Source organism: Cupressus sempervirens, chromosome 4, assembly GCF_028749045.1.
Source record: "Cupressus sempervirens isolate cs-2001-9-10 chromosome 4, ASM2874904v1, whole genome shotgun sequence".
Lineage (NCBI taxonomy): Eukaryota > Viridiplantae > Streptophyta > Pinopsida > Cupressales > Cupressaceae > Cupressus > Cupressus sempervirens.
The window spans coordinates 553,353,487-553,497,665 of record NC_143121.1 but is presented as its reverse complement, the minus strand read 5'-3'; the positions used below and the strand labels follow the sequence as shown (position 1 = coordinate 553,497,665).

The 144,179-nt window shown below is 35.1% G+C and overlaps 1 pseudogene; it reads right to left on the bottom strand.

The window, feature by feature from the left end:
• Positions 1–26,256: 26,256 nt before the first annotated feature.
• LOC149562381 (putative serine/threonine-protein kinase At1g54610 pseudogene) lies at positions 26,257–139,694 on the bottom strand (annotated as a pseudogene).
• Between the last annotated feature and the right edge of the window lie 4,485 nt (positions 139,695–144,179).

Below are 144,179 nucleotides of genomic sequence, written 5' to 3'. Positions count from 1 at the left end.
GTGAAACCTATGACCCCCTTTGACCCATTAAATGACGACATATGTCCCTAGGGGTACTAGGACCCTTAGGGGCATATTAGAATGGTTAATATAGGTCAAAGGGGGTCACAGGCTGACCTATGACCCCTTTTGAACCATTAAATGACGACATATGTCCCTAGGGGTCCTAGGAACCCTAGGGACATATTAGAATCGTTGATATTGGTCAAAGAGGATCATAGGGTGACCTATGACCCCCTTTGACCAATAAAATGATGACATATATCCCTAAGGGTCCTAGGACCCCTAAGGACATATTAAAATTGTTCATATGGGTCAAAGGGGGTCATAGGTAACCTATGACCCCATTTGACCCATTAAATGATGACATATGTCCGTAGGGGTCCTAAGACCCCTAGGGACATATTAGAATTATTTATATAGGTCAAAGGGGGGCATAGGGTGACCTATGAACCCCTTTGATCCATTAAATGATGACATATGTCCCTAGGGGTCCTAGGACCTCTAGGAAAATATTAAAATGATTAATATGGGTCAAAGGGCATCATAGGGTTACCTATGACCTCCTTCGACCCATTAAATGACAACATATGCCCCTAAGGTTCCTAGGACCCCTAGGAACATATTAGAATGGTTAACATGCGTCAAAGGGGGTCATAGGGTAACCTATGACCCCTTTTGACCCATTAAATGGCGACATATGTCCCTAGGGGTCCTAGGGGTCCTAGAACAACTAGTGACATATTGGAATCGTTCATATGGGTCAAAGGGGATCATAGGGTGACCTATGAGCCCCTTTGACCCATTAAATGATGACATACGTGCCTAGGGGTCCTAGGACCTGTAAGGACATATTAGAATGGTTAGTATGAGTCAAAGGGGGTCATAGGTCACACAACCCATTAAATGATGAGATATGTCTCTAGGGGTCCTACGACCCTTAGAGACATATTAGAATGGTATATATGGGTCAAAGCAGGTCATAGGGTGACCTATGACCCCCTTTGACCCATTAAATGATGACATATGTCCCTAAGGGTCCTAGGACCCCTAGGGACATATTAGAATGGTTAATATGTGTGAAAGGGGGGTCATAGGTTGATCTATGAACCCCCATGACCTATTAAATGACGAGATATGTCCCTCAGAGTCTAAGGACCCCTAGGGACATATTAGAACGGTCAATATGGGTCAAAAGGGGTCATAGGTTGACCTATGACCCCCTTTGACCCATTAAATGATGACATATGTCCCTAGGAGTCTTAGGACCCCTAAGGACATATTATAATGGTTAATATGTGTGAAAGGGCCCATGACCCATTAAATGACGACACCTATCCCTAGGGGTCCTAAAACCCCTAGGGACACATTAGAATGGTTAATATGGGTCAAAGAGGGTCATAGGGTGACCTATGACCGCCTTTGACCTATTAAATAATGACATATGTCCCTAGGGGTCCTAGGACACTTAGGGACATATTAGAATGGTTAATATGGGTCAAAGGCGGTCATAGGCTGACCTATGACCCCCTTTGATCCATTAAATGATGGCTTATGTCCCTAAGGGTCTTAGGGACATATTAGAATGGTTAATATGGGTCAAAGGGTATCATAGGGTGACCTATGACCCCCTTCAACCCATTAAATGACGACATATGACCCTAGGGGTCCTAAGACCCCTATGGACATATTAGAATGGTTAATATGGGTCAAAGGCGGTCATAGGGTAACCTATGACCCTCTTTGACCTATTAAATGACGACATATGTCTCTAAGAGTCTTAGGACCTCTAAGGACATATTATAATGGTTAATATGTGTGAACGAGGGTCATAGGGTGACCTATGACCCCCCACGACCCATTAAATGATGACATCTATCCCTAGGGGTCCTAGGACCCCTCGAGACATATTAGAATGGTTAATATGGGTCAAAGGGGGTCATAGGTCACCCTATGACCCCCTTTGACCTATTAAATAATGACATATGTCCCTAGGGGTCCTAGGATCCCTAGGGACATAATAAAATGGTTAATATGGGTCAAAGGGGGTCATAGGCTGACCTATGACCCCGTTCGACCCATTAAATGACGACATATGTCCCTAAGGGTCCTAGGGACATATTAGAATAGTTAATATGAGTCAAAGGGTGTCATAGGGTGACCTATGACCCCCTTCAACCCATTAAATGACGACATATGTCCCTAGGGGTCCTAGGACCCCTAGGGACATATTAGAATGGTTAATATGGGTGAAAGGAGGTCATAGGTTGACCTATGACCCCCTTTGACCTATTAAATGAAGACATATGTCCCTCGGAGTCCTAGGACCCCTACGGACATATTAGAATGGTTAATATAGGTCAAAGTCTTGACCCATTAAACAACAACATATGTCCCTAGGGGTCCTAGGAGCTCTAAGGAGATATTAGAATCATTCATATTGGTCAAAGGGCGTCATAGGGTGACTTATGAGCCCCTTTAACCCATTCAATAACGACATATGTCCCTAAGGGTTCTAGGACCCCTAAGGACATATTAGAATCTTTCATATGGGTCAACCTATGACCTCTTTTGACCCATTAAATGATGACAGATGTCTCTAGGGATCCAAAGAACCCTAGGGACATATTAGAATTGTTCATATAGGTCAAAGGGGGTCATAGGGTGACCTATGAACTCATTTTACCCATTAAATGATGACATTGGTCCCTAGGGGTCCTAGGACCCCTAGGGACATATTAGAATGGTTAATATGGGTCAAAGGGTGTCATAGGGTGAACTATGACCCCCTTCGACCCATTAAATGACAACATATGTCCATAGGGTTCCTAGGACCCCTACGGACATATTAGAATGGTTAATATGGTTCAAAGGGGGTCATAGGGAAACATATGACCCCCTTCGACCCATTAAATGACAACATATGTCCCTAGGGGTCCTAGGACTCCTAGCGACATATTAGAATGGTTAATATGGGTCAAAGGGGGTCATATGTTAACCTATGACCCCCTTCGACTCATTAAATGATGACATATGTCCCTAGGGGTCCTGGGACCCTAGGGACATATTAGAATCGTTCATATAAGTCAAAGAGGGTCATAGGGTGACCTATGACCCCATTTGACCCATGAAAAGAAGACATATGTCCCTAGGGGTCCTAGGACCCCTAGGGACATATTGGAATGGTTAATATGGGTCAAAGGGGGTCATAGGGTGACCTATGACCCCCTTTGACCCATTGAATGACAACATATGTCCCTAGTTATCCTAGTACCCCTAGGGACATATTAGAATGGTTAATATGGGTCAAAGGGGGTCATAGGGTGACGTATGACCCCCTTCGACCCATTAAATCACGAGATATGTCCCTAGGGGTCCTAAGATCCCTAGGGACATATTAAAATGGTTAATATGGGTCAAAGGGGGTCATAGGCTGACCTATGACCCCCTTCGACCCATTAAATGATGACATATGTCCCTAAGGGTCCTAGGGACATACTAGAATGGTTAATATGAGTCAAAGGGTGTCATAGGGTGACCTGTGACCCCCTTCAACCCATTAAATGATGGCATATGTCCCTAGGGGTCCTAAGACCCCTAGGGACATATTAGAATGGTTAATATGGGTGAAAGGGGGTCATAAGTTGACCTATGACCCCCTTTGACCAATTAAATGAAGACATATGTCCCTAGGGGTCCTAGGACCCCTACAGACATATTATAATGGTTAATATAGGTCAAAGTCTTGATCCATTAAACGACAACATATGTCCCTAGGGGTCCTAGGAGCCCTAAGGACATATTAGAATCATTCATATTGGTCAAAAGGCGTCATAGGGTGACCTATGAGCCCCTTTGACCCATTCAATAACGACATATGTCCCTAAGGGTCTTAGGACCCCTAAGGACATATTAGAATCTTTCATATGGGTCAACCTATGACCCCCTTTGACCCATTAAATGATGACAGATGTCCCTAGGGATCCAAAGAACCCTAAGGACATATTAGAATTGTTCATATAGGTCAAAGGGGGTCATAGGGTGACCTATGAACCCATTTTACCCATTGAATGATGACATTGGTCCCTAGGGGTCCTATGACCCCTAGGGACATATTAGAATGGTTAATATGGGTCAAAGGGTGGCATAGGGTGAACTATGACCCCTTTCGACCCATTAAATGACAACATATGTCCATAGGGTTCCTAGGACCCCTAGGGACATATTAGAATGGTTAATATGGGTTAAAGGGGGTCATAAGGCAACATATGACCCCTTTCGACCCATTAAATGACAACATATGTCCCTAGGGGTCCTAGGACCCCTAGCAACATATTAGAATGGTTAATATGGGTCAAAGGGGGTCATATGTTAACCTATGACCCCCTTCGACCCATTAAATGATGGCATATGTCCTTAGGGGTCTTAGGACCCTAGGGACATATTAGAATCATTCATATAAGTCAAAGGGGGTCATAGGGTGACCTATGACCCCATTTGACCCATGAAAAGAAGACATATGTCCCTAGGGGTCCTAAGACATATTGGAATAGTTAATATGTGTCAAAGGGGGTCATAGGGTGACCTATGACCCTCTTTGACACATTGAATGACAACATATGTTCCTAGTTGTCCTAGTACCCCTAGGGACATATTAGAATGGTTAATATGGGTCAAAGGGGGTCATAGGGTAACCTATGACTCCCTTTGACCCATTAAACGACGACATATGTGTCTAGGTGTCCTAGGACCCCTAGGGACATATTAGAATTGTTCATATGGGTCAACCTTATGAAATGACGACATATGTCCCTAGGGGTCCTAGGACCCCTAAGGACTTATTAGAATGGTTAATATGTGTAAAAGGGGGTCATAGGTCAACCTATGACCCCCTTTGACCCATTAAATGATGACATATGTTCCTAGGGTCATAGGACCCCTAGGGACATATTAGAATGATTAATATGTTTTAAAGGGGGTCATAGGTTGACCTATGACCCCCCACGATCCATTAAATGACGATATATGTCCCTAGGAATCATAGGACCCCTAGGGACATATTAGAATGGTTAATATGGGTCAAAGGGGGTCATAAGGTGACCTATGACTCCCTTTGATCCATTAAATGACGACATATGTCCCTAGGGGTCCTAGGACCCCTAGGGACATATTAGAATGGTTAATATGGGTGAAAGGGGGTCATAGGGTGACCTATGATCCCCTTTGACCCATTAAAAGACGACATATGTCCCTAGGGGTCCTAGGACCCCTAGGGACATATTAGAATGGTTAATATGGGTCAAATGGTGTCATAGGGTGACCTATGACCCCCTTCGACCCATTAAATGATGACATATGTCCCTAGGGGTCTTAGGACCCCTAGGGACGTATTAGAATGGTTAATAATGGACCCATTAAATGATGACATATGTCCTTAAGGGTCCTAGGACCCCTAGGGACATATTAGAATCGTTCATATGGGTCAAAGGCCATGAAATGACGACATATGTTCCTAGGGACATATTAGAATGGTTAATATGTGTGAAAAGGGGTCATAGGTTGACCTATGACCCCCTTGGACGCATTAAATGATGACATATGTCTCTATGGGTCCCAAGACACCTAGGAACATATTAGAATAGTTAATATATGTGAAAGGGGGTCATAGGTTGACCTATGACCCCCCACGACCCATTAAATGATGAGATATGTCCCTAGGGGTCATAGGACCCCTAGGGACATATTAGAATCGTTCATATGGGTCAAAGGGGGTCATAGGTTGACCTATGACCCCCTTTTACCTATTAAATGACGACATCTAGGGAGATATTATAATGGTTAATATGTGTGAAAGGGGGTCATAGGTTGACCTATGACCCCCCACAACCCATTAAATGACGAGATATGTCCATAGGGGTCTTAGGACCCTTAGGGACATATTAAAATCGTTCATATGGGTCAAAAAGGGTAATAGGGTGACCTATGACCCCCTTTGACCCATTAAATGACGACCTTAGGGGTCCTAGGACCCCTAAGGACCTATTATAATGGGTAATATGTGTGAAAGGGGGTCATAGGTTGACCTATGAACCCCCCACATCCCATTAAATGACAAGATATGTCATTCATATGGGTGACCTATGACCCTCTTTGACCCATTAAATGATGACATATGTCCCTAGGGGTCCTAGTACCCCTAAGGAGATATTATAATGGTTAATATGGGTCAAAGGGGGTCATAGGTTGACCTATGACCCCCTTTGACCCATTAAATGATGATATATGTCCCTAGGGGTCCTAGGACCCCTAAGGAGATATTAGAATCGTTAATATGTGTGAAAGGGGGTCATAGGTTGACCTATGACTCCCCATGACCCATTAAATGACAAGATATGTCCCTAAGGGTCCTAGGACCCCTAGGGACATATTAGAATCGTTCATATGAATCAAACGGGGTAATAGGGTGACCTATGATCCCCTTTGACCTATGAAATGATGACATATGTCCGTAGGTGTTCTAGGACCCCTAGGGACATATTAGAATTGTTAATATGGGTCAAAAGGGGTCATAGGGTGACCTATGACCCCCTCTGACCCATGAAATGATGACATATGTCCTTAGGGGTCCTAGGACCCCTAAGGACATATTAGAATGGTTAATATGGGTCAAAGGGTCTCATTGGGTGACCTTTGACCTTTTTCGACCCATTAAATGACGAGATATGTCCTTAGGGACATATTAGAATGGTTAATATGGATTAAAGGGGGTCATAGGTTGACCTATGACCCCCTTTGACCCATTAAATGATGACATATTTATATACTATTAATATTATTGTAGGATAATAATATTAATAATATAAATAAACACTAAATATTAATAGTATTATATCTATAGTAATAATAATAATACTATTAAAGCTATAATAATAATATATATATTAATACTATTATGGCATAGTATTAATATATATATTAATACTATTGTAGCATAATAATAATAATAATATAAATAAACACTAAAAAATAAGAATACTATTATTTGTATAATAATAATATTGATACTATATATTAATCCTAATAAACCAAAGTCGATTTCCCTCCAATAATTATTCTAATATTAACACTATTATAGCAAAGGTTGTTTTCCCTCCAAATGTCATTGGAGAAAATCAGATATCCAATTTCTTGTGGCAACAGTTTCCAACATATCCCTGGCCTTGCAGACCCGACAACATCACTTTTTCAGTTTTTTTTCACGGGTTTTGCAAAAAAGTGCATTTTGGGGCCCAACCAATCGATTTTTTTTTGAAAAGATAAACTTAGGTGTTCGAATTTTTCATCTCAATGGGTAGCAGCAGTCGTCAAAAGGATAAACGCAAAAGGAAGATATCCAATGAAGACATTGTGGCATATAGGGAAAGAGACAAAATGGAACACCGAAGAAAAAGACAAGGTATGCTAAATATCAATCAAGTTGATGATGAATTAGTCGAAGGTGAAATCATAGAGTCAGATAATGAATATGTATAGTTGGGGAATGAAAATGTACCTATTGAAAATAATAATTCCGAAATTGAAAATTTAGAGAATGAAATTTTTGAAGATGAAATGCTACCAAGTCATAATCCAAATTGCATAATTGACCATGTCGAATATGACAATGCATAGGTACCTAATGCACAAGAATGTTACATATCTCCTAATTATAATTGACATGAAGGTTCTAAAACACCAAAATGGATAATTGAAATTGATAAAATGATTATTACTAGTTTGGAAGGGAAAAAATCAGATAGAACCATTTGGTTATGGGCTTCAAGACTACATCAGATATTTTTCAGTAACAAGATAGTGGTAGAGGAATGTCAGCTTTTCATGCACTTATTAAAGATGCAAAAGATGAGACCTATGCTTTCCAAATTGAAGATTCATGTCAATAAAAATTTGGAAAGAAATGCCATTATTGTGAAGAATCGTTTCAATGCTCTCAATAGCATTGAAAAAAATAACAGGAAGAAGGATAACTGATTTGCTCAAAGGGTTATTACAACCTTTTTGGTAAGTCATCATTTGAGAAAGGGTAGATATATGAGACAAACTTGTATTGATTTGAATCTAAATGATACTACTTTGAGAAGAGCACTTAGTCAACTAGAGAAAATTGATGATCCTCTTCAAAATGAAACATGGGCATTTGGTGGGAGACTTCCACATTTTGATAAGAAGCTATCTGATGATGTGAAGGAAGAAATTACACAATTTTTCCACTCTAACTCACGAGTATCACCAATGCTAAAGACGTGTTAAAGTTGAGAATTTGCATCAGAGACCGCACACCACATCCTACACACTGTTTGGAGGTAAGTCAAATTATGTTGTTCAAACAATTTAGAGAGAGTCATCCAAGTCCTCATATATCACAAAGGGCTTTTTAATCTTTGAAGACATTTTATTATGTGCCACTCAAAATTTGAAATACATGTTGTTGCAAATATCATGTTGAGTTTTCTATGCACTATGAACTATTACGCTCCATCCATTCTACTTTGCATAGTAAATAAATGTTGGAGGATTGTGGTGCTAGTGAGCTTCCAAAATCATCAAGAGACTTGCTAGATCAACTTTTATGTCATAGAGTTGATGGTTGTTTCTTTTATAGAAATGCTTGCTTAAATGAGAAGTGTTCAGAATGTGGTGGCTTATCCAAGTTTGACACATGTTTTCATGAGGGGTGCGAACAAGATCTTGGAAAGACAATAGTGAAAAAAAAGGTATATGAAACGGTGAAATACACATTGAAGAGTGGAGGTGAGAGCTCTAGATGTGAATTGGTTGGAAAAGATATCAATGTGGCTAGTTTTATTTCAGATTTCAAGGAAAATATTTTTTACAAGTATGCAAGATATAGTCATAGGTCTCAGTGGTTGGATGAATAATTTAGAATGTGCAAGAAGACTTTTCCCATTGACACTATTATATCAGTTGTTGATTTTGCTGAGAACTACACATTGCAACTTCAAAATGAGACACAATCTCTGTATTACAACTCTATTCAGATTGCTATTTTTGTTCACATAACATATAGACATGCCCCTGATAGTGCGGAAGATAATTGAAAGATTATTAGAGAGTATCATTTTTATATGAGTGATGATAGATCTCACTCTCACAAGTTTGTGCAACATTATTTCAAGAATTATTTTTATTTCTTACATGAGCATGCAATTTCTATGGATAGACATATCATTTGGTCAGATAACTGTATAGGTCAATTCGAGAATGCTCGCATGTTTTATCGGTTGTGTAGGATGCATGTAGAGAGAGGGGTGCTTCATATTTGGAGTTTTTTTGAGTCCAGCCATGGAAAAGGGGAACATGATGGAGCGGGGGCATGTGTGAAGAGAGCTCTAGTCAAGGAGCAACTGAAGATTTCAGCAGCAGAGCTTCTTGATGCTCGTAGCATTGTTGATTGGTGTAGTTTAGCATTATCATAGGGGGGGACTCTTGATTCAGTGGTACACAGGTTCTTTTGGTTGGTTGAGGAAGGGTCCATAGTTGATAGATTATATTGTGCTACAGTGAGAGACTCATCAAAAATGCATTCATTTCGGAGCTCTGATTCTAGTACATGGACCATTTGGACACGACAACTAGCTTGCTTTTGTCCTAGTTGTTTTCAGTGTGATTGGGATCACTGTGAGACAAGTGAGTGGGTGGACACATGGGCTCCACATTATCTTACTCCATTGTCTATCATATCCTCTATCAGAAATGATGACATGGAAAGTTCACTTGAGTATAACCATCTATCAGATCTACTTCAGCCAGGACATGTCTTTGCATTGGTTGCACCACAAGGGGATGATGAGAAATCTGATTACTGGTTAGCACGTTGTGTAAGAGGTAAACAAAAACTTGGACAACCAATCATAGATGATGACGGATTCACATATCCTACTGGTTCAGTGGTTGTCGCTGGAACATGGCTGCTCACATACATGCTTAGAAGGAATGAAATTCCTACATTCGAAGACTATTAGAAGCACAAAATAATTCTCATATATTTGCATCTTATTATAGCAACAAATGTAAAGTTGTTGAAGCATCAAGGAAGACCAAAAGTAAAATAACTTTTTACTATTGCTAATGTTGATCATGAAGCCCTATTGGAGACCCTAAAATAGAGATAGGACCCTATTAGAACACTCGACTAGGTATATTTACTTCTTATGTTATTTTCTTCATAATGATTCAATGAACTGATGGTTATCTTGTTTAATACAATAAGTTACTAATTTTTTTATGATATTGGAATGTAGGCACATCATGAAGAGTTGGGGGGGGGGGGGGGGTTGGTATTGGGGAGAATTCTTAAGATTTATGATGTATTATGATGTAAAATGTGAACTTTTTTTGTATATGGTTTTTGTAATAATGAAAAAGACAGGTTAAATTAGTTGCACATTCTAATTTGTATTTTGGTAGGTTCTTTGTAAGGAATTATAAGAGGAAGATATTGAACACGTTCTTGCAAATCATATTTGCATGTGATACAAGGCTATAAGGACAATTTTAAGAGCATTTATAACTATATGAAAGATAATTGTTTGTGGATATCTTATTACAAATTTGGTTTTTTCCTTATTTGACATAAAACTGACATTATGACTATTAAAACTATTTTTTATCAAACTAATCAAATAAGAAAAATCTAGAAAGTATGGATGAACAATTAGAATACTTGATTTCTTCCATTTTGCAACCAATCATGGCATTTGAAAGCATAAAGAGTCATAATATTGTATAATGTTTTGAAAGACTTTCATATTGAAAAATTGTAAAGGACCATGATATTTGAACTTTAGTAATGTCTAGGTTTGCATAGGGTAAGTGAGTCATTACATAGGTCCGAATAAGGTCTCATAATAATCTCAAGTCATTTCATAAGTTGAAACATTCAATAAGTCACTTAAAATTTAGCTTATTGCTTTAGAAAATTCAAATCTTGAATGAACGACTACATGAGCATTTTGGAAGGAAACTCTATAGTTTAAATTTTATGAAATACAGGGAACACTAGTGCAAAGCACCTAATCATTTTTCTTTTCTTGATGTAATAAGGTCTAGGGATAGATCTAATGATCTCCCTGTGACCATCCACATTTGTAATGGACCCAAGACCCCATGGTGCAACTATAAGCCTTGGCCATCAATTGGTCCAATAAAGTGATTTTTTGGTAAATTCCACATTTTTTAGGTAAGTCTAGATGTTTAGAACATTATTAGGGTTCCAAGGAGTTTGTAGAGTCTATTTGAAATCAAATTTGCAATAAAACTTGTCTTAGCGCAAAAATTGCAAAAAGTTGCTTAGCAACTTTTGCAATTTTCTTGACAACTTTTCAAAATCTAACTCCTAATGGATAGAACTGTTTGAATCATTAGTGCCATTAGCTCCAAGTGGGTAGGTGAACCCTAGTGACACCCTTGTTCCAACCACGGAGACCATCTATCATCTGTGGCCACCCTGTACCGAGGAGTCTCCAAGGTGCTCTAAGTGCATTTTGAGGTCAATCTTTCGAGGGTCATAACTCAAATCTCGTAAGGGCTATTGATGAACTATCAAATGCTATAGGATAGTGATACTGAGGCCTAAAATAACCTATCTCATTTTTGAGAGATCACATTCTGTTTGGATTCGGCACAATGATCTTGCTCAATGCCACAACTCGCAGTCTGCCTCAGTTCATAGGTGCACCATAGCATAACTTTGAAACCGCTGATCATGGCATCGAATCGTTAGCGCCATTAGCTCCGAATGGGCGGGTAAACCCTAGTCACACTCTTGTTCTGGCCACAAAGACCATCCATCATTTGTGGCCACCCCGTACCGAGGAGTCTCCAAGGTGCTCTAAGTGCAATTTGAGGTTGATCTTTTGAGGGTCATAAATCGATGCTCGTGAGGGCTATCGATGAACTATCAAATGCTACAGGATGGTGATACTGAGGCCTAAAATAACCTATCTCATTTTTGAGAGTTCACATTCCATTTGAATTTGTCATAGCGATCTCACTCGATGCCAAAACTCGTAGTGTGCCTCAGTTCATAGGTGCACTATAGCATAACTTTGAAACTGCTGATCTTGGCATGGAATTGTTAGTGCCATTAGCTTCAGATGAGCAGGTGAACCCTAGTCACACCCTTGTTCCAACCATGGAGACCATCCATCATTTGCGGCCACCCTGTACCGAGGAGTCTCCAAGGTGCTTTAAGTGCATTTTGAGGTTGATCTTTCGAGGGTCATAACTTAGACCTCATGAGGGCTATCGATGAACTATCAAATGCTACAGGATGGTGATGCTGAGACCTAAAATAATCTATCTCATTTTTGAGAGATCACATTCCATTTGGATTCGGCACAGTGATCTTGCTCGATGCCAAAACTCGCAGTGTGCCTCAGTTCATAGGTGCACCACAGTGTAACTTTGAAATTGCTGATATTGGCATCGAATTGTCAGTGCCATTAGCTCCGGGTGGGCGGGTGATTCTTATTGACACCCTTGTTCTGGCCATGGAGACCATCCATTGTCCGTGGCCACTCCATACTAAGGAGTCTCCAAGGTGCTCTAAGTGCATTTTGAGGTTGATATTTTGAGGGTCATAACTCAGAGCTCGTGAGGGCTATCAATGAATCGTTAGAGGAGACAAGTTTGTAAGAAGTAGTGGCTTAGTGTTTTTGCTAAAATAAGTTAGTAGGAAGGCTTTATTAGAGGGTCTTGGCCAAACTAGTGGGGTGTCTACCCACTCTCTAATTTTAGAGACAGTTAGGTTTTGGAGGGAGATTAGGGGAGCTCTACTACAACTATCCTTACCCTAGCTTGGACCAAGGTTAGTATCTGAAACTTGTTTATTTTCCATTTCTTTCTTTCAACATGGTTAAGCAAATATGCAAGTGTGGAGTTTATCAATGGAGTATGCATTACATTGCATTGTGGAGTAGTATTCATGTGAGTGCTTGAATGGTGTTCATTCCATGTAGATTAGTGTGACACCATTGTGCATCTTGTTGTATTATGTGGAGTATTGTGAGTATGAGGTCTGGATTTCCTATACTTCCTTGTTGTATTATGGGTTTTGATATTGTGTTGTGAAAATGTGATGTGCTCTTGAAAATTTCTTGTTTTATTTCTACTTGGTTTTTTTTTCTTGTTTTGTGCTTGAGTATTGTTATGGGCATGGGATTTACACTCACCCTTGTGGGAAGGGAAGAGAAGTCCAAGGTGAAGGGCTTAAGTTGGGTTCAACAAATGTATTGAGAACCTTGGAGTATGGGCTGCATTGTATGTTATAACCATTCATATATTGCTGGGGGTGATAAGGAAAGTATGGTGTAGAAAGGAAGTTTGAGGAGTTACAGCTGATGGTAGTGGGTTTGGAGGAGGAAATGTGGAGGCCCCGAGAGGGCATGAAAATTATTTATTACAGATATGGTTTGGTATGGCAAGTCTCCACTTTAGAACACACCTTCACCCTATGTTTATGGTTCCATCTGTGAAGCCATTGTGAAATAGCCTTGGGGGGGAATTGTTCAAGTTTGAAATGTAATGTTCATGCATTGAAAGATTGTATGTGTATCCCAGTTTGAGCCTTGTTCCCTAGTGCGGGGGTGGTCTCTTTGAGGCCTATGGTTGGGTGGAAAGCACCCATGGTCCTTGTTATTTTGTTGTGTTGCATATGCAGATTTGTGTCCAAGGGAGCAATGGAAATGGCTTGCAATGATCATCTTGTAGATTGATGTTGGATGAGAAAAATTGACATTGTGCCCTCATTTGTGAAGGAGGATTCACCAGCTTGTTCATGTTCTCAATGATAATGTTGGACAATGTTCATGCTACTCATTGTCCATATCTTTCAATGTTCATGTTCCTTATGATTTTGAAAAATCCCTTATGTTGCCCCATTGTGATGGAAGGAGATTGTATCATTATTACCTAATGTACGTGTAGAGGAAATAGTTGATAAGGTTGTATATGCATTTTTCATTTGGAGTTTATATTGTTATGAAAGCATTGGTATGAGTCACATATTTACTTTGACATCATTGTTATCATTTGAAAATGTGAAAGAAAGTTTTCTCCTTGTGGTATTGTAAATGACTAGTTGATAATAACAATCCATAGATGTTATGTGATACCATTGATTGTATAAATTTAAAACTTAGTAGATTGCTTACAATCTTGTTGTGCACTCAATAATTTGGAAGGAAAATTTTATGTTCATATCAAATGCATGGATAACATTGATTTTAATTACCAAGCTTAATGCAATTCTAAGCAAGGAAATCATCAAATTAATTTCATGATATAACAAAATGAAGTTTTTTGTAAGAGAAGACATAATAAAATCTATGAGATACATTGCTGTAGGCATGCATTTTCCTCTCTGGAAAATGTATGGTAAAGGCAAATAAATCCCTTCCTTAATACAGAGCAATAAAATATTAAAGAATATTCCTAGATTCTAGACTGCTATCCAATAAAAATAAAAATAATAATAGCATATAGAGACTAATGCCTAGACTAATATATTTTCTAAGTGACAGAATAGTACACATTACAATCTTGTGACCTCTAAGTCACATCCAACACTCAAATAATAAATTAGTAATTAAACAAATAAAGGCATATTAGTGTGCATGTTAGAGAATATGAAAAATTTAAATATTTAACTCAAAAATAAAATAAAAGCCAAGATTGATCTTGACCACCCTTCTAGAGTAGCCCCCAACATTTCCTAAGCCATCATAATGCAAAAAGTTTTCTCCACTCCCCAAGGCGTATTGTTAAATCTAACATTCATTTTGACATGTCATGTCAAAACTTTTATCCTTGAGCTTGCCTCCTTGAAAAGGGGTTTCATCCCCATTAATATACTTGGGTGCATAGGAGAAAGGGTTTATGTCACATCCTTTTATTATGCACTATTCATCCCCTCCTTGCAACAGTGGTCACATGTTCCCAAGCATAGGTAGTCAACTTGAAATTTCTTGCAGCAGTGGTCATGTGTTCCCAAGCATAGGTAGTTGACTTGAAATTAAGGGGGAGTGGGATAGCAATCCCAAGGGATTTGTACTTAGGAGAATGTCAAGTTGACAGTTAATATGACTTGTTCACATTAGGATTGCTGATTGGAGGGATGGGAAAAAGATGTCTTAAGGCTTGGATTAGTCAAAATTTTGCACATGACCCATGTGGGACCTTGTGGGGACCACGTGTAGGAAGAAATGTGGCCTTGGTAAGAGGTAGGGAATGATGAGGATTTAAGATAGAACCTCAAAATCTCAGGCTTGCTTTGGTAACTAATGGTGTCAATCCATATGAAGAGATGAGATCTGTTTACTCGTCTGGCCTATTTTTGTTATCAACAATAACATTCCTCCATGGATGTTAATAAAGAGGGAGCACATTATGTTAGCACTAATTATTCTAGGTATTTAATTATTTAATTATTTAATTATTACCTAAGTGTAATTATAAGTCTTAGAGTGAAATGACCACAATAATTATCTGATGTTGTTCATTTAACTAGGCATGTACCAAGTGAAAGATATGAATGTATATATTGTGCCTCATATCAATGAATTGTTGGTGTTATGGAATGGTCTCACTATGTATGATATATCTAGACCAATTGAACAAAAATAATTTCAATTCCATTTAATTCTTGTGTGGACAATTCATGATGCCCTAGGGTCGACACATTTCTGTGATATGTTATGATGAAATCTAGTTGTACGCAATAATACTAATTCAAAAAATGAGCATATTTAATCCAACTGTATCATTATCTTGTAGGTCTTCAAGAAAAGAAAAAAATTTCATGTCCAATGTGTGGTCCAAAGATGAAATCTCATCATCCCAAAAGTCTAAGAAAGCAGGTGTTTGATGAGAATAGACACTTTCTCCACACAAAACATAATTACCAAAGTGTCAAAAAACATCTTTTTAATGGGAAAAAAGAGACTACATCAAAGCCATGCAGAATGACACATCAACTAAAGCAGTTGGAATATAATAGAATTCAAGGTCAACAAGGCATCAATAATGAACACCTTCCAAAGGGACTAAGATGTTATCCCAAAGAATTTAGTAGGCTTCCCTACTACAAGTAGCTACAAATTGTGCATTTGTTTGTGAAAAGAGGGGTAAAAATTTATTAAGACAGAGAGGAATACAACAAGGAGAGCTCAACAAGGAGCTCAATCCTGAGCAACAAGATCATCAAATTCTTGCACCATCTCAAAGAACAGTTGCCTCCTATCCCTAATATTCCAACCTGGATCATGACTAGAAGCCCATTTGGCTAAACAATCAGCAGTTCTGTTCCATTCACGAGGAATATATGTGAACCTAATGAACTGAAAAGAGGTAGAGAAGAGAATAATCTGCTTAACAATAGTGGCCAGCTGCCAACTAACATCCTCAAGCTCTTGCGAAGAAAGCATGTTCACCACCACCTGGGAATTAGACTCATAGATAATCTTATTCCATCCCCGCAAACAACACTGTTCCACAACATATAAAATAGCCTGAGCTTCCATGAGATTTTTAGTATAATCACCCTTATGAACTGAGAAGAAAAATTTAACATCCCCAGAACTAGAATGAGCCACTCCTCCAATACCAGCAGGGCCAGGATTCCCATGAGAAGAACCATCAGTGTTAATTTTCAGAACTCCACAGGGAGGAGGAGTCCAGTGCCCATCTCGGTTAACCTGACCCTTCCTCTGATGGTGAAGCTGCCTGGACATAGAAGGAAACCTATGAGCTGCAGCCCCATCCTGAAGATGAAAATTGAGGCGATTATAGATAGCAAGATCAACCGGATCCATACCCCCGTCAAGCTCACACTTCACAAGAATAGTTTCCTGAAGAGAATGTGATATTTTCCACCAAAGATGCAAAACACCAAGCCAAACATCTTAGAATATGCGACGATTCCTCTCCAACCAAATATGCAAAAGCATGAAAGATGGGCCAGCAATCCAAGCAGCATGGAGAGAAGAAGACTTGGAGGGAGCACTACCCAAGCGGGCCCAGAACTCAGGCAAAGAGGAAGCATGCCAACAAGAGCAACCCCAAGCACTCCACCAAAGGTGCCATATCTGAATAGAATAGGAGCAATTGAAGAATAGATGGGAGACAGACTCCTCTCCATGACCACACAAAACACAATAAGAGGGGCCCTGAAATCCACATTTACAAAGATTATCCCAGGTAAGACAACGGTTGTGAGCCACCAGCCATATGAAAAAATTGCACTTGGACCAAGAAATTTTATTCCAAACTTGCTTCCACCAAGGGACCTCAGCATCCCCAAATAATTGTCTAGTTATCTCCTGATACCGAACAGAGACATGATATTTACCAGACAAGGTACCGCCCCAAGCCAAAACATCTGGACCAAGCAAAGAAGAACACTCTCTAGAGGCCATAATTTGAGAAAGCTCCTAACGATCCATGTTTGTACCACCAGGAGGCCAATCAGAAGAATGCTTCCATTTGTAACCAACAACAGGTCCCAATTGATAAGGAGTCTTGTAGTGAGCCACTTTATCCCATCCAGCGGCAAGAAAAGAGTCACAAAGAGGCTGAAGATGAGGGTATATGGATAAAATGGAAGGAAATCCATCCCAAGCATCAGACCAAAACAAAGCCTGAGAACCTCCTTTACATATCCAGAACAGACCCCTCTTCACCAACATCGCACCTGTCTTCAAAGTATGCCAAACTATTGAGCCACAACCTTCAAGAGGAAGTGTAGAAATAGAGCAAGGATCAACACCATGAAAATATTTATGAGTGATAATACGAGCCCAAAGTTGATGTTGTCCAGAGCACCATCGCCAATAAAGTTTACCAGCCAAAGCTTGACTACTCAAGAGAGCAGATCGAAGACCAAGACCACCCTCCTTTTTAGGCCTACAAACAGTTGCCGAATTAACCAAGCTCCATTTAGTACTACACAAATTACCAATCCAAAGGAATTGTCGAGAAAGAGAATCAAACTCTTTGAGAAAGTAAATAGGTGTAGCCTGAACCATGCTTCTATAAGTAGGAAGAGCTTGGATAACAGCTTGAAGAAGAGTAACCCGAGCAACAATAGAAAGCCATCTATGAGTCCAATGATTTACCTTATCCTGAAGCTTGGTAATCAAATTTTTCCAAAAGAGATGTGGCTGCCTGGAAACAACAATAGGAATGCCAAGATAAGTCAAAGGAAGTGACCCAATCTGAAATCGTAAGATACCAATAATCCTGTGCTGGATAGAATTAGGAGTGTTAAAAAATTAAATGGAAGATTTGTGCTCATTAACTTTTTGGCCTGAATCTGCCAAATAAACATCCAAACCATGTCAAAAGGCTTCAGCTTCCTTGATCCTAGCAAGACCGGCAAGAGCAGAATCATCAACAAATTGAAGATGGGAAAGAGAAGGTAAGCCATTACCCCACTGCCAACCTTGAATAGAATTCTGGGACACCTAATGCTTAATGAATCTGCCCAAGCCTTCAGCCATGATGATGAATAGATATGGGGAGAGAGGGTCACCCTGGTGGAGGCCTTTAGAAGCACCAAATAGTTGAGAAGGTTGACTGTTAATAAGAACAGAAAAAGAGGCAGAAGTAACACAACTCATAGTCCAACTCACCCAGTCAGAGCTAAATCCAAAAGAAAGAAGAATACTCCTTAGGAAGCTCCATTTAACTCTATCGTAGGCCTTAGCCATATCCAGCTTAACAAACATGGCTCTCTCCCTTGAAGTAGCCATAGAGTGAATAGCCTCAGTAGCAATAACCACCCCATCCAAAATTTGTCTGCCAGCAACAAAACCACCTTGTTCTTCTGAGATAATAATGGGAAGCCACCTTTTCATTCTCTCAGCAATCAACTTAGTAATAAATTTGTAAACCACATTACATAAGGCAATTGGTCTAAAAAACTCCAATTGATTAGCACCCTCTCTCTTAGGAATAAGAGTCAAGAATGTAGAGTTCAAAGCTCAAAGCATCTGCTTGCTAGCATAGGATTCCTTAACCACCTCCAACAAATCATGATTAATGATGTCCCAAAATTCTTGAAAGAATTCAACTAGAAAGCCATCAGGACCAGGAGCCTTCCCCTTAGGCATGCCAAAGATCACCTCCTCCAGCTCTTCCAAAGAGATTGGATGCATGAGATAATCATTCATTTCTTGAGTGATAAGGGAAGGAATACAGGACAAAATAATATTTTCTTCATTATCAGTAGGAGGAGAGTCCTCAGAGAAGAGGGTAGAGAAGTACCAAATAGCCTCCTGGAACAAAGCTGGCAAGGAATTTAGTTGGGTACCTTGAGAATTAAACAAAGAAGAGATAGTGTTCTGATTCTGGCGAGATTGCACTATTTTATGGAAAAAAGGCAGTGTTTCGATCACCTTCATGGAGCCAATCAACTCTAGCCTTTTGCTTCCAAAAAATTTCCTCTCGAAGTTCCCATTCTTCTAGAGCTCTAGAAGCAAGGGATTTAGCCTTGCCAAGATCCTCTAAGAAACCTTGATCTCTAATCTCCCTTGTGATGACATCAAGATCTTCTTGAGGAAGCCTCTTCATATAGTGAAGGTTCCTAAAGCATTGCCTATTCCATATCCTGAGCTGCCTTCTAACATATTGAAGCCTTTTAGAAAATGAGAACATTGCAGTACCATATGCAGGAGCACCATCTTTCCACCAACAGAAAACAAAATCACGAAGAGAGGAGTCATGAAGCCACATCAACTGGAACTTAAAAGAAGGATGCTTCAGAACACAAGCCCCTATAGCAGAAAATTTGATTGGCCAATGATCTGAACCCCTCCAATCAAGGAATTCTGAAGAGATAGAAAGGGTGCCACTAACCCAAAAGCAAGAAACAAGAAATCTATCCAAACGTTCTGAGATAGTAGCAATAGCAGTCCTGCGGTTATTCCAAGGATAGAGACCATTAGAAGGCTTAACATTAGAGAGATACAAAAGAGATATGTGTTGCCGAAGAAGAGCAGAAGAAGGCCCCAATCTAGCTAAACCACCATGCTTCTCCTCCAGACTTAAAAATAAATTGAAGTCCCCTGCTAACACGCAAGGATGATAAGGATGAAAATTTCTAACATATTGAATATGTTCCCAAAGTTCCTCCTTTCTGCAAGATCAACAGGTGCATACACATTAGTAACCATGATTATCTCTCTTGAGTCTAGAGTAGAAGCTACCATAGAGAGAGCTGAGCGAGAAGACATCCAGCCAAGGGGAGAAATTTTTTGAGGATCCCAAAACATAGCTAAACCACTAGCACTGCCTGTTGCCCCAACACACTAGCATTGGCCACGAGACCAAATACTAGAGGCATGTTGGACCATAGACTCCACAAAGAGCTTAGTCTCTTGGATACAAAAAACATCAGGACTATGATCAACCACCAAGTTATGAATAGCCTTTTGTCTAGGGATGCTATTCAACCCCCTTACATTCCATGAGAGAATAATCATCATTGGGTAGAACTGGGAAAATGAGAATCCAAAGGTTTCACTGAACCGGACTCAATCAATATATCTCCTGTGAGTTTAATCTTCTCTTGGTCTGTTTTGGGCCCACTTCTTAGAGGGGGAGTAAAAGAAACCTGCTTAAAGGATCGAGGCATCAACCCCAAGGGGAGAGGAGATCCCTTGCCCTTACCTGATGGTAGCACATCCTTAACCAAGTTAGCCAAAAAAACATCATTATCCTCCAACACTGCAGGAGTCACCAGAGCCTCTGTCATAGGAGCTACAGGGACCTCACAGTTCTGATATACTACAACTTGGGATGTCCCACAACCATCATTAGGAACAAATCTCTCATCTGGGCAAACTAGATCAGAAGAGATAGGAGGAGGAATACCCTCCTCTAGAACCATACTATCCAGCACCTCAAAGCGGTTAAAACTTGAATCGGATAATCTTTCTTTCAAAGGCCTCTTTTGACCACATCCCTTAGCTCGAGGGCGAACAGGGGTAAATCCATCCTTATCCTGCATTTGAGGCTTACCCTTACCTATAGCATCTTGCAGATTCATCCCCTTGGTAGTATTAGCCATCTAAGATTGTCCTTTTCCTGTAGTATCTGCCAAACCACCAGCATTGCCAGCTGTAGAACCATCCACTCCTTTGAAACTCGAGTTACGAGGGCACTGACGCTGTAAATGACCATACTCATGACAAATTCGACAGCGGAAAGGGAGGGATTCATAATCTAACTGCTGCACCCAAGAAGAATCCCCCAGACAAATTTACAAAGAATCTGGTAATGGGTTATTCAAATTAATTTCAACACAAATTCTAGCATAAGAAATAACCTCTTTATCGAAGGATTGATGTGCAATTGCAGCCGTCTTCCCCAACAAAGCAGCAATTTGTTGAAGGATGTCTTCACGCCTAAATTCCAAGGGAAGAACCTAAACTGGAACTGTTGAAGGGAGATCCTCAGCAGAATTAAAACCTGAATGCCAGGGTTTGACAAATAACCCCACATGGTTGTAGAAATAAGGGCCTCCTTCAAAAACATGATCACGATCAGACATGCAAGAGAATACAACAAAAAAATAACTATTCCCTACCAACATAATCTCCATATCGCCTTCCACCTGCCATGAGCGGTGGATCCATGCCTCAAGAGCGGATAGGGAAATTCAGATTCCAAGAAATTTGCATATCAAAGCATCCTTGGTGCAATAATCAATGTCCTCCATTACAGCCGTTGGAGGAATAACCAGAACAGGGTGATCATGGCTACGCGGAAAACAACCATTAACTTTTTTCAGCTTGGAGCTCTCCCCTGAATAAAATGATTCAGATTGCATTGCATGCATAGTTGGAGAAGAACCATCTGTTCTCACCAACATAGAAGAAATCTCAGGCCCTGCCATGCAAACAATAAAACCCCAATCCAAAATTGACTGCAGAAGATTTCCAAAAACACCCACGCAAATTATGTCCAGTAGCTAGCAATCCCAATTGTGCATTTGTTTGATACCATGCATATTGGAAAGAATATAACAGAGACACTATGGAAAATATTGGATGGAAGGCATGATAAAAAAAATGCAAAAATTTGTAGTGACATTCATGATTCCAATCATGCAATGAAAAGTATCATTGAATCAAATAGCAATAGAGACCAGATTATTGCAAGTGCCCTTCCTTGGTTATTAACAGAGCAACAAAGTAATTGCATAAAAGAAGTCGTAGGAAAAATGAGATTTCCTATAAGATTTGTTGCAAATATAAGCACTGCCATATCAAAGAAAAATGAATTTGGCCCAGGGCTAAAAATGCATGATTGGCATACCTTCATCAAGGTAAGTCACAGTCTTTTGTATTTACAATATATTTGTGAAATTGCATTCAATTTTCAATGTATTACATTAGAAAATAATGAAATGATCAGTTGACAATTGTTGTAGTATGTGCTACCCCTATTGCTCCCAAACAACTTTGACAATAATATCAAACAAGTGATATATGATCTTGGAAAATACATGAGGTAAGCAATGATATTTTTTCAATATATCAAACAAGTAATATATTGTAAAGTCTCATATTTATATGCTTTTGAATCCCTTGTAGATGGTTTTCATCTAAAGAAATCCATAAAGAAGATATAAAAGATTGGAAGAAAAGAATTCCTCTACTAATTTTTGAAATGCAAAAGTGTTTACCTTCAACTTTTTTCAATGCACAAGAACCCTAACTCATACACCTATTGAACTGTGTGGACTTGTACGACCTAGGTCAATGTAGATGGTTGATAGACACTTGAAATTTTTGAAGGATTTGGTTTGACAAAGAGCATGTCTTGAGGGTTCTATGATTGAGGGATATGTGACATGCCAGATGATGGTATAAGTTACTCAATATCTTCCTAATCTTGCAACAAATACCCATATAGATTGCATTTGGGTTCTCAACTCTAATAAAAAAATTGAAGGGGAGTACTTGGTGGTGAAAGGTAGATTTAGGAAAGTGAAAGGTAATAAATTATGAGATGTTATTGAAGTTAAATAGTTCTTAATCTTCAAAATAAATCTATTCTAAGTCATCTATTTACTTTTGTACATCTGCTAAAGAGTGAGATGTAATATATTTGTTTATTGCAAACAATCAAGATGAGATGATGTTGGTAAACAGATTGTTCTTCTTCTAATTCTCCTTTTAATTTGCCCAATTTGTAATGAAGAACAACTTTACACAATAGTTGAGAAACTGTTTCTGAGAATAACTAGTTTCCCTCTGAATTAAGGTACAGCTCCCTATGTGAATAATGTTCAAGGAATTATGTTTCTCTCCTAAACTAACATGGGGTATGCTCTTAACCCAAGAGCAGAAGAGGCAAACCAAATTAAGCCTAAATAGGACTTAATCCGAGCAAGAAAAACTTTCTAATCTATAAACCAAGCAATAGAACTCGCAATTCTTATGAATCCATATACTTAGCATCTAATTAACCTACAACAAATGCTAATAGAAAAATAAATGAGATGATTAAAGACTTATAATGAATCTTTCTCTGAATACCCCAAAGCACTTCTTATTGTGCTTAATTCATATCCTCATGACAAAAGAATAAAACATCTTTTCTCTCCTTCTGTAATTCAGAAAAAGAGAGACACATAGAAGCAATGACTAATTAAATGGAACAGAAAACCATTGACATAAAATCCTCTTTATTGGCTCTGTAATATTAAGTTTGATACATCAACAATTTTCCTCCCCTTCTACTCCAGCTCTCTGACTGTATCTAGAAAAGGCCCCCTTTACAATGGAAAAGAATTGCAATCAATAACCTTTCTCCAATAACTCTTTGATTTCACCCAATGTGACTCTTTAGTTCTTTCTAGTGACTTTTTAGTTCTCGGCTGATTCTTTCTAATCTATCTCTCCTTTCCCTATTTTATCTTCAATCTCATCAACATTTAATATCTTGGTAGTACTCTTAATTAGCACAAGATCAAAAAATGAAGAGAGTATGTCTATAATTGTGATATTCTCATAATTTTTGTTACAAAATGCATCAAATGCCAACTTCAGAGCCTTATCAAAAATCCTATTGCCCTGAAAATAGTCGAGAACATATTTCTCGTACTTGGCATGCAATTCAATAAGCTTCTATATGAATTTTGAATCTTGAGTTCTACTGAAATACCTTGGCCCATGAAAATTAGTTGCTACCTGTTCAAATATTTTTGTTCCTTCAGCAGTGACAAACTGTTCAAAAGTGTTTGCAATTGGAGTCAAGGCTGATAATATATTAAAAATAGAACACAGAAGAAGAAGAAACCAGAGGAAAGAAACCAAAGGAGAAACCCAGAAAATGGGCTCTACTGATCACAGCCCAATCCATTCTATTTATAAGCAAATACATCATAAATGTATAGTAGAAGTTAGCTGCAATATTAATGGTGGTGGACAGTTGAAATGAACGGCTGAATGGTTGGCTGCACATGGAAAATGAATGGTCAGTGCTGGGCGGCTGGTCTGTGCCGACCATATCTAAGATAATTTATTTATTTCAACATCCCCCCATAAATTAATTATCATATTTTTTATTTTTTTTAAGAAATCCCTCCATAGTCTAGAGACGATGGGTCCTAGCCTTAAGCCTTGTTAGGTACCCATTTACAATCAATTATCAAATGCTTTCACTCATCTTGTTTCCCTCATCATAATCACTCTAGGTTTTGTACGGATTACCCATAACCGATGCAATATCAAAGTGGTTTTAAGTTCACCGCAAACTTCTCAAACATCACACAAATGGTTTCAAGATCACCATAAACTTTGTACTCAAATGGTTTACAAACCAAGCACTCATTGGTTCTAATGACCACGAATCATCACTATGGGGGAACTATCACCACTCTGGGCCTTTCTTTTTTGTACCTGCATCAAACTAAATATTGAGTCCATATAAAAAGAAATCCATCTACCGAGATACATGGGTACCCAGCCACTGTACTCACCAGTTCTATAGGAATCTTTTTCACATACATGATTCATCAATATGTCAAACCAAAAAACCTTTAAGGTGTCGGGCACAACCGATAATGCACCCCATACATTCATATAGCCCATTAACAATCATTACTAATTCAATTTTCATCACTTGGTTGGGGGATATCAATGCAATCAACTTCTATTACATGACCACTATCAAGAACATCATATTCTTCACAATTAGACAAACAAATTCTCACTTCCAATCCCAATACTTTTATCCAATTAGCACACACACAGACCTTTGCACCATGACAACAAACTCTAGCATGCCATCTCTTTTCCTAATGAATGCTAACTCCTACAACTGATTTATAATACTCCACACATATTTCAAAATAAAGTACTATTAATAATAACAAAATTAGCTTTCACCTTCAATTTTAGCTCCCTTCTTTTCATGGCTTCTCTCTTTCTCATAGCACTCCCTTGATATTTTCTTGTCACATTAGAAATATGTATGCAATCTTTGGATCTCCCGCTTGCACAAAGTTGCTCCACAAACTACTAATCTCTGACTGTCATCTTCATACAATGCTTTGCGTTTGCCTAAACATTTCAACACTACTTGACTTAAAGATCACCATTCAAATCACCATTCTTCATTTGCTGATTTGATAGACAACATGCATATTACTGTCACATTTAGCTCACTCTGCAAAATGGGATACAACAGTCCTCAGTCACGATCACAAAAACTTCCTCAAATAACAGCAGCATTTCACAACTCCACACTTCAACACTCTTTTGCCTCTCTGCTCCACACATTAATAGTTTCTGCTATTTATCAACAATCTTCAACAATCTCAGCACTTCATTGAACCATTTAAACCTTCTTAATCTATGCTTCAAACAGCTTGCAAAGCATTCTCTCCCTTTGGCTCTGATACCATGATAATATATTAAAAACAGAACACAGAAGAAGAAGAAACCAGAGGAAAGAAACCAAAGGAGAAACCCAGAAAATGGGCTCTACTGATCACAGCCCAATCCATTCTATTTATAAGAAAATACATCATAAATGTATAGTAGAAGTCAGCTGCAATATTAATGGTGGTGGACAGTTGAAATGGACGGCTGAATGGTTGGCTGCACATGGAAAATGAATGGTCAGTGCTGGGCGGCTGGTCTGTGCCGACCATATCTAAGATAATTAATTTATTTCAACAAAGGCCTGGGATATATTTTTAAACAGTCTGTACATTCTTGAAATATCATGTGTCTTTTGAACCTTAAACAAGTCCAAGGGACCAGAACCCTTTTCCAAAATTTTCTCCTTATAGTTATAAAGTAATTCTTTTTCTAGTTTAGATAATAATTTCTCCTCGCTGCTGGCATGCAGATAATTAGAAACTCTATCCTTTTCAAGTTGAGAACATTCTTCAACCTTTAACAAATAATCTGGAAAAGAATATTCTGCAACCCATAACTTAGCTTTCCGAGCATAGTAAGTTTCATATTCTTCTAACAATGATTTTTCAAAGTCTTCCACATAGTGATTCATGTCACCCATTCCAGTCTTCACAATTATGTCCACAACAGTTTTCACTAAAGATTGCTCAATTGCCTCCCCCTCATGTTCCCTTTCAATCAGATCGACCAGTGCATTCCTCGCAATAACCTTTATCTCACCATAGGCCAAATCAGCAAATGTCTTAAGTCCAACTTCTCCTATTGAAGGAAGGCCACGCTTTGAAGTGTAGAAATGATCCACGTAAAAAAAAATTTTAGACATCCATTCTATCATCACATTGTGATTTTTCCAACATCTCTCAACTTCTCTCACCAGCAGTTTACCTTGCTTTCTAGATTCTTCATCATGCATTTTTGCATCCATTTCCTTGCTTGGTGGATATTTGGGCAGGCTTGAGGATCACAAGCATAAGGTTTTGTTGTGAAAAACTCACTCTTCGAAGCAGAAGAAGCAATGCCACGATCAGCTGGATCGATTGAGAGAAGAGTTTCTATAAGTGTCAAGGATGACGAAGGAAAATCTTTAAAAGTCTCCCTTATACATCACTTATATGATTGTTAGGGTTTGAATATGGTTGCAAGAGGCAGCTTTCATTTCTTCCAATATTCCTCTAATGGTGAATCACATAATTAAAAAATTTCGAGCAGCTGCTTCACCTCTGTGCGTCTAGGCATTATTGGTTTGCCTGCCAACAGTTCTGCCAAGATACAACCTGCACTCCAAAGATCAACAGTTGCATCATATTTTGTAGCCCCTAAAAGAAGCTCTAGAGGCTAATACCAAAGGGTAACAACTCGGTTAGTCATGAGTTGCTTTTGATCAGAATTGTAAAATGTTGCCAATCCAAAATCGGCAATCTTTAAGACACTGCTATTGTCAAGAAGTAGATTGGATCCTTTAATATCACGGTGCGAGACACCTCGGCTATGACAGTGCTCAAGTCTTGAGAGCAACTGGTGCATGTAACATTTTACCTGAGGTTCAGTAAAAACAATTCCTTGCGAGGCTGCAAGGCCTGCAAGATCGTGCTCCATGTATTCAAATACAAGGTACAAACTACAAGACATTCTCGAGGTCACCAATCCCTCCAAACTCACAACATTTGGATGATCTAGATGCCACAGCACCGAAATCTCCCTTGCCATAAACTTTACACTTTCAAGCTCCAGATTGTCAAAGCGAACCTTCTTTAGAGCAACAATTTTTTTAGTATCAATATCTCTGACTAATTATTTTAAAACTGAAGCCTGATCCTCCATCAACCAGTCAAATTGGTCTATGCTTTTCACTTCAACAATGGCAAGATTAGGAGGATGCAAAGAAAACCAAGCATGCATTGCTGAATATGTCTTCTTATATGTAATTATGTGGATGACCAATTGTTTTGGTTTTTTGAAATTTCTCACAGCTAATGAAACTACTACAGATGCTGCAATGACATTGTCAGATGCCAGGATAATATGATGATAGATGCTATTTGAAAGATGATACACTAATTCCAAAGATGGTAACTTCCTCCAGGCATGAGCATCTGAGGAATATTCATCAGAGAGTCCAAGGGAAAGGTAATGTAAGCCTTTTGGGATGCTGCTTGATGCAATCTATCTATATTGATATTCTTCTAGCTTATGAGATTAAATTTTTCTTTCCATTTGCTCAACCGAACGAAGATACCGATGAAATATTGTTGTAATTGGCTATTATTGAACTTCCACCTTAGTAATTTGTCTCTAAAAGAGTCGCCATCTTAAATGCTATAGATACATCATCATTTCTACAATTTGGCATGGTTCCTGAAGGCAAGCATCCTAATGATGGTCTATTGGAATCAATTTAATATGATCTGGTTGGATATCACATATACCAGCAGTAGTGCAGGTACTCAAAACTGCAGTCCATTCTACAATCCATCTAGGACCATTGTTGGCATCCCATTTCAATTCTTTACAACACAACCAAGGACCATTGAATTCTTTATAAATGATTAGCACAATATAGTATTAATCATATGAGAAAATCCCAATAGATCCCCCATATAGGCCTGGTGATCACAACTTCATAATCATCCTTTATTTGAGAAGATCGTCAATGAGAACATGATATCCTTGCCAGGTTAGGAGCTATCACCTACCCAACATGACAACACTTGAACCAACCCACCCGACTTATTAATGAGAAGGCAGGAAAGAGGGAAACTTGACAAGGATGGCCTACCTATGAAGGACTTAGATCTAGACACAAAACTAACTTGAGGACTATATGATTCCAATATTGCCAAAAAAAAGGGTGACTTAAAGTCGGGCAACAGATGACGATATGGATTGAACAATGTCAATATTCTAATCATGGATTGAAATGGGAATCTGTGTCTACATTAGTTAAACAAGCTCATTTTAATGGAGATCCCAATGTTACACAAAAGCAAATAGATTTAGCATATGGTTTAAGAGATCTCTAGGTACTTATAAGTTTGTTAATCAACCATATGTTTTTGAACTCGTGATGGAATAATTTATACATGTTTGACATTATTGTAGGTGAAATATCACAAGACTATGTCCTACAATGATTATAAGTTTTGCATCAAATATTTAGATGACACGAAGAGAACTTGTGGTTTTAGGACAAGTACAATCTTTCAGGTGACCAATATTTCATCTAGAAATGACTTACATCCTTGATAATCTCAAAATTGATACTATGACATTTTGGTTGATATACTTGACTATGACTTTAATTCCTTCAAATTAGTTCTCTTTGTCATCAAATGGTATAGAGTATGACTTAATCAAAATGATCTTGATAGAATTGTTATTGAGCAAGAGAATGAATTTCCAATGATTAATACAAGATTGTTTGAGCCAATTGGGGATGAGCCCTATTTTCTTCCAAGCCAATGTGAGCAGGTATTTTACTTAGTGTAAACTAGATTAATCATTTGTTGTTAGACATGATCCAATGGGAAAGCTAATAAATTATAATGTGATGCAAGAAGAAGGTATTGAGGAAAAGGAAGAAGTGGATCATGATCAAGAGTTAGTCAATGATGCTCCTGAAGCAAATGATGTTGCTACTGATCATGATGATGAATCTTCTAGTAATCATGATAATGAAGATGATGATGATAATGATGATGACAATGGCAACAACAATGACAAATAGGATAGTGGTGGTGAAAATGTCGACGACAACGACAATCCTAATGATGAGATGGATAAATAATAATATCAATATACAAGTAAACATTTTCTATTCAATTTTTAATTTCTAAATTATTAAGACAAGTAAAAAATTTTAATTGAATTTGGTGTAGTAATCAAATTTTAACTATAATGTGTTGGGATTAAGAAAATATCTTGTATTGTAGTTGTAGGGATGTAGAGGTTGTTCTTGATGAGCATGTTGAGATCCAAGCCATCGGGCAGGCAAGATGATGTGGTTGGACAAGGTAAAGAGCACTACAATAAAATGTTGATTAAAATATTTTAAGTCTCAATTTTTTTAAAAATTTAACCCTTTTATTTGTTATTGTAGATGACCAACCTTTGCAAAGCACAATGAGTGCACATCCATGGGTGAGGACAAATATTAATGATGACATGGATATGCCTCTACAACAATATAGGGAACAACAAAAAAAGAAAAAAAAATGATTCATGCGAACTTATGTAACTTATTTGATAATGACTGGTGTTTATGTATAGATGTTTTATTGAATGTTCATGTGAATGTTCTAATGTATCTTATGTTTCAATGTTAATGTGAACGTTCTAATGAAACTAATGTGTTAATGGATGTTATAATGTGATAATTCATGGATGTTACATTTTATTAATATAATGAATGAATTTTAGATGTTAACAAGGAATGCAGATGTTGGGGGGGGGGGGGGGGGGGGGGGCGCAAATGAGCTTCCACCTTCACGTGGTTGGCCTTGATTAGTAGAGAATATTAAACTATTCTTGAAACCAAGTGAAGCTCAACATTAACCTGTGATTGCATGACAACTAGCTGTGTGAATCTCTTGGTTTCAGGAAATGCAGAAGGACACCATAGTCAAACTCATTTATTTATGTTGAATAATATTATAAGGATGAAGCAAACGATCATGAATTCTATATGACATGCAACACTTAATGGAGAAATCAGGTAACATTCATAATCCTTCCATAGTCCTCTATATACTCATAAATATTTCCATATAGAAAGCATAGTCCTCTATATAGTCATAAATCTATCCATAGAAGCCTTCATAAATCTACACTTTATCTTTGCTAATAGATTTCCACTTTTCTCTTTAGTAGTGATGAGTTGTGAAATAACCTTCATAATTGTCATTGCAGAACCTTTCAATTTAAATGTGCTCAAATTCATCAAATGTGGAGGTTGTTAAGGCTACCTCTAGGTTTACGGAAACTTGGCTCACTAGAAACCTTAAGGTGTGATAGTTTAAGCAAACTTTCAAACCATTTTGGTGATCTTAGTTATTTGGAAATATTGATGAGGAAGGCTTTCTTCTTGATGCTCATCAATGCCCCTTCAATTCATAATCGATGCAACCACAAACTCCTATTGTCTTCATCATCAATTCAATAAATCATGACTATACTCATGAAAATTTGGAAACATTAGGGAAGAATTTGGAGCAACTATAGTCTACTCCAAAAGACACACAAATCATATATTGTTGGAGCTATCATAAATCATTAGCATCTAAGTTTCCCATCACAATACTAACTTATTCACCTAACTCTCGAACTTCCTCTTTTTGTCATTAATTATCTATTATTTTTGAGACTGGAAGCTTTTCAATTTTCTGTAGCACTAAACAATTAGAATACAAGGGCCTAAAATGCTTGTCAGCGTGGGAAGACATGTCTTCTTATGCACTAGATTGAGTGGCCTTCCTCACAAACACTTTGAGATATACTCTATTGTTGGTTATAAAATACCTTGCATTTGCATGGTGGATGAGAAGGGGAGGACTTCAAAAAAAGATGCAATAGCAACAATTTATACCACTTTCTCCATTGGTTAAGTACTGAAATAAGAGTACTGCATTATGATTAATTCTTGTGATCTGATTTCAATTAACCTCTATTGAATATTTTTTAATGAACCTTGTGACAAGATACTAATTTAGAGATGGAATATACATGATTGCAGAGTTCAAATCTTAGTAACCACAGGGATAGCCACACCAACAAAAGTTGCAACCAAAACCATATAAGAAAGAGGAACCTCCAAGAAAGAGATGAGAAAGGAAGACACACATCCCCCAATTAAACACCAACAGGTGGAGTCAACATGATATGACAAGGAAAAAGGAAAGGAGCTCTGGCGACACCATCAACAAAAACAAGAGGACCTCGAACCACGACAGAAGCAACTAGAACCATCATGTAACAAGTTCTTGAATCATGCGATCTTCTACATAATGTTGTGAGTTATTAAGCATGATTTTAAGATCATACTCGTAATATATTAGCATACATTATTTAGAACATGTTAAAAAAATGTTTGTTCTTTGTGAGGAATACATTTTACTATGTTGATCACATGCATACACTGTTTAACGCAAGTCATGCAGTTTCCTCTTTGGCCCCTCTCACAAAGATTGTGTTTGATATTCTTCTAATTTGTGTGATTGATACTGCTTTTGCTCAAGAGTTTCACAGATAGTGTTGCATTTCCATTTCCTTTTTATATTATTGTAGATAAGAAGTTGAACATTGTGATTATTTCTTAGTTTGTATGGAGAAATTAAATTCTATTCTATTATATTCTATTTTGTTAAATAAAATTAAACTCTTAGGAAAATGATTTATTTTATATAAAAAATACTTTAAATCAATCACATTATGGATAGATGTTATTATTAAAATTTTGAAAAACAATGATAAGTTTAGAACTTTAGAAACAATAAATGAATTTCATAAATTCTTAATTATCATTGCTCAATTTAATTAAGGAATTGCATTTGTTTGCACTCAATGAATGCAATAGTTTTGAGCACAACATGAACTCATATTATAAAAAAAATGTGACACAAAATTAACGACATGAACTCGTATTATAAAAAAAAATGTGACGCAACATTAAGCATGTAGTTACCTAAAAAATTGAAAGTAGAGTAAGACACAGTTCTAAGAAACTATCATTTAATTTGAAGTTTCTTAAATCATTAGGGTCTATTTGGTTGTAGGAATTGTAGAATATTGGAAATTTATATGTATAGTACCATTAAAGCTCCAAGAAACTACCATTTAATTTCAAAGTATCTTAAAGAATTACACCTTGTTTAGTTGTTGGAATTGCAAAATGTTGGAATTTTGCAATACTCGAAATAGAAAATCATTTTTAGAATATGGTTGAAACCGTTTGGTTCATTTGGTTTTGAGAATTAGAATTAAAATAAGAGTAGTTGATGGTTGTTCTTAAACCATTTATAATGTCCCTATTGAAAACATTTCCTGATTTTATCCTCCTCTAATAATAATATGAACTAAAATATAAAAGTACATTACCTTTATAAATATAACTTCATCTAATTTCATTATAATATTTTAGATGTATAACTTATTCAATAATTATGCAAATAAATTTTATTTTGATTATCTTTAAAGTTGAACAAAAATTACATTATAATTTAATTAATATAACTTTATCTAGAGTGTTATTTTGTTCTCTATTGTCAGCGAATTGAAAGTGTCTCGATGGCTTTTATTGTTTAGTTTCTTCTTGGCTCAATGGGTTTCAATGGTATTCTCACTATAGTTATTGGTAGAGCTTCTCCCAATGCGAGTGGGCTCTTGCAACTATCAAACTCTTTGGTGTTTGCTACTTAAGCGAGGAAGCCTTCAGTCACTAGGGTTTCTAGTCTCTTGTCTTTGATGGTGTTCTAGAGTTAGGTGGAGCTTTGAGTGGTAAGATGCTTTCCCTCTATCTTGTCCTAGTGCTATTGTTGATTGGAGAAATGCCCAAATCATAATGTTCTAGAAGAGTCATAGACTTCAAATATTATGAAATCCTGTTTATTCCAATTCTAAAAAAACTAGAATTGAAATTCATTGAAATTCACTTTTCAATTCTAGATATTTAGATGGAAGATTAATATGACAGTTACTTAAGGCTTGTTTGCTTGTGAGAATTGGGGAATGTTGAATTATGCAATACTTGAATTAGAGGAATTATGGAATTTAGAAATTCCAAAATAGTTTTTGGAATATGATTTGGACCAATTTAGTTCACCTGGATGTTGACCAAGAAGATGAATTTTATGTGTTTGGTTATGAGAATTGGAATTGGATGGTTTACCATCTATAATTACATAGATTTTGGAATGCATGAATCAATTAAACTTTTCAGTTTCATTTTAGTGAGGATTAGATTCTGATTTTGATTTGGGCTCTGCATGAGGTGTTTTGTATGATATTGGATTTTTTCAAGAAAAGCTAGTTGGAACCAATTTTGTATTGGGTGCTTTGTATTTTCAAGAATGAAAACAATAAGATTTTAGTATTAAAATATTTTATCCAAAGTCTTTAATTCATTCTAGAAAGAGAATCAACTTATGCATGGAACCCACAATTCTCACAATGAGTTGAAGTCTTCAACCTATTTTATAATTGGTCTTGATTATTGATTGACTAATTTTTCAAATCAATTTGTTATAATTTTTATGGATCACACATAAAAAACCCGCTTCTTGGTCGATTCAAGATTTTATACATGATATTTTGTTTTTGTATTGGACTCTTTATGGTGCTCCCAAAATCTATTTAATGAACCAATTATTTTCATGAGATGGTTTAAGTGAATTGGGCCCTTAGATATCGACTTTAATGGAAAATGTGTGAATAAAACGACAATAGTTCTTCTAAAATTCAATTGGATTTATTTGCTATAGTAAATGATTTGGAATGACCATTGACATAGTGATGATGGTAACCTAAGTTTACCACTACAAATAATGATTTGAAAAAATATTTTCCCTTTATTTCAATTCTAATTTAAATTTTCAACCCTAATTCCAACTTTTAAGTAGAAGACTAATATACTTATTTTAGATTAAAATTAGAAAAAAATATTCCTATTCCATTTTCATTTTTCATTTTTTTAAACAAACATAGAATTCATAAATTCTAATTTCAGCTCAATTCCTAGAACCCTTGTACTCAAATATCAATTCCATGCTAATTCTACAACCCAAAGCGACCCTTCATTTATGTGCAGGGAGACACCTTCTTGTCTTACACATAGTTATAGGAAGATGCTTTCTTATTGGAGAAACTTCACTTCTCTACACAGATCCAACGTGAATCAATTTTATAGTCAACCAAGCTATAATGCATTGTGAACCTCGATTAAATCTCCTATTTTATTTAAGCAAACCTCATCTTCCCTTGTTGAAAAGTGAAGGAAGCCAATAGTCCATTAAAATATTAAGTAGGCGATAGATTTTATTCATTTTTTCCTCAAGTATTTTGCTTACACCAGTTGCTTTACCTTTGTCTTTGCCGAGAAAAAATAACGAAGTTGTAGAGAGAAATATTCATTGTTGCAATATTTATTAATGAAATGTATCTCTTAAACATAAAATTGTGAGATTCACTAAAATTTAACAATGTTTTTATTTTTCATATTTTTAAAATTAATTTACATGTCATCAATCTTCACACAACTCTTTTGAAGTTAAAAATAAAAATCTAAAAAAATAAAATTTTGATTAAATTATGGTGTCTGTACATGAGGGGTTTTAGAATTAGCTTAATCATCAATTAAAAATTAACAATGAAAAAATATTCATTAAAAATTTTAAGAAAATTATTCTCATCAATCTTTAGTGTGTCAGGTAACTTCATTTAAAAGGATTCCCAAAAATTCATTTAGTTGTATCAAATTATGGTGTTTCTACATGAGTGTGGTATAGTACTAAAACATGCATTTTGAAAAAAGTGGTTTTAAAAGATCCATACCAAAAAAAAATCTATCATATGGGTATACAAATAAATTACATATTCAAAAAGTTGATTGTAGGCATTACAATTTTTATTTTATAAGTTTTTTTATATTTAATTTCTAAATGCCTTAAATTTTGGCATCAATTGACAATATATTTCAAAAGCATAAAAAACACTTCCACTTTTTGGCCAAAAGTGAGAACCAACTTCTTGCACTGACCCTAATATTTATTTATTTTATGTAAAGAATTTAGCACTTGAATACTATCTCTTTTCTCTTTAAAAAAAATAAAAGTTTTATCTAGTGATATTTCAATATAAGTAACTTGTAGGACACTAATAAAGAAACTAGGTAGGTTATAAGGCAAAACCAAATTCTTTACCATGGCTTAAACTGTGTAATATCAGGCATTAAGTAGCTAATAGAATTTTGGGGCAAACAGGGTAGTGTTAGGTTTTAAGCAACATGTGGCCTATTTATATATGGTTGTGTTGTGTGTAGTGGATATTTTAGGGCTAGCTTTAAGTTTTTCAAATGCAACAAGGGTTACACTATTCTTAGGGTGGCAAACCAAATTAACTAGGGTCTTATTTGAGGAAGAAGAACATTGTGAGTAGCATCCACAACAAAGATTGGAAATAAAGAAGAGCAAGCTAAAATTCATTAGTGCAAAATTTTATCAATTTATGACTATACACAATATATTCGCGTATTCATGAGACTTTAATGTAGAGTGTAGATAAAATGGAAATGAACTAAACTAAACCTAGGAAATCATTGTCAAAATTGTAAACTCTATGAATGTGTCATGTTTCCCTAACTACAACCATTAAGAATGCTCTTAGGCCAGCATTTCAATGAGAGTTCTAGAATGAGAGTATACATAAACTACAAATCTACAAGAATGTGTGCAAGATCTATGACTATAATGAAGATTATATACAGGTAACAACTCTAGAATGATATTAAATGGATGTGCAATGAGCTAAATATATGCTAAAATGATACTAAATGACATGAAAAGAATACTAAAATGCTATCAAAATAAAATGAACTTGCGATAATGGCAATGCTAAAAGATAATAACTAAAAATGTGCCTATAGTGCAAATGCCTGAAACTTGGGTCCCTTAACTCTTGAATTTCCCTCCTATTTATAGGATTTCTGAAGGGGTTGGGGTAATAATTAGGCTATTACCTTTGACTAGAGGATGGAGGTGAATTTGAAAATATCTCATACGAAACTAGGAAGAAGAACAAACAGACTTAGTTTTGAGGATGAATGAGGATTTTTTAATTCTTTTAAATGTAAAAGGGGGATTTTCACTTTTGTGAAGATAAATGACTTTATTTAGTTGATAAATGTCCTATTTATTTTCAAAAAACTGTCTTTTTCCTTCTCCCTTTTTGAATTTCATTTTATTATTTTGAATTGTTTTTCTCATCTTTTTCAAGCTCATTTAGGTCTTATAGATTTGATAGATGATTAATGACCTAATGTGATCCTTGATTTGAAAGTCTATTGTGTTCCTCTAATTTCCTCCTTAATTTGTGTTGATTGATCAAAATTGCATAGTTTAGCTCTTTGCCAATTTTTGGGTGTCTAAAAATGCCCCTCTTTGAGCTAATATGTGAAGCATATTAGTTTAAAGATTGTCTTGATTCTCTGATTTTAGGTCAAATTCTGATAATTGAATGTCTGATTGATGATGTTTTGATGTTTTGAGGTTGATATGATGTCTGATTTTCAATTTATTTTTATTAATGTTGCGATGTTTTTACTTAGATACCTTGGTTTTGTATGATTTGATGTTTGAAATTTTGGCTAGGGTAGAACGTTTTCTATTTTTTCAAAAAAATTTGATGCCTCGGTTTGATATGGATATACTATCCCCTTAGAAATGCAATTGGAAAGAATGAATGCGTGAAATATATAGAGGTTCCAATTTTATTTTTGAAATGTTGATAATTGATAGATGAAGATGATCAAGTTGGTTTAAAACAATACCCAATTTTTAAAAGTGAGCAAAAGGTTCTAAGGTTGGGTAAATAGAGTGAAAAGGTGATATAAATGCCCCTAAGGAGGGTTAAATGGGTCAAAAGATCTTTTACCCTTGTCAGTTTTACACTCCCCTTTTACATTTGGCAATTTGGAGCTTTGAACTAGTGAGGATGGTGGTCCCTTTACGAGAGCACAAATTTGAGAAGGGTCACATGTACGAGCATCCTACCAACTATGGTACCCTGGTAAGTCATCGAGATCCTCCTTTTTGGATATTTTTGAATTTGCACCTGATTTTTTTGAATTTTGCACAAATTTATATTGTAAATGTGGTAGTTTAGATGTTTTAGCACTTTTACCTATTCTTTTAGCGCATTTAAAATCTTATAATGCATTCAAACGATAGTTTAATGCATATGCAGGATGAATTAGCGCATGTGAAAGCCTTCCTTAGGAGAAAAATAGCACATACATTAAAATAATAGCACATATATGTGTTTCAATAATGCATTTAAATGATTAGACACATGTGAGGGATCTTGTAGTTCTTAGGAAGGATATTTCAACATTGTGTTGTTTGATAACACTTATGCCATTTGAAATAGTGCATATGAATGTTGTAATAGTGCTTGCCCATTCCACATCACATTTAAAGTAAGTAATAGCACTTTCAAGTGGTGTAATAGCACATATGCTTATTTAGTGCATTAATTTGATCAAATAGTGCACACAACTCCAAAAATAGTGTGAATGAATTTTGAAGCACATCTACTTGTTAAAATGGTGCTACTGGGGTCTTGAAAGTAGAAACAAATTGTGAAACCTTGATTTAACTTAAGATAACGCAAAAGGCAAGATTCTGAGTCTGTTGGGTAGGGATTTATCATAACAAGTAAACAATAGCAATTAGGTGGTCATAAAGTGATGTCTTAGGATCAATCTGATGATAGATAGATAAGGAATGACGCCTTAGCTCAGGATACAAATTAGGGAACAAACACATTTGGCTCAAGATATAAAGTAGGACAAATAATAGGTCCAAGATAGGATCATTAGCTAACTTAGCTAGATATTTGATAGTAGATTGGTGTCTAATGATCACTGGGGATGAAAATTGATGTTATTGCTTGATTGTTTGATGAACAAGTACATGGGCAAAAGCTCATGGTGTGAGGATTGTATCTATGGCCCTTAGAGGTTGTAGGAAGATTATTGGTCAAGGAGCTATAGGTGATTGATAGATGTGGTTTCACCTATTTACTATAGGTGCCCCAGTTTTGAGTGAAAATATGGCTATTGACAACTATGGCTGAGTGATGGCACTCATACCATAAAACCTTCCATCTACCCATAGGTGAGATGACTGTGACTCCTAAGGATGTGTATCGATTACTATGAATCCCAATAGTAGGAGACCTAGTGTACTATGATCAGACTGTAGAGGAACTGCATTCAGAGATTTTTTTGGAGATGATAGCATTGGTGATGACAGTGTATCATGGTTCTAGATGTTGTAGTATGAGCCACTGCTAGCGGTGTTGGCTAGATTGATAGGAAGATTTTTGTTTCCAAATAGACAAGGGTGAGGATGTACTGTTGGATGGGATTGTTTGATAGAGGACATGATCAATCAACCATGAAGATTTGCATGGGGTAGCTACATATTGGCCCACTTATATCATGATTTGCATTAGGTTGTATATTATGGGGCCTCATCACTGTCAACAGGGGTGATATTGTTACAGTTATGGACATGGGAGCATCTACACATTACTTTCCCAATATGTGTGCATTAGTGTTCTTAGGAGATGCGTTACATATACATGTATTCATGATTGATTATGCAGCCCCATCTGGGCAAGACAAAGTGTTGGCAATGGATATTGGATGACATTGATGAGGTCATATGGAGACCATACAGGTTTATAGAGCCATGGGCCAAGGATGGTGATGAGATGGTATATTTCTTTGGACCAAGATATTTTCTTGGTCAAATTCTTGTGGTGATAGAGAGAGATTTTGTTTCAAGTGGGTTGTAAGACAATTTGGGTGGTGGCAGGGCATGCCATAGGGATCAAAACATTATGCCTAGGTTTAGGCAAAGAAGATAGTATGGGGGTTGACCTTGGAGTATTAGGCTTACCTTGAGGCATTTTCCCAAATGATAGATACTCCATAGCCATGGGCATTAAGAGATGGAGAGGTGGATGTGGGGATGGAGGGAGACTATGTACGATGGTTCCATGAGCATCCGTTCTTGAGATACATAGATCCAACAGAGCCTATTCTTGGCATTTATGAGCTATTGAGTGAGGGAGAGGATGGGGATGAGGATGGCAGCCAGAGGATAGGTAGAGGGAGGTATTGGGCTAGAGGGAGAGCTAGAGGTGTGGTTAGAGCATGGGGGAGATATGGAGGTCGAGGCTGAGCAAAAGTGGTACTACCACATAGGGTTATTGCACGAGGTCTAATGCAGAGGCAAATAGATGTGGGTGTAGAGAGGTTTGAAGGTATCTATGGCCATGGAGGTGTGAGGGTGAAAGGAGGTATGGGTAGTGGTATAGGATCTAGTCAGTGGGACAATGGTGTTGGATAGGGCAGGATAGAGCATGTTAGGGCTGAGTTACTTGATGATGTACAGTTTATTCGATGATAGAGGCTACAAGTACATGTTCCTTTTAGAGTTCCATAGGGCTCACAGTTTTAGGTGCTATTGGATGTGAAACCACTACCAGAGAGGCCAGAGGAATCCATAGATATAAAGGATTAGATGAGTGCCATGGAGACATGGATGGGTGGGTTGACAAGTATGCTACAAGTTTTTATAGTTTCGATGAAACTGAGCCCATCATTACCACCACTGCCACGAAGGATAGATGGGGCTACAACCAGTTAGATGGCCATAGCCATACATATCACAATGATGATAAATGCAACTGAGCAGGCTCCATAAGAGGATAGGGGTGCCCATAGTGAGCAGGGACCTTTAGATCAGCCATAGATAGATGATGTAGGCGATGAGAAACATGGATGATTGTATATCATTTGTCACTACAGTACTTATCATATGTTTTTTTATTGATGAGGACCATTGGATAGTCATACCGATGTATTTGGAACCTTTTGATGTTCATGTGGATATACGCATGTTCATGTCATGTGATCAATTGGATGATTTTGTTGATGCAGTCCATCTTATATTCATGTTAATGCGATCCTTTTGATATGTTGTTTAATCTTTTGATTTATGTGATATTCAAGAATTTTGATGTTCAAATGTGTGTACTTGTTACATCATGGACTTGTGTATGCATGTGATGCTATGATTTGATGGATATGATAGTAGTAGATATCAATATATGTGTGAATAATTAATGTAGTAGATGGATAGCATGATATGTGGGTAGTGAATGAAGTGATTAAATGGCATGTATGTGTGAAATAAAATGTAATGAAATAGGTGTAAATGAAATGTGGTGAAATGAAATTTGATGTAATGCAATGTGATGTAATAGTATGAAATGTAATGAAATGAAATTTGATGTGATGAAAATAGATGTCATGTGATTAAATTAAATGAAAGGTGGTATGTAAGCAAATGAGATTGGATGTAATGAAATGTGATGTAATAAATTGTGATAAATGAAATGTAATTCAAAAACTGTGATGTAATGAGGGGAAATGAAATGAAATGTGTAAATGAACGGAAATGTGACAAAATGTAATGGAATGAAATTGCTTAAAATGAAATGAAATGGAAATGTGATAAAATGTAAGGGAATGGAATATGATAAAATGGAAAGAAATGGTAATGAAATGAAATGAAATAGAAATGTGATAAAATGTAATGGAATGAAATTGTATAAAGGGGAATGAAATGTAATGGAAATGTGATAAAATGTAATTTGGAATGAGATATGATAAAATGAAATGTAATAAATGAAATGGGAATGTAGTGGAAATGTGATAAAATGTAATGGAATGAGATATGATAAAATGGAATGTAATAAATAAAATGGGAATGCAATGGAAATGTGATAAAATGTAATGGAATGATATATGATAAAATGGAATCTAATAAATGAAATGGGAATGCAATGGAAATGTGATAAAATGTAATGGAATGAGATATGATAAAATGGAATGTAATGAAACTTGTAAAGAAGATGTGAAAATGAGGTGAACATAATGAGATAAAAATAGAAGGAAAATGAGGTGAATGAAAGTGAAAAATGGAAGGAAATGAATGTGCTAGAGATGAAAAGACATGGGATGGAACTCAACCTTTGAGATTCAAAAGCCATGAAATGAAACTTGAGACCCTAGTAAGAATAGATGAAGAAGTGAATGCATAAAATGTGATGAACGGTGTAATGAATTAGTGACCATAATTGTAGGTGACATGGTGTAAAGAATAGGGGAAATTAGTGAGTATAATTGTTTGAGATTTGAAGGTCACATAATGCAATAGGTGGCAGAAATTATAGGCGAGAATGAAGTGTGATGCAAGGTGGTAGTGTTGAGATAAGACCGAGTCCACAATAGTAGAGTGTTAACCATGCATAAGTATGTTGGTTTGTGACTTGTTGTTGGATAGCCTTACTCAAAATTTTTAGCCTTTTTGTTGATCACTATTGATGAGACTTATGTGTGTGTGTTATCCTAATTTATGTGCCAATCATGTGTTTCCAAGAGACCCAAGATGAAAATGCAAACTAAATGAATGCAACTATCTATCACTTTTTTTTGTAAAGAGATACAAATTAACTATCATCATAGAGCATTTAAGAATAAGTGACCACTAGCTCAGCTATAGTGATATGAATACTGTGTCATGCCAAGAAGTACTACCAAATATGGACAATGTACATGAAAAATATGACAACTATTGAAAAGCAAAAGTTATAGCAGCAATAAATAAAAATAGGCATACAAATAGTCACATGTCAGATAAAGGACCTCACCTAAGATGTCATACAAAATTGGTCGAGGTATACATGGACTTCCAAACAAGAGGAGGCACTTACAAGTGGACACCAATAATGCATGAAATCAAAGGATCAATGGAGTTGAACAGTGAAAAACCAAAGGAAAATAAAATATCATGACTTCATCCTAGTACCTCTAGTCAACTACATCATCAAGGTATTAGAAGTTCATAATAGTAGAAAAAATATTATTTTAAGACCGGGATTGCTGACAATTGTGTGCAATAGTGTCAAGTTTGTTTTATTCTTCTTAGAAGTGACTCTTGTACAAGTTTGATAACAAAGCATGAGATGTGTCCATGGTGATTTAGCAGTGGATTTTGTCTAGTGATATGTGTCAACATGAATCAGGGTGTCTGAGTGTCAAAGACAAGTGTAAGGCTAGTAAAGAATGAGTTTCGGTTAGTGACAACCATAAATAGGTAGATAGCATGGAGATGGAAGAAAGCAAGGTGAAGAGTATAATGTAGCCATCAGGTTCATTGAGAAGTTTGAGGAAGTGTGTAAGTGAAAGCATGTCGAGCTCACTAGATCAATCACAGTAGGAAGATAATGCTAGCGAGGGAAGGTGGATTAGGAAAGGGTGAAGAGAAAAGCATAGTTAGCCAACCTTTGGGAACTAGTGTATTAGTCCAAACTTCAAGCGTTAGTTCATGAGTAGGGTGAATCAAGTCATGCAAGATGGGGGTAAACACAACCTAAAGATGCGATAGTCAAGGTGAAAGAAACACCCTTGTTAAGGTTAATGATATTGCTAGGGACTGTATCACAGTAGGCATTGCAAGTGGTATTGGATGATGAGTCAATGAAGTAGATGGAGAATAGTCCACTAGGGATAACAAAGAGCATGTTAGGAGTGACAAAGCAGGCGAGGGAGATAAAAGCTCTAAGGGAGGTGGAAGACATTAGTGTGGGTGAGGTGATGAGTGGAGCAAATTGGTTGATTAGTCTCGGGATTAAAGGACAAGGGTCAATGAAAGGAGAAGCGAGTGGTGTGAATGCACAGGAGCCATGGCTAGAGGTAGGAGTGGAAATCAATCATCAAGTGACTTGGAGGAATTATAGAGAATGTTGGCTATAGAGAGAGTTCAAGTGAAAAATACAAAAGAGAAAGACACATTTTGTCTGGGGTTAATCCAAAAGGTGTGCGAAGATGGTGTGCAAATGGAGGCAAGATGGCTCCAAGTGGTGGTGAATACAAAGCAAGCACATGTATAATCATTAGAAGTGAAACTGTGGATGGAGCAATCACGAGCAGAGGAAAATGGTGTGGGGATGCGGTTAGAGTGATCATGAGCTTGAAGGTTGCAAAAATCCCTAAAGATGGTGCAAGTCAGTTTAGAGAGTGTGCAAAAAGAGCTGGTGTTACTACAATCACAATCTGAGTTGTTTAGGGAGGTAATTACAAAATCAAACACCCTGTCATTGAAGTTGCAAGAGCAATTAACATTTAGTGAATCAAAGGTGAGACAGTTGTAGCAGAGGTTGGGTGAGACAAAAGTGGATGTGGAGAGATGGCAAATGGTGACTGATCAAATGTAGTAGGAGTAGGATGTGGCCCAATGAGCGATCATTGTACCAAGAATAAACAAGTTGGTGGAGAATGTGTTCATGCATATGTAATGGATGATGAAGGTACACTAGGAAGCTGCTTATTATAAGGGACTTTATCATCAAGAATTCCCTAATAAGAACTAGTAGTGGACACAGTTTGTTGATAGGAAATTCACACAACTAGAGAATGCATAATTAAGCAGTGGTAGGTTTCTGATTCCCATGGATGCAGTGTGGGTATGTAGAGGATTGACACTAGGGGCTTCTTCTTCTAGAGTTGGGTCTAGAGAAATGATATTGATTGGACACCCTATCCTGCCACCTCCCCTAAGGAGGCCAAAATAAATGATCTACTAGATGCTATTTGAATGTAATGTTTTCATTGTTGCCATAATAGAATGAAAGTTGTGTTTGTTTTTTGTAGCCAACAAAAGGATAACTAATGTTGATGTTAATGTGCCAGATGAAAATTTTCGTGTTTGTTTTTGATATTCTTGGAATGTATTTGGATGTTTTTAGCATTTTGAGGAATATGTGGATGTTTTTGGGATTTTTGATAGATATTTGAATGTTTTTGGGATTTTTGATAGATATTTGAAAAGGTGTCAATCTCTATAAAAGTGAGAGCAATATGACCTACAGAGGAAGAAAGACCTTTACTTGTATGTGGGGAACTAAATGTTTGTGTGGGCTTTCAATGAAAGATGAGTACAAACTTGTGTAACATTTGGAGAGCCATGGCATTTAAGGTGGAAAAAATAAGAAGTGCCAAACCATGAATTGTTAGGCACAATTTTGTATATATTGATAGCCTTTATAGACAAGCTTAAGACCAAAGTTGGGATTTTTCTCTAGGTGTATGTCGAGACAGATACTCACATGGCCTATGAAAAAGCATTAGGGCCTATGAGAGGTGTTGATGGCCAAAAGAGGCCAAGTGGGACCCTAAAAAAGGTGCTTGAGGGTCTAGAAAGGATGTTTAGGTCTTGAAAAAGGTGCCTGGGGATCTAGGAAGGGCATTTGGGCCTTGAAAAAGGTGCTTAAGGCCTAAAAAAAGGCATTTTAAGGGCCTAAGAAGTCACTATGGGATCTTGAAAGACAAAATAAGGCCCTAGAAAAGGTATTTAGGCTTAAAAAGGAACCTCAGGGGCTTGAAAAGGCACTTGAGGGCATAAAAGGGCAAAATAGGGCCTTGAAAAAGGTGTTTTGGCCCAAATAAGCATTTGGGGGCCTAAAAAGGCGCTATAGGGCTTTGGAAAAGGTGTTTTGGCCTAAAAATGCATTTCAAGGGCCTAAAAAAGGTGCTTGAGGGCCTTGAAAAAGGCATTTTGGCCTCAAAAGGCATTTAAGGGCCTAAAAAGGTGCTTGAAGGCCTTGAAAAAGGTGCTTGAGGGCTGAAAAAGGTGCTTTGGGGGCCTTAAAGGAGAGGAGATCACAACAATCTCTCAAACTTACACTTACTTATTCATGACGATGAAAGAGTCCAATGGATATCTGGGCCTTTCAAGATAGTATTGCTATATTTGTTGAAAGGATTTAAATCAATCATGGCCATTGTAACATAAATACGACTAAAAACCTATGAGGAATTGTTGTTCATGACAAGAGGAAGGAAGAGGGGACTCTACCAAAGCATCTTGCGCTATTCACGTTGTGCCAGATTTTCCAAAACCTAGCAAGATGTTTTAGGACATAACTACACTACTTCATAATGTTTTTGAGACACTCTTTACTATTTTTCCAAAGGTAATGGAGCCATAAAATATTAAATATTTTTCAATGTGGTGGGCTTGACCATTGATTTCATATAAAACTGATCGAGGTACGCAAACCTGTCTTGAAGGAGTAGCAATTATAGACAAACACCAGTTCAACATGAAATCAATGGATCATCAATTTGAAAAATACATCAATAATTTGTGCATAGTTAAATAGCTTATTTGAGTTGAAGTGAGCCATGTTTGACTAGAATTTTGGGGTGTTGTTAATATTATTTATTTATTTATAGATTTTTTGGCTAATTTTGGCAATCATTCCCCTTTTTGAATGTTTTTGGTAATTTTGGAGAATTTTTGAATGATTTTGGCAAGTTTTGATAATTTTTGAATTTTTTAAAAATAAATTTTAAATGTTTTTGATAATTTTTGACAATTTTCAACTAGTGGGAGTGAAACGAGGATGTGAGTGAGATTTGTTGGACTATGGAGATAACTAGGACTATGTGGAGGCACCTAAAGAGTTAAGGAGATCAAAGTGGGCCAAAAGGGATAAGAGTGGGCTCAGGGAGCTATATTGGATACAATGGATGCAAAAGGATTTGTGGGACATCAAAAGAATTGAATGAAAGCTAAAATGGATGTTGGGAATTATTGGCCATGACAGATAGCTAAGATGTGCACTATTTTTCCTACAATTCATGTCTATGGTATCTCAATACATAATCTAACTCCATGTTTCTCCTAATTTCTTGTTCTTCCCTTTGTTGTTGTTGTACTAACTATCTCTACTATTGTGAACTATGTCTAATGCCAAGAAACCACTAAACTGTAACCCACAATTGCTTCTCAATTGGGTATGTGTGAAATTAACTCAACTATGATAGGTAAGCCACAAACAAGCAAAATTTATCTCCAAGAGATTTTCTTGAGTCCTCTCTTGATTGTCTTTCAGCATTGAAGGACTTGTGTTGTTTAGGGAAGTCCAAATGTGCTATCTCTTGCTCCTTTTTAAACCAAAGGTGGCATTTCTCATCTCTGTTGTACCATTTGTTCTTTTTGTGTTTTTGATTTTTTGCTATTTTAGGTGATGAGGTGTTTCTCAAAGCTCTAGACACAAAACCTTTTGAGATGGATATTGTTGATGGGCTTTGCTAAGTCTTATCCATCACAATTGAAAAGTCTATAAGTACCCATCCCAAAAGATTCTATGATAATGTAAGGACCAATCCAATTGGCCTCCCATTTTCCTTTCTTTTCCATAGCAGCTTGGTTCTTAGGATTTTCTTAGAGCACTAGGATTTTCTTAGAGCCTTCAATCACTAGGGTTTTTAGTCTCTTGTCTTTGACAATGTTCTAGAGTCAGGTGGAGCTTTGAGTGGTAAGATGCTTCCCCTCTTTCTTGTCTTGGTCTAGTTGTTCATTGGGGAAATGCCCAAATCATAATATTTTAGAAGAGTCACAGACTTGAAATATTATGAAATATTATTTATTCCAAATCTCAAAAAAGTTGAATTGAAATTCACTTTTCAATTCTAGATATTAGATGAAAGGTTAATATGACAATTCCTTAGGGCTCATTTGTTTGTGAGAATTGGGGAATGTTGAATTATGTAATACTTGAATTAGAGGAATTATGGAATTTGGAAATTCCAAAATAGTTTTTGGAATATGATTTGGTCCTATTTTGTTCACCTGGCAGTTAACTAAGAAGATGAATGTTATGTGTTTGGTTATGAGAATTGGAACTGGAGGGTTTACCATCTATAATTACAATGATGTTGGAATGCATGAATTAATTAAACTTTTCAATTTCATTTTAGTGGGGATTAAATTCTAATTTTTGTTTGGACTATGTATCAGGTGTTTTGTATGGTATTAGATTTTTTCAAGACAAACCAATTATAACTTATTTGGTATCGGGTGTTTTTTATATTCAAAAGTCATTTTTATGTATTAGACTATGATAACTTAGTACTAGTTTCAAAACAATTAGATTTCAATTTTAAAGGAAGTTTGGTTATGTTATATGATAATTCACTTTTTTATAAAAGATATATATGGGGTTATATATTTAAATGACTTTTATTGGATTGTTGAACCTATTGGGATTCTTGTGAACTCAGAAACCTTAGCAAATCTAACATTTGAGGAAAATGAAAAATTGAAAACCAATTGTGGAAATTTAACTTTTATGTTTTCAAAACCTAATGAATTATGAAAGCTACATTTGTTATGTACTTGATGTGATGTATTTTTTAGTAGTGCTGGTTTCAGGTTTGGCTTAGTACATTGACCAGTCAGGATGTTTACCAGAGGCCTGGGGGATTTTGTTCTATGATGATGATATGTATATGATCTTTTATACCTAACCATGGTGATGTATTCATGTATTTTTGTGATGATTTTTTATTAGATGTTTTTTAGTGCTTTCCACTTGCTTGTATAGAACTGAGGTGAATGGTGTGATTTCCTAGTGTAACCTTTGAGTTTTTGATCGATTATCTTTTAATGGTTTCTAGTTGCTTGTATAGGACTGAGGTCATTATTGTGTTTTATCTATTGGTGCTTTGTAGTTTCTTGCATAGGACTGAGGTGAATATTGTGATTTTTCCTTAGGTGCTTTCTAGTTGCTTGTAAATGACTGTGGTGAAAATTGTGATTTTATGAGTTGTACTTTTCATGAGCTTAGGGTAGGTTACTGTGTGTATGTTGGGAAGTGGCTTGCAATAGAGGCCAGAGCCCTAAAGAGGCTACCTAGGTAACCCATTGTAAGTTGTTTTAATAAGTGATAACATTTTATTAAATGGGTTTAAAATGAATTAATAAGAGTTATTATTTTTCCTCTCTCATGTGTCAAGTGTTAGTACAATCTAGGATAGGAGTAGAGAGGATGCTTGGTTGTGACCTTGCCTGGTTAGTATGCCTTGTTTATATGAAAGGATACTAATGTTGCATAGAATCACTAGGGGGTCAAAGTCTAGAGAGGCTGCCAGGGTAACCTTAGATCTAACTCATGCAATCATGCTTTCCCACTTATATATTATATTTCCTACGTGTCTTTGTTGCCTATGGGTTTATATATCATTTGTGTGTTGGTGCCCTTTGAGATAGTTTTCTATGAGATGTTTCCTTGACATAGATGTTGGTTATAACTTTTAGGATTGAGGTTCATTTGGGACTTGAGATTATCACCTTAACACAGTGGGAGTGGTCCATTTAGGTTCCACGAGGTCAGGTGGTAGTATTTCTTATATTATTGAGATCCGACAATTGATGTCATTACTAGATGTGCTTTTGTAGTTGTACCTTTCATTTTTATCTTGTGTTTCTAATGGATAGTTATATTATGTTATATTATACATGATGATCAAAGATCTTATGAGATGATGCATTTTATTCATGATGTATATCCTTTGAGCTTTTCATACCATGTGACTTGTACAATGGATGATTATGCATTCTAGTTATGCCATCTAGCATCTTATGTACTTTTATATTATTCAATTTGATGCATACTTGTGGTTATCCTATGATACGGATTTGTTGTGTATTAGATTTAGTATTAATAAACCTTATGAATGTGATTCAACGTCACAAAACCCTTAAGAGATGTAATTTGTTTATGGATTGTTTATATGTATGTGAGTTATTGCTTTCACTATATTTTCTCTTGTTGTTATTATCTTAAAAAAAATATGTTTGGAAAACTTAGAGAAACTTTAGGTTAATTTTTTTGGGTTCAGGCGTTACATTATTTATATATAGTTGTGTTGTGTGTAGTGGATTTTTTAGGGCTAATTATGTTGTTCAAATGCGAAAAGGGTTACAATATTCTTAGGGTAGAAAACCAAATTAACTAGGGTCTTATTTGAGGAAGAAGAACATTGAGAGTGACATCCATAGTTAAGATTGGAAATAAAGAAGAGCGGGCTAAAAAGAATCAATGTGAAATTTTATCAATTTATGACAAGTCTTGGGATTCCTCAAAGCCTTATCTTGAGCGGCTTCTAAAAGCACTTTGTGTATGTGTGGCATTCTTAGAGTCATATAAGTCAATACTTTGATCTCTATGGATTAAATTTTAAGCTTCATCCCAACATGGGAATGGTTATTAAGGAAAAATCTAGTTTCAACTTCATTCTTTTTCTTGGTGTGATTTTCCCCTAGTTTATATTGAGTATATAAATATTAATAAGAGTTTAAAAGAAAGAACATTGTAGTTTGACAAGATATACATTATTACTAAAAAGATAAAAAATGAAAACCCTTGTTTATATTCAAGAGGCTAAGAGCTGTGAAAAATAGAGGAAAGAAACATTAAAACAAATGGTTGCCAACTATGAACATATTTGATAACCAATGCATACATATTTGATAACAAACTCCATTCAAGACACAACTAATATATCTATGAGCATAAATAAAAGCTCCAAATGGCCTGTAATTGTTTGTGTACTTGTTGCAACTTAAAATATAGAACCAAAAGCTCCAAATGGTTTGTATGCTTATTGTAGCCAAACATGATATATTTACTATACATTAATAGCTTGCCTATTTATACATTTATCTTTTAGGTACACTCATAAATAAATAACATTTAATATTCGTATGTTTATATCCATTTTTCTTCTAATTTTCCTAATTAAACTCTTAGGAAAATGATTTATTTTCTTATAAAAAATAGTGTAAATCAATTAAATTGTAGATAAATATTATTTTTAAAATTTTAAAAAATAAAAATAATTTTAGAACTTTAGAAACAACAAATGAGTTTCATAAATTCTTAACTATCATTGGTAAGTTTAAATAAAAAATTGCATTTGTTTGCACTAAATGAATGCAATAGTTTCATGTACAACATGAACTAATAAGAGTTCCTAATCAAATGAACAATAAATTCACTCATACTATAAAAGATGTGACACAACATTAAGCATGTTGTTACTTAAAAAATTGGTAGAGTAAGACAAAGGTCTAAGAAACTATCATTTAATTTCAAAGTTTCTTAAATCATTAGAGTCCATTTGGTTGTAGGAATTGTAGAATAGTGGAAATTTATATGTAGAGTACCACAAAAGCTCCAAGAAAATATCATTTAATTTCAAAGTTTCTTAAAGTATTACAACTCATTTAGTTGTTGGAATTTCAAAATGTTGGCAAAGCTTCTCCCAATGCGGGTGGGCTCTGGCAATTATCAAACCCTTTGGTGGTTGCTACTTTAGTGAGGAAGCCTTTAGTCACTAGGGTTTCTAGCCTCTTGTCTTTGACGGTGTTCTAGAGTTAGGTGGAGCTTTAAGTGGTAATGATGCTTTCCCTCTACCTTCTCTTGGTGCAGTTATTCGTCTTTGGAGAAATGCCCAAGTCATAATGTTATAGAAAAGTCATAGACTTCAATTATTATGAAATGTTATTTATTCCAAATTTCAAAGGAGTGGAATTTTCTTTTAATTTTAAGATTTTTTCATTTGAATGCAATAAATGATTTAAATGAGTTATGCATAAGTAAACTACAATTACGCTCTAAATAATTACAATTTTAAAGTACCTGAAAGCTTAGGCAATTTTAAGGGAATCATATCTTTCTCAACCATCAACAATGATGCCTCCAATGATCCAGTACAAGTAACATAGGCTGCTTTAGGAAAGGCTGGTAAATTATCTACAGTATTGGTATCAGGTGTACCTATCACATGACAAAGTTAATCAATGCCATAATATACTCAAATGAACAAGAAAGTATAAATATTATTATATTTAACACATAACAGAATGTAGCAAGTTTTGATTTTTAGGCTCTATTAGTTCCACCTCACCCTTTGTCCCCCTAGGGTTATAGAGGTTGATAACTAATGCCAAAACTGAAATTCCCTCCGAGTACTAGCATAGGTACCAAAAATTACTCCCCATGACCCTCCCCCAATGAAGATGTTAAGAAAAAGAAAAAAGCAGAGTTAGCTGTAGAAAAAAGGGTTGTAAAAAAATTAAGGTTGAAAAACCTGTTGAGGTGGAAATTGAGGAGTCAGAAGAGAAGGGAGGGGGTAAGGGTAGGAGAAGGTCAGGAAGGCTGGCTAAATCCTAGGCTAGGTACAAGCAGGAATCCAAAAGATATAGGTTGGAAGAGGAGGAAGAGGAGAGTTCTGAGAGCAAAGAAAGGGAGCTAGAGGAGGAAAATCTCTCTAATTCTAAGAGAGGTAACAAGGAAGGGAAAAAAGAAAAAGGTGAAAACTCCGCAGATAATTCCCAAGCGTTTGCTGGTAATACCCTAGCATCAGCTAGTAAAGACATTACCACTTAGAATCATGTTTTGGCCAGTTTCATCCTTCAACCCATAACTTTTTGTGAGAATAGTAACAAAGTGGATACTTCCCCATCACTATTTCCTCCTCGGTTAAATAAAAATGTAATGTTTTTATTAACCCTCAAGTTTTGCAGGATGGAATTCAATTGAAAAAGACTAACGAGAGACATGGAAAGGTTGATAATGACGGGAATGAAAAAGAGGAGGAATGTAATGAATTGACTGTAGCGTTGGAAAATAGAGTCAGAATCTTGGAGGAGGGATTCCATACTTTCTCTAAATTTGTATTGAAGGTCACCCATGCAACATCTACCACCCTCCAATTGATGGCACAGGAGAAGGATAATTCAAGGATGGACATGGAAGATAATAAGCTGCTCTACAAGTTTCTTGCTGATGACTGGGCCTAGGTTCTTCTAGTTGGGAAAGGAAAAGAAAAAGCAAAAGAAAAAATTTGAATATTTTTAAGGGATTTAAGGTTCCTAGTTTTTGTTTGTTTTCTGCTGCAACATAGTTGTTGGTTTGCTACTATTACTAAGACTTGGGTTGGCCTTTTTAAGCCAATAGTTTTTATTTGAAACTTTATAGTGTGTTTGAGCTCTGTAGTCTTTGGCTACTATGTTTGGTTATATGATCCTAAACTTTAGTTGGTTAGTTTATTTTAGACTTTTGATAGTTTTTCTTCCTTATTACGAGTGTTTTTTGGTTGATATTGTCTATGTGACTAGGTGGCACCTTGTTGATTCTGTAGGTGTTTGTTAGTAGTGTACTAGTTACCAAATTTTTTTGTAAGGGCCGACCCCCTTGTTTTGGTTGCTTTTTATTTCAAAAACAAAATGTAGCAAAACAAGGATTTATCATCTCTAGTTGGAACAAGTGTGGATGCTTGCATGCTCCTTGTTGTTGATCCTACAGCCGACAATCTTGGAGTGCTAGCGGGCCTCATGGAAGTAGGCATATGGAAATCATCAACACCTAAAAAATAATCATATAGAATTTAGTAATAGATAATAAATAACAATGGCATCACTATTGAGAGAAACTCACCATCCATGAGTTGTTCCAAATAAATATTAGCAAGTTAAGGGTAAGCATTAAACCACTATAAGTGGAACTAGTTCTATAGCGTGTAATATATTAGGAGTAACAAATCATCATATCATAATAAGCAATAATAATCAGAATGACATCACTATCAGGAGAAACTCTCCACCCATGAGTCATTCCAAATAAATATTTTGATGTTTAAGGATCAAAATCAGACACAGTGATATCATCATTAGTTGCTACCAATCTCATTAATTGTAGCTAACAATCTCATTAGTTGCATAGTTCAAATTAAAAATCATCCTTGCATAATTGTTACCAGTCATATTAGAAACAACAGAGATAATCTTAACATTGTTGCATTGGACTAAGTGCAGATATATAGACCAAAATCATCTTACATATACCTAATTATTGTATCAGACATAACAATGACATTGTTCTCATATATCATATCAATTGTATATCATAAGAACAATCATTTAAAAGTGGTACCATAGACTATTTTTCTTACATCAATCATTATTAGTGTTAAGTGTTATTTGAGACTTTAGGAAAGAAGTCTCTTGCAATTGAGTTTTGTAGGTTATTTGTACCTATTTCCCAAATTTTAATAAAAGGAGACATTACATCAAGGGCATTATCAATGAGAAGAAACACAAATATCAGAGCTATATATAGAAAGTTTCACAGGCATATTTTATGACAACGAGAATGGAATCATGTCAGAGGCAGTGAGAGAAAGTTTTAGACCAACTATTATGTACAACACATATATCAAATTATATCATCAGAAGCTCATGGGCATAGAATTGGTCAAGAGGATATACATTTAAGACTATATTAGATGATTGAGAATTGAAATCACATACCTATAGGACATACACTAGTACACTCATCAGGTGGAAGAACTCATTGTGGTCTCAAAAATCTTGTAACAAAACATACATATTGTGGTTCATGATCCATAAATTAGTATAAAACATAAAGGTTTATTGAACTATTGTCCTAGCAAAAGGCTCATTGTTGCTTAGTTCCAGATAGTGTGCTCTATGGCACAATTCAATTTTTGTGGCCTCTTTTTCTCTTATTGGATGTGCATCCATGACAAGCCCAAGAATTTGTAGATTGACATTCTTCAAGGTCTTTTTACACAAGCTAATAGGGTCACTACTATATGTGATGTCATCATCACATAATACAGTGGCTTCCATATCAGCAAGTAATTGTTGTCATGTAATTTGTTCCTTTCCCTATCCCTATGAATCAAATTGTGACAAAAAACATCAGTAAAACAATCAAAACAAGTCCAAAACCTTTATGAAAGTAACATAATTATCTAAAATTTTGTACAATTAGAATTACATTAATTTCTATATAGAAGGTTTACCTATGTTGGAGAAGGGGTGGGAGCAACATGCTTGCCTCTGTCATCTAATGGCTCAGCCATGTCACCCTGTGACAAAGAATATATATAAAAACATCATAATCAAAGGAATAGTCCACTTAGCAAAAAAAAACTCATTATTAAAATGGTATATTGTATATTAGAGTTCTAATTGGAAGTAATTAGCTTAAATTTTACACACAGACAACACACACACACACACACACACACACACACACACACACACACACACAGAGTACTTACAAGTCCCATGATAGTAACTTTCTTTGTATCTATGTGATTTAAATTGTAATCTATTTGCAACTCTTCCCCTAAACTTATTGATTTGATCACACATACAAAAACATGATTTGCCTCATGCGCCTCAAAAATGCAATTGGGTCACTTATTAGTTGACCTAGGACATGTACTATTTATAAAACCTGCAATGTTCACTATTTCTTTTGGCCTTCCATCAGTGTACACAACACGTCTTTTACTTTGATAATTTTCTTTCCATTGTAGATAATTTGTTTACAGTGCATACCTACGCATACTTTTTTTATATTGAACTATCTGCATCCAATTTTTGTAATTGTAACAAGGTCCTACATACTTCATCAATTCAACAACCTTGTTATTACTAACCTTTACACCATCCATAGAAAATAGGCCCAAACCATGTAATGATGATGGAGCTATCTGATATATCCTCTCGTTAATACAAAAGTCAGTGTTAATTGGAGGTAATTCCTTGGGTACCCATTCTTTCTCAAGATGTGTGTACTTCAAGGGAACCTTCATGTCATCCTTTGTCTCATCATCATAAGAGCATGACCCCCCTTGAGCAAGGAAAAATTGCATGCATTTATTGAATTTTCTTCTAATATTTTTCCCTCTAGTTTGTCTTTCTTTTATAGACCTACTACATGTCTCACCATCCTCTTCTATTCCCGCATTTCCCTCATTTGAGGAAGAAAAATCTAACAGATACCTATTTGGTGGTACTTGGAGCCCATCAAATGAGAGATATAGTTGAAGGAATGAAATATTAGGATATAAAATGAGGCTAATATTGATAAATTTTGCCTAAAGTTGATGTTGAAGGTAAAGAGAAAGAAAGCATGTAATAAAATTATACCTCTCGATCCATGTCACTTTGTACGATCATCATTAACGGGGTATAGTTTCCTGCATATGTTAATAATTTGTCTTAAGTTAGTTACAAATTACATGATACTTATGCTACAAATTATGCATACAACATAACATAAGCAATATGCATACATCAAAAAAATATAACATTGTATATTTTTCAATTGGTTACCTCTACAAAAAACATATTATAAGTAATCAATACCTAATACATTTCCATTGATCATGTCATTAATCATCTTCTTTTCCATCTCATCATCATGAACATCATCATTTCACCATCATCATCCAAATCATCAGAATGACCATTGTCAAGATCATGGTCATCACTATGACCATCATCATCATCGTCATCATCATCATCACCATCACCATCACCACCACCATCATCATCATCATTAATGCCATCACCATAATCATGAACATCTTCACCACCATCATCATCATCATCTCCTTCTTTATCTTCACCATCATCAACATCATCATCTCCTCCTTCGTCTTTGCCATCATTTTCATCATCTCCTCCATCTTCTTCTTCAATCACATTATACTTTATTGGTCTTCTTCTTGGATTGTGTCTAACGACAAATGACCAACCCAGTTTATATGGAATGCTAAAGTAAAACACTTTCTCACATTAGCTTGGAAGAACATATGGCTCATTTCCAACTGGCTCAAATGGCCTTGTATTAATCATTGTAAATCCATTATCATGTTCAATAATAGTTCTATTAGGATCATTTTGATTCAGTCATAGCTTATACCATTTGACATCGAATAGAACTTGTTTGAAGGAATTAAAGTCGCACTCAATTATATTGTCCAAAATGCCATAGTATCTATTTTGTGATTATTGAGGATCCATGCCATTTCTAGATCAAATATTGGTGATCTCAAACATTTTAGTTATCTCAGAATCACAAGTTCTCTTCATCTTGTCTACCCCTTTTATACAAAATTTACAACGATTGTAGTATATAGCTTTGTGGTGCTTAACCTGTTCTTTTTCAAACATGTGAAAATTATGCATCCATCCTTGAGTTGATATTAATCAAATGGGTCATGATAGATTAACTTATATGTCCCTTTTCACCTCTTACACCATTTACTAGATTAATTACCATTGGCGTAACATTGGGATCTCCATTACAATGAGCTTCTTTAACTAATGAAGCAACACCTTCCCATGTTAATGAGCAACCATTTTTTTGAGATCATTCAATCCATAGCATCATCCAATCAAGATTATTTGCAATATACAAATGAAGTGCATCCCACTCATGAGCAACTATATAAAATAAATAGATTATTTAGAAACAACTTATATGGATGATGGATAAGAATTAATAAACAACAATAACATCTTATAATTACTTTTCACTTTCCTCAATCTACCTTTCCCCATCAAGTACTCCACTTTAAATTTTTTCATGGAGTTGGGATCCCAAATGTGATCTACATGGATCTTTGAGGAAAACTTGGGAAGATATTCACTAATGTAGACCATGCTCTGGTAGACCATATATCCCTCGACCATAGGACCCTCAAGATGTGCTCTTTGTTGAATCAAGCCCTTCAAAAAATTTAAGTGCCTCTCAACCATCCACATTGACCTAATTGGTATAGGTCCACACAATTTGATCTCCTCAACTAGATGTATGAGGTATTGTTCTTGTGCATTGAAAAGAGTTGAAGGTAGACACTTTTGCATCTCACACAAAAGCTAAGGAATTTTCCTCTTCCATTTCTTTATGTCTTTTAAACCAATTTCTTTAGATGAAAACCACCTAGAAGATATTCATCATGCAAAAATATAGTAACGAGACTAATAACACTTGTATACAACAAATCTAACAAATAACACATCTAACCTCATGTATTTCCCAAGATCATATATAACATGTTTCACACTCATGCTGTCAAAGTTGTGTGCGAGAGATAGAGGTGCAACATACAGTAGTAATAATAAAATGATCTTTTCAATATATTATAAAATAAAATAATCAAAAGTACATGATGTTTTCAATCATGACTTACCTTGATGAAGGTATGCCAATCATGCATTTTCAACCCCAACCCAAAATCACCTTTCTTTGATATAAGAATACTTATGCTTGTAGAAAATCCTCAAGGAAATTTAGTTTTTTATGGCTTCATATATGGCATCAGTTTGTTGCTGCATTAATAACCAAAGAATAGTGCTCGTATTAATTTGGCTTCTATCTCTATTTGATTCAACAAAAAACTTCAATGCATGATTGGATTCATCAATTTCATTGCAAATTTTGACCAATTTTTTTTTGTCATGCCTTCCATCCAATATTTTCCATAGTGTCTCTATACATTCTTTCCAATATGCATAGCATCAAACAAATGCACGATTAGGAGGTACTCATAGTACACCAACCTACTAAATTGTCTAGGTTATCTTTTAAGTCCTTTTGAAAGTTTCTCATCGATGCCTTGAAAAACTTCATGAACATCAATTATATCATTAGTAAAAAAAAAGGCAATATCATTATATCGTTTGGACTACTTCTACTAGCCTCTAGCTGTACTCAGTGCACTCTTCTTGTGTATCTGTATCTATTTTGCTAGGAGCTTCATTTACAAGCAAGAAGAAAGAAATGTTTGGAAAGATGAAGAGATATCATGATCATTAAATATCACACATAGAAATATTCTATGACAGTCTCTTCAACTTTGTCAGATATTGGTATATAAGTACATAAAGACTTCATACTCCAAGAAATGAAGAGAAAACTCTACCTTCATTTCAAATCCTCATTCTATGAATTTTTGTATAGAACATAAGATTTCTAGCCCTCATTTAGAACTACATGTATAGAACATATATACACCATGCTTCAAGAAAAGAAGAAGAAACTCTACTTTCATTTCCAAACCTCATTTTGAAAACTTTTGTATTGTATGCAACAACAAAAGAAAGTATAAAAAGTTCAGACCTATATATTATAAACTAGCTACATAGAAGATGGATGAATCAGGTTTGCAAATACCTGTCATTGCCCTAACTTTGAATTAGTTGATAGTAAATTCAACTAATGTAGCACAATATTACCAATTGTAATTATGATACAACTCAAATAAAACTAAGGACTTTTCAACAAAGTGTATCAAACACAATTCTCCATTACATGAAAGTGCACGGGTCAGAATTCCTTAAGCATTATTGGAAGGAAAAACAAGATAGCTAAATGAGTATCATGGATTGAGTGTTTTATGTTAAGATCTTCTTAAGGCTAAGTAAATTAGTACATTGAAAATTATTTTCCTTTACCTTCTATTCTCCTTGCAAGAATCTTGTAGCTGATATAATTTTTTTTTTATGGGCAGAATGAAACATGTTGTATGTAGAGAGTCCTACTAGAATGGATTGGGATTCTCATATTCTAATACTACTGCAAGAAATAACTCCAATGATACATAATTTGGTATGGGTGATGTGCCCCTTGCTATTATACTACCTTAAATTACAACCTTGTAATGCTCTATTTTAAAAAAATTGAAAATTAAAATTCACAAACTTTACTTTTGGGCTCTTCTATATTGTTCTTGAATCTCATATACTCATTTGAGATTGTGCCCATTATTATAAAGATTCAATCTTTATTCTCATTCAAACATGTTTGGTAAGAAACTAAGAGTGAACATAGATGATTTGTCCATGCCTTAGCAACTGCGTCATGACCACAATAGATAAATTATTTGTTGATTGCCTGAGCTCCATTATTAGACTCTAAACTTACATAAAAGCTCCCCTAAAGTTGTATAAAAATTGTTTCAAATTCTGTTCCATGGTAGCGGACCCAAATCCTCAAAATTATTCCTCCTTTGTAGATCACAATTTCTATGATAGAGAAAAAGGCCGAGATCTAATTGAAAATATCAAAATTGGGGTAATTTATGAAAACCTTCAATGTTTTGACAAAATTGTCAAAAGTGTGTTAAAATTATCAATGGAGGAAGAGAACAATAGGAAAAGATCCCTAAAGGTGGTTGTAGGGGTGGAATTAAGCTATTGAAATCTCTTCCTTATTTCTTCCAAACCCTAATACATTTTAAATTTATTCTGCTATCTGATCAGAGCAATATTATTCATAATTTTAAATTTATAATTCTTGCCCTCCAACCTTTTGACAAAATGACACCAACAAATAACTCATAGCACAAAACTTTCCACTACACAATAAATGCTTGACCAAAACTCAAATATGACTGCCACAGTGCGAATAGGAAATGAAACAAATGTAATTTATTCCTTACCACTATAATTTAACCCTTATGTTTAAACACCACTATAAAAATCTTCCTCAAGCCTCCCTCACTCTCACGCACCTGCACTTTGTTGTATAAATGAATGAAGTTTCATTTTATTTTTGTTTGTATCTCGACGATGTCAAAATTTAGATGCAAAACTTAACTTTCATCAAAATTCAACATTGCTGGGATCATTTTTTTAAAAAATGAATTCGACAAGCCAAATTGGCTTACCAACAAAATTTTTGTCAAAATGACCCCAAATGTACTAGTGAGACCTAGCAACCCATGCAACCAAAAGAGGAAAGGATTTAGTGGGGGCACTCCCCAAAAAATACTAGAAAGAAGACAATGAGGAAGCATGCCTACAAGGACAACCCCAAACATTCCACCAAAGGTGCCAAATTTGGGTTTAATAAGAACAATGGAAGAAAAGATGGGAGACAACTCTCCACTATTGCAAAACACACAGAATGAGGGGCCATGAAATCCACATTTACAAATGTTATCCCAAGTAAGACATTGGTTATGAGCCACCAACCACATCAATAAATTACATTTGGACTAGGAAAATTTATTCTAAACAAGTTTCTACCAAGGCACTAAAGGATTTAAGCAACACAAATCCACAAAACCCGAAGAACACCTACATGCAAGAACCTATCAAAAGGAAAGATAAAGAAGAGGCAAGGATTTTGTTATGAAAATATAGAAAATTATATTATTAGACTAAAAAGATGAACAAAATTTACAATTGATCAATTCTTATAGAAGGAGATCATAAAACCTAAAAGGGAAACCCTAAGAAGAAATGACATTTATTAATTACTATTTAATTATTAAATGGAAATGTAAGTGCATAAAGGGAAATATTAAGAAGGGAGTAAAGGTAATTTAATAAATGAAATTAAATTAACCCTTTACTCTAACACCCCCCCTTAAGATGAGCAACAATCCAGCTACCCTAACAACAAGGCTTGATGATGTATCCAATTACAACCAAATCTCTATGAAATAGAGACATAGGGAAAACCATGTAGGAAAAACCCTACTCCAAAAATAGATAGCAAAGAAAAAGGTATAAATGATATGTCTCAAGAGACCTCTCAAAACCATAAGTACAATGAAACTCCCCATGATAGAGGCTTGAGGCTCCATAGCCCCCCTATAATGGAAGAACTCCTGTGTCGATGAACAGACCAATGTGGATCCAATCTGAAGGAAAGAAAGGTAGTGGACAACAAGGATGAAACCCCTGAATGTAAGTTAAAGCTAGAAGTCTTGGCTAATGCTCAAAGGAGAATGCATGAGAATCCTTAAATGGAATCTCCAATGGAGGTGGGATAATGGGTGTGTTGAATTTGTGATTTGAGAGGAGATGTGTGTCCTTTGATATATTCTCAACAACTACAATAGGTGGTTCGATGATCAGAGCTACAATGGTAGGAAATGTTGAAGAGTAATCCTATGCAATAGATGAAATATGAACAAGAGGTGGAGGTGTAGAAGTCACAACATTGGTCTTCAGAACAACACATAAGTTCAAGTGACCTGACTTTATCTTAGTAGTCTCTCATAAAGAAGGAGAGTTAGTCTTTGATAGTGGAGATGGTAGAGCAAAATGAGAGAAAGAGTATAGGTGAAAATAGTGATCAACAATCCTTGTAGCAATAATATTTCTTGTCTCAATATCTCTGATGTGTACTAAATCTTATGCAAGCTCAATTGTCTTCCCTATCCCACTATGTGTAATCTAATAGATAGAGAAAAGGTTAGAGTACAAATATGGAACACAAAGTACATCATTAAATGTACCATCATCAATGCCATTAGAACCTTTCCTACATATAGTCATAAGAGTGTTGTTCCCCATCAAAATGTGTGGAGTAGGAGAGGCCTCAAGAGAAGAGAACAAATCCTGAGAAGATGCCATATGGTGTGAAGCACATGAATCCAATAACCATCTAGAAGAATGTGGAGTATTAGTTGCACATATTGCATGATCCTTTCCTATGTCTTTACCATCTGACTGAAATGATGATAATGAGGAAGATCTATGAGAAGTAGAAGGAATATCAATGTTGCTCTTTTGAAGATAGTTGTCAAATCTGAAACCAGTTTGGCATAGCCATTTAATTTCTTCTCATAGGAATGTGACTCATCATAATTGGGCTTATTACAATAAGAACACTTCAGTCTTTCTAGATTTGGTTTATCCCCCTTAGGAGGAGGTGGGCCTGATGAACTATGAGGGCTAGAATCAATCTGAGACTCTATAGGATGTGATTTCTATTTCTTCTCCTTCTTCCCACAAGATGGTTGAGCTACCAATACATAAATCTATGAGCCTATGAGAGAATCCAACTGAGAGAGCTTATCTTTCTCTCACACTAGTAAATTTAGCCCTAAAGTTTGATGAGAAAAGGTCAAAATTATCACCAGAGTTCATCGAATAGATGACTAAACTTGTTGTCGATCTTTTTTAGTTAGTTTTTTGTCACAGTAATTATGCATCAAAATTTTGACTTCAAAAAGGTTGACTTACCGACATGAGTTTTGTCAATTTCCTTAGTCCAGCTTGAACTCTTATTTCCTCATTTGCGTCCATCGCTGGTCAAAATTTAGACATACACCCCTTGACTTTTTTGATGGTAAAGCCAAACGTTCAATGGAAAAAAAGACCAACCATCATCAAAATTGCGACCAAGATCCCTTTCAACCATCATCAAAATTGTGACCAAGACCCCTGTAAGACCCACACTAGTACCCTATTTTAGATTTCATAAAATGAATGTGATTAGGAGTTAATTAGAGTATGATGGACATTTTTGTTACTAATGATTATTTATGAGATCCTATTAGAGACTAAGCAGACTTTGGTTATGATAAGTGTAATAACCAAGATGGAATTACTAAGATCACCTGAAAATGAAACTCTATATGTTCAATCTAGGGACTCGATCAAAGGATTTATAGAACAGTTCACTAGCCAAATTAGGGAAGATGAATTAACATTTTCTTTTCTAGGAGATAACAATGAATGTAGGTTAAAATGACAACAAGACATATGATTACATTTGAAACTTGGGTTTCAAGTACGATGACACAATTACGGAAACATTCGAATAGTTTGAGGAACTAATCCTAGAAATTTTCTCACAAACCCCTAATAATGCGATAAAGGGATATTTCTAGGACTATCGACATGTTTAGCTTGATTAAAAGGATACTAGTTAACAAGTTTGCCTATTAGTGATTTTCACTTAGGACATATATACTGAGGTCCATTTTATATGTTTTAATGATTTAGCAGATATGACTTTAGTGTTTCTTGATTATAAGTATGGTAGAAGAGTTTAGAATGTTAATTTCGTTATGATAAGAAAGATAAATGGTGATACCCATATGTTGATATTGCAATGTTTTGAATGTGAATCAAATGAAAGTTAATTATATATGTACTTAGATGAAAGTTAAATGAATATGACATTGCAATGCTTCCTTTTATAGTATTTTGGATAGAAATGATTAGATGAAGTTAAATGTATATGTTAATGATGTAGGAGCATCTAGAGGTATAAGGGCAATCCTGTGTCACCCAAAAAAATGTACTTAGACTTAGTTTCTATTTCATTTATTTTCATTTCTGGATACCCATTTGGGTCAAATAAAGGCTCCAACTCTCACAGTTCCACTATCAGTGTTCTAGGATAGAGTATTTGAACACCTTGGGATACGTGTAAATGCCAAAAAAAAGGAGTATGTAATTGAGCCCTCATTTTGGTGAACTAGGAGGTGTAAATTGGCCAGATGAGTGTAACTATAATTTAGAGCATTCTAGAAAATGAATCAAGTCAAAAGGCCCCACGGTTTGAAAGTTATTGCAGTTTTTTGAGTTTTGGAGACCTCCTAAGAGTGCTTCAAAGTCAGGTTAGGGACATTAAATGACCTCAAAAAGGGCCAAAAATTGGGGGATGAGAAAAGCTGGTCCATAACACTATAGAGCACTTTGAGAGCTTTCCAAAAAGGTAAACGGTTCGTCAATCGGAGCTACGGTTCAAAAGTTATGCCTCCCGAAAGTTCGGTTACCATTTCTGGATTCTTCTAGATTTGCGTCGACTTCTAATGCAGCTTCTGGAAGCTTCTATTTGGTTGGTGGATGCCAACTAGCACTTTCTAGAATGTATTCCTAATCCTTAACCCTTTGGGGTCTATTTAAGGACATTTCTGGCATTGTAAAAGGCAGTTCGGAGTGGAGTTTGAGAGGAGGTACTAAAAGGAGAAATTATCTCCAGATTATGCTATTGTAAGCCCTTAGGGCACATTTTGAAGTCTATTTTCTCTATACTGAATGTACTAGTTTATTTTTTTCATAGCTAATACAATTTCCCTTTTTCTGTTGTGTCTATTTTGTGCTTGGGTTGTGTCCCCATCAAGTGGTATCAGAGCTGGTTTTCCTGAGTGTGTAGACAGAGTGCCGACTGTGAGGCAGTTTGCACTAGGACTATGTGGTTGTGGGTTTGAGTTAAGAAGATGCCTCTATGAAGAGAGCATGGTGGAAGGGCCAGAGTTGTTAATCCTGAGGAGGTTAGAGCCCTCCAAAGGCAGGTACAAACATTGCAGGAGGAGCTCCATAGAGGAAAAAATGTTGCCATAGGTGACGACAGTGAGGATGACAATGAAGAAGAAGAAATTGGACTAGAAGGGGAATTTGATAGGGAAGTTCTGAATTAGGTAGAGGAAAGGCTTTTTAGGGCCATTACTAAGTTTGGAAAAAGACCTATAATTGATGTGGGTGTATTTTCAAGAAATCTAAAACCAGATGAGTTGATCGATTGGATCAATGAACTGGAAGAATACGTTGAGTATGAGGATATCAGGGACCCAGATAGGGTTAAGTTTGCAAAAGCCAAACTGAAATGCCATGCCAAAATCTAGTGGCAAGAGGTTCAGTCAGAAAGAAACATAAGAGGAAAGGAGAAGATCACAAGGTGGGATCGCATGGTGGACAAATTGAAGAAGCAATTCATTCCTGTGGACTATGAGCTTGATTTGTTTAAGAAGATGCATGGGTTAAAGCAAGCAAGAAGATCAATCCAAGAATATACAGAGGAGTTTTATTGACTCTTAACTAGAGCAGGGCATGTAGAAGCAAATAAGGAGAAGGTTGCTCATTATATCAGTGGGTTGCAACCTAGCATCCAAGAGGAATTAAGTCTGGTAAGAATGACCAGCGTTGAAGAGGCATACCAATTTTCCCTATGAGTTGAAGAGAAGCTAAATAAGAGGTTTGAAGGGAGACAAAGAGGGTGTGGTCAAGGAGGAAGGGGTAGTGGTAGGTCATCTAGAGGCCACAATGAAACCCAAAAGAAGAATGAAGATGTGGGTACTAGTAGGAACTAGAGGAACGAAGGTTTCAACCGCTCCCATGATCAAGACTTTGGAAATCAGAGAGGAAGAGGTAGAGGACGTGGAAAAGGAAGAGGAGGCTTCTGTCGTACCTATTTCCATTGCAATGAAGAAGGTCATCATGCCTTTGAATGCCCTCAATGACAAGGAAGGGCAGATAGGAGAGCTGAGGGTCAAGCTAGGGTTGCTCATGTGGATGAGGATGCACAATCATCACATTCAGAAGATGCAGAAAGATGATAGACTTTAGTAAATGAAAGGGTCTTACTAAGTGGCGAGATTGAACCAGGAAAAAGGAGAATTTTATTCCATACCAGGTGCAAATGTGAGGAAAAATTTTGTGATGTGATCATTGATGGTGGTAGCACTGATAACTTGGTATCAGAGGAGATGGTCTCTAAGCTGAAGCTCAAGAGAGAGAAACATCCCCAGCCCTATCAGATTGCTTGGGTGAAAGATGATCATAAGGTCGTGGTAAGTGAACAATGTTTAGTGAAATTCAAAATTGGGAGTTACCATGATGAAGTTCTCTGTGATGTTATTCCAATGGATGTTTGCCATCTATTGTTGGGTAGACTGTGGCAGTTTGATAGGCATGCAGTATGTGATGGTCATGCAAACACATACTCTCTAACAAAGGATGGAGTTCGCTACAAATTGAAGCCCATGAAAAAGGAAGGCAAAAAGGTATGTAGCAGTGCTAGGATTTGTCTTGTTGATGGAAGGAAGTTTTTAGATGGCATGAAACATCAGCATATGTGCTATGCTTTGATTCTTAGGAAAGATAAAGAAGGCAGTAGTGAAATACCACTTGAAGTTTCAAATTTACTAGGTGAGTTTGGAGATATCATCTCTAATAATGTTCCAGAAGGATTGCCACCAATAAGGCAAATCAGTCATCAGATAGATTTGATCCCAAGAGCTAGTTTTCTTAACAAGGCTGCTCACAGGATGACTCCTACAAAAACTGAGGAGCTCAACAGACAAGTTCAGGAGCTATTGAGGAAGGGCTTGATTCGAGAGAGCCTAAGTCCATATGCAATACCTGCAGTACTAGCACCAAAGAAGGATGGATAGTGGAGGATGTGTTTAGACTCTCAAGCTATAAATAGGATAACCATCAAGTATTAGTTTCCATTGCCAAGAATGGATGATCTTATGGACTGCTTGAGTGGAGCTCAGTACTTCACAAAGATAGATCTCAAGAGTGGTTATCACCAGATACAGATATGAGAAGGAGATGAGTGGAAAATAGCCTTCAAGACCAAGGAGGGTCTTTATGAGTGGTTAGTCATGCCCTTTGGATTGACGAACGCCTTAAACACCTTCTTGTGGCTTATGAATGAGGTACTTAAGAAGTTCTTGGGAAAATTTGTTATTTTCTATTTGGATGATATTTTAATTTTCAGCAAGACTTTGGAAGAACATTTATTGCATATTAATAGTGTCCTTGAAAGGTTAAGGGAAGAGAAACTATTAATTAATTTGAAGAAGTGTATCTTTGCAAAAAGGGAGTTAGTCTATTTGGGGTTTGTTATATCACCTGAAGGTCTCAAAATGGATCTAGAGAAGGTAAAAGCCATCTTGGAATGGCCTACTCCAAGGTCTGCTACTGAGGTAAGATCATTTCATGGTTTGGTTAGTTTTTGCAGGAAGTTTATTAAGAATTTTAGTGGCATATGTGCACCCCTAACTGACACAATAAGAGGGGATAGAAAAGAGTTCAAATGGACTGCAGCAGCTGTGAGAAGTTATGAATTGCTGAAGAAGAAAGTGATAGAACAGCCTGTGTTGGCACTTCTATATTTTAGGAAGGTGTTCCAAGTGGATTGTGATGCTAGTGGTAGCGCTATTGGGGCTGTATTAAGCCAGGAAGGTAAGCCTATTGCATATTTTAGTGAAAAATTGAATGATGCAAAGAAGAAGTATTCTGTTTATGATCAAGAGTTCTATGCAATAGTTCAGGCCTTAAAGATGGAGGCATTATTTATTGCCAAAGGAATTTGTTTTGTATACTGATCACCAGGCATTACAGTACCTAAATAGCCAAGGTAAATTGAATCAGAGTCATATGAAGTGGGTAGAGTTATTGCAGAGCTATACATTTGTGTTGAAGCATAGAAGTGGAAAATCTAATAGGGTTGTAGATGCACTAAGTAGGAGACAGTTGTTGCTTATAGTAATGCAGGTTGAAGTAGTTGGGTTTGATGAACTCAAGAATCTGTACCCTAATGATCCTGATTTTGCTGAAGCATGGAAAGCTTGTAAAGAGCCTGTTGCTGTAGACAGAACTAAGTGGTTAGACTATCTGATTCAGGATGGTATGTTATTCAAGGGTAGTCAATTATGCATTCCAAGGAGTTCCATGAGGGAAAATCTGATTAAGGAGAAACACAGTGGAGGGATGGCAGGACATTTTGGTCGAGATAAGACCATTGCCATTCTTAGAGAACATTATTTTTGGCCTCAGATTTCACAGGATGTGAAGATGTTTGTATAGAGTTGCCAGGTTTGTCAAGTTGCCAAGGGATTTAGCCACAATACTGGACTATATCAGCCATTTCCTGTTCCATCAAAGCCATGGGAGGACATAAGTATGGATTTTTTTCTTGGATTGCCAAGGACACAAAGGGGTAATGACTCAGCATTTGTGGTGGTTGATAGGTTCTTCAAAATGGCACATTTCATTCCATGTCACAAAACTCATGATGTTGTCCATATTGCAGACTTGTTTTTCAAAGAGTTAGTAAGACTACATGGTCTTCCAAGGAGTATAGTTTTTGACAAAGATATTAAATTTGTGGGGTATTTCTAGAGAACATTGTGGAAAAAGTTGAGAATAGACTTGAAATTTAGTTCCACACATCACCCACAGACTGACGGCCAAACAGAAGTCTAGGCAATTTACTGAGATGTTTAGTTGGGGATGAGCCCAAGGGGTGGGATTTGATTCTACCACAAATAGAGTTTTCTTACAATAACTCTATAAATAGGAGTATAGGTAAATCACCATTCCAAATTGTATATGGAAGTAGCCCAAGGACTGCACCACAATTGAGGAAGATAGAATAAGGGGAGAGGACACGTGCTGAAGCTGAGGAATTTGCTGAACATATCAAGCGTCTACATGAGGAGGTTCAGGCACACATTACCAAGATGAATCAAGAGTATAAAACTAGGGCTGATCAAAGGAGAAGACATAAGGAATTCCAAGTAGGGGATCTAGTCATGGTACACTTAAGAAAAGAAAGATTTCCAGCCGATACTTACAACAAGCTAAAAATGAAGAAATTTGGCCCCTACAAAATTTTGAAGAAACCTGACTTAGGAAATGCATATGAGGTGGAGCTTCCAGATGGTATTCACATTTCTCCTATTTTCAACATTGCAAACTTAACAGAGTATCATGATGATGGTGCAGATAAGGAGCTGGTGTGAGAACCATGTCCAATTCCTACTTCTAAGAAGGAGGAGATAGAAGACATTCTAGATCATCGTGTGGGTAGGAGTACCAGAAATAGGTAGTATGAAGAGTATTTTGTCAAGTGGAAATGATGGCCGATAGAGGACTCAACTTGGATTTCAACAATTGAGGTTTCCCATTTGGGATTTCCTCTACCATTCATAAAGTGACAGGGTCACTTTTCAATCTACCCTAGGTGTCTGATGCAGGAGCATCTAGAGGTATAAGGGCAATCCTGTGTCACCCAAAAAAATGTACTTAGACTTAGTTTTTGTTTCATGTGTTTTCATTTCTGGATACCCATTTGGGTCAAATAAAGGTTCCAACTCTCATAGCTCCACTATCAGTGTTCTAGGATAGAGTATTTGAACACCTTGGGATATGTGTAAATGCCAAAAAAAATAGGAGTATGTAATTGAGCCATCATTTTGGTGAACTAGGAGGTGTAAATTGGCTAGATGAATGTAATTGTAATTTAGAGCATTCCAGAAAAAGAATCAGGTCAAAAGGCCTGACGGTTTGAAAGTTATTGCAATTTTTTGGGTTTTGGAGACCTCATAAGAGTGCTTCAAATTTAGGTTAGGGGCATTAAATGACCTCAAAAAGGGAAAAAAAAATGGGGGATGAGTGAAGCTGGTCCATAGGGCTATAGAGCACTTTGAGAGCTTTTCAAAAATGTAAACGATTCGCCAGTCGGAGCTACAGTTCAAAAGTTATGCCTCTCGGAAGTTCGGTTACCATTTTTGGATTCTTCTAGATTTGTGTCGACTTCTAATGCAGCTTCTGGAGCCTTCTATTTGGTTGTTGGATGCCAACTAGCACTTTCTAGAATGTATTCCTAATCCTTAACCCTTCGGGGTCTATTTAAGGATATTTCTGGCATTGTAAAAGGTAGTTCGGAGTGGATTTTGAGAGGAGGTACTAAAAGGAGAAATTATCTTTATATTATGCTATCGTAAGCCCTTAGGGCATGTTTTGAAGTCTATTTTCTCTGTAATGAATGTACTAGTTTATTTTTTTCACAGTTAATAAAATTTCCCTTTTCTTGTTGTGTCCATTCTGTGCTTGGGTTGTGTCCCCATCAGTTAACGTAAATTATGAAACATTGGATTTATTTTGCACTTATCTGTATGTATTTGTATATTATTTTATCAGGCTACTAATGTTTAAGTTGAGTGTGCAGGAAAGTTGAACCATGGAGATAATTGGGGGAAGCAAGGTTCAATCTTATGTGAACACGATAAAGCCAAGGTGAATCTTTGGAAGATTCAAAACTTCCTTGTATTGTGCTTATTTTGTAATGTGATTGTGCATGAGTGTTATAGTTAGAGAGCATGATTAATTAGAGACATGTCATCGTGATGTGTAAAGTGTTTTAATGTGCGTGCATGTCATTTGACACTTGTACTATCTATGTGTAAATGACATGTCAAATAGGATTCTTTGGCATAAAGACACTTAACCTAAGTCAGATCCTCATTATGAAATCAAATTAACCCACCTAGGAGAGAATCAGTATGAGGCACCTTCATGATGGAGAATTATATTAAAATTTTTGATAAAAACTTTAGAGAGTCTTAAAGTGGTTCCCTAGTATTATTTTGGTAAAAATAAGCAACCCACATAGTAGTAGTAAAGATTGGGGGTCTAAATATAACCATAAGTTGGCCTAGGGTTCTTAGGAGGTCCTCTAAACTAGTCACCTTCAAGCCAATTCGAAAATCAAAGAGTCATATGACTTCTTTCCTCATCGCACCACTTGGTCAAGTTTCAATTGGTAAGGGTAGGTGAGGGAAGTGGAGGTCCTTTTAGGGAACCTGTGTCAAACTTAGTGGTCATTCACCCACTCTCTAATGGTAGAGACAAATAGGTTTTGGAAGGGGAAGCTTGGAAGCCGAGGAAGGAATGATCTTGATCACCATTTGATAACCATAGCTTGGAAGGAGGTTAGTGCTTCATGCCATGTTTTCTGCATCTCATGAAGTTGAAGTTGGAAATTGTAAGAGTGTTTCTTGTAGAATCTATGTGTGTGATATGGAATCATGTATTGTCATTAAAAACTCTGTATTGTGGTGTTGTTGTTGTGTATATTGTTTCATGAATTCTCTTGGGGTTTCTTGTTTGGTTCCTTGTTCTGTTTGAATGTTGAAATTCATTCATGGGTGTGAAGGCTTCACTCACCCTTGGGAGGGAAGAGCAAGCCTTGGGTGAAGGGGTTAGTTGGGCTTGAAATATAGTTGAGAACCTTGGAGTATGGGCTCCATTGTATGTCATATTCATTCATAACTTGCTTTGGCAATAAGGAGAATGGTGATGTGGTAAGAAGGTTTATGAAGTGTGGGATTCCAAGGATGCTTTAGTTGATGGTAGTATGGTTGGAGGATGTTTGTGAAAGCCCCAAAAGGGCATGGAATTTTTTGTTTTGTGAAAGCCCTACAAGGGCATGGAATTTGTTGTTTGTGAAAGCCCTGAAAGGGCATGAAAATTGTTGTTACGAATTTGGTATGTTATTTCAAGTCTCCTAATTGAAAGTCCACCTTCACCCAATGTTTATGATTCCATTTGTGAATCATTGTGCAAACCACAGTTGGGGTGTAAATGTGTTGTAAAATGTTGTGATCTTGTCAGTTCGTGTTGCTGTGATGATGTTTGAATGTATCTCGATTGAGCCTTATTTTCCCCTAGCGTGGGGGTCGCCTCCTTGAGGCCTAGGTTGGGAGGTGAGCCTCCATGGTTCTATATTTTTTGATATTTGCAGGTCTATGATGCACTTGGATACTTGGAGTCATGTGAATTTATTTGCATAAGAGGAGGACATACCTTTGTCATTCGATTGATTATAGGGGATACAAACTCCTTCTGGATGTGTGTTTCTATTGTGATCTCATGAGTTTGGTGTAGATCATATTCATTTGGCAGTATAGAAATAGAGAAGCATTGGTGCAAAAAAAGACCTTTACATTTATGTAATCTTGTTATGGTGATTCACCACCTTTCTGAGTGCCTTGTTGATTATTGAGGGAAGTATGTGATGGTGCTAAAAGATATGATATCTTATTCGAAAGATTTTGATTCCACTAGATTTATATGTAGAGTGCCAAAGGATTTGTTATCATAGAAGAATAGTAACGATGGAAAGATTATTCTCATTGATCTTATCTATTAATTTAGTTCTATTGAATAATAATTGTATATGTATATTCAGGCTTTATCTTTCTAAAAGAAATTGCATTGTTAGTTTTAGGGAAAATGTTTCCTAACTTCATAAGTCATAGATAAGAACAATCAGATAGTAATAAACAATTTTTCCATGGGATGTGCATATATGTATTTTCTTGAGTCTGGTGTTCAAGGTTGAATGAATCTAGCACTCTAGACTATATACAACATAATATTAAGTAACACCAAATTTACCATTACTACAACATAATAAAAATACCTTGGACTATAGAAATACCTTGGATTATAGAAATTGGTCAATAAATAGATGACATAGAACAAATATAAGATTAAGAAATGAACTTGCTGAAGATGTCTTTTCCTTCTCTAGAAAATGTATGGAAGAGGAAAATAAACCCCTTCTCATAATATAGACATTAAAATAATCAAGAATATACCCTAGGACCATAAAACTCTATATCCTATATGGCATATTTTAACATAATAAGCACTATATCAAATTGATTGCAATGGGGGGCTCATATAGAGCACGTAACACAAGTCACCATCTCATCAAATCAAAGAAACTTTTTAGAAATATATATATCTCCTATAATAGTGCTAAACAATCCTAAACTAAGACCAAGTAGTAATTAAGAAATAGCACTAACAAATCAACCTAATACATGATCTCACCTAGGCGACCATCTAACAAGACTAAATAAATTAAAGTTTGTTTAATGCAAACAAAGACAAAATGAGGATAGAGGAACCCCACTAGGTGAATTTCCTTGTCACATGGAAGAGGGGACCAAGGAATTTAACTCCCCTAACATGACTGAGACATAACTCACCTACCTCTTCCCTAGGAACTTTGTGCCTTAGAATATATAATAGAACAACTTGCAAGTCCATGTCATAGTTCTGACATGAGTGGATAACTCCCATCTTGTCCTAGGTGCCTTGATTGCCTTGAGAGTAGACATGGCATTTTATATGCTTTTTCCACCCACTTAATTATGCCTAGGATAAACTCCATGCTGCCAAAATTATGGAACCATGATGCAAGTCAACTTAATTTTGGAATTCGAAATGCATAGCTACTAGCCCAAAATGAGTAGGATTTGACTCATGTAAAAATGCATCTATGCTTGTCTTTTGTCAAAACATTTTTGGGTGAGTTTACCAAGGAGAGAAACCAAAAGGAAATTTGCATGGCCTAGGTAGGTGGGGAGAAATATGGGGTAGTGACACATGGGTAGTAGGGTGATTTAGATCTTTTCTAGTAAAAGTGTATTTTCTTTCTTCTTAAAAGGGGTTAGTGAGTGGTTAGTTGGATGATTAATTGTGATTAAATGTGAGGGAGATCAAATGAGTGGACTATAGCTAGTAGGGTATTTTAGATGGATAATTAATATATTATTATGCATTTATATTGTTACCTTAATTTTAAGAAGGAAATAGTAGTTGATAATTAGTGTACTTTAATTTATAGAAATAAATTGATATGACAAAATTAAACTAGTGTAATTTGAATCAAGTAGTGTAATTTTTCTTGTGTAATTAATGAAATGGTATCGGAAGGTCTTAAAATGTATTAAGAATTTAATTGATTATAATAATGTATTTGTAAATGTTTAATAGGGTCAATGACAGTAGTGTAAAGGAATTGTAGTCTACGAATTCTGGACAACTATTAATGACTTCTAATGAACATATATTAAATAAAATATCTAGTTCACAATAGGCTATATGTATGCACTAGCACTAGGAAGTAAAATCGTGATTGGACTAAGTTGGAATCTAACTCTATAATTGACAAGTCAAACAAACACAAATTTGTGTGCTTGAGGGATAATATTTCATGTTGTGATTCAACTACCAAGGGGTTTCCTTGGTTAAGAACATGACTCTTAAGACATGTAGGGTTGTAACAATCCCTCGAAAACCTTACTTAAGGTGTTGGTACACGTAACTAGGTGATAACCGAACCCTAATCTATAAATAGTCAAGGTGTCATTAAGACACAGATTTATGCATTATAGAAAATAGATATTAAGAATAATAATTTTAATAAAAATTAAAAGAATTTTACAATTATTTGAAAATCAATTGTATGGTATTGTGGCTGAGGGAAAAGTGTAGATAGGAATCGGTTGTGAGTTCAATCTCACAAGCCGGTAAATAAATAAATAAAATTGCAGTTGTGTGTATGCCCTGTTTAATTTAGGGCATGACTACCCCTTAATTTTCTATGGAGGTACCATACATTCAACGGAAAAGGGAAGACATGTTGGTCAAAATTGAGACCAACACTTGGTAGAAATTTAGATGAGCTATGCCAATTATTGCAAAAGCTTTGCTCTCATAGGAGCCTTCTAAACTACAAAAAATTTGACTCTAAAGCATAATTCCTTAGTGCATGAGACTCAAGGTATCATGCACATTTCTACCTCCACACCATTGTTTTGTTCATATCACATGATTTATTTCATACAAAAAAATGGGAAGGAGGAAGAAATGTGCATGATATTCTGAGTCTCCACCAAGCAATTATGCTTTAGAATCAAATTTTGTGTAGTTTAAAAGGCTCATATGAGAGCAAAGCCTTTGCAATAATTGGCACAACCCGTCTAAATTTTGATTCTTGAGACACCATTTCTTGTGAAGACTGTAGGGAAGAATAAAATTAGGAAAGAATTATTTATCAGGAATGAAAGCCAATAACACTAACTAATCTCTATTTTTCAAATAGATAAACGTGACAAAAAAACTTACATTCCCAATCACATCATCATAAGAGTGCATATATAACTATAACCCCTTATTTGGCTACTTGTTGATCAATTCCTTCGTAAGAGCATACAAGACATAATATTAAAACACAATCAATCATTGAGCCTATTTCTAGCAATTGAACTATACTATAGAAACAAAAATTACCTTAAAATTGACACCTCACCAGTTGTAGTTCATTTGCATCCGTAATGGCTTCACAAAAGTTGAAAGCTTACCATTTGTCAAGAACACAAAAGGAACTTGTAGTTCAACTGCATCAATAAAAGTAAAGTTATTTGAATGTTCAAAAAATGTGAAACTTCCACTTAATAGCTAGAAAAGCCACATCCTCAGTATACATCATCTTTGATGGAATGCTCATAAGTGAATGCTTTTCTCTAAAAGCTCAAACCTATGCACAAAGAAGTACCATGCTCTTGAAGATATATATAGGTTACAAGACTGATATATCAAAAGGAGCATGATGATGGCAAGATACTATTATCAATATCAATTGTGGAGTTGCATATAGGTAAGTGATAAACATAAAAAGGTAGTACAAGGCATCATTTACCATGTTCTAATATGATTAACTACCTTGGAGTTGGTTCTAAATCTTGACTGCTTAATGTTGGATTTAATCCAATGTTACCATTATCTAGAGGAGGTCCCACACCTCACTTTCCTACTGATTTTGAAGGCTCAATGACATAAACCCCTCTGTCAATCATTCCAAGAGCAAACTAAGTTGAGTCAGATGGACGTGATGCAATTACTAGAGGATAGACACTGCATGAATAATCAAAGGATACATTTTGAGTTAAATCATAAAATACTTGGGGATCCATTTATCCATACATAACATAACTTTTGCCTCCCTAGGCCGACTTACCTATTCATTCCTGAAGCTAAATATGTAGAAGGTACAATATGACAGTGTGGCCTCAAGCTCTCTACATCAAATACTCCAACAACACCATCACAGTAGCCTGCAACTACAAGAAGGCTATCACATGAATATACCACACTTGAAATGGGAGTAGATAGAGAATCATGAGGTGTCCACTACAGTACAAAAAAATGTGATATCAGTTTACACTCATATAGAGAAGGTAGCTTATATCATTATCACTTACTAAATTTGAATTCTAAATTGCTGACAAAGACTTGCATAATGCAAATGGTCAAACTTAGAAGCATCATAAATAGAAAGCTGGCTCTCATGAATAACCAACAAGTGAACTTGATCATTATGGAATTGTACTCTTGTATCCCCAACTGGTGGTGATGATCTTCCTATCTGCACTTGTAAAAATTTTGACTTTCGCTTCTAGCATCTATCAATGCTCCAAAAATAGAGCTGCCAAAACATTGGCCAAACATTTAGTAATTTGAATCTATAAACATGTGAATATACAAAATGAGATGGAAATAGATATACAAAATGAAGACAACCCTGGGCATTGGCCCCACAAGATACCAATACATTCAAAGTGTGTGAAAATCCCAAACCATTAATTTTCTTTTGGTGGCCTTTAAGCTTCATTTTTACCTGGTTAGTTTAAACAAGTTTTGAAAAGACACAAGTTAGAATGTTATCATATTGAATGACCCCAAATAATCTTCCTATAAAATAAACACCAAAACAAAAAGAATAGAATGAGGATAGTTCACTTTGACCATGTATAATATTTTTGCATCAACTTTGCAATTCATATTTTAGAATCTATAATCTAGACAGTGAATTAGTGAAAAAGAGAACTGCCATGATGTATCATTTAGTACAGTGAGCTTGAAAAGAAACAAAAAGTCATGCTAGATCATAAATATAATTTTAGAGATACCTACAATCAAGTCTACAAGCTTTCCAATTTAAGATACAAATTAAGACATTTTCATATGAGTGTGGTCAAGTTTATAATGGATTGGACAAAATAATGAGCTAGAAAAGAGAAAAGTTATGATAATAGATAAATCTATGATTTCTAATTCCAAGTTTACAAAAATAGACAATCAACTCAAAAAAGTGAAAATTCAGAGTGAATAAAGATTCTATTTATAAGTAGTTTACTTAGTGTACACTATTTTTCTTAGAATTTAATGAATTTCAAAGATTTTGATATGACTTCATAAATCTCTTTTGCATCAATATTTATGAGTTATTAACAAGAAATTATGGCAATGGTGCATACTCCATTATCTATGATGATCAAGATAGGAAGTTAGAGAACACGAAAGTTGTGATGGTAGATCGTAGAACATTATCTAAAATATTGATAGGAAAAAATGTTAAAAATAATTGAATCTGAAAACAAATTAGGCAGTCTTACTTTCTTGGTCTATAATAAAGATTTTCAAAGAGTTCAAACACCCATCAATATAATGAATTAAAAAAATAATAATAATCTTTACGATGGATTGTGAGAACATGGATCATACTCTATAATGCATTATTGAAACAATGATCTAGAAAAGACAAGGTGATAACGGATCATAGAAAACATTGACACAGATAAAATATATGCAAACAATTTCAAGAGCATTCAAATTCAAAATAAATTCGGTAGTCATACTCTATAGATCTACATTAAAGACCTTAAGTATTTGAATTATTATCTATATTGAAGATACTAAGCTAGATAAGAAAAGTTTGATACATAGATCACAGAATTTTGACAACATACTTTGTGATGCATCAAAATAATAAATCACAAAGGAAGAAAGCTATATTGATAGATTGCAAGAATGAAATCTAGAAACCTCCCAAAAAGGAACCAAAAAACATCTAACATTTCTCCAGTCAAGAACTCTTACATTCTTGGTGTATAATAAAAGGTAAACATGAAGCTTAAAGGCCACCAAAAGAAAATTACACCTTGAATGTCATCATATTGAACAAGGAGACCTTTCCACCAGAAGCAGACATTACATAGGAATCATTCTTAGACAAAGCTATGCAAGCATCAACTTCTTTTGGATACATAGCACTAATATCATTAGTCATCACAATCCCACTAGCTGGCTACCACATTTGTGGTTGAAGATTGGTAGTAGAATATAGAGAAGATCATTGTCTTAGTCACTTAAAAGACAATTTTCTAAGCAACACATAGAAATTATTTCCAAATTAAGAGCATCACCTTTCCAGATGGATTTCGCTCATTTTGTGGCCATTTACACAATTTGTGGAGTGCATTTGATGCCAATGCTAAAAGAGCAACACCAGAATTGGTAAATATCAATCTTGTAACCTATACAAAACAATAGGTAATAATGTAAATATTGAGGTCATGAATTGAAAAGAAGGATATGTGGGTCTAGTTATAGATATGACTTTTCATATTATAGGGTAATGTATGGTAAGAAAAAGTCCATATAGTGTTTTAGAGGACACCCTTTTTCCTTGATGTCAAAGTATGGAGATAAGTCCTCAAGAAATGTGGAAACAATGCATATAAGATTGATCTTCCATCAGACATAGGCCTTTCTCCAATTTTTAACATTTATGATCTTTATGCATATAAGCCACCTATTGATGTTTTTGATGTAGGAACAAGTCATAAGGATAGTGTTGATGTTTCTTAGTTACCTAAGGTCACTAAACCTTAGATTGAATGCATTTTGGACAAGAAGGGTACAAAACAAACTAGGAGAGGCACCTATTATTCTTACCTAGTCAAATGGAAGGACACACCCAATGAAGATGCAACTTGGATGACTCAAAAAATTATTGAAAAGGTAGGGTATAAATTGGACACAATACCAACTCAAGGGACTTGAGTTCTTTTTAGGATGTTAGGAATAAGTTCATGTTGTTATAAACCCATTTGTAAAGGTTCAAGGTTCATTTGGTGTTTCTATAAACCATGAATCCTTAGAGACCTATAAGGGCTAAATAGGTTTAGAATAAGGAATATAGTCCAATATGGTTGAAAATACCTTAGAATAAGTTTATATAGGTCTTAGGAAGGTTTGAGAGTCTGAGGACTTCATTATGTTCAAAATTGCAAAATGCAACAAAAAGTTGCTATGCAACTTTCAAAAGTTGCTAAGCAATTTTTGCTTAAAAGTTGGTAATTATAAATAAATGAGTTTGAACCAATTATAAAGATTCCCAAGGTAGTTGATTGTTCAAACATGCTTATAAATGTATGATCCAACCTTCCCAACAGAACAGGTTGGTTGATGTATGGATTTTTGTAGATTTCAATAAAGATAACTAGTTTTTTGGCTCAAAACTGTTGCATTTATGTTTTCACATGTGATGTATGGATTGGAAAGGGAGGTTGAATGATCTAAGGAGTAAAATTATTGAGTTACCTATCCACTACACTTGGTTTAAAGATCATTGGTGATTTCTATCAAAAGTTATAGCAATTTCTTTCAAAACTGTCCAAAAACCTTAGGTTCAATAAGGTTTTGTGCAAATGGATGTATAGCTCACGATTGTACAGTTCAAATGGAAAAAAACCCAATTAAAATGGGAGATCTACGAGTGTACTTTCAGATTCAAAAAGTAGGAGTTGAAAAACCAAAGGGAGTTAATTTTTCTTGCAAGCCCTAGGCCAAATATTTGTATGTATTTGGTCTAAAATTGAAGGAATTTGATTGCTAGATTTGTATGTGAAGGAAAGTAACCAAATAAAAGGTGGATTGGTAGTGTCCTAGTTACCCCTTGGAGTTTTGAAGGTTTATTTCTAGTATATGTACCCATTTCCTTAGTCTTCCTTTGAAAACCAAGCCTAAAGGGGCCCATTTAGGTCTGTGTACTTAGGCAGATTAGTGGAGTGTTGGAGTAGATTGGAATTTGATCTTTTGGGATATTGTTGGGGTTGTCAAACACTTCTTATTTCCACCCTTGTATCAGGTATTATATGTGTGGTTGTGTTGGATGTAGAAAATTCTCACTATTAGCCCTTGTAGCCCTATTTGTGAATAGGTTGGTGGAACTTATGAATATTAAGTGATACTCTCCATACTTATCTCCATACTCTCCATACTTATCAAATAGATAATTATGTTTATGAATACTTATTATACTCTCCATACTTATCTCCATACTCTCCATACTTATCAAATAGATAAGTATTCATAAACAAGATGATGAGAAAGTGAGGCTTTTGAATTCAAAGTCCCAGCTAGGACATTGAAAAATTCTGGGGAAATTTAATACTTTGAAGCTTCTATTGTTTACAATTATTTGTTCATATTTTTAATCAATTCTATGATCCATCATCAAAATATCAAAATATGAAAAAAAAAAAAAAAAGGAAAATCAAAATATTCCCAAATTAAAATGATGAATGATAAAATTTGATTCAAAATATTAACAACAATAAAATGATAAGATCTGTTTCACTCACCCCAAGCACAACAGCGACAACCCCACCCCATTCAAAAACCATGGTGATTTATCAACACCCTTGTCCAAAAACACTATCAAATTAGTAGTTTTAGTGGATCCCAAAAGTGTTGTAAGTGCTGACAGGGATAAATGGGCTGGAAAGATTTTCATTGTTTCTGCCTGCATTGCATGCTCTCAATTTTTAGTCACAACACAAGAATACAACTACTATATAAGCAAAGAGCTTCATGAATGAGACCAATGTTTCTATTATAGTAAGAAAGGACTAAAAACTAGGAAAAGAGGATGAAAAAATCAAATAGAACCAAGGCAAGAGTCTACAACATATCTATGAATTGTGAGCCTCTCAACTCAATTAATCATGAAACATAATAATAATTGATCTTAGCTTCCACCTATACAATCATGGCAGATGACATGATTTTCACAACTGTTAAGAGGTAAATGCATCCAGTGATGATTTTGTCTGGATTCCCCTCATGTAGAAAGTTAGGGAATTGATGGTTTCTAAGGGAGGGTCTGATGAAGGGCAGAGCTGGATTATAGCAAGACCACATAGGAATCTCATGACCATGGCTCTAGACACAGACAACATTATACTCACAATCTTGAACTAGCTACTTGCAGACTTAATGTCTACTTTCTCCATCCTACAAACACAAAAAAGTACCAATTAGACCATAAGAGTATAAAAACCCAATATTTTAAGAAGTAAAAAAATGTGGTTAGAGAGTACTACTCACCCAAAATACTCACTTTCTCACCATCTTTCTCACACCTTGTTTATGAATACTTATCTTTCTCACCATCTTGTTTATGAATACTTATCTCCATACTTAACATTATTTTGTGTCTAGAGTGTCATCAATGTTTTTAAATGTAGAATGAAATGGTTGTAAGTATGCATTTCTACAAAATGCAAATGATTTTGAGATACAGACCTATGCAATCCAATCTCCCAAGGAATAGATAGCACCATTTATCGCCATCTTTGCCAAAATAGGATTTTTCATAAAGCAATGTTAGAATAGTTACTAAAATGGTCATAAATTATGTTCTTATAGTAAAAGAATACTTTGACTTAAGAAAAAAACTACACAATATTAAAACATGACATTTTTCTTTTAAAACTAAAAAGGTACCTATAATGAAGAACTTCATTTGGACTTGCTAATTGGTTGTCACTATTAACTATAAGCTTATCTTTAAAGTTTGAGCTTCACTTGGTTTTGAGAATAGCTTAATATTCTCTACTAAATAAGGCCAACCACATGAAGTGGAAGCTCATTTGGCCCCCCTACCCGCCCCCCTCTCCCCACCCACCCCCCCTCCCCCCACATTCATTCATTCATCCCTTTTTGAAATATAACATGCAATCATTATAATCACATGATAACATTCATTAACACGTAAAATTCATTAACACACAACATTCATGAATAATTCATTAACACACAACATTCATGAATAATTCATAAACACACAACATTCATGAATAAGTCATTAACACACAAAAATCATTTCTTTTTGGCTTTCTTGCTATTTTATTTTATTTTTCATGAAATTTCTAAGAGGAATATCAATGTCCTCATCATTCCCCTCCTTTACTAGTTCTAATTGCAATGCACATGTCCTCCTCATCTCTTGAGGAACATGAGGCCGCTGCACCAAAGGGGGCTCTGATACAATAATAAGTACTTCATGAGTTAAATTTACACCATTTTATATTAGTGAATTACAATTTTTTATTGAAGTAAAAGAACTATAAATTAAAAAATTAATTTAAAAGAACAAAACATAGATTTTCTTTACCTGAATGTACAACATGAGCTACCTGCTGATCAATCTAAACATCCTTCGACACTCGTTCAACACAACATGATTCTATATCCTCTAAAATATACACAAAAAGGTTACACCAAGTTCAATTAAAGATGTTAAATTGTATTAATAATTACATAATTAGTTATAAATAGAAAATGAGCACCTCCATGGATAGTACAATGCACATCAGGGGCTTCATGATGCAACGTATGATCTATGTCACGATTAACAGGCTGCATTGCAATCATGCACATTATTATCAAATATATTGTTGTTAAAGTATTAGGAGACTGCTTGATTGGGGCAATCGAAGCTTGCCATAGGCGTTTAGCCATGACTGCATAGTCTTGCTTGAAGGCAATTCTTTTGTGTTCTTCCATGGCCTCCAGATTAAAATTAGTGCCCTACATTTTTTATTAATTAACAAAATTATTTGTATTTTATAAATAATTTCTCTCTGCAATTCATTTACTGCTACTTACAACTCGTGCTTTGATTTTAGAACATCCCCCAAAGCTAGGTTTGTTCTGCCCAACCTTTTCCAGCTTGGCCTTTGTTGCCTTTGATGTGTCCTACAACCTATGAAAAGTTTGAAATATGTTAGATGATATAGATATAAAGATCAATACTAATTAGTGCATTATTATATTAATGTACTAGTAGTTAATACTATTGCATACCTTCTCACACTTGTTGGTGTAATTTTTCTTTGACCATCCCCTTTCTCCTTTGCATCCAAAATGAACTCATTCCATTCCCTCACTATAATAAAGGGACGATGCTTGTACTTCGAGTTTAGGAAAAGACTCTTTCTATATGAGTCCCTCACAACCTTAAGATTTTTGCAAGCTTTTTGTAACATTTTCTTATGATCAAAAATATTAATACCAAACTCATGCTCTAAATCTTTGATGAGCTAATCTTTTAATTTTTTATCTTGAAAGTTCCACCTTTTAAGAAAAAACACAAAATTGTTAGATATAGCTAGTAAAAGAAAAGACCCAAATGAAAGGAAAAATGTTGCACCAATTAATGATATGAAAAAAATAAAAATAGTGGGATAAAATTAGTTCACTTATGATGTTCCACCTTGTACATATGGTGGGCCCAAATATTTGCAGTGTGAGGTCATAAAGCTTCTTATAAAATGTATCGTATCCTGCAAAAAATGTCATAGGATAATCAATTCAAAGCTTCTTGTGAATAGGTAAATGCATATTACAATATAAAAAATAATTATTTAAAGTACTTGGAATCTTAGGACATTTTAACGGCATCAATTCATCATTGTCAATCAACAATGATGTCTACATAGCTCCCATGCTAGAAACATGGGTAGCTCCAAGAAATGATGGTGAATTATCACCAATACATGCACTATGATCTATATTTGGCATAGCAGATGGTGCATCTCCTATCACAAAAAAAAAAAAAATCCACTATGTGATGCACCCAAAATAAAAGTACAAATTATCAACTCATAATTAACACAAAACCAAATATAGAAAAACAAGGATTTACCAACTGGACATTCCCTTGTTGCCGACGTTGCAGTCAACAATCTCGTATGGACGTTCGTCGACCTCCTAGGAGTCTCTTGCACTTGATGACCTAAACAATACATTGTTAACAAAAACATCCCGAAATAATAAAAGTAAGAGTTAATTTAAAAAGTTTTTGAATGTTTGAAATAAAAAATTCCTTGTAACTTGTCAACTAAAAGATTACTTTACTAGTGGCAATCGGAGCTCTGCTACTACTGGCCTCATCGTGTTGTCCTTGACTAGGTTCTGGATCAGTTGCCAAAAAATCTTGTAACAAGAACACATATTACATATTTTACTTCACAATATAAAATATTATAAAATATAAATATTTATTGAACTTTTGTTATAACTAAAGATTCATTACTGCTTACTTCATAATGACGAGCTTGTGCTCTCAATTCAGATAGCCTCTTCATCATCTCCTTGGATGGAATATTTGCTTCATCCAAAATTCTCATTATTTCTAAATTAATTTTTTAAATTTTTTTCTTCAACATTATTGTTACATTGGGAGTTTCTACAATATCATCATCAAAAGGGGTAGCTAGTGGCTCTGTACTTACTGCAGGTGCTTTTCCCTTATCCTAAACATTAGATTGTGAGAGGAATATCAGTAAAAATATCATAACAACTCAAAAACCATAAATAAAATAACATAATAATCTAACATTTTTCAACTTTCTAATTTTTACAATTTCAATAAGGTTTACCCTTGCTGAAGAATGGGTGGGAGTAGCATCCTCGTGGCCTCTATCATTTGTCAGATCCATATCGTCCTGTCACAAAGATTAAACATAAAAACGTTAGCTAACTAAAAGCAATAGACAGTAAAAAAAAAACTTATTAACAAACTGGTATATAGTACTTACAACCCTAATGATAGTAACTTTGTTTGTATCTATGCAATTTAAATGGTAATCTATTAGCAGTTCTTCCCCTGCACTTATTGATTTTATTGCCAAACAAAAACTTCATTCCCCTCATGTGCCTCAAATATGCAATTGGGTTGCTTACTAGTTGAGGAAGGTCACATACTATTTATAAAATCTACAATATTACCTTTTGCTTTTGGTCTTCCATCAATGTACATAGAAAATCTTTTATTTTGATCATGTTCTTTCCATTGTATATAATTAGCTGATAGTGCATACCTACACATACTTTTTTTATATCGAACAGTCTGCATCCGATCATTATAATTGTAACATGGACCAACATACTTGAACAATGTGACAATTTTTTTGTAACATACCTTTACCCCATGCATGTAAAATAGGGCCAAACCACGTAATGAGGATGGAGCAATGTGATATATCCTCTCATTAACACAAAAATCTATGTTAATTGTAGGTAGCTCATTGGGTATCCATTATTTCTCAATGTGTGTGTACCAAAAGGGCACCTTGATGTCACCTTTGGTATCATCATCATAAGAACATGACCCCCCATTAGCAAGGAAAAATTGCATGTGTTTATCAAAAATTTTCTAATCTTTTGACCTCTAGTTGATCTCCCTATTTTAGCCGTACTACATGTAGAGATTTCATCTACCATTTCGTCATTTCCCTCATTCGATGTAGATAGATCTAACAAGTACCTATTTGGTGGGTCCTTCAATCCATCAAATGGAAATTTCATAATATTTAAATAATATATATAGAATAATCAAGTCGTGACTCATATGTGCAATTCTTCCTTGTCTATACTTAAGAGATATAAAATGTAGTAAGTTGAAAGTGATTATACAATTATATTTCTAGATGGACCTTCCTATATATACATTATATGATTATATATTATGTCTATTTATTGAATTATACCTGCTGATCCATGTCACTATGCATGATCCATGCCAAATGGGTCAAATTTCCAGCATATATTAATCATTTATCTTAAGTTAGCTAAAAATTACATGATACTCATATGGTACAAATAACTTAGAAGACAACATGAACAATATGCAACATCGTAAATATGAACAAATTTACCTTATATATGGAATGCAAGATCATCAACAGAAGGGGTGATGATGTCTGTAGTCAATTGACTGTTTGCAAAAAGGGTGATAATCAAACACAATATAAACAATGGTAATTATAAATAAAATATGTTGTAATCATTAGAATTGAACATAATAAATATGTAATTAAATTTCTTGCATATGTTAATCATTTATCTTAAGTTAGCTAAAAATTACATGATACGCGTATGCTACAAATAACTTAGAAGACAACATGAACAATATGCAACATCATAAACATGAACAAATTTACCTTATGTATGGAATGAAAGATCATCAATAGAAGGGGTGATGATGTTTGTAGTCGATTGACTATTTGCAAAAAGGGTGATAATCAGACACAATATAAACAATGGTAATTATAAATAACATATTTTGTAATCATTAGAATTGAACACAATAAATATGTAATCATATTTCCTAAATATGTTAATCATTTATCTTAAGTTAGCTAAAAATTACATGATACACATATGCTACAAATAACTTAGAAGACAACATGAACAATATGCAACATCATAAACATGAATACATTTACCTTATATATGGAATGCAAGATCATTGACAGAAGGGGTGATGATGTTTGTAGTCAATTGACTCTTTGCAAAAAGGGTGATAATTAGACACAATATGAATAATGGTAATTATAAATAATGTATGTTGTAATCATTAAAATTGAAAACAATAAATATATAATCATATTTCTTGCATTTTTTAATCATTTATCTTAAGTTAGCCAAAAATTACATGATACACGTATGCTACAAATAACTTAGAAGACAACATGAACAATATGCAACATCATAAACATGAACAAATTTACCTTATATATGGAATGCAAGATCATCAACAAAAGGGGTGACAATGTCTGTAGTCAATTGACTGTTTGCAAAAAGGGTGATAATCAGACACAATATAAACAATGGTAATTATAAATAACATATGTTGTAATCATTAGAATTGAACACAATAAATATGTAATTAAATTTCCTGCATATGTTAATCATTTATATTAAGTTAGCTAAAAATTACATGATACATGTATGCTACAAATAACTTAGAAGACAACATGAACAATATGCAATAGCATAAACATGAACAAATTTACCTTATACATGGAATGCAAGATTGTCAACAGAAGAGGTGATGACATCTGTAGTTAATTGATTGTTTGCAAAAAGGATGATAATCAGACACAATATAAATAATGGTATTTATAAATAACATATGTTGTAATCATTAGAATTGAGCACAATAAATATGTAATCATATTTCCTACATATGTTAATCATTTATCTTAAGTTAGCTAAAAATTACATGATATATGTATGCTACAAATAACTTAGAAGACAACATGAACAATATGCAACATCATAAACATGAACACATTTACCTTATATATGGAATGCAAGATCATCAATAGAAGGGGTGACGATGTTTGTAGTCAATTGACTATTTGCAAAAAGGGTGATAATTAGACACAATATAAATAATGGTAATTATAAATAACATATGTTGTGATCATTACAATTGAACACAATAAATATGTAATCATATTTCCTGCATATGTTAATCATTTACCTTAAGTTAGCTAAAAATTATATGATACGTGTATGCTACAAATAACTTAGAAGACAACATGAACTATATGCAACATTGTAAACATGAACAAATTTACCTTATATATGGAATGCAAGATCACCAACAGAAAGGGTGATGATGTTTGTAGTCATTGATTATCTTCATCATCATCATCATCATCGCCATCATCACCATCATCACCATCATCACCATCATCATTGCCATCATCATCACCATCATCACCATCACCATCATCATCATTATCACCACCATCATCATCATCACCATCACCATCATCATCATCACCATCATCTTGATCTTCATCATTTGCTTCTTTATCATCTTCAATATCTTCTTCTTCCATAACAATATACTTTATTAACTTTCCTCTTGGATCATGTCCAAAAACAAATGACCAACCCTATTTATGTGGAACCTCTGAGTAAAACAATTGCTCACATTGGCTTGGAAGAACATAGGGCTCATCACCAACTGGCTCAAATGACCTTTTATTAATCATTGTAAATCCATTATCATGTTGAATAACCATTCTATTTAGATCATTTTGATTTAGTCGTAACATGTACCATTTGATGATGAATAGAACTACTTTGAAGGAGTTAAAGTCACACTCAGTTATATCATACAAGATACTATAATATTGATTTTGAGATTGTTGAGGATGTATGTCATTTCTAGATGATATATTGGTGACCTCAAAAACTGTAGCTATACCAGAATCACAAGTTTTCTTTGTGTCATCCAACTTTTTTATGCAAAATTTGTGTCCATGATAGTACATAGCTTTGTGGTGTTTGACTTGCAATTTTTTAAGTGTGTGTAAATTATTTGCATCGTGAGTTGATACAAAACATACATTGAGTTATGATCATTAATAAATTTCTACATACCTATCCACCTCTTAAACCCTTTACTAGATCAACTACCATCAGCATAAAATTGGAATCTCCATTATGATGAGCTTCTATAACCAATGAAGAAACACCTTCCCATGTTAATGAGTAAATTTTGTTGACATCATTCAATCCATACCATCATCTAGTCAAGATTGTTCACAATATATAAATGTATTGCATCCCACTCTCAACCACCTGTATAAAAACAAATACACCAATTATAAATAGCTTATATTGAAGATTTATAGGAATTTATTAACTAAAATAACATCTTAAATTTACCTCTAGCTATCCTCAATCTACCTTTTCCCATCAAGTACTCCCCTTTGAATTTGTTAATTGAGTTGGGATCCCAAATACGATCTACATGGATCTTTGCTACAAACTTAGGAAGATGTTCACTAATGTACACCATGGTTTGGTATACCATATATCCCTCCACCATGGAACCCTTAGGATGTTCTCTCTATCGAACCAAGCCTCTCAAAAATTTCAAGTGCCTCTCAACCATCCACATTGACCTAGTTGGTATAGGTCCACACAATTTAATCTCCTCAACTTGATGTATGAGGTAGTGTTCTTGTGCATTGAAAAAACTTGGAGGTAGACACTTTTGCATTTCACACATAAGAAGATGAATTTTTCTCTTCCAATATTTTATATCTTCTTTATTGATTTCTTTAGATGAAAACCACCTCATGCATTTTCCAAGATCATATATAACCTATTTGACATTATTAGCGAAGTGGTGTGGGAGAGATAGAGGTAGAACATACTACAATATTTGTAAAATGATCTTGTCAATATTTTATAAAAGAATGTAATTAAAACTACATGCAGTATACAAATATATAGTGAATACAAAATAACATGAATTACCTTAATAAATGTATTCCAATCATGTGTTTTTAACCCTAGCCCAAATTCATTTTTCTTTGATATGAGATTGTTTATGTTCACAACAAATTATATGGGAAATCATATTTTTTTTATGACTTCTTTTATAGCATTGCTCTACTGCGCTGACAATAACCAACTAAGGGCACTTGTATCAATCTGGTCTCCATTGTTATTTTATCGAATGGTATTTTTCATTGCATGGTTGGATTCTTCAATGTCACTACAAGTTTTGACAATTTGGTCTTTGTCACACCTTCCATCCAAGATTTTCCATAATGTCTCTGTTACATTCTTTCCAATATGCATAGGATCAAACAAATGAACAATTGGGAGTTGCTCATAGTATGACAACCTAGTAAATTGCATAGGAAAAATATAGTCCTTTTGGAAATTGGTCATTAATGCATTGATGACCTTTAAAAGCATCAATTACATCATCATTAAACAAAACACAATATCAAAATATAAATTTGAAACAAAAAGCATCAGATGGAATGACATTACCTTGACGATTTATTTTATTGTATGCCAACTTCCATAGGTAAGGTGTCATTCTCTATGGCTTTGACATAGTCTCTTCTTTCCCATTGAAAAGATATTTTTGGTAATTTGGTACTTATTATTTTATGCAGAAAGTGTCTATTCTCATTGAACACCTACTTTATTAAACTTTTTGAATGATGAGATTTTTTCTTTGGACCACAAATTGGACATGCAAATTTTCCCTTTGCCTAAAGACCTACAAGATTGTGTATAATTGGATTAAATGTGTTAAATTTGTGTTGTCACTATAACGTACCAAAAAAGAGGTGTTAAGAAGAGAACTTACCACAAAAATGTCTTAGGCCAGGGGCATCATGTATTGTCCATACAAGCATTGCATGAAATTGAAATTGTCTTTGTGCTATTGGTCTACAGATATCATACATAGTAACCCCATTCCATAACACTATCAACTCATCGATAAGGGGTTCAATATATACATTGATATCTTTAACTTGGTACTTACCTAGTTGAATGAACAAAAACATTACATAATTATTATGACCATTTTGATGGATTAGTAATAATAAATTAATTTAGATGACCATTAAATCAAAAAATACTTGGAACAATCAATGTCAACATTATGTGCTCTCTCTTTATGGACAACCAAGGAGGTATGTTATTGTTGATAACAAAAATAGGCCACACCGAGCAAGTAGATCTCATCTCTCCAAAAGGATTGACACTATCTACTGCCAATGAAAGCTTGAGATTACGAGGTTCTTCTTTAAAGTGTGGCCATTTTTCCTCTATTTCCTTAAATGCTGAACCATCTATAGGCATTTTCATAATGTCATCTTGACTTCTATTGCGTGCATGGTAATCCATAAATTGTACCAAGCTATTGCACCTGAATAATCGTTGTAGATGTGGAATAATGGGAATATGCCAAAGAACCTTGCGAGGCACCTTTTTTGTTAATCAATCTAATTGATATCTACTAGTATGACAAATAGGGCATTGTGTTGCAAATTTATGCTATTTATGATATATAATATGATCATTTGGACATGCATGTATTGTTTGATACTCCATTCCAATATATATCATGATGGTAGATAATTCTTTGTATGAGCAAGGTAGAATGTTTGATGGTGGTAACAAACTCTCACCTATTAACCTTTGACCAAAAATATAATTTTTTAATTTCAAGAATATTAATTGCTACACGAACCCAATATTAATTGTAAGAGAACTATGAGTAAAATAATGAAAGAAGATGACATAACTTAACATACATGTCATTGCTACGTTGGATAAACCATTCATAACCTTCAAGTTCACCAACAACAATACAACAGCAAGAAGAGTTATTTCGGAGCCCTCATATAGGGACTTGTGTGCCTTCTCAAGTATAGGTACATCAAGCTCTACGTCAACATCATCATCATCATCTTGATCATTGTGATCTTCATCATTGTGGTCTTCTTCCATGGTATCATTACCTTCTACTTCAACATTCACACCTCCATGTTCCCTCATTTGGAAATCCGCACTTTCTGAATTGTCATGGTCCATAACATGAAACTCAAGGATGTTGACCTATATGAAAATGATAACCTTATATTAGCCATGACCATGATGTCATCATCAAATCATGTCTTATGTAATTTATAAATTATTAAAATACATACCAATGGACGATATTCATTTCCCCCTTCAATGTGACCATGTTGCCTACAATGTTCCTCAGCTATTTTGATTAGATATCTTCGAGTCTTTAAGCCCTTACAATTTTTGCAAGGACAATAACATTTTCCATCACCTTTTCTTTTTAAGTTAGACCACAGTCTACCAATTGTCTCCCTATTTTTTTGTGTGTTAATATCATCAGACATGGTCTTTTTTGAATGGAATGACTCGTTGGTGGAAGAAGGATGATTTGTTTGCAACTTGAAAATGGAGTAGTAAGAGGAAGACACATATAGAAATGAATACTAAACCAAGATAGGTAGAAAGAGGTATAGATAGAGAGATAAATTGATAAAGAGATAAAGAAATATAAAAAATGAAAAGAAAAAAATACTTAGTTGACCTTCCATAACTCTACCTCTACATATTGCACTAGCTACATACAAGCACATCTTGAGAAAATGGGTAGTAGCAGCCAAGAAGGGAATAGGAAGTCGATTTGGCTCAAGAGGAGGATGCACAAAGTAACCAAGGGGAAAGAGGAAATGCTGATCCAGAGATAGGAGAGTCTCTAATGTTCTAGTTTTCTCAAAGACAAAGACAAAGACAAAGACCCTAGAAGAGTGGGTTCCACTTGGGAAGGTAGAGAGCCACATGTGGTAGGGCTTGGTAATACCTATGTACTAATGCACAATCTATGCTGTGCTATCAACCATCTCAATAAAGAAAAATAGAGAAAATTTTTACTTGAAATTAGATGGAGAAAGATGTAGCACATGACTTCTAAAACCAAGGCTCGGGATCTATAGTATAAAAAATTGGATTTTCAAGTGTAAAGAACTGAGTTTAAATGCATGCATTTTTTTCAGTCTATAATGTATGTCAAATGCCATGCTATGCAATCAAGGGTTAAAATTGAAAACATATTGGTCTATGGTAACCTTATAAAATTTTATTGGTCTATGCTAACCATATACAATCCTTTGCTATGTTATAAAACTCTTTAAAAAGGGTATTAGGAAGTGTCTTTAAATTGTCAAACATTTTGAGGAAAACCAAAGTTGTCTCCATTCCAAGCATGCAATAGGACTAACAGATAGGGTATTGTGCATTTGAGCCAAATTTATAGAAGTATGGTATTGTCTTAGAGTCTTAAAGATCCATGTGCTAGTTAATTTGGTGTTTAAGAAACCAAGTCAACATCTAGGAATATTGTGATAGACTTAAACAAGTTAATTCCTTAAAGAATTTGAATTTGTTGATAGGCACAAGTATCTAAGTCTCTTAAGTTTTCAACTTTTATTGTGTATTTAATACCAACCACCTTTCCTCTACATCAATAGTTATCATAGAAATTTCTCTAATTTGATTTCTAATTGTTGGAACACAACAACCTTTAGGAATCTATTAGGAAACTATAAATAACTTGGGGTCAATATGAAATGGTCTTCTATTTTTGGAATCAATCCCTAGGTGGATTCAGGCATACCTGACAAGGTGACTTGATGGTTATAGGGTTTGGATAGAGTAGTAGTTTGATTGGTTTGTGCCAATCAAGGATTGGAGTATGTATAGAATTATCTAAAGGTATAGTTTCCAAGAACTAAGAAGGATTTGAATCTTTTTGTGTTCCTTCTGAATCTTTGTAAGGCCCATCAACAAGTAAAGTCTTAAAACCCTTGTAAGTATGCTATTTTATAGGAATGAGTAGTACGGAGGGGTTGAAGAACTAAAACCTTGAAAATATTCAAGCTCTCTAAAACCATAACTTAATTGGTATCTTCTTGAGTTTTTTTTTGAAATATTTACAAAATGGAAAATTTGGAGGCCTAATTAGTGGTGCAGGGGCACCAAGATCATCCTATGAAGACACCAAAACATACCATGAAGACCAGAGTAGTGAGTAGGACAAGGAGATATCCAAGCAATAAAAATGGACTAGATTTAAAAGCTATAATGGCTTTCATAACCAAACAATGTAATTAGATGAGTTTATTTTGTAATGTCCTAAAAGGACTGAAAGTCATACTTGTAATTTCCTTAAAGGACCAAGAATTTGTTTGTATTGGACTAATGTTGTCCAAACCTAAGTTATGTTTACAAGAAGTTTAGAATGGGTAGGGGATAGGTTTGGGTATTAGAATAAGGTTTGAATATAAATTTAAAGCCATTTTTGTTATTTAAAATTCAAATATTTAAAAACAAATGGCTATAAAGGTATTTGGAGGGAATTAGTGTTTGGGGTGTCTTTAGGCTTAAACTAAGCCTCCAACTATAAGAATTGGTTTTGATAGTTTGGGGAAGGCTATTAAAGCATAAATGCATCTATTGTATGGTAGAGATCTGGCTATATGGACTAACAAAAATTGTGAGCAATAAAATCCTCATTTTGTTGTTTCATTGATTTGTTGAACTCTTCATTGTTTGGATTGACATACCTATGAATTAGCAAGGCTTACTAATTCCATTTTAATCATTGTTGAATGAACTTCACTTCATTTTGAGAAGTCTGTACACCTGGTGCAAGTAAATAAGTGTTAATTATGTTAGTTATCTTATAACCAGTCCTAAGACCTATTACTTTATGGCCATCCCATGAATTCTAAGGGCCCAAACTTCATGGGATGTGCATTTCTAACATGTATAATTTTTTTCTAACCTTTTAATTATAGAAGAGAATGCAACATTGGTTGACTATTATGGAATAGTGCAGGTTTCCTAAAAGAAATTCATGGGTACAAAGTAGCAGTAGAGTTTTGGTCTGAAGGAGGAACCTATTTTCTGATTTAAACCATCTTAGTATGATCATGTAAAGGAGAAACAACTATTAGTTGTTCTTGTAATTGATTGGATACAGTGGATTTGAGAAACCCTTGGATTGAGGGTTTGGAAGTCATAAATTGGGGTTTTGGGGGTTTCCAATGGATTGAGTCTTAACTCTTTGGGATTTAGTCATATTTAGCCATTATATGACTCTGTTGAGAGTTTGGAGTGATAAGGATGAGAGAAGAGTGAGGATGCTTTGTTAATTGATGGGATTTTATGCTACTTAAGGGTCACATTGTGTAGATAGTTAGACCTGGTCCAAAGAAGTCTATAGCAAGGTCTAGGTATGTTAAGGTACTTGGAAAAGGGTATTTTAAAATTCTTTTACTTTACCAAGTGCTTTGGGAAAAGGTAAAGTTATTCAGGATTTTGAGGGAGGGAATAACTATGGTGTATGTTCTAAAATTGTCCCACAGTGTTGTTTGGTTTGTGTATGGGTGGATGAATTATTAGAGATGATTGATGTTTAAAATTGAGGGAATTTGGAAGTTCGAGGTGGCATTTGTGCAAATTGGTGAAGTATAGGGGGTTGGAGCATATGTTGAAGAGAGAAGTGAGTTGAAGGATCATATGTATTTCAGCCATGAGAGCTCAATGCTCATGTCAAGGATCATTTTTTGGGTCTATGATGGGTTGCCTATTTGGATTTCCATCATTTCTAACTTTCTTTACTACACATGATCATACATTTGATTCTAAGGAAGGCTATTTCACTTGTAGATTTATTACTACAAATCTTCTTGGACTCCTAGTTTGTGCCACGATGAGGCTCTACCCAAGCTCAACTCATCAAGACACATGAATACTTGCAATAGAAAATGCCAATTAAATTCCATCCCATCATTTTGGTTCCTTTCCTTTTCATTAACTCCACTTTTGCAATCAGAGAATGAGAGTGTAGTTTATTTTAATGTAATGAGGTGGGAGTATGTTGAATTGTGAATTTTGAGTAATGTGAAATGTAGAATAACAAGAAATTGGCATTTGTGTGGCTATGATAAAGCCTTATGTGTTAACTCCTCCCTCTATATTTCCCTTTGTAAATTGTGACATCAAGAAAAAGGAATTGAAATTGTACACCATGGAATTGATTGTGAGTTGGCAAATAAAATGGTCAAGTTAGAAAACCAATGTAAAAATGGGAGACATCATAGGCCGTAATAGGTAAAAGTGATGGAAGATTGATAGAGATGAAGATATATAAATATGGAGCATGTGAAGCAAAGAAAATGGGTAAATAAAGAGAGAGGAGAAAGGGGAAGATAGATATGGAAGAGATAAATATTTATAGAGGTGACATAAGAAAAGAACAAGAGAGGGAGAGATATAAAGTTGAAGATAGATATAGGAAGTTGTGCACGTGCACGCATGCATGGGCACGCACACACACACACACAAGGGGGTGTGTGAGAGAGATATTAAGATAAATTTAATTAATTTGGTTTACTTAGTGACCATGGAATATGCAAAACAAATTTATTAAAATTCCTAGAAACTTTCAAACACATGCAATCAACATGTAGAAAGTCAGTCTCAAAAATCTTTACATGGCTTCTCCTTAATTGTGTCAATAAGGGAGCTCTCCAAAAAAATGACATCCACTATAACCTCATGGAAGGAAATTTTGCTAAAATTTTAGTCATTATAAGATAATCAATATAATTTTATATTTAGATATAATAAAAATATTTTATCTACCTATATCTCTCCCTCTCCATCTTCAACTATAGCTTCCTCTTGATCTTTCTTCCCAATCTCTATCTTTTTCACCACATCTCTCTCTCTCTCTCTCTCTCTCTCGCCTCTATTTCTCCTACTATAAATGTCTAAATATCTCTCCCTTGATCCATCTATATCTCTCATCTCTCATTTCTTTATCTTTATATTTATCTCGCTTTCCTTCCCTCCTTTTTATCTTTGTCTCTTTGGTGCCTGTAGGACTGATGAAGGCAAGGGAAGTCCACAATTGTTCAAGGTAAGATAATACAAGGCAAGTTTCCAATTTCCTAATGTTCCAAGCAAGTAGGTAGAAGGGTAATGATAATCACAAATCTACCAAGCAACACAATTTCACCTACTTCTACTCCCACACACAAAGATTCACCAAACTCCAAGATGACTCTTCACCTTTCTATCACTCACTAGCAACCCCTTAGGATCTTTGAATACCAACAACTTAAAGGTACCCCCTAAGCATACCAAAGGCTTTAAGAAACTAAACCAACATAGAATCACCCAAATTCAAGATTACAAGATTCATTTCAAAGCCCCACGAGAAGAACTATTAATCCTACCTAAAAACATACCCAATTTAATTAGGCCTACATATCAAGTTTTTGGAAAATAACTTAAAATTCTTCCAAAAAATCTTCAAATCAAATTTGAAACTCTAATGTGTTTTGGATTTCTCTAGGATTCTAAAATTTGAGGTCTCCAAGCTAATGCTATGTCACCAAACGTAGGTGAGAACAATTTTTTGATGTGCGAATACTAGATGTATGTCTAGGCAACCCCAACCATGTATCATTTTTTATTGTGAAGTTTTAGATTTATTGTATGTGAGAGTGTGATTTCATGAGATAGAATCATCATTTTTTGTGAAGCTAGAGTATTGTGATTAATAGTGCAATTATAATTGATTCTAACTAATTATGGTTTGATGGTGTTCGATTGGCTATTTTCATAGATTTTCCTTTCGACTCAGGCTGCTAATTCCGTAATATATTTTGTATCATGGAAGATTTCTGGCTAAAATGTTTTAAATTTCATTCCAAGTTGATTGTGTTCTTATACTACATTTTGGAGCTTTCGAATTTGCATAAATTAAATAGCACGCATTAGCCTGTAGAAAAGATGAAAATTTGAGAGTTGTTTGATTGAAGTATTTGGAGAAAAAATATTTGGCTTTCTACTAGCAATAGTTAGCTTTTTGAAGGAGTTATGCATGTTTTTAATTTGTAAATTCTAGACCCTAAAGTTGCATAAAATTCTAGCTATGAAGATAAGCATTACTATTATTTTTGAATTCCACTAAATCCATACCTTGATCACCACTCTCAAGTCAAAATCATCGGCTTTGCTCTAGAAAGCATTAATGCAGTGCACAATTTTGATGGGCATGAGGAAGATTGGTTCACAAAACCCTAAGATTAAGGGTTTTATTTTTCTCCAAGGATGTCTGTTGTAAGTTGATAAGAAAATTGAAAATACAAATAAAGAATATCAAGATTGGAGTACTTCGCAAAATGTATCTTCATTCAAAACAAAATCCATTCTTTTCTATTTTGAATAATTGCTTGATCTACTTGATTTTTGTGGTAGGATTCCCAAAAATGGTGCCTAAAGGATTTCTAGGGTTATGTTGCTCACAAGGTTTCCAAATGCTCTAATGTTAAATGCTCAAAGGATGTAGAATGCTGGAAAAGTGAAATGCTCAACTGATATGGCACTCAAGTGAAATGCTCAACTAATTTCTTTCTTTTTTTAAATCTTTATGTTGCCATGTTGGTCACAATTGAGACCAACACAAAATATAAAACATTGGTCACAATTGCGACCAACACAGGCATGTATCAAAAAAAGAAGAAGTTGCCTTTATAATGCGACCAACCAAGCAATTTATATTTGATTGGTCAAAATTTAAGGTAGAAATTTTGGGTTAAATGTACTAATGTCAAGTCCAATGATCACAAAAAACCTCAAAGGATGGCATGGTAAATCTTATACCCAAAGCATCCTTGGTGGAATATAGGGTAGAAGAAGAAATCTAAAAGTTTCCATGAAGATTAAAAAGAATTAGGTAAATGCACTCAATGTTAGTCTTGGTTTTCCCACAACCTTGCAATAAAGAGAGCTATTGTTTGAACTTCATCAAGAAGTTCTCATTGGAAGGAAAATAATTTAGTATAAGAGAGGTAAGCTCTACCTCAATCTAAAGTCCCCCAATCTCATTCATTATATCAAACAAGCCATCATGCTTGGTCCACATAGCTAGAGGGGTATTACACCTATCAAGATGAAACTATAGATTGTCAAACACCTATAAAGAAATATACCTCATTGCCTCATCCATCATGTTCCTATGTTGCATGACCTCAAAAGGCCTCTATAAAATTGGTTGCACCTAATCTAAACAAAACCACAACCCTTTTGGCCAAAGAAGTCATGTCATCAAGGACTTCATGTGTGATAGTTATGAGGGGTTAGAAGTTCTAGACAAGAAGAGGTTTCAGCCATTGTTTTAGAAGGTGTTGTATTGTTTTTTGAAAAAAAATCAAGTTTACTAATGTAAATAACAAAAAAAAAAATACAAAACATCCCCCACAATGCAAAAAACTAAACCTTAGTTGCTAGAAGAAAATGTGTATACAAGAAAAGAACAAAAAAACTTTAGTTTGAGAATTACATATACCTTTGAGAAATACTAATGAAAATAATAGAGAATCTGGATAGTACTCAAGAAGAGCTTTCTGACATTTGTTTTGGACTAGAAAATGGAGCTAAAATGAGCAAGTTATGCCCCTCAAAAGATAGAAAGCATTTCTAACTTTGACTGAAAAATTAGGTATCAAACTAGAAAAAATATTAAAAATACCTTCATCATCATATACATCTTGGAATCAACTTTCTAGCACTTCTTTCAGATCCAAAAAATGCCTCTATATGCTTAAGATATCACCAAAAAACCTATAAGGCCTCTAAATAGCAAAGAAAATTCCAAATACCCCCCCAAAAATTGAAAGGGGCTATAGAATGGCCCCTAACCCCCCAACATGACCGCAAGTTGGTGGTTGAGTGGAGCAAGAGTGGAGGTAGAGCAGTGTATCTAGTTGTGGTGGGGTATGGGTAGCAGTTGAGCAACACAATGGAGGTTGAGTGCAAGAGTGGCGACGGTCAAGTGGTGTTGACTATTGATAGTTAATGGTGACTACTGGCAGTTAACGGTAACTACCAGAGGTTTTACAAACCACAATGGTATTTTTAATACCAACTACATTTTTTTAATTACCTTTTAAAAAATATCAAGTTTTAATGATTTTCTATCTTGAATGGCATGTCAATGGTCATACAACTTTGGTATGCAAAAATAAAGAAAATAGGGGGTTTGATGTCTTCTAAAGCCAATTGTGAGATCTGTTTGGCCTCAAAGTGCTCTAACAAATAAAAGACCCCTTATTTTCACAAAAAATACCCAAAAATAGCCAGATCTATTATGTTAAACCCTCATACTTTTTCTCCAAAAAAGAACAAGCTTTAATAGGTTAGGCATTGATACTATGATGGATTTGAGCAATAAAAATCCACAAAACCTGAAGAACACCTACAAGGAAGAACCTATCATAAAGAAGAAAGGACAAGGAAGAGGCAAGGGTTTTTCTCTAAAATTATAGAAAATTATATTATCAAATTGAAAAGATGAATGAAAGTTACAATCAATCAATCCTTATAAAAGGAGATTGTAAAACCTAATAGGGAAACCCTAAGAGGTAAAATGACATTTAATAATTACTATTTAATTATTAAATGGAAATGCAAGTGCATAAAGGGAAATCTTAAGAAGAGAGTAAAGTGAATTTAATAAATGAAATGAAATTAACCCTTTACTCTAATAGGCACCACATCATCTCCAAATAATTGTTTATTAAGCTTGTAATAACCAACAAAAATAAAGTATTTACCAGATGGATCACCACCCCAAGCCAAAAAATCTAGCCCCAACAATGAGCAACACTCTCTAGATTTCAAAATCCTAGAGAGTTATTGATGGTCCTCATCTGAGCCCCCAGGTGGTCAATCTAAAGAGTCCTTCCATTTATAGCCAACAACAATGCCCAATCGGTAAGGGGTCTTATAATGAGCCACCTTATCCCATTCATCAACATGAAAAGAATCATAAAGAATCTAAAGATGAGGGTACAAAGACAAGATAGGATGGTTAACATCCCAACCATCAAACCAAAAAAAAGCCTTAGGGCCTCCTTTACATATCCAAAAAAGACCCTTCTTAACTAACTAAATACCCTTCTTAAGAGTCTACCATAAAATAGAGCCATGACCTTCCAAAGGAAGTAAGGAAATAGAACTTGGACACTACTGCATTTGGACTCAAATTGTGATGGCAAGTCATCACAATTGTGACTTCTAGTCATTTCCCTATCGACATAACCATGAAATGGCTCCCATCAGACGAGCATTAGACTTTTGCTGTTGCAAATTGTGACTATAAGGGAATCCTTATAATGGAAATGAATGACACTATCACAACTTGGAAGATGAAAGGGACAAAAGAGGTCATGTTCAAGACATTGTAATTGTGATAGTATGTCATTGTAATTATGATGACTTAAACTTCTAGTCAGTTGTCACAATAGCAACATCGATGTGATGGTTGTGTTATAGAAGCCATGGTGGTGCAGGAGCACCCTAGCCATCTCCATTGAATTTTGGATCATAGTTACTATTTTTTGAGTCATGTTAGGTTATTAGAATAGTTATTTCAATTCATGTAAGTATGTGTTCAATTAAGGTCATGTAGACCAAGGTTATGTTTCAATCAATGTTGGTTAAAGTAAGTCAAAGACCCTAAAAGTGGAAAATGCTATGCAAGGCCATAGATGGAGTAAAATATAGTGTTAAAATGTTAATTATAATCCTTTGGACCTATTTAAGGTACCAACTAGGCATATAGTAGCATAAAATACCAAAATGCAAAAAAAGTGTAAAATGTTGTTATGTTGTCAAAAATGTTGCTGACAACATTTTGCAACTTGAAAATTTTTAGAAGAAGGAAGGTCACCATCTTGGATGAAATATTTGGGGAGTTGAAAGGTAATTCTATTACATAAGCAATGTAATCTCATGTAGAAGACAAAGAATGAGATGTGGAGAAGAAAGGTGAAGGGTATGGTGTGTGGGTTTATATAATAAAAATCATTTTTTTGTGAAATCTACCAGTGTACTAGTATTTGACTATAGTCTTGATATCTTCTTCCTTACCTCATGGATGTAATGATTCATAATATTCCTATATGATAGAATGAAGTCTAGAATTAATGTTGATGTTAAACATATGCCTAGTATCATTGGATTATTACTAAGATCTCATTACTCATTATTTTAGTTAGTAAATGCTATACAATTTTAGAGTGTAGTACCACATTGGTTACATATTTTTATTGTATGAAGTTAGGGAAGATGTAAAGGTTTTATTTGTTGTTTTAGATTTCCATTTTGTTGGTTGACACCATAACCCTACTCTTTATAATAGAGTTGGCTAAGAATCTATATGAATCTTGTTGCTGCATGGAAAATAGAGTAGATCATCACTCAAGAAACATGGCGAGGGCTTGTGCATAAGCCGCATGGTGTTTGAAGGGTTGCAGTCATTCATGGGATGCTAAAGAATCCATTTGAAGAGTTGGGCATGCGAAATAATGGAGGTTTGAAGTGGTTTCTTAAAATAGCAATGAAACCCTCATAAGGGCTAGGGTTTGAAGGTTTACTCATCTCCATAGTGGCTAGGTGCCCAAAAGTCAAAATTTTGAAAGCTCTTGATAAGGTAAATATGTAGGCAAGGTCATTTGTCCAAGTTCTTTGAGGGTTTTGTAGTTTGAGTGTGTCTTTAGGCCTTTTAGCCTAGATTAGGGCTACTATTTGAATGCCTTAATGAATAGTTGCAAACCTAAGATGTTGGACTTTTATAGAGCTTAGTATTAGGTATTTGAATCTTCTTTTAGTTTTAGGAGTTTTTTTCAAAGAGTTTTATTTCTTATTTTAAAATCCCAAAGATAGGGCTACAAGGAAGAGCCCTCATTGGGTCATTTTGTTAGTATTGATGTTTGGAGCCCACTAAGGCATATGAAACCTTACGACTATTTGAAACCACATTGTTTGTGATTAGTTAAGCCCTTGGAAGCATTTGAGGGTGTGGATTTTGAGAAAGATCCTAGAGGGTGTAAGGGAGTGGAAGTGTTGTGTGGTGAGAGGTGTAGTTGTTGGGATTTGTGAAGATATAGGTAGATATACTTGGAAGAGGTGAGTGTGGCATGAGGAAAAGGCCAACCACCTAGTCTCTAGCCTTGGGAGAGTCTCGAGGGACTGATTTTGATATGTTTAGTAAGGCTTGGAAAGAGTTTAGTGGAAGATTTTGTAAGAAGAACTTGTAGAACACCTCACTACTTACATCTGGTGACACCATTTTGACAGTTGTGTTGTCTAAGTGACGGCTAAATTTCATAATGAGTTGCCACAATTGTGATAGATAGTCAATTTTTTTTCTTTTAACACATGTCTCAGAGTTCTCTTTCTAGAAGGGGCTGTTGAAAATGATTGAAAAGATCATGAGGGAGATTTTTGGAAATGATCATATGGAATTGGTAAAGAATGTTTTCAATCATTGTTTTTTCATTGATATCAAACTTGCTACTTGCAGGAATGACAATTGCTTTAGTGATCCAAATACTATCAATTAGTTGATTGACAAGGAGGAGGCAATAAATAAGATGTAACCAGAACACCTAGAGAAAGGTTGAAGTTATGATAGTGTAATGAAGTAGAAGGATCAGTTAAGCCATTGATGAAAAAGTGTATTGGTGACATACTCTAAGACACAGAGAATGGGCACACTGAAACATATCAAAGATGTAAGGTTTTAGCTAAGTCATTTGTAAAGACTAACTAAGTTCATTAGAGAGAGGGAGCTGAGAAAGCTAGTAGGTTCCGAACAAATTCCTAGTTGAAGCCGAGCAAATTCAACTTCAGTAAGTGTCGAGTGAACTTCAAGTGCCAAGTAGAAACAAGTGTCAAGCATAAACAAGTGTCGAGTAGAATTAAGTGTCGAGCAAGAATCAAGTGCCGAGCAGAAACAAGTGTCGAGCAGAATCAAGTGCCAAGCAAGAATCAAGTGCCGAGAAAAAACAAGTGTCGAGTAGATATAAGTGCCGAGTAACACAAAGATGCCATGCATTAGTAAACCAATAGTGCCGAGTTGCTGCATTATTTCAAAAATCAAAGATTTGCCAGAACTAAGCCGATAAGGTTGTTATCTTGAATTCTGTGAATTAAATAGAAGATAAAAATGATGAGTTGGTGGCACAGAACATCATGTAGAACATTTTTGGAGAATACAACTGGACTCTAGATGAATTTTTCTAGATAAGAGAAAGATATGGGGTAGATACATTGTATCTTACCTAATCCATTTGAAACCCTAAAATTAGAGAGGGAGAATTGAGCGGCAAAGGCAATCCAGATTTCTATTTAATGAGTAATAAGGCTACGAAGAAAAGATAGAGAAGAGAGGTCAAGCATGAAAGCATAAGTGCTGAAGGAGGTGCTAAGGAGTAAGAAAGAATAGTTACTCTTCTTCAATAGATGACCATAGATATGATTGCATTGATATGATGAGTAAGAAGACTCAAGGAGATGAAGCTTAAGATGACAAGCTATCAGAGCTGAAGTAATTAAAGCCAAGCAAAGGATTGAGCTGAAGTGTGATCTGAAATTTGCAAGATATGTTGTAAGTTGTATCAGATCAAAAAGCCATTATTGTTACTTTCTAGCAATTGTAATAGATAGTTTAAATCCTATGGACTTAGGTTGGTTTAATAGCCATGTTATAAATCCTTTAACAGGGTGACATTCCAAGTGAATAATCTAAAGTCCTTTGATGGGGCCCATTCCTAACAATATGGTGAAATCCTCTAACAAGGTCACATTTAATAGTGTGTTGTAAGCCTTTAACAGGGCAAGCTTTTAACAAGGCATCACTTTAGAAGAGTGAAAATTAAGTAGCATGTTACTGGTGGTTTTTCCCAAATTGGGTTTCCACGTAAATCACTGTGTCATGTGTTGATCTTGCATGTTTTATTCCTGCATATTGATTTACTATAATTTGCTAGGATGATTGATTTAAGTTGGATGAATGAAAAGTTTATGGGCTCATTATAAGTTGTGAAAAAGTATTATTAGGGCATTTGGACCTTTGATAACTGATTCACCCCCCCCCCCCCTCTCAGTTATTCTAAAGAATTCTAATAGGGGCTAGGTGGCATGGATAAATGTGACATTGAAAGGACACCTTCAATGAAAAAAGATTTGGTTACAAAATTCTGTTAGCATGGTTTTCCTATTGAAGAGGAAAGCCTGATTGAGGAGGAGAATATGGATTATCATAGTGCAGTAGAAAAGGATTTAGCTCATTGCATAACAAAAATGTTCTTAGTATGAAGAATATTCTAACAAATTCAAGAAAATACAATTCACCCATAGGTGCACCAATAACTTAAGTTTTTGGAAAATTCAAATAAGGAATTATCACTCTTTTGCCATCAAATATTTAAGGATCAGGCATATACATCACATGCAGGAGGTGTGAGGAAAGAGAAATGAAGGGAAAAGGGTGATGAGAATCAACACAAAGATTCTAAGGATCAATATCTAGAGGAAGTGAAGAGAAAGATGTTTAAGGGAAAAAAGGACACTTCAGTTTCATTGTCCTCACTCAATAATTTTATAAGGAAAAGTCATCAAAACATGAGATGCTTACTAATTTATTGTTAAAATATTATAAAGTTTCTTTTATTTATCTTGAAACTAAATAGACACAGTCTACACAAACAAAATAAGGCCTTAATCTGGTGCTTTGAGCTTGCTCCCTCTAATTTTTATTGAGACTACGAATATCCTTCCGAGTAAATAGACACTCAAAATTTCATTGTTGTGCAAAAAATGGCCTACTTGAAGACCTTGCTCTACACCTTTTTAAAGGGATCACAAACAACACAACTTCAACACCGAGCTTTTTCATTTTCTATAAATTCATCATAGATGCTTTCATGTAAATATGTCCAAGATCCAGCACAAAAATATTGGCCCTAAAGAATGAAGTGATTTGATAAGCATTGTCAAATATTTAACATATAAAATTAGATACATATATGAAACTAAAATCCCTACTTGGTTGAAAAATAAAGTGAAGTGTGCAAGCTTTGTAACCTAATCAACATCTGCATCTTCACATACAATAAAAGGAGACTTCCCTCCTAGGTCAAGTGTCACTAGCTTAAGGTTTCTTGTTGAAGCTAGTTTCAATACCTCTTGACCAATGGTAGTTGACCCTATGAATTAAGAAAAAAAATGACAATGGATCAATCATCATCAAATATGGGTAAGTATTTTTGATTAGGCCTACTCAAACCCAACAAAAATCAAAGATGGATGTCTAAAGAACAGTTGTAACTAACTATGTTGGACTCAAATTGATTAGCCTTCTTAGAAGGGTTTGTAACAATATCATTATGATGGTATTAGTTGAATTGATATAATTACTTGGTGTTCTTTCTTCAAAAATTGAGTGAAATATTATTTATGAGTTCAAGGGGAATCAAATAAGAAGAAAGTGAAAAGTAAACAAATATAAGGTTTCTTCCCACATTCCAATTGAAATACAACATGTTGCTTTCTAAAAATGCCAATGAGAATTTCTCAAGAATATATCTCCAAGTTTCTATTCATAGGTTCTAGATTTATGGTGTTACTATTTTTTGTTAAATGATCAAAAAAAGGTGATACAAATTTGTGTGCACAAAATGTAGTAGTTAACCAAATGTCTCACTCTATTGGTCAACACCATCTCTTGGCCTCTTCCAAATGAACACAACCATTAGGACTTATCCAAAAAACCTATATATACTCCCATAATAAGAAACCACTCATAACCCCTTCAACAACTCACTAAACATATTCTACTCTAATTACATTGTCTTCACTCCTAATCCCATTCACTAATCATGTACATTATTTCTCCTTCAATAGTATCTTGTTTCATCAACTATACCTCTTGCTACTCACAAAATCTACCTCATTTCCTTCATTCTTATTTCCACTAAATAGTCAACTACTCATGACAAAAATTTGATCCTAGTAGATTCACACAGTTTTGTACAACCGAGGTAACATCTTCCTGATGAAAAGTTAGGGACAAAGTATTCCATGATAACTGATGGTAGGCCAACAAGCATTTTCACTAGGGTAACCACTCAATATTCAACTAGGTAACATCCTCCTAATGAAAATTTAGGTACAAAATATTCCATGCTAACAGATGGTAGGCCAACAACCATTTCCACTCTTGGGAAAGTTTTCTACTATGCGTGCATCATATATGTAGAAAGCAAAAAAATATTCCATTCTTTTGGTGTATACTTGGGATAAGCAATGCACTGATTATAGAGGAGAGATCATCCATAAGACCTCTCTTTCCCATGTTTCTTTCTTGTTTTTTTTCATCACCTACAACAAATGTCAAGCTCCTATTATGTTTGACATTAGAAATTCATTAGCCTAGCACACCTTTTTTCATCGTAGTTTTTACATGGAGAGACATTTTATAGATGTAAATTAAAATATGGTTCAAATACATTTAATGGAGAATATTGTAAGTAACCTGGATGGAAAAACATAGACAACAAAATTAACACAATATTTTACCTTCTTCATCTGTTCTATTTGACTATTCATTTATCTCAATCTTTGCTTCTTCATTCCCAAAGGCTTCTTCTTTAAAAAAAAACATTTTGAATGAAAAGGGATCTTGAATTATTTGTGCATTGCATAGATGTTGTGTACCATGATATATTAAACAAAGATAATAATAATAAAGTCATTAATTGTGTACAACATGTTGGTGATATTTCCCTAAATAGTTTATATTTATCTTGTACCAAAGTTTGAAAATGGTGCTAAAAATGGTTGCCGTTGAGAAGGAATAAAGTAGCTATGCAGTTTGAGAATAATGTTGAATCACCTTGTATAGTTTTTGCTATTCAAATAAAAGCATCATATACCAGAAGCATCGTTGATAATTGGGAAACTTGGAAAAAAAAAATTAATATAATCATAGAGATTATTTAAATTTGAGTCTTGCACCTTGTTTCTCTTCAATCTCAATTGCCTCTACTTCAATTCTTGTGTCTTCTTCTTATACATTTTGAATGAAAATGGATAGTGAATTATGTATTCTTACATTGCACAAATCATCACCTAAACTACTATGTTCATTCGAATCATATATTCACCTACTTTAATCTCAATTGCTTTGTGATCTTCTTTTTATCCTAATCCTTGTTGGGATGTATGAGTATCTATTTGAGGAAGCAACATTCTCATGTTAAGGGAAATATTAAAGTCATTACTCAAACCATTATTATCCCATTTTTTTTGGATATAATTATTCAATTGTGTGTTGTATTTGATGTTACAAAAATATCATATCTATTATTAGTCAGAGTCTACCAAGCTCAGTTGCTCAGTAAGGCAAAAGACAGAGTCTACTGAGCTCAGAAGGTTAGAAAAGCGTATTACAGAGTCTACCAAGCATTTCTAGAGGTTACACTATGAAAATAGTTTCTATCAAACTCACTCAGGTGCTAAAGGCTTCTGTGGCAGAAATCAATTCCTACCAAGCTAGCAAGGTCAGCAAAGGAAAGTTAGTTCTTACCGAGTTCACTCGATCTCCAAAATATTTTGTAGAGTTTACAGTGTTTATCAAGCTTCACTTGGTTAACATTGGAAATCATTTTTTGGAGCAATGTTTATCGAGAAACGTCGGCCAATGAAGGATTTCATTGTTTTGGGAAATAAAGTTTTTTTTTTTAATGTAATATTTGTAGCTGACTGTTGTATGGTTTATTGGTAAATGTAACTTGTAAATGAGCCGACTTGACAATTTGTAATGTATAAATAAAAGGTCAAGTTGTGGATTCTAAATGTAATAAATGGGCATGCAAATGAGTTGATTGTGTGAAGAAGAAGTGTAAGTGAATGTTGAAGAAATCAAATATCCTTGAGGAGAAGCAGAGTTGTATTCGATCAGTAAGGATCTATTGCAGCAAAGTAGAGATCTATATCAGTAAAGTTTAGTTGCATCTCATTTTGTTACTTTCTCACCATTGTAGTAGTAATTCATAAATCTCTTAATAGAGTTAGTCTAATAGCCATTTTGTAAATCCTCTAACAAGGTGGAGAGTTCTATTGAATTGTTCTAAAGTCCTCTAGCAATGCCATTCCTAGTAGGGTGATTAAATCCTCTAACCTGGTCACACCTAACAGAGTGTTTTGTAACCTTTAATTGAGTTGGCTCCTAATGGGGCTCACTTTAGAAGAGTAAAAATTGGTAGCTAGTTACTTGGTGGTTTTTTCCCATTTTGGGTTTCCATATTAAATCTGGTGTCTCTTGTGTTCATGTTATTTACTTTTGCATGCATGTTAATGATTATGAATGCTTAAAGCTCAGTAACAAGTTAATCTATCAAGTTACAACATTTTTTTGTGTAGCTATTGAGTGATAGCAGTAACTAGTTATTTAAGGCATCTAAAGGATTTGTGGATTTTCTTTTGTGGTAATTGATTCACAACCCCCCCCCCCCCCCTCCCTCCTCAGTTACTCCATCTATAATTCCAACAATTTTCTCATGTTTAGCTTAAAAGAATTGTAACTCAAATATTTTTACCTAAATGTGTGAGCTCTCTTTTAAGTTTAGCTATAGATTCTTCAAAATATCACTTTATTCCTTCACCTACAACATTAAATTGAAAGAAAATGAATTAATGTGGTGCAAATTTAGAATGTGATTAATCCCAGTTATCTAAATTCAAAAATTCTCACCTATTTTAAATCTTTTTGGAGTTGCAATTGTAGTTTTGAACTTTGGATCCACTTTATCATTACCATGAGCAACTTTACTATTGGAAGATTCTTCAATACTTTCCCACACACCTAGCTTCCTTTTCAAAAAGTCATTGGACTCTAAGTCACTAGGTTCTAGTAGCCTTAGTGGTAGTTGAACTATCTTTCTTAAATATTTCTCTACCAACTCCTCATTATCTTCACTATTGTTATTGTTATTACTATACTTTCTTAATATTTCCCTATGAATCTATTGGGCATTTGTTTTGCACGAGGTCAATGATAGGAATCCATAGTGTAATTCCTCTCTTGAAAAGAAAATCTTTTTAAGGATCCGCTCCAAGGTTCAGTGTTTGTCTTGTGATGTACCAAAATTTTCTCAATAGAAGATAAATGTGAGTGTTCACAAGGAGGCCTTTGCTGGTTCAAAAAACTCTTTTTGTCTTGGAATTGAAGTAAAATCTCTTTGTTGTCTCAAAAATATCACACCAAAAGAACAATGTTTTTTTATTTTCTATTTTTCAATGAATGCAACTCTAACAATGCAGCTACTATGAGGTCCTATTATAATAGGGGGTTAGCAAAGAAAATAACAAAACTAAAAGGAAATAACATGAAATCAAATAACTTGAAATTGAAATTCCTAAATGGACATAAGCTACAGAATGCAACACACTGTGAGTTAAACCTTTGAAGAAATCAGTAGGAAACCAATGAAAATAGGAGCAGCGCTTCCTAGAATCCACTGATGCAATCGTCAGTGAGAATCTTTAACAAATCAAATGATATTTCACTCTTCATCAAATTGAAAGGCCACGAAAAGTGCACTCATGCGAGACAAAAAGCTATGTAGACACAATTGGGTGATCTCTTCTCAAGCTCGTTACGTCAACAAAATTCATATATCTGTAGCAAACACCAAAACTAAAAGATCGCACAACCAGAAACAATGCAATAAACCTTTGGCTCAATCACAATCTCATGAATAAAAATTCACAAAACAATGACACATTCAGGCAAGAATAACTACACTCCAAATGCTAGCACTAAAAGCATAATTTTATTGCATAATAATGGCAGCCCTTTTTACATTTTACAATGGGGTATTTATAAGAAATCGTCTCCTCAATTTGTGTTGAGAGTGAGAGATATCTTAATGCAATAAAATTCTTTGAAAACATTTAAACAAACTAAACATATACAAACTGACAATCTAACTGGTGCTTAGAGGGACTCCATCCATATTTTATTCATTAATTGGATGCATGAGCCCTTTACATGTCAAAAACAATGAAACCATGAAAGAGAAAGTAGGAGGAAGCCATCAGTCAAAGTAGAAGTGCACAGAGACACCAAAAATAGAAGTTGGCCCTTCACTTGATGTATGTCAGAGTTAACTTGCCATCAAAATGCATTTCCAATGCATGGAAAGTGCTATTTTTAGAATTGGCAGTCAACTGTCGGTGCACCTCTGAATTGCAGAGCTATGGAGCTGCGAACCTGTAGAGTTGCGGACCTGCAAATCTACAGAGTTGTGGAGTTGTGGATCTCGACTGGGTCAAAATCTTAAAATTTTACTAAGTGTCAAAATTAAAATTTTGGCATCTGGGTTTTGCTCATCTTTATCCTAAAGATATGTTTGGATGTTTGCCCTTGAATTTCTCTATAATCTAAGTAATCTTAGTAGCATCAAGAAGATCCAAAGCATCATACTTATCTTTGACCTTCTATCTGTAGTTGTCTAGCCCAATTCGAGTTTCTGCAAAATCTCTGAGTTTGGTGTCCAACTCTAACAATGCTTCTTCTATCCTGAAGGCTTGTTTGATGTCTTCATCACTGGATGCTTCCTCTAAAATCTCTCTAGAATTCTCCACAACTACCTCAACTTGTAAAATCTTCTCTCGTTCTTCATCTTTAAAAATATCTAAGCATGCATCACTGTACAACTTTTCTACTTCCAAAATTTGCTCTCAGGCTTGGTCCTTGAGCCTATGTATCTCATCATGCAATGTCTCCATCACTTTATTTCCCTCTACAATCTTTTCTATCCAATCATCTATCATGTCTAACTCTTATTCAGTATATACATCAATCAGAATGTGGTACCTTTGTCCTTTTATGGCTTGTAGAGTTTGTAAATGCTTGCTCCAAACCCATACCTCATCCATAATACTAAAGTCCTGCCTCAAAATTGCCATGATCTTATCAAAATTCTCTTGTGTAGCATGTAATAACTTTAGACTTCCTGTAATTATAGTGACACCCCTATCCTCAAGGTTGTCTCACCAATCCTGACAAACTCTCAAAAATGGACTGAGTTGTACACCTTCCCCTTCCTTAAGAATGGTAGTCAAAGTCTCCTTAGGGCATTCAGAATCAAGAGGACCAATAACTTTAGTTAAATATCTTTTAAAGATCTCAACTTGCCTTCAAAGTGCTCTGATTTCAATCTCATCATGTTCCATATGGTTAAGAACCTCCTTGACTCCCATAGTCATCATCCATCAAGAAGTATCCCGCGTAGGCTTTCCCAACATGATATCCTTCACTTCATAGTCCTGAAGGCTAACAACTTCTTCATCTGTACCTTTTGGAGGGTGAGCCACCTGTGCAAATAGGTCCTGGTTTCGAGTAGTAGTAATGAATGCAAATGGTGTTGCATCATGTAATGGAGAGTTAGGTTTGTTCAAAATCTCTGCAATGTCACAAATATCATCCTCTGAAGCAAGGAGTTGATGCTTAGCACTTCTCATTATTTCCTTCTAAAACCATCCCAAGATATGTCTTTCTATAACCTTGGCTCTAGATGATGAAGGGATGTGTTGAACTACCTCCTTCCCTTTTTCGCTCTTGCTCGAAGTCTCCTGTTGTGAGGGTTCTTCTTCTGTAGTCTCAATTTCTGTAGATCATGTAGTTTGATCCTCAACTTCTAGGGGAGGCCATTGTATACATTCTACTACCTGTGCTTCTTTTGATGGCTCATCAATAACCGTTGGTTCTAGTTCTCCTTGTAATGACAATTTCTTCTAAACATGTTCTGTTGAACTTAGAGGTGGAGGTGTCATTGAAACCTTATCTACCATCATAACCTAAGGTGAAGATGGGGGCTTGGATGAGGACCTTGTGTCTTAGGTGGCATCTACGTCCAATCTTGTTGTTGAAATTCACCTGTAGGAGTATCTCTAATCTTATCTCCAACCAATTTTGTACCCACTAGCATGAAATCAAAATCTGGAATGGAGAGAATATCATCATCTAGCTCCCTTTTCTCATTCACCCATCATTGTACTTCATCTTTTGAAGAAGAGAGTTGTATCATTTCAGCTTGGGTGGGTGGTGGGGTATTTGTGACATTCTTCTTTCTTTCCAAATTTGTGGCTTTGGCCAGTCAATTTTTCCTTTGTAGAGGCACTTGCTCTTCCTCCTCATCTGACTCTATTTCATCCTCATATGATTCTTCCTCAGGAATGGTTTTAGGAACAGATGGATTAGGCACTAATCTTTTATGAACTCTTTGCCTCTTGTTCATTCTAACCTTGACCCTCCTTTGCTTCTGTGGAACCATAGGAAAAGTGGGCTCTTCATGCATCAGATGAATGGACATCTCTGGAATCTCTCCTTCTTATTGGTTTGAAAAAATAGGAGGTAATGGAAAATCAACCTGGATATGAGAAATTCCAGGGTCTCGGGGGTCCTGGGGAGTAGATTCGTGTTGCAGCGAAGGGGCCTATTCTTCAACATGCTCTATCTAGATCCTCTGAGGAGAGGCTCTCTTCCTCTTATCTTTCTTATTCTCTGAAGGATGGTAGCATCCCACTAGACGATCAAGCTAGTAGACTATTTCTAGGTTGGTAGGAGATTGGAGTGCAAAGATAGGAACTGTGACTTTCCTCCCCTTTACCCTTTCTGGGTGAGCATGTGCATGGAATATCACTGTATCTAGAATTGGATCAAGTGGAAAGGGTTTCTTGATCCAACTCTTTGTCATTATGATGACATGTCTCACTCAATGATTAATATCATCTCCTTCCTCTCTATCAATTTCTACATTTAGGATGGGCCTTTCGCTAACTTTATCTATATTGAATAAGGGATCCAGTAGCTCCTGTGAATCTTGTAACCTTATCTCATCCAAGATGGTCAAATGGAGAGCCTTCTTTGCTAAATACAAAGTCATTCTACAATAGTCCCTGATATGAACATCATAGTCATTTGTGGCATTCATCCAATAATCTTCAATGGCGTCTTCGTGGTAGAACTCTTTTCCTGCCAGATTTTCCACTTAACCAACATTGTCAAAGAATGGCCAAGGAGAGTTATATTCTTCATGAGGATAATTTTCCCATTCCCATTCAAAAGTTGGGATATCCTGCTTTCTCTTTACCTGGTATGCTCCTATTATAAAAGGCCAATCCCAACAAGGCCTTCGTTGTTTCTTGATCCTCTCATAAGTTGACTCAATCTATTGAGAAATTTCCATTAAAACTAACTTGTCACTTGGGTATCTTGGGAAGTTCTTTGAATGGATGGATGCACCACCAACCCAAATGTATGTGAATTTTTGGAACTGGATGAAATATGCACCAAGAGCTGTGATCTGTGCCTTGGCCTCATTAGACAATCTCTTCCCATAATCCCCTTTGATGAATCGAATGATGGCAAAGATGAAGGCATCATTCACAATCCTGTACTCTTTGCTTTGTGATGAGAGCTTCTTCTTAACTAGCTGAGGATAAACTATATATGGCCATGCATTAGGATCCTACATACTACCCTTCTTGTACAACTCGAGATAGTCAGTGGCTCTCGTGTCAAGTAAATATACCACATGAGAAGTCATATAGAACTTCTTTTTTTCCTTTACTGTCTGCAACTAGTCACACAAGTTCTCACTAAGTGTGGTGGCCCAATCCAGTGGCATCTTTGTGTGTCTAATGGTCTTAATTAAGTTAACCATGAATGGAGCAAGATGACCAGCTACAGGAAATCCCATAACTCTGCTCAAGAGAATGATTGAATATCCAATGTCATCCTTCATGTATCCTCGAGTCATATCTACTTTACTGATTGTGTTCCCTTGAGATGGCCTCTCAATGAAGTATGAGGAATTTATGATGTTGATTGCCTCCTGGTGATGATCCTTATGCCACCTCTCAGCTACTTCATATGAAAGCCTAATAAACTGATCAGCTCTAGGTAGGTGAAAAACCCTCTTGATATTATCAGGTCATAGATCTAAGACCACTTCCCCAGTGATGCTCTTTACCACACTTTCCTTAGGAACAAACTGTCAAGATAAAGTCATAATCAATTCAACTGACTAAACAGTCCCAGGATGTGATGTTGTATTTACCAATCTAGATTGGATTAAGGCAGATCTCAAAGAAGATCTTTCAGTTGGGTTGTTACAAACCCTCAAAAACTGTCCCAAGTCCATGTGTCCAAGTTCTGTGTCTTTGATCTCAGAGTGTTCATCATGCAACTGTGACTTTGGGGTTATGCCTTGGAACTTGTACACAATTGGTTTTGCTGTTGATTTGGATGTGGACGACATTTGATTATATTACCTGCACGTCACAAAGAGAAAAATAATGATTAATTATTGGATATATATAAAATGTAAAAAAAAAAAAATGATCTCCTAGAACTTATTTAAATTATTATTATTTTTAAAAAAAAAAATTCTTTTTTTTTTTACTTTACTTTAAAAAAATTAAATTAAAAAATAAAAAATAAAAATAAAACTAAAACATGGGGGGTTAAGGCGCCACGGTGGTGGCCCAAAGAGCATGGTGGCACGGTGGTCGCGCACACGCTCAAGAGGGCGCGGTGGTGGCTATGCACATGAGTCCAAAAGGGCACGGGATGGCTACCAAATAGCACCATGCCACACGACCTAGAGGGTACACATAGTGGTGCTCGTGCACAGCCTACAGGGCGCATGCAACAGTGCACCATGTGCAGCCCAAAGGGTGTGCACAGTGCCATGCAGTGGTTCACTACGCATGGCCCAGAAGGGCGTCGCAGTGGCACGCGCACCTCCAAAAGGGGGCACGCAATGCCGCACCACACGCTTCCTCTTCTGGTCATTCACACGTGCGAGCGCGAGGGCTGCATGGAGGTGGAGGGGGGGAAGGTTTCCATACCTTTCCCTCCTTAGCTCTTCTTCAAAAAAAAAAAAAAATGAAGTAAAAAAAAAGGGGGAAGGGCAATTTTACAACCTCCCTTCCCTTTTTTTGTTTGCCTTTTCAAAAGAGCACGTGCCTCAATGAGCGCGCACACAAAATTATTATTATTATTATTTGACCTTTTGACTTTAAAATTCTAACTTATTTAACTGAGTTTTCTTCTCCCAACTCCCAAACTATGAGTTAGGGAGTCAAAAAAATGTAGGGGGTCTCGATTCCTAGTAAGGAATGAGACGTGTGTTGTGGAGACCACAATAGAATCATGTCATTTTCCATGCTCAAAATAACATTAATCTTTCAAGTGGCCAAAAGCATATCGATTACTAATAATACCTGCCAATATAAAGTCATTAAGAAATTCAAAAAGCTAGAGACTAATATTTCATCAATATAGAAATTGCAAGTGGAGACAAATGGGTTATTAAAGTTATACATGCAAAATGACATTTTCTTTGCAATGATCTAGATCATCAATGAAGACTATCATCTTGAGCTTATTACTACAAGTAGGGGGAAACTTGTGAATCTTTGTTTCTAGAATATTGTTCTCATCCCAACTCCACATAATGCAACACCGTATAAAAGAAAACACCTCCCACTTCAAGGAACATTTTTAATATAGAATTCCTTTCAAAAAAATGATATCATCAATAACATTTTGATGATAACCAAGCTTTTTGTTGTGGTCTAGGAGAGACATGTAGTCCACAATTTGAGAACTAATGGGTTTGACAAAAGACATGAAAGACTTCCTCACACCCCAAGCAACTACAATCAACAATGTTGGAAGACCACCATATTTGAGTTTCTCTAGATCTTTATTTTCCCACTCTAATTCCAATAGATACACTATCATTTTCACCAAGAGATTAACATAGTTAGTTGTCATGCAATCATAACTTAATGTTGAGCTTCACTTGGTTTTGAGAATAGTTTAATATTCTCTACCAACTAGGACCAACCACATGAAAGAGAAATCTCATTTGCACCCCCCCCCCCCCACTAACATCTAAATTCCTTGTTAACATCTAAAATCCATTCATTATATTAATAAAATGTAACATTCATGAATTATCACATAATAACATTCATTAACACATAAGTTTCATTAGAACATTCAATAGAACATAATTAAATGTTAATCTAGACATAAACATCAATAATTATCAAATAACTTACATAAATGAGAATCATTTATTTTATGTCATTCCCTATATTGTTGCAGAGGCATATCCATGTCATCATTAACATTTCTTGTCACCCGTGGACGTAATCTCATTGTCCTTTGTAAAGGTGGGGCCTTTGCAATAACAAATAAAAGGGTTAAATTTAAAAAATTCAACACTTACAAAGATTTTAAAGAACATTGTAGTGCCCTTTACCTTGTCCATCCACACCATCTTTCCCGATGGCTTGAACCTCAACATGCTCATTAGGAACAACCTCTACATCTCCTGCAATTGCAAATACAAGATGTTTCTTAATCACAACACATTATAGTTAAATTTGTATTACTACACCAAATTCAATTTAGAGTGTTTACTTGTATTAATAATTCAAAAAAAAAAAAATTGAATAGAGAATATATACCTTAAGTACTATGATGCACATTCAAATCGATGCCTTCATGGTGTTTGGTTGGTGTATCAAGATTGGCAAGCTACAATCCAACATAAATAATTAGTGCATTTATCAATAATACATACATATAAATACAAGAAAAATACTAAGAAATGTTAATCATTCATTTTAATACATATAAATATATTCACTTTAAAGTTTTAAACAAATATATAATCATTGTTTGTAATGAACCCATTTTGGGGGTCATTCATTTTTGTGCGACTTTTCCTTTTATTTATATCCTTTGCCATATTTTTTCTGATTTGTATGTGACATGATTGTAACCTCTTTCAAGCATGATATTTTTTGTAAGATTGAAACAATGATCTATTATAGATGATATGTTGACTGTATAACACTAATTGTGCACTCTTGCGTATTGTTGTGGTCTATCCATGTAGGTGCCTTCCAATTCTTTACAACATCTTTGATAATTTGTCCTTTGTTCTACCTCCTATAGTTGTTATCATTTCAAAACCTTGAGGGTATCTGATGTTTCGCATGTCATTCAAACTCTAATGATTTCTATAATTTCCTTTCTATCTTAGATTCTAAGTATCTTGATAAATATTTTCCTTGTCAAATACAAAGTTAATAACAATCCTTAGATTCATATGATATCTTCATTTCGATGCAAATGCTCTAGGAAATTATTAAACTTCTTGACAATGCTGAGTGTGATATCTCTCCTGGCAATTATTGGATGCCAAATTGATTATGGTCCCCTGTATGTGGACTATAATCTCAGTTATATCTTCTACTTAAGAGTCATAAATCCTCAATAAAAGAGACATGACTCATTCCTAATTACGTCTCTCCATAGCAGCCAAATTATTTATCTCTAATCATTATTAGCTATTTATCAATATAATTGTCATGGTATATCTTTATGTAACCTCTAATATATTACTTTTAATCATCTAAGTTGACTTCCTCTTCACTAAAACTAATTGAGACATTCGTTGTGGCTATTCTTTTATGTGGACTGTGCAAGCATCCTGCTAATAGCATAGTCAACTCGTTGGTTCCAATGTGACTCAAGAGTAGGGTCGACCTTATTTGCAAAGAACATAGATAGTTCAGATTACCATCATGCTTTTTTTCAATATTATTAATCACTATCATGGAATGAATTTTTGTTGCCTGCATGATATTGATTGGTATCAATATAGATAATTGATATATCATAATTTACATTCTTCCTTTAATCATATTAAGAGCTATCATATTTTATAATATATTAATAATAAATTTATTATAATTGATATATTTCTTTTATACTTTGAATGACGATTCATATATTAAAATATTATATTATTATTTATGTAATTATATTATTTTCATATTATCAATATATCAATTGATATAGTATATGATATTATATAGAGACATGTTTTATTTTCATAATATAATAATTATATTATATTGATTATGTAATCATATTAATAACAACATTATAACATATCATATATTATATTAATAATAATAATATTAGTAATATCATTATTCTTAACACTATTACGCAGTATATTCTCTTTATATATTATTTATCTATAATAGTTGTCTATCAACTATAGAATATAATTACTCACTCTATATAATTTGGTTGACTATTATCTTATTTATTGATAATACTAAATTATTATAATTTATTATTTTATCATCATATTAATCATATTTAAAACCACATGATTATATCAATCAATATGCTATCAATCTTCTATTTAATTTATATTATTATTTTATTCGCACTATTATTTTATTATCAATCTTATAAATATGGGGACATCATAGTCCTCCCCTCTTGAATTTGCTTTTCCTCAAGAAAAGACAACTTATAAGACTATGTTCATGTAATGTTAATATCTTTATGATGTAAGAAAATATAAGCATATATAAATATTGATGCATAAATACACATAGCAAGCACAAAGTAGAGACATGAATGCATAAAAACACAAAGCATACACGATGAAGATAGATGATGCATGAAGGCACAAAGCATACACGATGCAGACACATCATACATTCCTTGTTGACTCTCTATAATTTAATTTTCACAAGGAGGTAGAGTAAAGGGAATGATTTATAAAAATATACTTCTCCGATATGCCTTTTGATCATGGATCCTGCAAGACAAATAATTATTAGCATATAATAGCTCCAAAGAAAGATGAGTCTTGTGATGATCTCTTTTCTCATTTACATAATTATTTGGAAAGAATCCTCCTTTCCTCATTAGGATCATCATAAGATGGTAGATTTACGATGAAAAGGGCACATGAAATAGGCTACAAGTGGTTCCCTAAAGGATATCCTGTCATGTGCTTGGAATTACTCTGCCTCTCCCTCCACCAACTCCCTACCTTAGGATATCATAATGTGATGAAAAAATTAATCCAATGAATGTAATTATTTGGAAGATTTCTTCTTATAGTAATAGACAACCTTCTCTCTCCGGGTTATGATCAACTCAAGATGGTAGATTGACGGTGCAGAGGGTGTGTGAAACAAGCTACAAGCTATTCCTTGGAGGATATCCATCACGTGCTTGAATTTACTCTGCCTTTGCCTCCACCAACTCCCTATCTTAAGAGATCATAATGTAAACGAGAAAATTAATCTAATAAACATAATTATTTGGCACAAGAATCTTTCTCTCTGCTTATTACAATCATCTTGAAATGGTAGATTTATGGTGCAAAGGGCGCATGAAATAGACTACAAGTGGTTCCCTAGAGGATATCCATCACATGCCCAAAATTACTCTACCTCTCCCTTCACCAACTCCCTATCTTAAGATTTTGTAATGTGGATGAGAAATAGACCCCTATGTACTATAATATATTCCTAATGTCATCATGATCCTTATGAATGGATCTTAATATATTAGACATGTATCCCTTAATTCAATATTTATTTATATTTCATTTTTCATTTTTCATATATATTTTTCATTTATATTTCATTTTCATATATTCTAATTTCATTTCATTGTAACTAGAATCATTGATAGACTATTCAATATTCTTCATAGTAACAAATGTGTCAGTAATAAGAAAGACACTAATAATTATCTCTTAATAAAACATATAAAGAAGATATAAACTTACCTCATTAGCATACCTTATTACCATTATGTGTTATATAAACTTCATGGCAACATTTCATATTAATAACTTTTTTTCAAAATAACAATATAAAGCAAATATATAACTTACCTCATGCCTCGTGTAATAGGGTCATGATGTGGAATTTCATAATAATTTACCTCTCATATTCCTCATTAACATCCTTAAAGGAATAGATCAAAGCAAATAGCTTTAATATTAAGTAATGAAATTCAAGTGATGAGTAAATAAATTTAATACTCAATAATGACAAATAATTATCTCATATGCATCAAATCATAAATTGCCTCCATATAGTCTTGCTTATACCATTTGATATATAATATCAAGTTATTAAATAGCATTCTCTAAAAAATAACCTTCTCATAAACTACCATATATATATTTGTATGTGTGGATCATATATTTTATAATAAACTTAAATACTAGTCCATCATAAAACTTAAATAATATATTTCATCATAATGTAAAAGGAGACTTTAAACAATACAAAACATATATTTACCTTAAAGGAATCAGTACCCTAACTCTTACCATTCCTCCTGATATGTGAGTAATATTTTTTATTTTCATATTTAAATATCTATCATATATATTAACATATTAATGATACAAAAACCTTAATAAAATTTTAATGTAATTTAATGTATTAGTATACCTTATGTGTAAATTGGTTGTCTATGATTTAGCAATATAACTATGCACATTACCCTGCAAGCTATCTCTAATTTGCAATTATGATACTTTCACTTTGACGTAGGTTGTACTTGTAACTATCTATGCTTGGGTTTGTTATTTAATTTAGGGTTTCAAATGAGACATTCCTTCTTTTGCTATGCAAAAGTGGCTATGTTTTTTAGTAATCCCTTCTTTGGCTGTGTGTGTGGACTGTAAGAATTTTCCTTCCTATTGCTGCATTTACTTTGTCCACCTAGGATTTAATTTTTACAAAAGTAATCTGTATCATTCATATTCAACTATCAAATTATTTAATTTCATTTCTCCTTAGAAATTAAAAGATTTGTATCAACCAAATTGCATCATGCAGATATCAACGAACAAGTATTACTCAACCATTCCTCTTTAGGGTTGGTAGAAAATTTATTTATTCAGGAGATCGAATCCACTGATTCTAGAATGCTCTCATCGATCACCTTAATTCTTTTGTGCCCTCTATACACCAAACCCATATTCTACAACTACTAATACAATTGTAGGTTTGTTTAATGCAATCTTAGCTTGAAAATTGTTAGAGACTTATTATTATATTTGTTTTGTGCCCATTCTATTCACATTGTGAGTTGAATACAAGCTTCAGAGGATGTAAGTTCAAAATAGACACTTGTTCAGCTAGCCAGACGATATTATTACTTTAGAGTTGAAGGAGACTTCAGTAGTATAGCTCATTATCTGCTTATCTGCAGTGACCTGACTAGAATTCAACTTTAGATACCTCAAAGTCATGTGTAATTATCAAGGCATGATGCACTTAGTCATAGCTTCATTCAAATATATAAATGTAACCTTTACTTATAGTCTATTTTCCATGACAAAATGCTATACATGCACTTAGGAGATCTCTATTAAATATCAATCTTATTAACCTCTATGGTACATATAAGTGTTTGTATCAACCTTTTTGTTTTCTAGAAACCACTTTAGAGCCTTACATTTATTGAATCTACTGAGATATTCCATTCAGGTCTACTTTCATTCTTAAAATTTTAATAGTGATATCACGAGATGGCAGAATCAGAGCTCTGATACCATTTGTAATGAACCCATTTTGGGGGTCATTCATTTTTGTGCGACTTTTTCTTTTATTTATATCCTTTTCCATATTTTCTCTGATTTGTGACTAACATGATTGTAACCTCTTTCAAGCGTGATATTTTTTGTAAGATTGAAACAATGATCTATTATAGATGATCTGTTCATTGTATAACACTAACTATGCACTCTTATGTATCGTTGTGGTCTATCCATGTAAGTGCCTTCCAATTCTCTACAACATCTTTGATTATTTGTCCTTTTCTCTACCTTCTATAGTTATCATTTCAAAACCTTGAGGATATCTAATGTTTCGCATGTCATTCAAACTCTAATGATTTCTATGTTTTCCTTTCTATCTCAGATTCTAAGTATCTTGATAAATACTTTCCTTGTCAAATATGAAGTCAATAACAATCGTTGGATTCTTTCGATATCTTCAATCCAATGCAAATCCTCTAGGCAATTATTAAACTTGTTGAGTATGCTGAGTGCGATATCTCTCCAGGCCAATCTACTTACCAATTGGTGTTACCACCACATCTATGGCCATGCTACATGCTACCTATTACTGACATTGCAGTTGACATTATCTCTTCAATTTAGTTCCTTGTAGCAAGAAGTGTAGTGAACATAGGATCAATGCTAGGAGCTAAAAAATGAGATAGTTAGAACACAATAAAACAATATTGTTATAGCTATTAAAAAAATATTGTTCGAGCAAAACACAACTATAGGATAGAACATGCAATGTACTTGAACCACATAAAGTATCATCCTCTGGGGCATCACCCTTGACCCTCTTCAACATCCTCTGTAAAAACATTTTGTTTAGTGACATAAATAAAGGAGCATACTATAAAAACCATTATTGAACTTTTTGTTCTAACTAAAAACTACCTTAATAGTTATTTTATATTTCTAAACTAGGTACATCAACTCATCCTCCCTCTATTGTATTTTAGGAGTCTGAGTTTGAATTGATGCCAATTTCTTTAACCTTATTGATAAATCATGAAGCACCTTTTGCATTGTAGTCATAGGATTAGCAGTTGATGCAAAATCAATCATGAATTTATCCCGCTCATCGTGCAGTTCCTCGTGGACTAGTTTTTCCTTTCCTTTTTCATGACCGGCACTCATTTGTGAGAACAATATTATTAGTGCTACATTTAAAATTAATTCAAAATAGTAGTAAAAAATAAAACTAATAAAAAATATGAATTGACATATTTATTGTATCTAATTTTTACAACAATTTGTTTTACATATTGGGAAGAAGAAGTCCTCTGAGAACCATCACCACCATGCATATCCTGTGGTTGTTGATCCATACTATAACCCTATACTTCAAAAAAAATCATTAAGACATGTTAAAACACATGTGTTATTATTCTAAGTTGGCAAAAAAAATTAATTGTGTGTTGGATTCATTGATTGGAGTTAATTTTAAATGTGTATAGTATATACCATCTCACCCATGATAGTGACTTTGTTTTTATCTATGTGATTCAAATTATAATTAATAAGAAGTTATTTGCCTCCACATATTGATTTTATCGCACATACAAATACACAATTTCTCTCGCGGGCCTCAAATATTGCAATTGAGTCACTTCTTAGTTGACATAGGTCTTGTACTATTTATAAAACTTGCAATATTCCCTAATTCTTTAGGCCTTCTATCAATATATAGCTACTATTTTACTTTGTTCACTAACTTTTTGTTGTATATAATTTTCCACGAGTGCATACCTACACATAATTTTTTTATATATAACAATTTGCATGCAACTACTCTAATCATAGCAAGGTTTGACATACTCCATCAATTCAACATCCTTGTTGTAAGAGACCTTTATGCCATCCATGGAATATAGGCCCAAACCATGTAATGAGGATGGTTCTATGCAATATATCCTCTCTCCAACACAAAAATTAGTGCATATTAGAGGAAGTTCATTGGAGACCCATTGTTTTTGTAGATGTTTGTACCTAAAGGGAACATCAAAGTTGCCTTCACTCTCATCATCATAAGAACATGACCCCCTTGAGCAAGGAAAATTTTTACATGCTTATTGAAATTCTTTCTAATATTTTGACCTCGAGTCCATCTCCTTGATTTAGACATACTAAATGCCTCACTTTTTTCTTTCATTCCTACATTTTCCTCACTCAAGACAAATTTTACAAATACCTATTCACTAGTACCTACACTCCACAAAATAAGAGATATAGGTAGAAATGAGAGAGATATTTTACAAATGATAAAAGACATTAATCTCTATGTGGTGTATTGACTTTTACCTGATGATCCATGAGATTGTGTGGGATGTTCGTGAAAGGGCTTCGGGTTTCTGCATATGCAAATCAATTTTCTTATGTTTGTTTAAAAATTCATGATACATATACTCAAAATTACATTGAATATTAGCACCACATATGAATTATAAATAGTAAAAGGTTCATGAAAAGTTAATCAAATTAGTCATTGATCTATCAAGGACTAAATATTGAATAGCACATGCATTGATCACATAACTATACATTTCATTCTTATCATTAATAATCAAACCCCCCTTTAATGTTAGCTAATCAAACCCACTCCATCATTTATATTATTCTTCATTCTTTTCATCATCAAGATCATGTTCGTCATTGACATTGTCACCATCACTACCATGGTCATTGTCGTCATCATCCTCATCATCATCATCATCATCATCATCATCATCATCATCATCATCGTGATGAATAGAAAAATTATTTGCGTCATAAGCATCATTTACTAACTCTTGATCATGATCCACTTGTTCCTTATCCTTGGTATCTTCTTCTTCCATCACATTATACTTTATTGACCTTCCTCTTAGACCATGTCTAACAACAAATGACCAACCCAGTTTATGTGGAACCTCTAAGTAAAATATGTGCTCACATTGGCTTTGAAGAACATAGGGCTTTAGGTTTCTACATATCTAAATCAATTGTCTTATGTTAGCTAAAAAATTCATGATACATATACTCAAAATTACATTGAATATTAGCATCACATATGAATCATAAACATTAAAAGGTACATGAAAAGTTAATTAGATTAATGATTGATCTATCAAGAACTCAATATTGAATAGCATAGGAATTGATCACATAACTGTATCTAATTTCATTCATATAATTGATAATCAAACCCCCCTTAAATTTTAGATAATCAAACCCACATAATTGATATTATTTTCATCCATCTCATCATCAATATCATCATCGTTGTTGACATCATCACCACCACTATCATGGTCATCAGCATCATCATCATCATCATCATCATCATCATCATCATCATCATCATCCTCATCATCATCATCATCATGATCAATAGAAGCATCATCACCATGATCAATAGAAGCATCATCATCATGATCAGTAGCAACATTAGGAGCATCATTGACTAACTCTCGATCATGATCCACTTCTTCCTCTTCTTTGGTATCTTCTTCCTCCACATTATACTTTATCAACCTTCCTCTTGGATCATGTCTAAAAAAAAATGACCAACCCAGTTTATGTGGAACCTCTGAGTAAAATACATGCTCACATTGCCTTAGAAGAACATAGGGCTCATCCCCAACTGGCTCAAACAACCTTTTATTAATCATTGGAAATCCATTCTCATGCTCAATAATAGTATCATAATAATTTTAATTGAGTCATAGTATGTACCATTTCACAATGAAGAGAACTAATTTGAAAGAATTAAAGTCATAGTCAAGTATATCAACCAAAACATCATAGTATCGATTTTGAGATTCTTGAGGATGTAATTCAGTTCTAGATGAAATATTGGTCACCTATAAGACTACACTTATCTCAAAATAAAAAGTTCTCTTCGTGTCATCAAAATATTTGACATGAAATTTATAACCATTCATAACATAGTCTTGTGGTGTTTTGACTATAATAATGTCAAACATGTATAAATTATTGCATCACGAGTTCAAAAACATATGGCTCATTAACAAAATTATAAGTACCTGGAGATCTCTTTAACCATATGCTAAATCTCTTTCCTTTTGTGTAAAATTGAGATCTCCATTACAATGAGCTTGTATAATCAACAAAGACACAAATTCCCAATCTATGACCAAAATGTTGACATCGTTCAATCCATACCATCATCCAATCTTTGATTATTTGTAATAAACAAATATATTGCATCCCACTTTTGAGCAACTGTACAAAAGTAAATAGATGACTTATAATAGATTTATTTTAAAGATTAAGAATTAATTAACTACAATAACATCTCATAATTTGTTACCTTTGACTTTCCTAAATCTACCGCTCCCCACCAAGTACTCCCCTTCGGTTTTTTTAATGGAGTTGAGATCCCAAATGCAATCTATTTGGGTCTTTGTTGCAAGATTATGAAGATATTGAGTAACATAAACCATCATCTAGTATACCATGGAACCCTTGGGACATTCTCTTTTTCAAACCAAACCATTAAAAATTTTGAAATGTCTCTCAATCATCCACATTGACCTAGGTTGTATAGGTCCACACAACTCAATCTCCTCAACTTGGTGTATGAGGTAGTGTTTTTGTGCATTGAAAAAAGTTTAAGGTAAACACTTTTGCATTTCACACATTAGTAGATGAATTATTTTCTTCCAGTATTTTATATCTTCTTTATGGATTCTTTATATTTCAACCACCTACAAGGGATTAAAGACACAAAAATATATAAGTATGAGACTTTGTAATATATTACTTGTTTGATGTATTGAACAAATATCACTACTTACCTCATGTGTTTTCCAAGATCATATATCACTTGTTTGATATTATTGTTGAAGTTGTTTGGGAGTGATAGGGGTAGCACATACTACAACAATTGTTAGCTAATCATTTCATTCTTTTCTAACCTAATACAATGAAAATTGAATGCAATTTCACAAATATATTGTAAATACAAAAGACTATGACTTACCTTGATGAAGGTATGCCAATCATGCATTTTCAATCTTCGCCCAAATTCACTTTTCTTTGATGTGAGATTGCTTATATTCACAACAAATCCTGTAGGAAATAGAATTTTTCATATGAATTCTTTTATGGCATTGCTTTGCTACTCTATTAATAAACAAGAAAGAGCACTTGCATTAATCTGGTCTCCATGTTATTTGATTCAATGACATTTTTCATTACATGATTGGAATCATGAATGTTACTACAATTTTTGGCAAGTTTTTCTTTGTCATGCCTTCCATCCAATATTTTTCACAATGTCTTTGTTACATTCTTTCCAATATGCATAGTATCAAAAATATGCACCAATTTTAGTTTCTCATAGTAGGGAAACCTACTAAATTCTCTGAGATAACATTTTAGTCCCTTTAGAAGGTGATCAATGATGCCTTGATGACCTTCACTATTATCAATTACATAATTAGCCAACAAAAAACAATCAAAATATATAATTTCCAAACATAAACCTTTAGGTGGAGGAATACTACCTTGAATTCTATTATATTCCAACTGTCATAAGTGAGGTGTCATTCTTCATGGCTTTGATGTAGTCTCTTCTTTCCCATTGAAAAGATATTTTTCAACACTTCCATACTTATGATTTTTGTGGAGGAAGTGCCTATTCTCATCAAACACCTACTTTCTTGAACTTTTGGAATGATAATATTTCATCTTTGGACAATACATTGGACATGCAAATTTTTCCTTTGTTTGAAGACCTACAAGATAATGATACAATTGGATTAAATATTTTTATTTTTGGAATTAATATTATCACATACAACTAGATTTTAGCATAACATACCATAGAAAAGTGTCAACCCTAGGGCATCATGAATTGTCCACACAAGCATTGCTTTGAATTGAAATTGTTTTTTGTTTGATTTCTCTAGAGATATAATACATAGTGAAACTATTTTATAACACCAACAACTCATCGATAAGAGTTACAACATATACATTCATATCTTTTACTTGCTACTTACCTAGTTGAATGAACAACATCAGATAATTATTGCGGTGATTTCACTCCAAGACTTATGATTACATGTAGATAACAATAAAATAATAATATACCTACAACAATTATTGCCAACATAATGCGCTCCCTCTTTATTGACATCCATGGAGGAAGGTTATTGTTGATAACAAAAACATACCACACTGAGTAAATAGATCTCATCTCTCCAAATGGATTAACACCATCAGTTGCTAGAGAAAGCTTGAGATTTCAAGGTTATTCTTTAAAGTGTGGCCACTTTTCCTCTATGTCTGCAATGTCCCATTTCAGTGCATTTACTGATTTGTCTCTAATTTGTATAAGTTTTATAATATTCCCATTTGATATCCTTTTCAATGTGATGATATTGTGTGTGTGTGTGTGTGTGTGTGTGTGTGTGTGTTAGAGTCATGTCCTTTCATATAAATATTAATTATATTAATTAGGTAATTATGTTATATATTAGTTATATTATATTAGTTATATATTTATATTAATAAGCTTAGTTATATTAATTAATATAAGAAAATATATTATATTAATAATTATATTATAACATATATTATTTAATAATATATCAATTATATATATTATTATAATATTTTATTAATATGGTATTGCTAAATTAAAATATATCTTAATCATCATAATATCATTACATTAGATTATTATTTCATTCATTATATTATAATATGATATTATTATATGATTATAATATAATATATTACTTATAAAATATTATTATTTTAATATCATTATTAATATTACTTTATATATAATAATTATATGCCAAAATGGGAATATCATAGTCCTTCACTCTCAAATTTGCTTGTCCTCAAGCAAAGATTTATTCATATTTAACATTTCTTAGAGATTCAACATACAAATCTTATACTTGGATATAATAACACCTACATGATTTATGCAACACACATATTAATGTATGAAAACAAAAGGTAGACACAAAGTAGACAAATGAATACATGAAGACATGAAGTATACACGATGCAAACAGTTGAAGACACAAAGTATACATGATGCAGATAGTTGAAGACACAAAGTAAACATGGCGTAAAAACACAAAACACACATTATGCGATTCCTTGATTGTGAACATACAACAAAAAAATCATTAGTACACATTTATATGTAAATTTCCCCTTTTGGGATTTCCCTATATTAATCTCCTGACAATGTATTTATAGTCACAATTAGAGACTACATAGAAATTTATAGGGATTTATCAATCAAAAGTATAGCTCATTATAAACTCATCATTTCTTGAGTATGGGAGGAGAAACTATAATAGGGTACCCTATTACTCAATCATGGGCCTCACCACTCTCCCTTATTTTTGTTAACTCTCTCTAATCATCATCTCCAAGATAGTGCCTTTATATAATGTACCCTGGGGTATTCACTCCACCGTAGGCCTTACCTAGTACCCTTGGATGATGTAGCCTAACACCCATCTCACCACAGGCCTTAGCTAGTACCTCTGAATGGTATCACCTAGCCCATTCCACTACATGCCTTATCTTATCTTGGAAGATGATGACCAAAATTATAATTTATTAAGCCTTCAATTCATATTATTAAAGAAATTTTAAGTCAATCAAGATTTATACTTAATTGGTTAATAATAATGTTTGTAACAATCATTTCAATTATCAAATGATATTATTATTTAGAACTATTAGTTATATATGTTTATAAATTTTTTATACAAATACATGCACATCTTATATACATTATAAATAAACATAACATAATCCTTCATTTTAATAATAGAAATTAAATAGCATAATACTTAAAATAGAAAAAATTAACCATACCTTATTTTTACTTTTCATATGCTATGATGAACCTCTTTTAAATTTACCTCATTTGACCCTTGCTTGGTAAGTGATGGGTCCCATCGTACTTGCTTCAAGATCATTATATGATGGTGGAGCCAAGATGATATGGAGGCCTTAATCCACAAAAGTGCCTTCTAAATAATATCTCCTTTAATATTTTCTTGTGCTTTCCTTGTTAGATCACATTCTTATCAATGTTTTGTCTTTGCTCCAATGTTTTTGGACTGATCAAGTCCCTTAAACTATGTTCCAAGTGTTGTTTCCATTAGATTCTATTCCGTCAACCTTGTAATTTCCCCAATTAGGAAATTAGGTTTTAAAAACCCAATTGTGGAATATTTTCTCTTTGATGATCCCTTGTTTATAGTGGACCATTTTTCATAATTTTAATATTGGTCTGCTCTGATAGTCTTCTTTATAAAATATGTCTGAATACCTGCCACTTCATATGCACAGCAATATATTTTCCCACTAACAACTTTGGTGGAGATCCTTATCTCTGACCCTCCCAATCCTCACATGCAATACAATCTTGCAATAATAGGGCCAAAAAAAATTAATCCGTAAATATCTCCCTCTTAGGTCAATAATAATTTCTCTTTTATTTTGATAAATGGTTTTATTCCTCATGCCAAAATTTGATGTATGTTGTTATTAATGATTTGAAGTCTTCAATATATCCTTCAAAGTCAAATAACATCTTAAATCCTTCAATGCCTTGTATAGTCTAGGCCCACAAATCAATTTTAAATAATATTCCCAACAGTAAAGGATGACTGTTAAAGTTTACAATTTGATATATCAAATCCAAACAATAGACTAGCCCATGACTTTATCTTTCCAAGGTAGGTTCTATGCTCTTGCCTCCAAGTCTCATGGTACCATTTTGGAGGGTTTCTCCTCAACTATAGAATGTTGTATGTCCTAAAAAAAACTCATTATTGCAAAATCAGACTGATCAAAGATGGTGAATTTCTACTAACAACTTTACATCTGTACAGATCAAGATCCGTAGCCAATAGACCAATAAGTGATATCACTCGATAGCACTGGCCCATAGAATTTTAGGGGATGGATAACCCAACCCAAAAAGGGCCTGAAAAGGCCTTGCAAACTCCATTCTCCCCCTCCCCCTCTAAATTCACATGTAATAATGATGATACATGTATACTAAGATTAGGTAAGTCTCAATGTGTACCAAAGCTATGTTTCAGTTACATACATTTGAAAATATTTATCCACTGCTTGCACCCACCCTTCAACTTTTTTGTTGAATCCTTTTTACTTTTTACTTGTATATTACTGATGGATTTATATTTCTAACATGTGAGAGAATCCATTGTTGCATATTAAGTTGCAATAGTATGAGGTGGTGCACGTTAGAATTATTCACGAGTTACCAAGATTCTGATATTCAACACTTGGGCATTGGTATAGAACTTTATTATTTGAGATCTTCCCTATTATACTTGTATGTGAGATGGTCTCTGCTAATTGACATCTATCCAAAACCATTGCATTATGGAGATTGAAGCATGCAATGTTATATTGAGCAAAGCATCTCCACCATAAAGATTTAGAAAACCAGAAAGCAAAATTTTATACATTGCTGTCCAAAGAGTAGAATCACGTTTTTGTGTTTTAACCTCAGATTTGGAGCTATTTTTGAGCAGCAAATGATGTTTTCCATATCTAAATTTTTCCTCAAACCATTTCTCATAATTGGATAGCAAGTTTTCATCTTTTTTATGCATTTTTCTGAAGCCGATAGCCCCCAAAACGCCTAGCATCTCCAAAAATGACCCAATTTTTAATAATTGTGAATGTAGTTTTAGCATTTCAAGTCACAAGAATGAGAATACATGATTATGTTCTCATATCAATTGTAATGAATCCTCTTCACTTATTAATTCCTTCGGTGAATAGTGCAAATAATATCTAATATACAATGTACAAGTAAGAAAATAGGAGTGATTCAATCTCCTTCCAGAGGGACTTTCTTCATATATTCTTTAAATATATGCATTTTCTCCATCTTGATAATATTAAGGATGTGCACACCATGAAATTTCTATCAAGTTATTTGTTGGCCAACATATTTGCTACACAGATGATAACATTAAATCCAAATCTTATGAAGTTTCCCAAAGAATCGGTCTATGCAAATGGTTCTCAAATATTATTCACTCCTGAATGTCATTCTTCAAACAATTTAAAGCATAATAATAACTTTTGCCAATGATGGACAAATGATAATACAACTTCTCATTATCATATGAAGGCTTTAATATTCTGAAAATTTTTCCAAAACCTCATAGCCTAATATAAAATTATTTCTTTGTTTTACCCTGTAATTTCTAATTTTTGCACAAACCTCATAGTATGGCAAGATCAAATGTTCTGATACCACTTGTAATGTCCAGATTAAGGACATTTATTGATTTGTCTCTAATTTGTATAAGTTTTATAATATTTCCATCTGATATCATTTTCAATGCGATGATGATGATGATGATGTGTGTGTGTCTATTCATATAGTCGTGTCCTTTCATATTAATATTAATTATATGAATTAGGTAATTATATATTAATTATATTATATTAGATATATATTTATATGAATAAGCTTAGTTATATTAATTAATATTATAATGTCATGCCCAAAATATAGGGCAAAAACACACAACACTTTTTTTTTAAATATATTTTTTTTAAAGTTAATAATTAAAATTCACTAAGTTCGATATGTTTGTTTCACAGTTAAAGTATAGGTTCGCTACTTTTCATCTTAAGTTTATAATCATGAGAAGGAATAAATCATTAAATTTGAACTCTCTCGTTATTAAATTGATATCGATAATAGTTTCATTATTACATTACTTATACAACATTATATTCAAAATTATTGAATAACAATTTAAAATAATATGGGTCTAATTAAATTAAAATATTAAATCAAAGAACTAATTAAGATAAATGCCATGTCTAACATACACATAAATATACTTTATATTTGATTAAATGATAAAACAAAACAAATCAACATTATCTTATTAGTCTAACATAAAACTAGTTTTAAACATAGCAAACTTATTGGTTAAAAACTTTATTCAATTTAAATCTAAATTTAAACAATTGCAAACAAACTACTCGGTTAGTGCTATCTTAATAAAATGAGATAATAACTAACACAAAATATACTTGAAACTTTTAATATACTAATTAAATTTGCTACTTAATTAAAAACTAATTTCTAGATTAATCTAAAATTTAACATTTCAAATTTAAACTACACTATCTTTTAAACTAAGCTAACTGTACTACTAAATTCTTAACATCCTAACCCTAATAACAAAATTTAATAATCATTCCATAAATTAATTAATTTAAAACATATTAAAATAAATATAATTAAAACAAGACAACAAAAGAACCCTTTTTTAATAACCACTTAATAATACTTAAGTACACTAATGCTAACACTAAACTGAATTAAACTAACATAAAATTAAACTAAACTAACCTTAAATTCGCAGCTAACTTAAAACCTATCCCCACCCCCGCCCTCACTCTCCTAAGGCTAGCGCCCAACAAGGGAACGTAGACAAAGGATATCCCAAAAAGGTGGTGGTAATGCATAGTGAAACAAGGATTAATACCCTCTTAAACCACGCACTACCCAAGGGTTACCACCAATATGGGTGCGTTGTTCTAGAGTCAATGGGTGATGTCCAAGCCTACCATAGTACAAGCTTTGCTCCCCCCCCCTCTACAAAAGTGAACAGTCAAACAAAATTTCCCTTTTTCATGCCAAATCACATGGTCTCCAAAGGCTGCAAAAATCCATGTAGAGTACAAGGGTGATGTCACCCAATAAGTGCATCCTGACTATGGTTACAAATAATTCAAACCCCCCCATAAAGAAGAGCTAGAGCCTGAGTAAGAAAAAGTTATAATTAAAGTCTCCTCTTCAATTACTAAGTGCTAGATTCATGACAAGGAATGAGGGTAAAGGGGTTTTAGGTGGGGACTTAGGACAAGGGGGAGGGTAATAAAAGGTAAAAATTTATTAGGTATGGTTTAGGATATTTAGAAAAGAATTAATAAGTATTTTCTTTTTGTATTATTATTTTTAAAAATTAAGTTTAAGTTAAAGAATTATCAAAGAATATTCTCTGTTATCACTTGAGGACAATTAATATGTTTGCCCATACAAAATCCAGAGAGTTTTTACTCTTTGGAGGCAATTTTCTTTTTTCTTAGTGTTAGAATTGCTAATGATAGAATTTGCCAAGGGGAATATTTTTTTTTTTAATTAATCTAATAGGACTTATTTTTTATTAGATAAACAAGTTTTATAAGGAGCCTGAAACTCGAAAGTTAGTACATAAGAAGGTTGATAATAAGCATTAAGCCCAGCCAAAGGAAAGAGTTCTGAGAAAAGACTAGGAAAATGAAGCAAGCAAAGCCACGGCCTAAAGCCAGAACAAAAAGCCAAAAGATAGTGATAAACAAAAGAACAGGCAAGAGTTATTACTCATTCTTTCACTCCAGATCATGCATCACCTGAGTAGCCTCAAAGGCTAGTTGATTCTCCTCCGTTTCCATCTGTTGTGCCCTTTGATTCCTTTGGTCCTGAGTAGGAATGGAGTTGTCCTTTGTAGGGTCGTCCTACGTTCTAGCCTCATCCCTATCATTTCCATCCTCATCATCGTGCATTTCTCTGTCTTTGATCCAGACCATGAGAGAGATGATGTTGTTGTTGATGGAGCTTAACAAGGAAAACATTTGATTCACAAGGTTGTGATTGTAGTTTTCTAGGTTGTGTATCCTTCGTTCCACCAAACTAAGCCTGTCAGCCAAATCCATCCTCCTGTTGGCATCCATTCCTTTCCTTGTTGCCTCAATATGTTTCACCTGATCTTTAACCTCCTCAAGCTCATGGAAAAGCCATTTGATTGATCTAAAATTATCAATCATGTTGTTGCGAGCATTATTTAAATGGTTCATCCCTGTCTCCTTGGCTCTGTTCGAAATAGCCACAATCGTCAGATCAATTAATTCTTCCAGTCGCTGCTCTTCTTGATTATCCATGAAGATTTGGGGATTCATGGCCTCCCTAAAGATTCCCATTTTGGTGGTCTTGATGTTGAAGTTGATCAAAACTTTCCTCTTGTCATTGGTCTACACTTCCCCTTTCACATACCCAACTTTCTCCTCTTTCTGCTTCTCAGGGTGGAGATGGACAGGAGAAAGGGGCAGCACAGACGTTTCCTCAAATTGAGAGCAAACATCCTCCAGAATCTCCCTCTTGCCCTTCTTCCTTCTACTTTCCTCCTTTGTTTCCTCCTGTGTCTCCTTAACCACCTCCTCAGACTCCAGATCCTCCTCATCGTCACTACCTCCCTCATCAACCTTCTCAACTTGCTTCTACTCGAGATCCCTAGGGCTTTTTCTACTTGGGGTTATGGGGGAGGGGGATTTTTTAGCATGGTAAGTCACTGCTTTCCCTGAAGAAGAGATCTCGCCTTTCTCAGAACCGAGGCTCTGAATATCATCTGAATCAGAGGAGTAACTAGAACTTCCAAACTCCACAATCTCTATCTAAGGGGGGGCATTTCTAATAGTCTAAGCTTTGAAGTTCTCTTGGATAAATAGCATCAGCCCCTCATGCAGAGCCAGGTTAGCAATGGGCTTCTTTTTGAAGCTATCCATCACCTTATTCATAGAGTTTAACAGATAAAAAGGGAAAGAAATTTTGGCTTTCTTCCAAAAAAGATTTAAAATAAAAAAGTGGTGGGTTCAGGCTCTATCAGACCTTGGGTCCAAAGTGATGTACTCGATAAAAGCTTTAAGAACATACCTCCATCGCTTCTTCATGGAGTCAGGGACATAGTAAGTGTCAATTTTTTTCAACGCCTTCAATTCCTTCTCACTCTCCACAAAGTCCCTAACCACATTGGCCAAGAGCTTCTTATCCCTAAAGAATTTGAAACCCTCAATAGGGATCTCGGTGATAGCCACAATCACCTCCTCTGTTATTCAAAAGTTGATGCCATTCACCTTAACCCTACCATCCTTCCAGGACCCCACCATACTGTTGGTCACCTCCTGATCAAAACTATGCACCTTCATGAAATACTTGGTTACCCCACCCTCTTCAAGCTTTTCCCATACTTGCAGCCTACTTCTCCATTTCTCAAAATCCCCCATCGGCTCCTTTCTGCATCTCTCGCCCACCATCTCTATGCACTACACACCCACTTTACTCATGTGCTCTTCACTCTGAGACTAGAATGGACCACCAAGAGTAAGCAAAGAGTAGAGAAAAATAACTCTGTTTTTGCCCCTGAAACAATTGTAATAAACAACCCACAAAGTGTGGCAATTAATCAATAAAGGATATCTACATTTACAAATTCCCAGGCTTCTATTATGAAAAGTACCCTTATATCTTAACCCTTTCATATTCATAATTACAACTTGATATCCTCCATACTTCCTTGGATTTTATCCAAGTTGATCAGACACTTGACGTCTACCAGCAAACAAGTTCTAGGAAGCCAAGTCATTTTTTGGTCTGTGTCGACCCCTATATTAGCCAACCTATTGGCAATCGGGTTTGCTTCCCAAAAAGTATGGGTAATGTGGAATTTATTGAATTTGGCAAGGGTCTCTCTAGTCTCATTAATGAGATTTGCAATCATCCAAGATGGATACTAATTGCCATTGATGCACTTAATAATGTTATTCGAGTCCCCTTCAAGCCATATATTGGTGACCCCAATTTGAAAAGCCAGTTTAACAACATTGCATGCTGCGTTGGCTTCCACAAAATGATTTTTTTGGAAACCCAACGAGAGGGTGAAAGCCGCAATACTATCTCCATTTTCTTTTCTAACCACACCTCCACTACCCGAGGATCCAGGGTTGCCATTGGAAGCTCCATCGAAGTTGGCTTTGTGCCAGCCTTCAAGGGGGAGGAGCCACTTGGCTTCCTGTCTTTTCCTCATTTTATCTTTTATCTTCTCCTTTTTCCTACCTCCTATCTCAAAAGCTCCCCCCTTCCTCATGAAAAAATTTTCCTTTATGTTACTAAAGATCTTCCTTCCAACAACTAAAGTCAGCTCCTCCCTATCTCTGAAAATCTAATTATTTCTCTCCTTCCATATGCTCCAACAAAAATGGGGCAAGAGCCAGGAGCTAATTTCCTACAAGGCAAACCCATTGAGCATACCTTGCCATTGGTAGAAAAAGTCTAGAAGGTTGGAAGGAATGCACTAGTTGTGGCTAAGGTCTTGGGTGAGGAAGTCCCAGAATGTCCTGGAGTAAGAGCAAAGAACGAACAAATGATTACCTATCTCTAACTCTTCTTTGCATAAAACACATCTGTTGGGCATGATATGACCTCTTTTAATGAGATTTTCCTGGGTGATATTTTTTTCCTAAAGTGCCAACCAAAAAAACATGTTGACTTTTGGCATTAGGCCCGGGAGCCAGGCTCTCGACAAAGGGGGGGACACTTTTGTACTCCATAAAGTAGAGTACCCAGAGGCAACCAAATAGAGCCCATTGGAATTATCCCTCCAAACCAGTTCATCCTTGTTGATGCTGAGGGATAAGGAATTAAGCATGATCATAATTGGTTTAAGGTCCTTTGAGATAACAAAAAGGTCCTTCCATCCCTATTCAGTCCTGTAATTGCTGACTTTGTGCCCAAAAAGGTTGATGCAATCATTAGCCCAAACACCATAGCTAGGGTTATTAATGAGGGGGCCCTGAGAAAGCCAGTAGTCCAACCAGAATAGAATGTTCCCCCTATTTCCCAACTTCTAGGAGACCTTAGAATTAGTCAAATCCTTGGCTTTAAGAAGCCATTCCAAACAACTAAGCCTCTAGGGATATCCTCACTAAAAAGAGTGAACTGAAAAGAGGGCCTTTTTATATACTTGTTCACCATAGTGTCTCTCCATTCCCCTGTGCTACTAAAGATGCACCAGATTTTCTTTGCTAGGAGGGCCTTGTTGATATGAGTGAGCTTCCTAATTCCCAGACCACCATTCTTTTTAGGGAGACAAACTTTGTCCCAAGCAACAAGGGGGTAACTTTTATTCCTTTCAGTTCCTGTCCATAAAAAATCCCTTTGGATTTTCTCCATCCTCTCGGCATATTTCTCGAGTATGGTGAAAAGGCTCAGGGCATAAATTGGCAAGTTTTGAAGGATGGATTTAACTAGTTGACATTTTTCAGCTTGGCTGAGAATGGCTCCTTTCCAGCCAGCCAGCTTCTTACCGAACCTATCCAAGATGTTGTTCTGGAAGGAATCAGAGGGGGATGTGCCCAAGGGGAGACCAAGGTAGGTAGAAGGAAGCTTCCCCACCTGACATCCCAAGATTCTAGAGATTCTTTGTTGTCTTCCCTCTAGAGTGTTGATAAAGAAAATAGAGCTTTTGTCCCAATTGATAAGCTGCCCTGACCCTCTGGAATAGGTGTCCAAAGTGTCTTTCAAAGCCTTGGCCTCCCTGATTGAGGCCTCTCCTCCCATAATGGTGTCATCAAAAAATTATTGATGCGTGAAGGGGGTGCATTTGGAAGAAGGTTTAAAGCCTTTGATCCTCCCTTCTTCTTTTTTCTTCTCCATGAGTCTGCCAATACATTCTGCCAAGATGATGAAGAGAATCAGTGATAGAGGATCCCCCTGACGAAGGCCTCTAGTAGGTTTGAAGAAATCAGAGGGGGATCCATTCACTAAAACAACTAGAGAGGGGGTGGTGACCAGCTGGGAGATTAGCTTGCAAGATTTGACATCAAATCCAAAAGCCTTCAACACCAACTCCAAAAAAGACCAATCCACCTGATCGTAAGCTTTAGACATGTCAAGTTTGAGTAACATCCCTTCTCTCTTACCACCTTCCATAGAGTGAATCACTTCATGCACCATGATAATCGAATCTAAAATCTGTCTACCCAGGACAAAACTAGATTATTGTTGAGAGATAATCAAGGGGAGAAGCTTAAGTAGCCTCAAAGTGAGCACCTTCGAGATGATCTTATAAAATGAGTTGCATAAGCTGATGGGTCTGAACTTATCCAGAGTGTTAGCACCTGGCACTTTGGGAATAAGAACTAAGAATGTGGAATTGATTTCCTTCAGAATACGTCTGGCTCCAAAGAACTCCTTAACCACCTTAACAACATCCTTCATAATGACAGGCCAGTACATTTGGAAAAAGAAGGTAGGAAAACCATCAGGTCTAGGTGATTTATCCACCAGAAGAGAAAAAAGAGCTTCTCTCACTTCAAAATTAGAAGGAATGGCCCAAAGTAGATTATTATGGTGTGGTTGGAGGATCTGAGGGACACAAGAGACAATGTCGTCCTAGTCCACCTTAGAGAGAAAAGGATCCCAAGAAAGAAGGGAGGAGAAGAAAGAGATAGCTTCAAGTGAAATATCTTCTTCCTTAGTTAGCACACCTTGATCTTTCTTCAGGCCAGAAATCCTATTGTTAGATCTATGTTTAAGAGTGGATAAATGGAAGAACTTTGTGTTCTGGTCTCCTTCCTTGAGCCAATTGATTCTAGATCTTTGCCTCCAGAACTTTTCCTCTTTACTAATGATGTCATGTAAATCATACATGATGGATAGGTCTTCTTCTCTACTTGAGGTGTCATACCCATTTTCTTGAATGGAGGCTTGGATGGATGTGAGATTAGTAGAGAGATCCTCTTTCATAGAGAATAAATGACCAAAATCTGACTTATTCCAAGCTTTTACCATCCTTTTAACATTACTGAGTTTTCTAGCTACCCTAAACATAGCAGTGCCTTCAACATCTATGCTCCACCAGCCCTTAATTCTCTCTAGAAGGTTAGGGTGGGAGGTCCACATTTTCTCAAAATGGAAGGGAGGAGGTTTATAAGGGTCAAAAGGAACAATTGAGAGGGAGATGGGGGAGTGGTCGGACCCAATTCTAGGAAAAAGAGCTAATTTGCAAGAAGAGGACTGCAGCCATTCAGGAGAAATGAGGGCTCTATCCAGTCTAACCTAAATACACTCCTTGCCTAAGCGTTTATTGGACCAAGTCACCACCCATAAGGTCCAGATCCAGAAAAGCCAAATCATTGATGAAGTTAGAAAGATCATGCTTGCTATCCCAGTCCTTAGGCAGACCACCCTTCTTCTCCTTATCCAGAAGAGGGGTATTGAAATCTCGCATAATGGTGCCTTTTTTCAAGTTACTATTCTGTACTAGCCCTTTTTCTTTGGACCAGTAGGATTTTCTTTCTCTCTTGTTGTTGGGGGCATAAATGTTGAGCAAGAACCAAAATTCATTGGAATGGATATTGTACACTTTACAAAAAAGAATGTTACCTGCATTGGAAACCAATTCCACCTTGAAAATTTTTGACTTGTATAAAGTTAGCAGGCCCCGAGAGGCTCCATCAAAGTCTGAAGCCTCACTGCTCATCATGTTACTGAACTCTATGTTTCTCAAAGAATCCTTTTTCATTTTTGTTTCTTGGATCATCAAAATATCTAGTCTTTGGTTCTTAATCAAATTCCTAATGATTTCCTATTTATGGGCACCATTTAGGCCCCTAATGTTCCATGAGATGATCTTCATTTTTTACTCTTGGAAAAGTCCTTCAGGGTGCTTTGGCACCCATTTGCCAAACACCTTCTGGTCTCCTCTTCTCTTGACTCCCTTTTTGATTTCCTACCTACTTTGGTTGTAGAGCCCACATCTAGTTTGCAACTACTCCTGGTCACCACTGGAGAAGCCTTGGACGGATGTCTAATTTGATTCCTCCTAGGTATCTCTCCCTTCTTTTCGAACTTCAAGGATCTAGAAGCCTTATTAGCATTCCTTGGGGTGCTGTGAAGATCAACCCTTTGGTTCTGATCTTTCACCAAGTCCTCCTTATTTCCTATTTGGGTCGCTGCTTCTCTAGTGGAGACCAAGTTTTCCTCTATGTCCTGGAAGACGATAATTTCCTTATTGTCTCTTTCCTTGATCTCTTTCGTGGAGACCAGAACCGGTTGTTCCTCATTGGGGAAAAGGTCCAAACTAGCCTCTTGAATACCTTTCTACAGGACATCCTTACCTTCCTCTTCTCTAGGCTTGAGGGACCTTTCCTTGACCTATTCATCCCCTAACAGCTGGGGTTTAGTTAAAGGTAGAGAGGAACTGGGTCCTGACTTGAGTAACTCTCCTTCTTTACTTTTTGTTCCCTGAAGCTCTTGGTTTGTCCTCTTAGGGGCTTCTACTGCATTTTGGGTCTCCGTAGTTAGGTCCTTCTAGCCTTGTGTAGTGGTCTTCTTTTTCCAAAATTTCTTCATCCTCAGTTGAGAAGAAGAAGGGGGATTCTTCTTTCTAGTCATCTTAGATTTCGAGCACTAAAATGCCTTGTGACTAGTTTTTAGACAGTGAAAACACCCAAAAGGAACACTTTCAAAGTCTAGCTGCTAGATATGAGTGCCAAGTTTGGACTAAAAAAAAACCACTTCAGGCATATCCTCCCCTTCCCTCACTCCAATGCAGATCCTCGCATAAGTTAGCCTACTCTTCGAAGCAGTGATTGGGTTGATGGAGAGAAGCTCTCTGAAAGATCTGGCCACTCCCTTAAAGACATCCTCAGTCCAAAACTCCAATGGTAGCTCCAAGTTTGACCCATACTGGAGCTTGTTGGAGGAATGATTCGTTTAAGTCCAATTGGGACAACCATCTTTGAAGCATGAGGGTGGTCCTTCCAAAGCTCCAGGGACTTTCACACAGAATGTTAGCCATGTCCTCTTAACAGGTGAACTCAAAAGAAAGAAAACCCTTAGCCATTGCTGTGACATTGACCTGACCTTTCAAGCTCCATTTTTTCATAGTGTAGGCTTGGACCACATCAATATTTGGTCTTGGGCCAATAAAATTTTTGACAAGCATTGAGGACATTGAGGTAATTCTATGATCAACAATCTCGTGTAGAATAGCAATCGTGCAAGATCCCTTTTCCAGTCTTAACACAACCTTAACCGGAGGGAAAGAGGATTTTCTAATAGGACTTGTTACAACCTAGTTAAAACAAGAATTTGAATGATCCATTTTAACAACAATGCAAGATTGGTTTTAGTTTTTAATAATCACAAAAATGAAACTACGTTCATAACATAATTTTCGTCTCAACATATATGAAAATTGAATTTTTCATAATTGAACATCATCATTCTATCTTATCTTGATAGTCATTCCTATAACTAAAAGGAAATTATGAAAACCTCAAAAGAATGATATCACTCAAAACACTATTTTATTGACAACCTGATTCAAAGGCTCCACCATGAAATAACTAGGAAGAAAACCCAACATCGTTGCCATTACAAAAAAGGTTTTAAATACAATTTACAAAAGATTTCAATCCCAAAATTTCAACAATCAAATTAAATTTCCTTCATGGCCCTTAACAAGGGACCCATTTCATTTTCTATAATACATCACTGAGGTCATGGAGGGAACAAAAACTGACCAAGTGACAAACAACCATAATAAGGAACAAAATCAGACATTCATTTCCATACTAGGTTTTCACAACAGGATTCAACATTGAAAAAATACTAGGGAGAAGGTGGATTTTTCCAATAGGAGATGTTAGACACAACACCAAAATAGGTGCCCAATCAGGGCTCTAAATCAATAACTTTTATTCTTCCATTCTTACATGCCAAAAATCATATGTGGTTTGTGTTGATAGGTAGGGACCCATAACACTCTACCCTCTCTCCCTCTTCTCGTCCTGAGAGGAGACTCTACATTGTTGCAGTCCAACTGAATACCTTTCCCAAAATTGGCCACTTCTGCCCTATCCAAGGGTGAGTAATACCAAAACACCCATACAAGAAAAGTTCAAAATTCAAGCAAAACATGAAGGAAAAGCATTCAAGAAAAACATGTTTTCAATCCTTCCCAAGCATACTCAACATACATACAAACATACCAATGAAAAACACAATAACATAAGCATGAACCAAGCATGAAACAACATGAGTAACATGAACAACATGAACAAAGGAGATGAAGAACTCCTAACTTCACAAAGAGGTTATGGTAGAATGAACAAATTGAGATGAGCTTTTCCTTCCTTGCCTTCAATCTTCTAAGACTTCTCTCTAAAAGTAGAGATTGGGTAACAACCAAAACTACTCAAAAAAAACCTCTAAATAAGATCCAAACTCAACCACCTAAAAAGGACAATAACTTCCTCCACTTGCCTAAAGATCTAGAGGTTTCTAACTCAACCAAGCCTAAGGTTAACCTCTAAGTGGAGTTGAGGTTATTCAACCCATGGTAACAACTTTCAATTTTCGCACTAAGGCAAAAATAGACTTTTTGAGTGACCATAAAAGTCAACAAAAGGGGCTTAGGGGGTGGGAAATGCCCCCAACCCATACCCATACCCCTGGAGTATTAAGATTTCATGATTTTTAAGCCTTAGGGATTAATTTGGGACCAAACAAATGATAGGAGTTTTTAGGACTATCTAACAACTCCAAAATGTAGATTAAGCACTAATCCAAATTAGAGGTAATTAAACTCGATTAAAAAATGGATTAGTGAAAAGGTCACTATCTTAGTCTGACTTAGGTCTATAGGTTACATAGCTAACCCTAACTAGCATGCTGGAATGCATATACAATTCACAAGTGTCAAGTGACACTATAAGAACATGATCATGAAACATTAACATTTACTAAATTACAGAAAGATACATTCATACATCTCACAATACAATTAAGATACGAATGACAAGGTTTCCATGAAAGGCACATAGGGATCAAATCTATTCCTTCCTCAAGTTTTTCAACTAAAATATCTTGCACACTCATTGCACACATCAATAGCTCTAGAAAATCACATGCATATATGTATATATGTATTAAGGAAATCACATAGATTAAAACATACATCATTCAATTAATCAAGGTTTCTCTCATTCTACTCATATTCTCAATTGTTAAAATTTCATAATCAAACTGTTAATTTTGCATTCACTTACTTCATCAATATATATATGTTCATAAATCATTAAATGATGAAATCAAATATCTGGAAGTAAAACATCACACAACATGAAATAACATAACATAATATGTTCAATGTATCTGATAGTGTCTCGATGTATCAAGTCATAAGTATCAAAATAATAAGGTATCAACTATGCTACGAAGGGTCAGGGTGAGGCCTCACATCCTCCCCCACTAGGCATGAACTTCCTCCTGGAGTTCATCAAAAAGATAAGGGTACTGAAATCACATCCATGTTGCATCCTCCCATGAAACTGTGACCTCATCGTAACAATCCCACTAGACCCTAACCTGATCCAACTCTTGACCTTGAGCAGCTAGGGTCTGTCGGGTAATAATATAGATAGGCTCTAGTGCTAGCTACCTATTTGACTCCACCTATAGCCTCGATAACTATAGCCTAATGCTCGGCTTGACGGTTATCAACCACTGCAAAAACTCTATGGGACCTACCCATGTCTCCAACTGTCAGCTCTGAAAAAGCCCCTCGCTAACCACTGGATGACTATCGATGTGGACATTCTCTAGCTATATGACCCATGCCACCACAAGTGTAGAATGGTCCTCGAGTATAAGATCGTGCATCCTCTGATCCAGACTGTTGTGGGCCTCTTGATCTGCTAGACCCACTGTTTCCACCCCTGGAAGACTGTTGAGTCTTCTCTAACTATGGTTGTGGGGCATGTACTTTCTAATCCTATAGTGATTGCCACTACTTGGGCTTGGAGCCCTGATAACCCTGTGAGGGATCCTGCTATTGAGACTGTTGGCCCTTAGAGGACCCTGGTGCATAGTTTTGATTCCCTTTCCAAGGGGGTTTCTGCTGGGTGGAGTTTTGATTCTAAGACCAATCCTATGACTCCTGTCTACCCTGAGCATCCTCCCC